The 144,179-nt window shown below is 46.6% G+C and overlaps 3 protein-coding genes across 5 annotated transcripts; 1 reads left to right on the top strand and 2 right to left on the bottom strand.

Moving 5' to 3' along the window:
• Positions 1–82,104: 82,104 nt before the first annotated feature.
• Positions 82,105–85,892, bottom strand: LOC116948284 (histone H3.3A). 2 transcript variants are annotated; one of them, XM_032964801.2, is made up of 3 exons: positions 85,679–85,892; positions 83,320–83,619; positions 82,105–82,391 (listed from the first exon to the last, which is right to left on the bottom strand). In XM_032964801.2, exons 2-3 carry the CDS (start codon positions 83,599–83,601, stop codon positions 82,263–82,265), a joined length of 411 nt encoding a protein of 136 aa, XP_032820692.1. In that variant the 5' UTR covers positions 83,602–83,619; positions 85,679–85,892; the 3' UTR covers positions 82,105–82,262. The 2 variants fall into 2 exon arrangements, with proteins under 2 accessions (XP_032820692.1, XP_032820693.1); XM_032964802.2 differs by lacking the exon at positions 85,679–85,892 and adding an exon at positions 84,907–85,056.
• A 3,618-nt stretch (positions 85,893–89,510) lies between these two features.
• LOC116948282 (selenoprotein W-like) lies at positions 89,511–102,123 on the bottom strand. The gene is made up of 6 exons (XM_076071363.1): positions 102,035–102,123; positions 93,756–93,801; positions 93,263–93,316; positions 91,618–91,695; positions 90,612–90,733; positions 89,511–90,107 (listed from the first exon to the last, which is right to left on the bottom strand). The coding sequence occupies exons 1-5, from the start codon at positions 102,121–102,123 to the stop codon at positions 90,653–90,655; spliced, it is 348 nt and encodes a 115-aa protein (XP_075927478.1). The 3' UTR covers positions 89,511–90,107; positions 90,612–90,652.
• Positions 102,124–114,629: 12,506 nt separating this feature from the next.
• On the top strand, positions 114,630–141,138 carry LOC116948281 (choline/ethanolamine transporter flvcr2a-like). Of its 2 annotated transcripts, none has more exons than XM_032964797.2 (11): positions 114,630–116,640; positions 123,533–123,860; positions 127,986–128,127; positions 129,464–129,604; positions 131,523–131,590; positions 132,142–132,245; positions 133,124–133,234; positions 133,582–133,687; positions 134,480–134,591; positions 135,581–135,639; positions 136,487–141,138. In XM_032964797.2, exons 1-11 carry the CDS (start codon positions 116,324–116,326, stop codon positions 136,568–136,570), a joined length of 1,572 nt encoding a protein of 523 aa, XP_032820688.2. In that variant the 5' UTR covers positions 114,630–116,323; the 3' UTR covers positions 136,571–141,138. The 2 variants fall into 2 exon arrangements, with proteins under 2 accessions (XP_032820688.2, XP_032820689.1); XM_032964798.2 differs by having other exon boundaries at positions 116,463–116,640; positions 123,765–123,860.
• Positions 141,139–144,179: the final 3,041 nt, after the last annotated feature.

Below are 144,179 nucleotides of genomic sequence, written 5' to 3'. Positions count from 1 at the left end.
ACCGCTCCCCACCTAGCACACACGCGTGCTGTCACCACTACACTACAGCTCCCCACCTAGCACACACGCGTGCTGTCACCACTACACCACCGCTCCACACCTAGCACACACGCGTGCTGCCACCACAACACCACCGCTCCCCACCTAGCACACACGCGTGCTGCCACCACTACACCACCGCTCCCCACCTAGCACACACGCGTGCTGCCACCACAACACCACCGCTCCCCACCTAGCACACACGCGTGTTGTCACCACTACACCACCGCTCCCCACCTAGCACACACGCGTGTTGTCACCACTACACCACCGCTCCCCACCTAGCACACACGCGTGCTGTCACCACTACACCACCGCTCCCCACCTAGCACACACGCGTGCTGTCACCACTACACCACCGCTCCCCACCTAGCACACACGCGTGCTGCCACCACTACACCACCGCTCCCCACCTAGCACACACGCGTGTTGTCACCAGTAGCACTACCGCTGCCCACCTAGCACACACGCGTGCTGTCACCACTACACTACAGCTCCCCACCTAGCACACACGCGTGCTGCCACCACTACACCACCGCTCCCCACCTAGCACACACGCGTGCTGCCACCGGTGTATGATGATGCATGCTGCTGTTGTTTCTTACCTGGCAGTGCAGCGTTGGGTCCCAGACGCCGCTTTCTGCGCGTTTTACAGACTTAGCCTTCAGCGACTGAACAGGTGAGAAGTCTTGCGAGTCTTGCGGTACGTATATAAATCATATAGATACATGAATGAATGAATACACCGTTCATACACAAACGCACGTGTGTATGTCTGGCGACTATTAGTGTCACCGCTGGCAGAAGTCCCGGAGAATTCGTTCAGTCGTTCCCATTTTTTCCTTCACAATTTTGCTTTCCTTTGCACACCGACAGTATATATGTGTGTATACTGCATAAACACGTTCTCAGTGCTTTTGTTTTTTAGTCACCCGGTTGACTCAAGCGTTACGGGCAAGCAGCTCCCCATTAGGTGGAGTGAAACGTCGTCCCGAACAAACACGCGGGAAGTACAACCCGAAAAACACAACGGAGGAGCTAAATTCCAGTGTTGCACGCAACACTTTAAATGCATGTCTTTAAAATGATCCGATACACACGAGCACACACGCACAGGCTACGCGGAGTGGCAGCAGAGTGCCAGAGATGATCAGGCGAACACGCACACACGGAGAGGGCATAGATAGCGGAAAGCTCCAGAGAGGAAGCGATGCACAGAGGAGAGGTGAAGCGATGCTGCTGCTCGTGCTGTCCCTGTGAGTGTCGCAGAGCACGGGGCGTGTGTGGGCGGTACTGGACGCTCCATCAGCTGGGCCGGCCTCGACTCCCCGCACACGGCATATCTCATCAGCCAATTGCGAGACTTGCAGTGACCCCCCCCCCCCCCACACACACAGCGGAGCAGAGCCGCACACACAGAGCAGAACCACGCACAGAGCAGAACCTCACACAGAGCAGAACCACACACACACAGAGTAGAGCCACACACACACACAGAGTAGAGCCTCACACACACAGAGTAGAGCCTCACACACACAGAGTAGAGCCATACACACACAGAACAGAGCAACACACACAGAGTAGAGCCTCACACACACAGAGTAGAGCCACACACACACAGAACAGAGCAACACACACAGAGTAGAGCCTCACACACACAGAGTAGAGCCACACACACACAGAACAGAGCCACACACACAGTAGAGCCACAAACACACAGAGTAGAGCCTCACACACACAGAGTAGAGCCTCACACAGAGTAGAGCCACACACACAGAGTAGAACCACTCACACACAGAACAGAGCCACACACACAGAGCAGAGCCACACACACACAGAGTAGAACCACTCACACACAGAGTAGAGCCACACACACACAGAGTAGAACCACACACAGAGCAGAACCACACACACACAGTAGAGCCTCACACACAGAGCAGAACCACACACAGAGCAGAACCACACACACACAGAGTAGAACCACACACAGAGCAAAGCCGCACACACGGAGCAGAACCACACACACACAGAGCAGAACCACACACACAGAACAGAACCACACACACAGAGTAGAGCCACACACACACAGAACAGAGCCACACACACACAGAGTAGAGCCTCACACACACAAAGTAGAGCCTCACACACAGAGTAGAGCCACACACACACAGAGTAGAGCCTCACACACACAGAGTAGAGCCACACACACACAGAGTAGAGCCACACACACAGAACAGAGCAACACACACAGAGTAGAGCCACACACACAGAGTAGAACCACACACACACACAGAACAGAGCCACACACACACAAAGAGCAGAACCACACACACACAGAACAGAGCCACACACAGAGCAGAGCCACACACAGAGACAAGAGCCACAGGGAGCAGAACCACACATAGCAGAGCCACAAAGATCAGGGCCACACACAGAGCCGAGCACCCTCGATTCCGTGTGTGGGCGCACCACCACGTGTAGCTAGCAGCACAACGTGTAGCTAGCAGCACAACGTGTAGCTAGCACCACGTGTAGCTAGCAGCACCACGTGTAGCTAGCAGCACAACGTGTAGCTAGCACCACGTGTAGCTAGCAGCACAACGTGTAGCTAGCAGCACAACGTGTAGCTAGCACCACGTGTAGCTAGCAGCACCACGTGTAGCTAGCAGCACCACGTGTAGCTAGCACCACGTGTAGCTAGCAGCACCACGTGTAGCTAGCAGCACCACATGTAGCTAGCAGCACAACGTGTAGCTAGCACCACGTGTAGCTAGCAGCACCACGTGTAGCTAGCAGCACAACGTGTAGCTAGCAGCACAACGTGTAGCTAGCACCACGTGTAGCTAGCAGCACAACGTGTAGTTAGCAGCACCACGTGTAGCTAGCATCGCATCGTGTAGCTAGCATCGCATCGTGTAGCTAGCATCACAACGTGTAGCTAGCACCACGTGTAGCTAGCAGCACAACGTGTAGCTAGCAGCACAACGTGTATCTAGCACACCGTGTAGCTAGCAGCACAACGTGTAGCTAGCAGCACCACGTGTAGCTAGCACCACGTGTAGCTAGCACAACGTGTAGCTAGCAGCACAAGGTGTAGCTAGCACCACGTGTAGCTAGCAGCACAACGTGTAGCTAGCACCACGTGTAGCTAGCACACCGTGTAGCTAGCAGCACAACGTGTAGCTAGCACCACGTGTAGCTAGCACCACGTGTAGCTAGCACCACGTGTAGCTAGCACCACGTGTAGCTAGCACCACGTGTAGCTAGCACCACGTGTAGCTAGCAGCACCACGTGTAGCTACTAGCACAACGTGTAGCTAGCAGCACAACGCGTAGCCAGCACCACGTGTAGCTAGCAGCACACCGTGTAGCTAGCAGCACAACGTGTAGCTAGCACCACGTGTAGCTAGCACCACGTGTAGCTAGCAGCACAACGTGTAGCTAGCAGCACAACGTGTATCTAGCACACCGTGTAGCTAGCAGCACAACGTGTAGCTAGCAGCACCACGTGTAGCTAGCACCACGTGTAGCTAGCACAACGTGTAGCTAGCAGCACAAGGTGTAGCTAGCACCACGTGTAGCTAGCAGCACAACGTGTAGCTAGCACCACGTGTAGCTAGCACACCGTGTAGCTAGCAGCACAACGTGTAGCTAGCACCACGTGTAGCTAGCACCACGTGTAGCTAGCACCACGTGTAGCTAGCACCACGTGTAGCTAGCACCACGTGTAGCTACTAGCACAACGTGTAGCTAGCAGCACAACGCGTAGCTAGCACCACGTGTAGCTAGCAGCGCACCGTGTAGCTAGCAGCGCAACGTGTAGCTAGCACCACGTGTAGCTAGCACCACGTGTAGCTAGCACCACGTGTAGCTAGCACCACGTGTAGCTAGCAGCACAACGTGTAGCTAGCACCACGTGTAGCTAGCACCACGTGTAGCTAGCACCACGTGTAGCTAGCACCACGTGTAGCTACTAGCACAACGTGTAGCTAGCAGCACAACGTGTAGCTAGCAGCACAACGTGTAGCTAGCACAACGTGTAGCTAGCACCACGTGTAGCTAGCAGCACGTGTAGCTAGCAGCACAACGTGTAGCTAGCAGCACAACGTGTAGCTAGCAGCACCACGTGTAGCTAGCAGCACGTGTAGCTAGCAGCACGTGTAGCTAGCAGCACCACGTGTTGCTAGCACCACGTGTAGCTAGCAGCACGTGTAGCTAGCACACACGTGTAGCTAGCAGCACGTGTAGCTAGCACGGAGGTGGTGCAGTGACTTCGATGCGAGAGTGTGCAGACGGTGCTGTGACACACGCCTCCAGTCACCTTTCATCTCGTGCATTTGTCAGTGGCCAAAATGTTTTAAATCGCAACTCTTTGATTGAGAGCCGATGGCTCTACGTCTACCGTGGAGCCACTCAGCATGGTTGATGAATGCTGCAAGAGATGATGATGATGATATTACGTTCATGGTCAATAAAACATAAAGAATTATACTTGTCTCCTTAACAGCAAAATTATACGAATGTTAAGGTCTTTCCGCTGTCCATAATACTAGCAATACTAATTCTTGCCGGCTGTGGCACTGAACGTGCATATTTCATAATGAAACGGAAATTATCGATGCATTCCGTGAGCTCGGGTCGATATAAAAAAAAATACTCCGAATTGATTCCCTGGAATCAGAACACCAAGGTAACGAGCACTGATTACATCGACAACAGCCACTCAACACATGCATTGTGCTATCAAGAAGGGCCATTGCCCGAAACGTCGCCCAATAGACGTTTCCCTTGAAGACCACACGGATGTGTTGTTTGCTTGTCGTCTGTAGCTGCCCACCCGAGGGTTGGCTTGGTTTCTTCACGTCTGGCACTTCACCAATATGTGCTTGCTCACGCAAGCCTGACCCTGCTGATGAGGCGAGGTTTCTTGAAACCGGTCCAGAGTTCATGCTTGTGTAAAAAAAAAGGTGTTGAATGTTTCCGTGGAAATCCACGCATGTGAAGAAAGGCGTATTGTGTGGTTACCTATAATCTCCACAACGACACAGTTACTCTTTTTTGTTACTGGTTACAAAAGTTATTGGTTGAATATTACATTTTCCACCATACCACGTAGAGCTGCCGTATCTCCAGATCATAAGACGCTTCGGAAAGTAAGACGCACCCCAAACATATGACTGGTCTCAATAACGTTATGCAAATCTAATCTCACACACGCACGTGCCTACCGGATTATCAGACGCACCTACAACGTTTGCTTTAAACTACAGGGAGAAAAAGTGAATCTTACAATACAGAGAATCCATTATTTGTTAGATTATAACAGAGTTATAAGACATCGCAGTGACACCAGTCACAAGAGTAGGCCGCTGTGAATGCTGTCGTGTGACGCTGGCTTTGTGGATAGTGTACGTGTAGGTGTACAATGTATATACGGTAAAAGGTAAAGGCGCAGCCCTGCAATGTCCTGCTCACGCCAATACTGGCAGAAGGGACTCCACGAGAGGGAGCTCTGGAGAGCCCCTTGAGAGGGTATTTTGGTCTACTCTTTCACACTGGTTAGACGTTTCGGAAGAGGTGAAAGTACCCACACTTTACCCTACCGCATGCGACCTGACAATTGACGACCTGCGGTGCATCCATTTACACTTGTGTAGTGACATCGAATGAGTCACTGTAGCGCGTGCTGCTGGGAGATTGGTCGACAATAGAATTCGGGGTAGCGGCCCGTGTCACCAGCTGGACCTGCGGGCAAGACACGGAGCCCTCTGGGGGGTCCAGAGGCGTGCGGGGCCGAGGGCGGAGCCTGGCCACGCTGGGCAGGATATGAGGCGCGCTCCGACTGCGGAGCGGCTGCGATCTGGAGTGGAACTCGTGGTGCTGTCGCCGTCGTCGGCGTCGTGATCTTGGCCCTCTTCAAGCTGTGGGTCTGGCAGCATGTTGACTGTCCTGACCCGGTATGTGGTTAACCCCTAAGGCTGTGAAGGCCAGAATAACAGAGAGAGAGAGCCTCCTACTAGTGTCTGTGAATTAGCACACTACACTTGTGTGCCTGCTTACATACAGGATGCTTTTTTTTAAATGTTAACACTTATATGGGACTCGTTTTAATGCAAAAAATATGATAACGAATGTATGTTAATAGCTTCAAAAGAGTCTCCACTTGTTCGCCGACATTGTCAACACGTGGCCTGGAATCTTCTCCAAGTGGTCTCTAAAGCCCGGAGGCACATTTCTCGTGGTATTGTTGCAAATTCTCAGAAGTGTTAAACATGTTGAATCACTCTGTATGTATTAGTATGTACTGTACTATGATCACCTCATTTCTGTAACGTTTCTAAAAAATGAATTTAACATTTAACTTTGGAGTGAAAATCGATGTCTGTGCAATATTTTCAATTTCATAATAAAGGTTTTTTGGGTAAGATCGCGTTAGTATAAATGTGTCGCAACCCTCCACCACCCAACACGGCCAATCAGTTAAAAATATGTCACGTTAATAAAATGTCAATTAGTTACTTCTTCAGCCCACCGGTGTGTTTGAAGAGTGAATCCACAACATTTAGAGTTTGAGTACGACGTTTCGCTGGTAATTGCATCCAGCATCTTCGGGCGATTTGCCCGAACAGTGAAGCCATCCACCTGCGTCCGGTCTTAAATAGTGCAGCAGGACGACGTCATCGTTGTTGAACCCCATCAGGTGTCGAGATCAGAGGCGGAGTTGGGGGGATATTGCAATTATGTTCTTGATCATAATGATCAGCCACTTGTGTTATTTTACCATTTTGACCGCGTCCAAGCAAAATATCCAGGAAGGGGAGTGTGTTGTTCACCTAAAATTGCCATGGTGAACTGGATGGCCGGGTTTTGTGTATTGAGATGATTCAAACATTAATTGTGTCTTTCCCATGTGACCAGATAACCCAAGTGTCATCGACATATCTAAACCAAAAAGATGGTTTAGATATGTCGATGACACTTGGCAAAGCAAAGGCCTTAAGAGAGCTTCGATTAAATAAAGAAATTCAAATTCTGGCAGCTGATAAAGGCCGCACTACTGTAGTGATGTCCCGAACAGATTATGGTAATAAAATTAAAGATTTACTGGAGGAAGATCCCTATATTAAAATTCACTGAGATGCAACTAATACTTGAAAACGCAAGACTTCTGCAATCATTGAAAATTAATGAATCCACAAGACTAAGCAATACCAAATTAAGCCACGGGCTTCAAACCCACCAAGATTGTATGGGCTACCAAAGATTCATGAAATCGGTATCCCATTACGACACATAGTAAGTACGATAGACTCTGCCACGTATAAATTAGCAAAATATGTACAGTATCTTCCACATCCTTAACATGTCACTCAATCTTTTTCTCCCTCGACCCCCTCGGTCTCTTCCCCTGTATTTCCCCTCTATACGCCACTTTTGGCAGCCCGTTGTTTTGCAATCTTTTCATGTTTCCATACTGTTTCAGTCTTGCCCCTGCAGTGTTTTGTTTAGAATTTCCCCACCTGCAAGCACTCCCCCTCAGTCTACAGTAAATCTTTCAAGCAATACGCCCCCCCCCCCCCCACACACACACAAGCATTTGTTCTTCAAAGCTTCATCTCTGCCACTGTTACTCTTAGACTCCCTTTTTTTATTCCTCTTATTCCGCAGTCAACGTTTCTGCCACGTTGGTCAACTTTCGCGCAGAATGCGAGTTGTACAACACAGCCATCCTCACACTCTGCTCACCAATCTGCTCAGGTCAATGTAAAAATAGCGCTACGTTTCACATCATTGCCAAACACCTGCCAAACGATGCAGAGATCGCCGAATCGAATTAAAATCACCGCATCAGCTTGGGGCTTGTGCCAGGTTGGGTACACTTTGAGGCCAAGCGAAGTGTCAAACGCTCGCTGGCAGGAGGTCTGACTGAGATGACGTCACTTGGGACAAACTACACACGCAATCGAGATTTGAAGTTTTCGTGACCGCAGGGATCCATACTCTTTGGTGACGTAGGTACACACGCAATGCTGTCCTTCCCCCGCACCTCCGATTAGCACGGTTGCCTACAAAGAAGACCGCTATTATCTTAATTCTATTGAGCTCTCTCAACACACCACATGATTTGTTTTACAATCATCAGGTGCGTGCAGCAGATCATGACTTAATATGAATTTGAAAAGACGAGAGACGATTTGTGGATGTTGAGCGAAGTTCTTTTGTGGGTCAAGATAACTGTGGTTTGGAAAATCCTGAACTGAAGTATTGTTTTTCTTCACATTTTCCAGTGATGTCTGCCATGCAAACACTAATTTTTCACTGCAATGACGAGGAATACACTTTAACTGCTTAGGAATCAATTTATATGTAATTTTGAATTATTCATTAACAAGGCAAGGTTATTTCAAATAATCACACACAGGTATAAAAAGGACGATGTTTTTAATTAGCACAATATCTATACATTGTATATTTATATTTTAATTTCACCTACTCATTTAAAATTCCTTCAAATAGACAATTTAAAAAGTTTACTGTTATTTTTAAAAATATACACTATATACGATCAACATAAACTCTATGTCCATTTCGATTTAAAGCTTTCGTGACTGCAATGATTCATCTTCTTTGGTTCTTTCGGTAAAGTCACGTAGAATGAGAATAAAATAATAAATTGATAAAAAAAATAACACAATAATATTCTCACGACGTTTCGGCCACAACACAAGCGGCCTTCATCAGGTGAAGGGACGAGACTGTCTGCTAGGACAGCGCTGGAGTGAAAGAGCCACGTTCAGATCACGACCTTTAAGCTGTGTGAGAGGAAACAAAGCGCCTTGACAAAGGAATTAGCATATAATTTAGCATTGAAATGGATGAGTGATTAGCTTGTGACTGGTCACAGAAATAGCTATGTTAAAAGTTAAAGCATACACATCCGCAGAGGCACCCCTTGATAAAGGAATTAGCATAGAATTTAGCATTGAAATAGCTAAGTTAAAGCATACACATCCGCAGAGGCACCCCTTGACAAAGGAATTAGCATAGAATTTAGCATTGAAATAGCTGAGTGATTAGCTTGTAACTGGTCACAGAAATAGCTACGTTAAAGTCAGAGCATACACATTCACCGATTTGTACTAAGTGCCTCGGTGAATGTGTATGCTCTGACTTTAACGTAGCTATTTCTGTGACCAGTTACAAGCTAATCACTCAGCTATTTCAATGCCAAATTCTATGCTAATTCCTTTGTCAAGGGGTGCCTCTGCGGATGTGTATGCTTTAACTTAGCTATTTCAATGCTAAATTCTATGCTAATTCCTTTATCAAGGGGTGCCTCTGCGGATGTGTATGCTTTAACTTTTAACATAGCTATTTCTGTGACCAGTCACAAGCTAATCACTCAGCCATTTCAATGCTAAATTATATGCTAATTCCTTTGTCAAGGCGCTTTGTTTCCTCTCACACAGCTTAAAGGTCGTGATCTGAACGTGGCTCTTTCACTCCAGCGCTGTCCTAGCAGACAGTCTCGTCCCTTCACCTGATGAAGGCCGCTTGTGTTGTGGCCGAAACGTCGTGAGAATATTATTGTGTTATTTTTTTTATCAATTTATTATTTTATTCTCATTCTACGTGACTTTACCGAAATAACCAAAGAAGATATGTCCATTATTTTAATAATAGATATTTTTATGGATCTCAAAAGCCACAGGAAGAACAAACCACTGCAATCAGAATCATTAACAATCGTCAGCCATGATCTATCCACTGTTGGATGAATGACTTCTCCATCTCCTCACAGCCCCAAGATGCAACAACAATCCACCGAGCAACTTGACATGAGCCGATCTTGTCGTTCCATCTCCGCCAGTGGACATCCACTTGGGTTTTGTATCATTTTGTTTGTGGATAATTGTGCATATGTGTGTGTGTGTGCATATACGTGCGGCGAGAGATAGTGGAGTAGTTAGCGCAATGTGCTGCAAACCTGGTGACACGAGTTCGATTCCCGCTCACGACCGATAACAGTGGCGAACAATTGAACCGGTCCTGGGCCTCACCCGAGGTCAATGCAGCCTTAAATGCGTACTTGGTGCGGTGTGTAAACATCAACACCAGGGGAGGCGACGGCAGCCAGGCGTGGTGCTGGCCACCCACCCCCACGTAAACCGTGATGGCCCTTCATAGCAGCTACTCACCAACAGCACTTTGTCCCCGAAACTCTGTTAAGGCTGTGAGCGTGATATGTGTCCCTGTGTGATTGTGTGTGCGTATGATATGCGGCCTTTTTTTGCACACAAAAAACTGCTCTGCAAGGGGTGTCTGGAGTGAGACGGCGTGCCCCTACACTCGTGGACTCGCGTGCACAGCAACGCGTGCGCCTTGCGTCTTTGTGTAATCTCACCAGGATTTACATTATGACGACCGCTGCCAATATAACCGCGCCTTTTCTAACGGCCATTAGCCCGTGGGGAATAGTCGTCATCATAAAGGTCACAGTCTCTGCACTTCGCATGGAAATGGGATAATGCCGCACGGGAAAATGTAAATAAATAACGCTGCACCGAGCGTCCACGCTTGATGCAAAACACAAACGTCTCGATAGCCTTGGGGGTTGTTTATTAATTGTTTATTAATTGACCAGTGTGCGTGTACGCGCGCCTATTACCGAGACACACTTCGGCTTTACACCTTGAAGAGCCGGGCACCTATTAATGTATTAGTCACGGTTGGCAGGTGCGATCCAAATGGAGAAAGGCGTTTTTATTCTGCGTACCGTGGCGTGGCACGGGTCGCGTGGCACGGGCCTACGTGGCACGGGTCGCGTGGCACGGGTCGGGTGGCACGAGTCGGATGCAGTGTGAGCAGGCACCCAGTGGCAGGCGAACGACATTAGCAGCAGCAGCAGCACTTGGCAATAAGCGCTCGGGGAGCCTTCTGGGTTGCATTCAGGCGGCTAGATATGTTAGCATTTCAGTTGATTCTCCGGAGGACTGGTGGAGGGAATGACCTTTTTGCGGTCATCACCTGGACTTTCTCCCTGAACTCTCACGGATGTCGGGAGATTAAGCGTTTACCGCCGGGCTGCCAAGTTCACCTCGCGCGACCACGGGGAGAACATGCACACGCCAGGCGTCAGGGTCGGGATTGGACAAGCGACTTCCTGTATACCCGGCGAGGCAGATAACATCTCGCCACTGCGTTGCCTTTATCAGAACGGGAAACCAGCGGGAAGGTTTGTCTGCGTCTAATGTATTAAAACGGACAGACCTTGTATCACTGTTATCAACCCAGGCCCCCTTTCAAGAGTGGCCACACATCCAAATGGATTCTTATTTGGTTAAGCAAAGGATATTGAATTAATGGCCACATCACCTAATTATTCAAACATGTGAGTAGTCAAATGCTATTTGCATAGACAGACGGCCACTGACGAAGCCAATGTTGGAGTTTGTACTTTGTGTGGTTTTATAGGTTTTATATTTTTTTGTTACCACCAATTGATTTGTTTTTTTGTATGACCAAAATAACATGAATAAATTCAGTCACGTAAAATTAGAATTTCAAAGGAATACATGTATGTGCTATTTACAATGGTGCGAATCATTTATTTTCTCCAGAATGTTTTGTTTATATACGTATTGTTCAACGTTTCGTTTTTCGTGTGGCTTACCTACCACAGGTCCCTGGAACACAGAAGGGCAAGCTCGCTTTAGTTTTTCACTCTGTATTCATTATTTGTTCAAATTCAGACAAAGTCCCCATCACGTTGAGAAAATGCATTTTTATTCAAAAAGGAAAATACTTTATAAGTAATTTGACACACAATTCAGCATAAGATAGAACAATTTTACAAAGTCTCATAGCTTATCTCTGCCACTGACAGTGCCTGTCATCAAATAACTCGCTGGTTAAACAGCACGGAAACCTCTCCTGCATCCCATATTGTACAATGAACAAGACAGTTGCAGCGCTGCAGTGGCTTGCTCTCACTCGACTTTGTGGAAAAGATGAGGGTACCCACACTTTACCCCAACCCACGTGATCTTCTCATTGACTCACTGTGGTGCACCTATTTCACACCATCGCTTCCACGATATCTGTCGCCACCGCCTCGCGACACATGGGCATCACATGGGCCAACGTGGTACCCGCTGGGACCAAAGCCGTCCTTCCACCCACATTCAACACTTGCAGGAACGGGTCTTGGCCTGCTCTTAGGATCATCTACGCACCCGCCAGCGTAAGCTCGCGGGCCACACTGTTGGACGGCGTCAGGAGAACCGCCGCAACTGGGTCAGCCAAATGCAACTGCTTGCGGTACCGCAAGGGAACCAACATCTGTATGCCCGGCAGGATTTCTACTGACTCTCTCACCAAGGCCTGAATCGCGATGTTGCATCCAACAGGATCCAAGAAAACTAACCGCTACCGTGATGGCATCTCTTTACACTTCTGATCCATCAATTTCTGAGGGCATTCTATTCAAAAAGTCGGTGTCCCACAAGCATGGGATAGCCCGTGTTTTCAAAATCACAACGGGCCCTGACATCGCAATCCCCCCAATCTTTACACATGCCTCAACCTAGCCCATAATGCCCATGCTTCCTCCATTGAATGCCTTACTTGGGCCATCCACCCAGAGTCGAAACCCGTCACTCACCCGCGACCGACACAACCGACGCGACCGATGAAGGATGCAGGGTGATAATGGAGCCTAGGGGATGCGACTGCCTAGAAGTGTGAGGTGACGTTTCGGGCCGGGTGTCTGGTGTCGCGACTTGCCTGCCATAGTTAAGGAGTGGCTGCCAGCGGGAAGATACGCACCGACGACGTCTTTGTCTGGGGGTCGCTCCGACACCCCCGCGTGATGTGCCCCGGCCGGCTACACCTGAAGCAGGCGATGGTGAGGCCGTTGCTGTGGAGCGGTCATCCTCCCACCTTGGTCCCCAACCTTGAGGCCATCGCCAAGTCTCCCCCCGGCTTCGAGCCCCACCCGTGTACCCCCGCTGACACCTCCTCCCCCAGCTCCGGATCCTCCTCTGTTGGCGTCCCTGCACTCCCCGCCAACCGGACTGCCGAGGCTTCACCCAACATCGGATCACTCGACCATGCCACCACACACATCGGGCCACCCACAGGGAGGTCTGTGCCTCCTCCTCCTCCACAATTGGCGGCACGACCCCATCTCCTGCACCAGCATTTTCTCCATGCCAGAGAATCCAGCATCGTCCCATTCAGCCGCGGGTACACTACCTGGCCCAGCGCCATCAACGCGCTGCGATAAGCGAGGGGTGTCTCGGCCTTCCCTTGCTTTCGCTGCAGGAACTTCCTCCGCATATTTTATGGGGGATCGAACATGGCCGTGATTTCACCATACGCCTTTTGTAGCGTAGCCCTTCGCTCCTGCAGCACAGCTCGGAACACCATGAGGGGTCGTCGTCAAGGGCGGTGGGCAGGGCTCTCGGCGCTTCCTCCCACTACCCGATGCCTTGATACGCTGCCTCGAACCTTCGGGTGAAGGCGCCCCAGTCACTTCACGCTGCTACTAATTATTTTACTAATCATTTTACTAATTATTTTACGATGCAACAGGCCTGAGTCTCCCGCGCGTCTCCCTTATATACCGACCGAGGCCACGCCGCCCCTTCCCGAACCTTCTCGCTGACTCTGGACGCTCGCTCCACCGGCAGACTCCACCGTCCTCTTCCGTCACCTGACCATGCTTCCTTCTCGATCATTCCCGTAGGCACCAGTCCCTTCACACTCACAACTGATGCCCGTGTCATTACGTCCCAAGGCCACTAGTCCACTCACACCGCATGCAGGCTCTAATGTCATTACATATGTATGTATGTGCTCGTATGTTGAAATTATTTTGCATCGTACGTAGCCAACCGTGGTATGTAGAGGTGCGGGGGACGGACAACAAACGATACACAAAAAGCAGCTCTAAAAAATTTAGATTTCTATCTAGATGATTTAAAAATGAATAGCTCCAGTGGTTTCCTAATATCGGAAGGAAGAGCATTCCAGATGGCCGCAGAAGCGCATATGAAAGCGCGCGATGCGGTGACCGTCTTTGTTCTATGCCCGGCCAAAAGCCGCAGTAAGGATGACCGGAGTTCACATGATGGCTTATGCTCCTTGACGAGATCAGGTAGGTACTGTGGTTCATTTGTGGCAAGCACTTTGTGTGTGCAATGAGTGCGACCTTAAAATTTATTCGTTCGGCAACCGGAAGCCAATGCAGCTCGGCAAGCACCGGGCGGACACGGTCGGATTTTTCAGTCACGAAAACTTTAAGTCACGCTACAGCTTTGTAATGCTCCGATTCAGCCATTTATGGCCAAGGAGTCAACACTAATGGCACACGCTACACATCAACGGCATATAATCTGACTCGTTGGGCGATTGAAGAACCAGCAGATATTATAAAAAGATCGGATGTGTAAACATCGATAGATCATGGGTTACACAGTGCGATCATACCGCACTGGGTGTGGGTGGTTAATTCGTCTCGGCGGATATGTGAGAGTCTGATATAGGATGTTGAAATGGACTGTTGCGTGCCCCGAGACGAAAATCATCTTCGAATCTTCAAGCTTAGATAGCACAACTCACAATTCCCAGCATCGATGAAAATAAAATACGCAGCTGTTGCAACACGAATGTCACAAGAGGCATGTGTATGGTATACTAACTGTATCATTGTCCATAATGAAGGTTTTTTGTTAGATCGCATAAATATGAATGTGTCGTACCCCTCCACTACCCGACACAGCCAGTCAAGGATTTGGCACGTAAACAAAACGCGCCAATTAGTTTACTACTTCAGCCCACCGGTGTGTTTTAGAGTACATCCACAACATTTACAATTGAAATATGACGTGTCGCTCGTAATTGCATCCAGCATCATCGGGCGATTTGTCAAAATCGTGAAGCCATCCACCTGCTTCTTTTATTATGAATAATATTGGTCGCGAAAGTCTACATGTTAAACTGCATCAATTTCCATTGTATGCAATCGCGTATTTGTTATGCATCGTACTGAGTGGCAGTCCCGGTGGTCCCAGCCAAGGGAGGAAACACGCCCGAGAGGATGTCCATCGGGGAGATGGAACGACCAAATCAGATGCTCAGTGGATTATCGTGATCATAGGATCGTGATCATAGGATCCCGAGATATGGCGACGCATTGGGGAGGCCTTAATGCAGCAGTGGATTGATTATGATTGATGATGATCATGAATAATAATAATATCTCTTTTTACCAAAGAAAGCTGAACGAGTCGAGATTGTGTCTTCTTTAAGGACAGCTTGGGATGTTTGGACAATTAAGTGAGTTTGTGTGTGCTTACTCTTTGCGCGTTGTGTTTAAAATTGGCATAAACATTGCGTAAACAGCATGAATAGTTAATGAAAAGCTAATTCAAAAATAAACATTAAAAGGGCGATAATAGTAAATAAACATGATGAGATGGATGAACTTGAAACTTATTCTATTGATTAGGCCATAACACTCCATCAAAAGCATGTGGTGGTGGTGGCGGTGGCTAATAAAAGAGGCGCAGATTAATATCCCGAGCCAGGGTAGTCTGAGGCCACCCCGCGAGTGCAGCAAGGAGCGAGGGATGTGGAGGTGGCTTCGTGGTGAGAGCACCGCACTACGAACCGAAGAGACCTGCGTTCGATTCCCGGTCACAGCTGACACCAATGGCGAGGGTCATTTCCGAACAGGACCCCCCCCCCCGCCCACATTCACAAACTTCCTCTGACCAGCATGGCGAGGAATGGTCAAACGACCTCAATTAATTACATGGCCTGTGGTGTCCTTCATCCAGGTGTGGGTTTAAAGGGGCTGTACATGATAACGCAGACAGTTGAACACGTAGTCGTAGTTAGAGCTTTCGTGGCCAATATCATCCATAACACTGTTTGTTTGTTTTATAGGGGGGGGGGAGGGGGTTAGATCGCGTAAATATAAATGTGTCGTTAAATCCGCCACCACCCGACACAGCCAATTAGTAAGGTTTGTTACCTTACTAATTGGCTGTGTCGGTGTGTTGGAGAGTGAATCCACAACATTTGCAATCTGAGCACTATTGTAAATGTTGTGGGCTTACTCTCCAACACACTGGTGTGCTGTACTAGTTACAAATTGGCACGTTCTGTTCACGTGACAACGTTATTAATTGGCTGTGTCGGGTGGTGGCGGGTTTACCGACACATTTATATTGACACGATCTAACCCCAAAAACAACAACTATATTATGGACGATAACGCATTGTTTACACCTTGTTGGGCAAAGGCATCAAGGAGACCACGTCACCCCAACACTCTGATATCTCGAATAACTCCCAGGCAAATTCCTGATCAATTTCAACATCACACTCTCTCTGATTCTCAAGATCCTCTCTGGGGAGATGACATGGCCTATAGCAGGACACTTTTTTCCGGTCTTAGCAGAGGTTTGCGGTTCATATCCAGCGGCTTGTCCTGATTATTACATATATGTTGAAATGCTTTCGCACCGTACATAGCCAACCATGCTAATCGGAGGTGCGGCGGAAGGTTAACAAACTAAACACAAAAAGCAGTTCAAAATAACATAATTGTTTTTATCTAGATGTAAAAGTGCATAGCTCCATTGGCTTCCTGATATCGGAAGGAAGAGCGTTCCAGACGGCCGCAGAAGCACATCTGAAAGCGCGCGATGATGCAGTGACCGTCTTTGTTCAATGGCTAGCCAAAAAGCCGCTGTGAGGATGACCGGAGTTCACGTGATAGTTTATTCCCCATGACGAGATCAGCGACGTATTGTGGTTCATTTGTGGCAGGTACTTTGTGTGTGTGTGTAATGAGCGTGACCTTTACAACGTAGTCGTTCGGCAACCGGAAGCTAATGCAGCTCGGCGAGCACTGGACGGAAATGGGGGTCGGATCTTGCAGGACCCGATGCGACCCGTGCCAAATCATTTTGTACACGCTGCAGCTTGGTCATGATTTTTTATTTACCAGACGTCCTGTAGAGTAGTGCGTTGCAATCATCGAGCCTTGTCGATACTGTGTTACACATTACAGCGTCCACATTTATCAAACAATATCTGCAAATTACTCAATTGGGATTTCACATAGTAATCATCACCCCCTGTTATGAAAACTATTTTTTTATGTTACCAGGTAAGGCGCACTGAGCTATTAAGCTCTTTTTCAAAAGCTACCTCGCCACAAATGATAGCTCAACGAAGTGGCTTATCGTGTGGATATTTATAGCAGCCAAATACTCTAAACGGGGAGAACATGCAAACTCCACATATACAAGTGTCAGAGTCGGAATCGAACTCACTACGTCCTGTATACCAGGCGAGGTAGTTAACATCTCGCCACCGTAGCACCTCAGGCAGGACCTCCTGCATGCTTCTCCTGTCATCTCACTTGATTGCGATCCACACACTATCCTGCCTCTCCCCTCTCACGTCACTCTACTCCATCTGTACGACTCTCTGTGCCGGGGTTCTCAGTCCACATTCGCTCAGTGGGAGGTCACTCGTTCTCCAGTCTACTTTGCTGCCCAAATGGTCTGGAACTCCCTTCCCCCAGACATCAACGTTGTTTCTCTGTTCGAGTCCAGGCTTAAGACCTTTCCTTTTTCCTCTGCCTAAGACTGTGAAATAAATGTTTACTGTTTCTGGAGACATTGCAGAGTATGTTAGCATGCAGTCGTGTGTAGACGCACTACGAATCCATATTGTTTTATCCATCACAGTGACACTGAAACTACATTTTACTGCTGAAGAAATGAAAAACAATCACTATATTATTGGGAGGAACACAACTGGAACACACAGCAGAGTGAGTAACTCTGTAGAACCAGGACAGTCAATGAAGAGAGACCGAGATAAATTCGATGCAATAAAGAGCAGAGCATGAGCAAGATACACAAATAGTATTTAGCGATGCTGCTGTGGCTGCATTGCCAACACGTTTGTCAGATTAACAATAAACTAAATACTGAAGACATTTATATTCTTAGTTTTTTCGGTAAAGTCACGTTGAAGAGAAACAACAGAATAACAAAATATATATAAAACAATAAAAAATTCTCACGACGTTTCGACCATAACTCAAACGGTCATCATCAGGTGTGATGTGTGATGATGACCGTTTGAGTTATGGTCGAAACGTCGTGAGAATTTTTTATTGTTTTATATATATTTTGTTATTCTGTTGTTTCTCTTCAACGTGACTTTACCGAAAAAACTAAGAATATGAATTACTGCAGTCACGAAAGCTTTAAATCAAAACTGAAGACATTTGTCAAATTAACAATAAACTAAATACTCAACACGTTTGTCAAATCAACAACAAACTAAATACTCAACACGTTTGTCAAATTAACAATTCACAGCAGTGAACCATTCTAACTCCATATCTTGTACACATTCTTTATGAACACCAGTCCATTCACACTTGCATCTCATTATATTTGGCTGCAGTGCAAATTTATTGTGAAATTTCGTCTCCTGCTTTACTTGATTAACGAGACATCGAGGGGTTGTCAGATTCTGCCAAACAATGGCAACGTGTACTGTGAGGTGCAAATTGAAGTCTTTAATTGAAGCCATCTTCCTTGGACATGACATATATTTTATCCTCGTACAGAATGTGCCAGCCTTCATTGCCGCAATATTTTTGAGGGTGTTTTATTTTTTCCCCATCGCATATTCCGTTCAATAGATCCGCATATATGAACAGCAATGGTATGGAACCGCAGCCGACACTTCAGAACTCTATCTGCACGACCCTTTAGAATTGAAGCACCGTTGAATAGTCCTATAAATAACAAAGCGCGTTTATTCCCTCACTCACTGTGGACAGTGACAAATGTAAGATGCCAGTCTCCATGGGCCTGTTTGTGCAGCCTGTGTTTAAGGGTGCCCATCTCCCATTGCTAAGTAACGGAGCAGATATAAGACCACCTTCGGGCCTACATTAATGCATGACAGCGGGAGATTGTAGGTTTGGTTCAACAGCTTTAAATGAACACTTATCCTTTTGGAAATGTCAATTTATTGCAGTTCAAATACCCACGAGATAACCCGTTTGCCTGCACGTCACGTTAACACGACTGCCTGGATGCTATTTTTGTAAATAATATGCCCCCTGTTTCGTTCTCCGCCGTCGATCCGTTGTGTTCGTTTGCGTATCCGTCCGTGCGCATTCGCGAGCTCGGACTGCTCGTCGTTTAAACAAAAAAATGCGTCCAAAAATTCCAGTGCGTGAGCGTCGTCAGATTATTTTTTTCGGAATCGTTTCACATTTGTGTTCATTTGCCGGTTTGTTTGACCGCTAATGCGATTTGGTGTAGCTTTTGTTTGCCGCGCGCTCGCTGCGCGCACAACGCAAATTAGCTCTGAAATAAACTCATTAGTAGTATTGCCGTCACACCCAGGCACCAACGGGGGCCGTGATTCAGCCAGGATTTGTCGGTGGACGTGCAGTGCAATGAGTCCACCAGCTGGGAACAAATGAAGCAGGTGAATGAAGCTGCGCAAGACAAAATAAAAATTCGTCACACAATGCCAATGCTTTCGGTAAAGTCACCACGTTGAAGGGAAACAATAAAACAATAAAATTCTCACAGTCATCATCAGGTGATGATGACTGTTTGTGTTACAGTCGAAACGTCGTGAGAATTTTATTGTTTTATATATATTTTATTATTTTATTGTTTCCCTTCAACGTGACTTTACCGAAAGAACCAAGAATATGAATTACTGCAGTCACGAAAGCTTTAAATCAAAATTAAATGCCAATGCTATTATCCTTCAGATGCTTGATTGCAACAATACGTTGTAAAAAAAAAGTGTTTTCCTGCCCATATTAAATTGGGCAGGCTTATCTCCTGTTTCCAGCCTGAAGCCAGTGGAGGAAATTCCACATTATCATGGCAGTGGTGAGCATATCCATATTTTAAATAACACTACTGGCATCCATACAAAATGGCACTTGTTGTATCGGCCCCCATCGGAGTAATCAGCTGAGTTAACTTACAGCCAGGATTTTTTACTCGGAACCTTTTCGATTGCGAGACATTCGCTCTATCTCGAAGTCACCTAGTAGAATTATAACGTATTATTTCATTAATACATTATATACATATAAAAAATACATTGAAGTGTTTCTAATTGCCTTTGAGATTTATTTGAAATAATTGTAATTTTTCAGGTTTGGATGAAGTGCTCCGATTGAAACTCATTGTGCTGGGTTTTTTTTATAGAAACATAATTTTCCACTTATTAAACGGAAAATATGAATTAATTAAGAGTGATATTAGGTTTTCCCCTTTTTCTGGCAAGAACAACAGGTGTTAAAACCCCAAACTGAAACATTTTACGAGGAATCATGTCTGCATTAACCACAATACTTGTGGTCAGAATGCAACAAAAAAACACTGATAATATATGGTGCATTGTGCTTGAAACTGATTGGTCCACACCAGAGACAGCTTTCTTTTGAGCCTCGTCCCAAACGGTCTTAGACCAGAAGATGCCAAAAGGAGTACACCTTTCGTACACCGTTTGTACACCTTTTGTACACCTTTTGGCGTCCTCTGGTCTAACGCCGTTTGAGACGAGGCTCAAAAGAAAGCTGTCTCTGGTGTGGACCAATCAGTTTCAAAGGCAATGCACCATATATTATCAGAGTGTTTTTGTTTGCATTCTGACCACCAGTATTGTGGTTAATGCAGACATGAATCCTTGTAAAAGGTTTCAGTTTTGTTGCCAGAAAAAAGTGGAAAACGTATTATTATTATTATTATCATATTTTGGTACTGGCAAAGGAGGTCCCATGATAATTAAGAGTATTTACAACTTGCAAGTGTTTTAAATTAAAAGTTCAAAACTACTTACTAAATTGAGTCCTACGTCAGAGGTATAGAAATACGCTCTCTTACACAACAAAATACATTTCAGAATGTTTGGCAAAATCTATTTTCAATTCAAAAAACTATTTTATATCGCTCTCGCTTATTTTCGTTTCATGGTGATGAAAATTTAATCACCTGGATGATATTTTTTGTTTTTGTTCGTGCAATGCAAAAAAAAATACTTTGAAGTAAAAATTCTAACTGCAGCTGTTTCTTGTCATTTTTTCTTTCACTTCTCTACGGTGACCTTTGGCTCACAGACCGGGCGTTTTACTACCGGTAGCTGTGACATTTTGTCAGGCGCAGCTCGCAATGGTCCAATGGTCGTATATTTTAGTGAAGAAAATTTATATTTTTCTAGCTCGTCCAATTTCATTTACTCAACTGAGGAGAGTGCAGTCAGATAGTCATTTATGCCCAACATAGTGCCGACCTCCAGGTAGGACTTGCACCTTTTGTTTCATATCAACCGACGATATCTGGCAAACCAAAAATAACACATTTAATTTCTGCAGCAATGAACCACGTATTTTTTTCGTTCCCTTTAAAAAAGAAAATTAATTCTCCCCAAATTGTATCCCGATTTATGGTGTCATTGTGACGTCACGAGACAAAGAATCCAATCGGATCTCTCGCACAGCCCGTCATGTTAGAGGGCACAAAATCGTTTTTTTTGGGGTTAGATCGCATAAACATATAAATGTGTCGTTAAAACCCGCCACCACCCGACACAGCCAACTAGGAAGGGTTGTCACGTAAACAGAACGTGACAATTCGTCACTAGTACAGCACTAGCCGGTGTATTGGAGAGCCAAGCCACAACATATACAATCTGAGTACGACGTTTCGCCAGTAATTACAACTAGCTTCATCAGGCGACAGCCAGATGATATTGGTCGCGAAAGCCTCCGTGTTAAAGTGATGTTAGAGGACAGTCCACGGAAGCAGATATCACAGAGCTATATCTGAGATCACCTTCAAGTTGCCTCCGGCTCACGCACATTAGAGGGCACCGCTTTCCCACGCGCTCTATCTACGAGAGTAATGTTCACCACGTGACAGTTAAACCAAGATTTGAATTCGAAAGGATGAAATTGTGTTAAATTAAGTGTAGAACCAAATATATGTTTCGGTTTTTTTATTGTACAGCTCATTGGTGACTAGGCTGACACCATCCATTTCCTACATTTCAGATGCCGCTTTAATCACAAGCAGCTGCCTGGTTCCGAAGCTTAGCATCTCCTGGGATCCTGGATGCGAATCCCGTCAGCTTTGACCTCTGATCTCTGAGTCAACCGGCCATCCCTACCAAACTGCAATGTCTATTATTTCAAGGTTCAATTGAAGGTCTGTTTTGTATTTCGTTACCCATTATCATCAGGTATTGATCTTTTTTTTCTGTCACGGTCAGTCTGAATTTTACCTCCGCTAATTGTGCACTTTTAAACACCAACGTAATTAAGGATCGACTGGAACTGTGTGGGAGCCAACTGAATGGAACTCGGATACATATATCATGGAACATGCTTGTCTGCTGCGTTGTCATAACATCTCTGGGGGGGAGGGGGGGTTGTTTTTCTACGGTTGTGGTACAAATGTGTGCCGAGCTACGACCTCGTTTTGCCTTCCATTAGAGAAATGTTTAAATAATACTTTAAACAAACACCCCCAAAAATACCTACGTTCAAAATACCAAGATGTAGGGGGAATAGGAGTACAACACGTGATACAAATGGGGTCTTGTTACTCAGATGCAAATGTGAAATTACATTTATTTCAAATTGAGTATGTGTTCAGTTGGGGTTTAAGTCAGGCAGCAACACCCTGGGATATGACATAATTCATTTTATACTGTGATTATTTCAAAATTAAGTAGCTCATGAATAATGTAATTGATGGTAATGTGAAAGTGTATTATTATTTCTAACAAGGGTGATATGTTTTTTTTTAAACTTTGCATATATACATTTCGTCCACGCAGACAAAGATGCAATTAAGACCTCATTGTGAATTACACTTCCCTGGCTATTCATCCCTTTCTTAGCGCGCCCACTTTGGGGTACTGAAGGTGGTGGGGAGAGGCGAGGAGGAGGGAGGGGCGTCTGATCTTATTCCTTTTAATTTCGTATCAATTGGCGACCAAGCCGTGGCATCATTGCGTTGCGAAACATCCAGCGGACGTGAGTCTGCAGCCGTGAGTTTGCGGACGCGAGTCTGCAGCCGTGAGTGTGCGGACGCTCGAGAGTGGTCCCACTCAAGGGGCTTCATTCGAGAGGGGATGACTCTGTATGAATCATTTCGAAGTGTTGTTTTTGTACACTTCTGCCACAAAGAGAGAGAGAGAGAGGAAACAACACACTCAGTGCACGGGGGGTGATGGTGGAGAGGATGTGCAGCATTGATCAGCAGTGGATACTGCAGGTGATTGGAAGGGGAAAGGATTGTGAAATTTAATGAAGCTTTACATTTGAATACAATTAATCCGGCCTGCCATTTCTGGCTAACGTAATTGCGGTGTGCTGGTAAAAGTGACATTATGCCCGCTCGTGTTGCGGCTCCTCATTATCCTGCCTGAGCGTTACATAAGCTGGCTTGCTTGCTCTCACACAACACCACACGGCGCTGGCTTCGGGCATGAGGGCAGAAGGGAGACGGGGACATCTTTTTTGTTTATTTTCTTTTTTTCTAATTGGCACGTGGCACAGCTGGACGGCTTGGTTGGTGTCTGGCTCAAATCCCAGCGAAGCGACACGGTAACAATGCCGCCACTGGTCAAGTCACAAAGACCCCCCCGTGTAGCCTTAGCAGAATGTAGGGGCGAGTGCTGTTAGCGAGCACCTATGAAGGCCGGAACGGCACACGAGGGTGTCCATCACCACGCCCGTTTGTCTCCCTAGTGGCGATGTTTTTACGCACCGCACCAGGTACTCATTTGAGGCTGAGTCGACCTAGGGGAGGCCCAGAACCGGTTCAGATAATCGTCACCGGTGTTAGCCGTGAGCGGGAATCGAACCCGGGTCGCCAGGCTCGTAGCGCGCACACGCGCACACACATGCGCACACACACGCGCACACACACGCACACACGCACACACACGCACACACACACGCACACACACGCGCACACACGCACACACATGCGCCACACACGCACACACACGCACACACACGCACACACGCACACACACGCGCACACACGCGCACACACAAGCGCACACACGCGCACACACATGCGCACACACACGCGCGCACACACGCACACACGCACACACATGCGCACACACATGCACACACACGCGCACGCACACACGCAGGCACCTGCTAACGTTGGAGGAAAGTCAGTCTGCCACCCGTTGTAAAATGGTGATTAAAATCCGTGGCAGTTTTGGCATAGCCAAACAACTTGAAAATTACTAACATGGTTTTTATTTTTACATTGCGTGGGTGTAAATATGAATAATGGTCTTGTTCTAAGCAGGTTGTCAGTTTGCTGAGCTCAAGTTTGAAACTTCGAATTAAGATGCTGGGTGGCCCAGTGGTTCGTAATGCTTGTCAGCACAGCTGAGATCCTTTTATATTAATGACATCTCATAAGGCATCTTTCATAACATCTCAAGACGCTTTACATCAGTGACAATGGGGTGAAGTTGGGTAATAAGTGGCTGTGGTAAAGTAGAAAACGCCTTGTGAAATGTAAATGTTTTTTGGCCGGGGACGTGAAAATCACAATTAAACTCTGACATCCTTTGGTAGAGAATTCCACAGTCCCAAGCGCCACGGAAGTGGAGGGCCAGAGATCACCGACGAGGATGCAGAGGAGATTCAAGTCCACCGACCTCACACTTCTTATTGGGACGTATGGGCGCAGCAACCACTGAACGTATGGAGGTGCGAGATCACGCAGCCAATTCTAGATTTGAAGCTTTCGTGACTGTAAGGATCCATGCTCTTTGGTTCTATTCGGTAAAGTCACGTGGGTAAAAAAATAAAACAACAAACATCACGACGTTTCGGCCACAACACAAGTGGCCTTCTTCAGGTGAAGGGACAGAACAAGTGCTGTCGTCTCGACAGTTCTGTTCCTTCACCTGAAGAAGGCCACTTGTGTTGTGGCCGAAACGTCGTGATTTTTGTTGTTTTATTCTTTACCTACGTGACTTTACCGAATAGAACCAAAGAGTATCACGTAGCCACTTGTGATTTAACCGCTTTTCCCAAATCTAGATTATCAGCTCACAAAAAACTATAATTTTGATTTTACCAGGTAAGGCCCACTGAGCTAAATACTGTAGCTCATTTTCAGAAGCGACCTAGTCACAAATGATAGCTCAACAAATTTGATTTTCGTGTGGCAATCTATAGAAATCTAAGCGCATGTTTCTTAATGTGGAGAGAAAAACCGGAGAAAAATGTTCTCCTCCGGGAGAACATGCAAACTTCAAAAATGCAGGCGATAGGGTCGGGATCTAACCTATGACCTCTTGTATACCAGGCAATGAAGTTAACATCTCCGAGCCACTCTGATAACGATGAGAGAGAGACACGAAAACGCCAAATATTCAAGAGGCATCGTCAGGGTCGGGATCGAACCTACGACCTACGGTATACAAGTCGAGGTAGTTAACATCTCCTAGCCACCGTGGTGCCCGTGGCGAATTCCATACAACACCATAAAACGTCCACAAACGCTCACATTTTGCCCAGGCTGGACCCCCACGATCGTGTGAGGAGAAGAAGAAGACAACAAACTCGCTAGGAATTAGTCCATGAAGGTCTCTTGTTCAAGCGTGACCTGTCTTAGAAGAGGTGATTAAATACTGAAAAGCTAAGTGTGCATCTCTGCAATTACTTGCTCATGAAACTGCCGGTGGGAAGGGTCTCTTCCAGAGACCGACCAAGAGACACCCTCTAGTCCAGTCGCTATTTTGGCCGACCCTTCCACGCCGCCTTTATTGGTATATTGTGGTGGGGGGGGGGGGGTAGAAACGACGATCCGTCACGGGGACCCCCACAAAAAATATTATAAGCTCGACCGTGACGATGATATCAGAGTTGCAATGATTCAACGATGACTGCGTAACAACAACAACGAGTGGCAGGTGCAGCAGATGGAACGCAGCCGACAGTCCATCCATCACAGAGATGGAGCGATGAAAGCAACTTGGGGAGGTCTTCATCCAGCAGTGGATTGACCATAGATTATCATCGAAACGATGCTGATGATCATCGTGATACAATTGTCAAGAAATGGGTGGTAATAATGGGAAAACGAGCATCTTAGCTTCTTATGTCACGAAGCACAACTCGACGCGGTTGGCATGACTGCTGCTGCTGCTTGATGGTGGTGGTGATGATGATGATGAAGTGAATTCGAGGAGTCTAAGTGTTCAATAATCACGCGAGTAATGTGTGTACATCCACAGTCCTCGGCTCCTCTCACGGCAACCAATTTCCCGGGGAGGCACCCCACTCACTCCCAGCACCCCCCGGCGGTGCTCAGCTTTATCTGCCTAGAAAGACTCACGATGAGCGTGGAGAGGCGACGTCGATCCAGGCTCAGATTTAAACTCGCGTCGCAAACGGCTGGGAGGTCCCGCTGCGTCCGTCGTTCGGAGCTGCGTCTTCGCTCAGAATAAACACAATATTGGCCCGCTCGGAGCAATGTTTTAATACGCACAATGGACAAAATGTGACTTTTAAGAGGGTGCGCGAATATAATTGGGTTGTCTTTTGTAACGATAAACCAAGCATAACAACGCCACAAAGCGCTCTTGCAAAAGCGTCGCACGGCACAGAGTAAGCCGCTTTCAGAAATCAGCGGAGGTCTTTCTATAAATATTCTCATTTATAAATATATATTCTCTATTTATAAATAATGCCGGTACGCAGAAATTGTACGACTCGTAGCAAACAAAATTAATAGAAAACACGCATTCGCGCTTTGCTTACGTTACACATTGCGATCGATTGCGATGTTTGACTCGACAAATTAGTGTTTAAAAGTTTACACAGAGTGGCGTGCACGTGACCAGGGTGCATTTCTTAGATTTTATTGTCGCCCGGAATGTTTTCCTTTGTCTGCCTTACGCAAAATAATCGACCACACACAGCATAATGTTGCATCAAATAAGTACGCAAGTTGCATTATGTATTTTAAATGGAAAACTGTACACACACGACGGTTCATCAACCATTCTTTTGGTGGAAAATGACATCCTCAATTTGGATCTTTGTTTTTCTTTTTTTAAACCACAACAGCAGTGCGAAGATAAAAACTCATTCGTAAACCATCGAAGGGCGGCGATGGTGGACGGGAGCTGACGTGGCACGCTGCTGCTGCTGCTGCTGCGTCTCGCACGCAATGCGACACCGCCAGACGGACAGAGAGGTCACCCACCCAACCCCCACCCATGGATCCACACAAACGTGTGGAACAAAAGTTGTGGCGGGCACCGCGAGTGGCACCGTTTAAACGCGACTCTCGATTGCTACTGAATGCCCGCATTCTCCACTGGTCATCACGAGCCCTGCACTTGTGCGGCAAGCCGCAGTCATCTGGTCCAACACCAGTGGAGACTGGGCTCTAAGAAAAGCCGTCGCGGGTGTGGACCAATCAATTTCAAGGACAGTGTCAATATCATTATCAGAGTTGTCTCTTTTTGTTTGCATTTATACTACTTGTGTTGTGGTTATTGCAAACATGATCCCTTGTATAAAGGTGTCAGTTTTGGTGCCAGATAAAAGGGTACAAAGCTATTACTATAAGCCGCAGTTTATTCCGTCTTCGAGGAGACACATTCATGCCTCCTCGTCGTCCTCATCAGCCGTGGTGCTTCTGCTGCTGGATGAAGGCCTCGCCCAAGCCGCCGCTGTCTGTCCCGACGCAATGATCCGTTGCTTCTGCAGCTAAGTGATTTCCAGTGAAGGCCGCGTCTCCACCAAAAATATTATTGAAATGTCTCGACCAACCTCCCCCCGCCTGCTCTGATGAGTCCGGTGTGCCTGACACCGGCGATGCCCCTAGTAATGCCGTCCACAATGTCAGGACGTTGCAATGTAATGATGATGAGGGAGCATGTGGAATAAACATTGAATTTTAACAAAAATGTCTAGACCAGGACTGTCAGCCAGTCGGGGTTCGTAGCAGCGTGGTCGCATGGGGCACTGCGACTGCAAGATGACAACCGCCAAGATGACGACCGCGTATACAGAAAATAAAAAATAAAAAACCAAAAACTCACGACGTTTCGACACAAGCGGTCGTCATCAGGCGGAGAAATGATGACGACCGATTCTGTTGCGAGCGAAACGTCGTGACTATGTTTTTATATATACCGAAAGAACCAATGAATATGAATTTCTGCAGTGACGAAAGATTCAAGTCAAAATTTGACAACCACCACTTTGTTAATGTAATGTGACCCACAAAACTGAAAAATCAGCACCTCCTCAGAAACACAATTACATTTGTCTTCAATCTGTCTATTGAACACCATTAGTGCTAATGAGGGCGATTCATAAAAATCAGCCTTCTCCAATAAATATTATTTGATCATTACACTATTGCGACATAGGGAATCATTATCGGGTGTCTCGGGATAATGCCACGCTGGATTGGTAACGTCTCGCTGGATTGGTAACGTCTCGCTGGATTGGTAACATCTCGCTGGATTGGTAACGTCTCGCTACATTGGTAACGTCTCGCTGGATTTGTAACATCTCGCTGGATTGGTAACGTCTCGCTACATTGGTAACGTCTCGCTGGATTGGTAACGTCTCGCTGGATTGGTAACGTCTCGCTGGATTGGTAACGTCTCGCTGGATTTGTAACGTCTCGCTGGATTGGTAACGTCTCGCTGGATTGGTAACGTCTCGCTGGATTTGTAACGTCTCGCTGGATTGGTAACGTCTCGCTGGATTGGTAACGTCTCGCTGGATTGGTAACGTCTCGCTACATTGGTAACGTCTCGCTGGATTGGTAACGTCTCGCTGGATTGGTAACGTCTCGCTGGATTGGTAACATCTCGCTGGATTGCTAACGTCTCGCTACATTGGTAACGTCTCGCTGGATTGGTAACGTCTCGCTGGATTGGTAACGTCTCGCTGGATTGCTATCGTCTCGCTGGATTGGTAACGTCTCGCTAAATTGGTAACGTCTCGCTGGATTGGTAACGTCTCGCTGGATTGGTAACGTCTCGCTGGATTGGTAACGTCTCGCTGGATTGGTAACGTCTCGCTGGATTGGTAACGTCTCGCTGGATTGGTAACGTCTCGCTGGATTGGTAACATCTCGCTGGATTGGTAACGTCTCGCTGGATTCGTAATCCACTCGTCGCCGGTTCGATTCGATCTTCCGGCGCGGCAGTGGAAGCAATGGAAGGGGGGCGGCGAGTTTCTTCAATCCCGCTGATTCTGTCCAAACCGCAGGCTATACGAGGTTAAAGAGTAGACCAAAAACTACCCTGGGGAGAGAGTCTGCAATGGGGGGGGGGGGGGGGGGGTGGGGGCCTTCCACCACCAGTGGCACGCGCGAGCTATTGCAGGGCTGCACCTCTGCACTGTTATCGCGCTTAGCGCGAAAGGCGATGGACTCGGGCCCAGAGGACCGCGTGGCCTTAAACAAACCCCGTCCATGCGCGAGCCAGGAGGCAGCGGCGCGCACGTGATTCATGCGCGCGCATAATCACAAAAAAAGATAAACATCCGTCGTAAATTAATTATTCATTGATAGATTGTTTCTTAAACGCGCATTGAGATGCCGCGGAGTCCACGTCCCCCACTCGAGGACGCAACAAGCGCCCGGCGCGCGGCCAATTCGAGAGCGGCGCGGCTGCGCGAGAAGTGGACGGCCTGGCCAGCAGAGACGTGGCTCTGGACAGGGCCCAGGGGGGGTCACAGCCACTGCCCCCTCACCCCCAGCGCCCCGGCGCGCGCGCCCTCTGCACCATTCGGGAGCCGGCGCTGCGCCCTCTGCACCATCTCAAGTGCACGCCCGCTGTTTTAAAAGCCCCCCGAGGACAGACGAGACGCAATGCCGATGAGCACGCCTCGAATAATACCTGCTGTGTCACGTGCAGGCGGGGTAGAGGCGCCGCGGACTCATTTGGCATGTTCCGAGTGGGAGACGGGGGGCAAGGCAAGATGCTTTAACCCACGTGGTGCTGGAAATCCAAGGATTCGATCTCCATGAGCGAGTTTCTTGAATCCTGAATCTCCCCCTCCCCGCCTCTGTCTGCCCAGAAGCATAAACACGTGGGTACAACAGAGCGAGTGATGGGATAACGTGTGGGTGCTCCCATCTCTTCCAAGACGTCTGCCCAGTGTGAAAGAGTAGGCCAAATTTCCCTGCAGAGGCCCTTCTTCCAGCAGCGGCGTGAGCCAGAAATTGCAGGGCTGTGCCTTTATCTTAACTGAAATCCCCATCGGCGGAGGGGAGTGTCATTTGTATGTATGTTGAACTTATTTAATACCGTACGTATGGTAACGTGTGTGTACTGTCAGCTCTCCCGTGGGTTGGTCGGGCCGGTCGTGCACGGCCGTTCGTCGCAAAGTTCAAACGTTTCCGCTCCACATTCCAGGGGCTGCCTGACGTGGAGCGAAACGTCGGACATTGTGCAACAAAAAAAACCACGAAAACATCGGAGAGACACACACATCCGCCAAAGCCGACGCAATGTTGAGTGTTATATTTGTTTATTATTGTTAAAATACTGTCCACGGTTTATTAAAACAAGTTTTTCAACAAAAAAACAAACATGGCAGTGGAGAGATGGTGCTGTAGCGGAGGGAATTGTGGGAAGAGAAATGTGTTAGCGACTCAGACCTGACTCATTCACATATTAAACTCAGCTGCCTCATGCCCTATCCCCTCCCTGCTCTGATAATGTATGCATTGTCTTTGAAACTGATTCACCTACACCAGAGAGAGCCTTCTGAACGGCTTTGTCTGTTTGCCTGCTACGCCGCACGTGTGGTTAATGCAGACTTGATGCCTTGAAATAGGGATCGACAGTATTTGGTGTTTGAACATCTTAACAGCCCTTGTTTTATTGCCAGAAAGGCTCAAGCCTATTCTTATTTGTTTTTTTCCAGCTGCATCACCTCCACGAGGCAGATGCTGATTGCTGTTTGCCCCAACTTCACGTCCGTGGCATCGCCCCCCTCTGCCCACCTACACCGGAAGCCTGCCTCATGCTTCCCTCCTGGCGGAGTGAGCCAGCAGCCTGCCACCTCCCTCAAATCCCATGCCAACAAAAAGTAAAAATGCAAACGCTCGTTGGATTTGGTGCTCATCATCTTCAGTGGGGGTCCGAAGCCAATTGTGGAATCTCCACATTCATATGGTGGGGACAAGGCTGCCCACATGGACAACCGCTGCTGATTTCTCACAAAGTGAAATTCATGATTACATCTGTAGTGTCACAGCGGGCGAGCTCACGTGTGCGTTCCTTGACACTTTCGCCTTTCAAACAATTCGTGAATGCGCTCGACTGAAGTGAGAAGAAACGAACGTCGGCATTCTATGTAGATTATGTGAGTGTACATTTTGTGAGCACTCGCATGTGTGACGCTCTCCAGGTCCAAATAGCGCAGTGCTCAACAACCACTGCGCCACTACTCCCCGATAAATACGTCAAACCAGAATGTTTATTTATCCGTTGAGGAATCCGATTGGCTATGAAGCTTTGTTTTCACAGATGCGTGCAACCTGGCAAAAACCCCGATTTCAATTCCTGGCCAGGACGAGCATCCAGTGATGAATGACTGAACTTGTCCTGGGGTCTCCCCTCGGTTGAATCACCAATTATATGAGTACCCGGTGCGGTGTGTAAATGTTATCGTTGAGCGGACGTAGGCGGTCGTTTGGTGTGGCTCTTGCCACGTCATCTCCCGCGAGTGCCGCAGAACCATTCACAGGCCCTCCCCAACGCCACTCTCACAAACTTTCTGTGTGACCACACAGGAGATCGTTTTCATCGTGTGCTGCATATTGATTCACGCAGTGTGCCACAACCCTGGACGACCTGGGTTCGATTCCCAGCCACGCGCACCAGTTGCCAGTATTAAGGGAACCTGGCCTGTGTGTTTCCTGTATGTAAGCTCAGCTGTGATTGATGCGGGGTGTGAAGATGAGTACTGGGGAAAGCAAAAGCAGCTGGGCATGAGGTTGACCACGGTACCCACAATGCGTGCTGTTACAGTCTTAATCGACGTTTAATAACAGCAATTGCTCCTACATAGCTTTCCGATGTCGTTTTTTTTCTGTTTGTATCACATCGTGTTCCGCATGTTCGGCATGATGTCCGACGTTTTGCAACTAAGAACCCGGCGACCTGAGCTTGAGTCCCGCTCACAGCTAATATCAGTGACAAATATCTGAACCGCTCCTGCATTTTCCCCTAGGTCGACCCAGTCTTCAACGAGTGCCTGGTGCGATGTGTAAACATAAACACTGGGGAGACAAAGGCGGCCAGGCGCATTGCTGGACAAAACATCCTCTTCGTGTGACGTATCGACCTCCATAGGTGCTCGCTAACAGCATTTGACCCCAACAGTCCGTTCGAGGCTATAGGGGGGATATTTGTCATTGTGTGAGTATGTATATGGGGGGTGTGTATATAACATTAAGAGGGATTATACGCTCACTGTAAACAGTTATAAAGTTATCAACTCTGAGCACTTTAAGCTGTGGCCAAAGTGCCATTTTTAAAGGCATTAAAGAGACTATCTGCGTTGGGCAATCGCTGGCTACTTAAACCAATTGGCTTATTGACCAGGTCGGAAAAGTAAACGTGGTAGTAATTAATGTGTACACAATTCTCGGATTGTTTCCGTTATCGCTCTCTCTGTCTAAATTTGTTTTATTTTATTTTGCTGCCAGACAATACATAGCAGTTCCCAGTGCACGGGTGTCCACATGTTTCAGTGCACTGTAGAATAATATTGATCGCCCCCCTCCTCAAATTAATTCATGCTTAGTGGTATTACGGGCACACGCAGTCGTGGTATTTGAAAAGCGTTCTTCCGATTGGCTCAGCCGTGAAGGGAATATTTCCCGATCTTTACGTCCAATTCAATTCATCAGCCTTGCTTCCTTTATTTGAAATCAGCTGGGAATGCGAGCAATGCAGTTGTGTGTCCTGCGCAAAGAGCGACTCGGATCAAAATGGTAATCTCAATTGGCACTCCAGATTCGTAATATTTAAACGAACAATGATAGCGATGAAAATATTTTTTTAGAGAATTATACACGAGCACATATTTAACGGCGGTGTAATACTGTATTACACACATATGACATGTACGGATATTATGTGAACATGTAAATGTTGTTGACTGCCCTCACTGTTTTAAACAGGCAAGAATGTTTAACTCAATATCTGTCTGGGTTGCTGGTAAACGGCTGGAATCGTTTAAAACTGTCGGCACATCACATCTGTGGTCACATTAATAACGAGAGCTATACTGGATGTGGTGCGCCGTGTATGTCGATATTGTCTGTGCCGCAAACCCAGACAGATGCCGATGAGATGAGCCCAGCTTGTAGTGTAATTCGTTGTTGTTTTTTTTAACACAGCCGTTTTGGTTACTCCAGGCACGCAACGGGTTTCCCCGTGACATACCCAAAAATCAAAAACAACGGCAACAACCCCACCAAAATCACCAACATCGGTCAAAACGTCCTGAGCAAGATCCTCCTTGAAACGGGTCTTGAGACTCGGCGCTCGAGAGGGCACTTCTGCGATGGCCGTCTCGAGTGGGAATGACCCACCTTGACACGAGGTCGTCCTCAATGACTCTCGCCAGGAGTGACCGCCCACGTGGCCGGGGTCAGCGGTGATGAAGAGGGGGGTCAGTGACCCGCACTTTACCCAGAATGAGACGCGCGCCTGCAAACCGCCCTCTTCACGGCGACAGCCGGGGACGTTGCGCCCAGCGCCCTCTGCCAATGACAACCGTCACCCCCGTACCAGAGCTCTCCACCTTAAAAGGAGGCGCGTGCTGGCGGTAGGCGCGTGATATACGACGCTTAGCGGGTAAGATAATAATACATAAATAAAGCGCGTGGATTACACCCCCCCCCCCACCCCCCGGATTTAAATGAAGTGGGGAAATCTGATTTTGCAGCGTGTCATAGAGCCACGAGAAGTATATACATGGTTTATTTCAAATGTTTTATCGACACTGGCAGATGCGGTGAAGGCCAGCACTCCATATGGTAATCACCCAAAATGATGGTTAAAGTATTACATTAGAAAAAAAACATGCGACTTGGTGTTCTGACACACTGACTGTACAGATATCATTTACAATGAATGCGTTACGTTTTTATACACAGATTATGAGCTTTCTCTTGGTTGTTGAGAGTGCATTACTGCTGGTGAATCTTCAGACTAAAATGCACCAGTTTCAGCTATTCACAATTGCCAGGACGCATACATTAGACTCGCTGCATCTACACTGCCATGGGATGCAAGGAAAGATATATTTATAGACGTAAAAACAACAATAACTGTACACGTTCAGAGAGGAGATAAAGGCGCGGCCCTGCAAGTGCTTGCTCACGCCACTGCTGGTAGAAGGGGCTACCACTGGAAGGAGTTCCAGGCGGTATTCCACGCTGGCGAGGCGTCTTGAAAGAGAAATCCGTTTTCAATGCAGATTCAAAAGTGCATATCTCCATTCGCTTTCTAATATCGGAAGAGCGTTCCAGACGGCCACAGAAGCGCATCTGAAAGCGCATGGTCGGCGAGAGTTGGTGAATGCAGTGAGCATAGCGGCTGGAGCAGAGTACTGCGTGATAACTTTGATTCAGCTGCACCGTCCTGTGATGATAACACATGACCCCAGCAGCTGATGAGAACCCGTTTTATGCATGGCGGTGGCCCATCCAAGCACCATCCAGGCTCAACCTTGCTGAGTGGCTGAGTGAATTATACGCAAACGCGTATCCTTTATTCCGAGTCGCAGGACAGCATGCAATTCATTAAGGTTCACGCCTTCTGGGATATTGTGACAAACCCAGCGGCGGGACCCACTTTGTCAGAGTTATCGGGCCGTAAAAATAAAAAAATCGATATCAATGCACCCCGAGCACAGGCCACGTGCACATTTGCGAGAGAACCTCGGATCCAAATGGTAATCGCAATTGCGACTGCAGATAAGTCATATCTCAGCGAACATTGATTAGCAACGAAAAAACAGCGGTAAAGGAATTAAACAAAAATATGTATATTCGGTGTAGGCGTTCTATTCTACTTCATTACACACACGTATCACACATGTTGTGTGCACATTTAAATGTTGTTTTCTGAGCACCGTTCACACTATTTTACTCAGGGAATAACGTATCACTGAATATATGTATACTGGATGCCGTACGCCAATTACGTTCCGCTCCTCGCAAATTCAAGCCGACAAATTACAGGGACATGCATCCCGAATTAAATGACCACAACTAAAATTGTAACGCCCTGTATACGTTAATTGGTTGTTGTTGTTGATTTTTACAAAAATAAATCACCTGGATGGATACTCCCTTGAGATGGAACATTTCAAGTGCATGGGGTGGATGCCACGTGACCCAAATACATCATAACACATACAAGACGTTCACAAGAAACATGCAGCGTACAGAGTGCAATGCATTTACGTATCCGTCAAAAGCAATGACGCAGAACGCATCAAGGACAGGAGCAAAATTTCACCGCAAACAGATCATCACAGCACACTTCATCACATCATCACATCATCACATCAACACATCATCACATCATCACATCAACACATCATCACATCATCACAGCACACATCATCACAGCACACTTCATCACATCATCACATCATCACAGCACACATCAACACATTCATCACATCATCACATCATCACATCATCACAGCACACTTCAACACATCATCACATCATCACAGCACACTTCATCACATCATCACATCATCACATCAACACTTCATCACATCATCACATCATCACTTCATCACATCATCACATCATCACATCATCACATCATACCATCATCACAGCACACTTCATCACATCATCACATCATACCATCATCACATCATCACATCAACACATCATCACATCATCACATCATCACAGCACACTTCATCACATCATCACATCAACACGTCATCACATCATCACATCATCACATTCATCACATCATCACATTATCATAGACACACACCGCCGAATCACGGAGAAAGTTCCCCAGCTGTAACATTTGCAAATGTGCAGATTGTGTGCAGGTGTGTTTTTCAATAAGGTCTGGAGTGAGTGCATATACATATACATGTGTGTATGTGTGTGTGTGCATGTGTGTGTGCATATACATGTGCGTCTGTGCATGTGTTATGTGTGTGTGTGCATATACATGTGTGTGTGTACATGTGTGTGTGCGTGTGTGTGTGTGTGCATGTGTGTGTGCGTGTATGTGTGTGTATGTGTGTGTATGTGTGTGTGTGCATGTGTGTGTGTATGTGTGTGTGTATGTGTGTGTGTGCATGTGTGTGTGTATGTGTGTGTGCGTGTATGTGTGTGTATGTGTGTATGTGTGTGCATGTGTGTGTGTATGTGTGTGTGTGTGCATGTGTGTGCATGTGTGTGTGTGTGTGCATGTGTGTGCATGTGTGTGTGTGTGCATGCGTGTATGTGTGTGTGTGTGTGCGTGTGTGCATGTGTGTGTGTGCATGTATGTGTGTATGTGTGCATGTGTGTGCGTGTGTGTATGTGTGTGTGCATGTATGTATGTGTGTGCATGTGTGTGTGTATGTGTGTATGTATGTGTGTGTGCATGTATGTGTGTGTGTGCATGTGTGTGTGTGCATGTGTGTGTGTATGTGTGTGTGTATATGTGTGTGTATGTGTGTGTGTGGCTGCGATGGCTGGGTCATGTAGCCCGCATGCCCAGCCACCGCATGCCGAAACAGCTTTTGTTCGGCCGGATCGAGGGGGCTAAGCGGGCGCGGCACGGGCTAGAGAAGAGATGGAGTGATGTGGTACAGGAGGACGTGGAGCTGAGTGGACTTGCCGATGACTAGTACCAGCGGTGTCAAGATCGGCCTCTGTGGAGGAGGCTCGTGAAGGATGCTACTGGGCAGTTGGAGGCAGTCGCCCTCCAACAACAACGGAGGGCGGAGGAGCGACGCTCACAACAACGAGCGGAGCGCCGGGTGGCTAAAGCACAGCAGGTTGGCACAGTAGGGGGCACAGGTGGTGCATCAGCCAGTTATCTCAGTCAGTCGACCCGTGGCACCTGGGTCTGCCCCGTGACCTCCTGCCAGCGGGCGTTCGACATTCCACGTGGCCTCAAGGTGCACATGGCCTGGCACAAGCGTCGTGGTGACGTCACCGCCACTTTGTGGCGAATGGCGGTTGTTGTGTGTATGTGTATGTATGTGTGTATGTATGTGCATGTGTGTGGGTATGAGTGTGTGTGTGTGTGCATGTGTGTGTATGAGTGTGTGTATGTGTGTGTGCATGTGTGTGTGTATGAGTGTGTGTATGTGTGTGTGCATGTGTGTGTGTGTGCGTGTACGTGTGTGTATGTGTGTGTGAGTATGTGTGTGTGTACGTGTGTGTGTATGTGTGAGTATGTGTGTGTACGTGTGTGTGTATGTGTGTGAGTATGTGTGTGTGCACGTGTGTATGTGTGTGAGTATGTGTGTGTGTGTACGTGTGTGTGTGTATGTGTGTGTGTATATCTCTGCGTGCCATGTCCTTCTAAAGATGCCAGCGACCGTGATCTTCTTCCCCTTTGTCGATGTAACTCGTTGGACGTCTGTGGAAAGGAGCTTCATAGCTCAAATGATTCCTCCAGTCTACATACAGATTCCGATTGCGATAGTTCTGTCCACGAGATTTACTCAAGAGCTTCGCATCGAGTGCTTCCAGTTGCATCCGTTTGTTCAAAACGCTGACGTAACTTAATTTTGCTGTCTTTCGCCTGCTTCTTATAACGCTCTGCAAATAGATTGGCAATTTCTTATTTTCTTGACCCAGGACATCCTCGCCAAGGTTCCAAGACATATTTTGAGGACTAATCGTGCTCGAGGTGATCGGGCAATCTCCAAGTTAAAGTTTAATTCGCTTCACATTGGTCATGACATCTGAAGAGAACTTCGAAGTGCAATGCGACCTTGAACCACCCTTTGTGTCATCACTCCATGCTGTCCGCACGCAAACGTGGAGACTAAAACGCTCCCCTCATTCAACCACACACACCGTCGGGATAAGTGCCGTAAAGTGATGACATTTGGGAAGGTTGCGGTGTGGTCAGAAGCGTGTCGCCTGCACGCGGATGTCGCGGCTGTGAGAAGTTAACTACCTCGCCTGGAGAGAGCAGACGGCCATAGACAAAGACAAAGATCCTCCACATGGCCTTCACAGACTGTTGGGACAAGTGCTGTTATCGAGCACCGATGACGATGGGCACGGCACACGAGGGGGTGAGATGGCCGGCACCACGTCCGGCCGCCTTTGTCTTCCTAGTGCAATGTTCAGACATCGCACCTGCAGGTACTCACGAATCAACCCAGGACAGATATTCGTAACTGGTGTTGGCCGCGAGCGTGAATCGAACTTTGGTCACCGGGTTCGTAGCGCAGCGCGCCGACCACTGTACTACCACTCCAGATGATACACACACTTAACAACAACAACAATCGCCATTCGCCACTAAGTGGCGGTGACGTCACCACGACGCTTGTGCCAGGCCATGTGCACCTTGAGGCCACGTGAAGTGTCGAACGCCCGCTGGCAGGAGGTCACGGGGCAGACCCAGCAGGTGCCACGGATCGACTGACTGAGATGACTGGCTGATGCACCACCTGTGCCCCCTACCGTGCCAACCTGCTGTGCTTTAGCCACCCGGCGCTCCGCTCGTTGTTGTGAGCGTCGCTCCTCCGCCCTCCGTTGTTGTTGGAGGGCGACTACCTCCAACTGCCCAGTAGCGTCCTTCACGAGCCTCCTCCACAGAGGCCGATCTTGACACCGCTGGTACCAGTCATCGGCAAGTCCACTCAGCTCCACGTCCTCCTGTACCACATCACTCCATCTCTTCTCTAGCCCGTGCCGTGCCTATTTAGCCCCTTCTATCCGGCCGAACAAAAGCTGTTTTGGCATGCGGTGGCTGGGCATGCGGGCTACATGACCCAGCCAACGCATGCTTGCCTGCTGGAGGAGCTTGAAAGATCTGGTTAAACCCAGGATGGATCGAAGGCAGGCTAGCCTAAATGTTTCTAACCGGCGAAGATGTTCCATTAGGGGGGTCCACGTTTCGCAAGCGTAGCAAAGGGAGGTCATGACTGTGGCCGAGAAAACCTGAAGCTTAGTGCGGAGCGACAGATCAGGTAGCTTTCACACAGCGTTACGCAACCGATGAAAGATATTGAGACCTCTGCTGCCAAACCGGAGTCGGTCATGAGCACACTGCCTAGGTATAGCAGTGTTTGATGGGACAAAATACCCAGGCAGGTGCTTAGTTTTGGTGGGGTTGATGCTAAGGCCCCACCTCTTAGTGGCACGCTCCAGGTTCAGCAGCAGCGCCTCCAACTCCTCCTCTGAATGAGCAGCTATTACCAGATCATTGGCATACATAACATGGTTGAGCAATAGGGAGCCATCCCTTGACCGCACCCGGGCATTGATCAGCCTCCCATTGTATCTGTACCGGATGGAAACTCCTCCGGTACAGCCTTGGAAGCCTTCACGAACTACGTGGTCGAGAAATATGTTGAATTATTTGGGAGCCAGAGGACATCGCTGTTGCACCCCAAGGTGAATAGGGAATGGCTCTGACTCCCGGCCACGTAGTTTTACCCGGGCCCGCTCACCATCATGAAGGTCCTTAATGATCGTGAGCAGAGGGTCAGGGACTCCGAAAGCACAAAAAACAACCCAGAGCCCAGGCCCACTGATGGTATCATCGGCCCTGACCAGGTCAATAAAGCAGAGATGTAGGTCTTGCTGGAATTCCCTACACCTCTGCTGTAGCAGACGGACAGAAAATATGGCATCTGTGCAGGACCGTCCTGGTGTGAAACCACATTGGGGCTCCACAAGCCTCTCCTCAGCGTGCCTGGCAAGGCGATGTTGAATAATCCTTGCCAGGACCTTTCCCCGGCACACTGAGGAGTGAGATGCCCCTGTAGTTGTTACAGTCTGTGCGGTCCCCCTTCTTAAAGAGGGGGGGCCACCAGGGCATCCTTCACACACTCACACATCCACAACAACCACAACAACCACCGTGAAAGTGCATCGTGTTGAGAAAAATAAAAATGCGAGGCGAACACATAGCGACAAGCACTGCGCCCCGATGCATAACTCTCGCACGTGTGTGCACTCTGTCCGTTAGCAATTGGGAAGTGTTCTCGCGGCTTTGCGGCGTGACGGCGAGAATGTCAATTGAACGCCGGAGATGGAGGGGTGCGTTTTGACGAGAGCAAGAGTGCGTTTGCGCACCGCGAAATAAGGAGTAGACACACCACGCTCCCTCGTATAAATGAGCGCCGCGCGTATGCTTGTTATGTTTGTTATGGGTTGTTGTAGTTGTTGTTGTTGTTGTTTTCCTCTCTAGCAATAATTCATTTCGCCATCACCCGTTTGTCGCACTCAATGGGGTGTCAACACATTGAATTTGGGTTCACCCCCACCCCACCCCACCAAGGCAATCACCACTTTGTCAAAACTGCGCGGCACGTAAATGTCTGAATATTAACCCGTGAGTTCTCTTCTCGTGCTGTGCTGCACACACTGTACACACTACACACACACACTGTACACACTGCACACACACTACACATACTGTACACACTACACACACTGTATACACTGTACCTCACTCCCAAGCAAAGCGGATATCCGACTTGACTCCTGACACGGTTGTCCGTCAAACCCACAGCTCATTCCAAGGATTGACGTGAAAGAAGTATTATTGCTTTCCAATTTCTTTGAGGGAGTGTCACCATCAATCATAGAATGATGAGCTCATATGTGACATTTGAATTTGTGTCACGAGGGTAAAGAGTTATTCTCCTGGAACTCCTTCGGAGGGCTGACGATTATTAGTATGTCAGCGACGATCAGATCAGGAATTTTGACTTGGAGCTTTCGTGACTGCAGGAAATCATATTCTTTGGGTCTTTCGCTGAAGTCACGTAGAACAAAAAACAAAAATTTACAAACAAAAATACCAAAAACTACGTGACTTTTTTCAAAAGACCCAGAGAATATCAGCTCAGGAATATTGAGAAAAGTAGCTGTCAAGTGGCCTCAATAGAGCTCAGTGTCCCCAGGGGAGACGGCGCTCTTTGACGCCCAGCGAGAGTTGCGGGTGCCACGTGGACGTCTGGGGACGTCCTTTAGACGCCGTCCGCCGTGAGAGAGAGCCGGGCTTTGTCGAACCGACTGAGAAGTCATCCCTGGCGGCAGTCCTGCTGTGCTTCTGCAGCTGTTGGTGACTGGACCCATCCCGTCATTCCACTGCACTTGACAACCTGATTGATTTCTTTGATGGTTTTTGTTTATTTCAGTAGGAGCCCGGCTACGAAGCACGATCCGCGACGTAGAGAAACCCCTAACGCTGTGCTCATCAATTTAGATTTTAGAGGAAGGTGTTGGGGGTGGGGGGTGCTCCGCTGCTGCCCCCAGCGAGCGGGGACTTGCGAGCGAGGTTTTTGTACTTTCAGGCGGTAAGGGGGAGGTGGGGGGAGAAGACGAACTTGAGAATGGGAGTAGAGGGTGTCTGGCGGAGAAGGGGGATGGAAAGAGGAACGGGAGCGACAACGTTGATCTCATCCCGGGAGCTCAGCGGCTCCAGCTCCAGGACTTAGCCAATAACAAAGCAAGCATCCAATTAACAGATTACAATTCTGGTTTTACAAAAACATCTATCCGTTTGGTGAAATGTAAAGCAAATCACAGAGCCTAATGACCAAATCACCAAGAATGCGACCGAACCCATCATTATATCTCAGAAGCTCTGCAAGGTTGAGCCTGGATAGTGCTTGGATGGGCGACCAGCATGCATAACAGGTGCTATCGGCTGCCACGGGGCTAGGTTGTCAGCAGGCCACAGTGAACCGATGCCCAATGTTGTACTGTACTGCAATGATTCAGTGCCTATGCTCTCCACCTTCACCAAAATGCTCGAAGCAGCGTGGTGAAGTAAGGTCAAATAACCCCCCACACAGCACACACGGCGTGGGGAGGTCCTCATCCAGCAGTGGATTGGCACAAGGACGGTAAGTTGAGTCCAGCACGGTGCAGGACTTGACATAGCAGCACGATGCCAACGCGCGTTCATAGGTGATGCCCGGTTGACGGGAGGAAAGCGCTCGTTACGATCACATGAATGCCTCGGCTCCCCCACGGAGCTGTGTAGAAGCAGTTCCTGCTATTAGGTCCCTGTCAAAGGCTGCAACGGCACAAGCAATGGGTGGGTGGCGTGGTCAACCTCGTGGCCTTTGTTTCGCCGAGTGGTGATGTTTACGCGCCTCATACATCGCAGCTAAGCTCAGATATGGGACACCCATGGCAGATGCAACTACCGCTGGTCACTGTGGCACGCGAGGTGGCCAGGGTTGTGGCACCGCGCGAGCTGCCCCAGCAGGGATGGGCAACCTCATGCGACTCTTCAAGGACATCTTCCTGACGTTGTTTATCAAGGACCATCCTATCGTATGCACCGCATGCATTGCGGCTCTTAAAATATCGATACATTTTGACAGAATTCGAAAAAAAATACCTCTTGTTGTTGTAGTTGTTCTGGTTGCCAACCCCTGCACTGCCGCATACACAATCACAAAGCCCCCCCCCCCCCCCCCGTACCGTACAGCCTCTTTAGACTGATGGGGCAAGTGCCATTAGCGAGCACCACAACCCACCCTACTGATGTTTACACACCAAACCCCAGGTGCTCATTAGGACTGAGTTAGCCGATGAGAGGCCCAGGATCGGTGCTGATATCAGCTGCCACTGATGTTAGCCATGGTCGGGGGTTGAACTCGGGCCGCCGGGTTCACTGCACGACACGCTAAGCCACTGCGCTCGCCCATCGCACGCAATTTAAATGCGCATGCGTACACACCGCACTTCTGTCCCAGCTGAAACGGGTTCCTGAAGAGCTACAAATACATCATTGTAAAAGTATGCCGCACCTAAGTGAAAGGTCCATAATGATAATGTCGGGGAGCACAACGTTGAGACTCTCCCATAAAGGTAGGCCATCAATTATGCTGCTTGAAGACGAATGACTTAAGAGTGCAAATCAAGTCTCAAAGCAAGTCGCTTGGCTGACCGTCGGGAATGGAACCACCACCGTTCATTTACACACAAAACGCCTCCGTAATTGACAGCAGCAGCGCTGGCAAGCGTGCACGGGTGTCGTCTTATCGCTTAAACAGTGGCAGAAAATGCAGTTTTGAGGATATATCAACGAGGGATTGTCTCTTTAAAAAAAACCGATGCTGCAGCTGTTGAACGGAAATGCGTGGAGACACGCGGCGCGCGTGTGTCTGCGTGTGTGCATCTGCGTCTCACGCCTCCGTTGTGCGCCAGATCGGGGCTGTCTAGTACGAGATGAGTGCCAAATGACGCCGCCTCGGCTGTACCATCGCTTCCGATGTTCAAAGGCAGCGTGACCGCGGTCAGTGTCACAATTATCGGGCCGTCCCCCGCTCTGTCGCGCTAATTCTAATTTTAATTTCACACGGACGGCGCCCGGCGGGGGGGGGGGGGTTGTGACGTGGGACAGCACCAAAAGGACCTCTCGCCAGCGACGGTGACGCTTGATTAATAATTAATGATTATTGATTAATGAGGCCGCGCGCACGGGCACGCGCTCACGGCGAAGGGGAGAGGCGTGCGTTGCGGTCGTCGAAAGGTAGCGAGCGCGTGGCGTGTCTGTCCGTCACGTGCGCTCTCGGAAGCACACTTACGGACGGTGTATACCCTTCTGGTAGGCAATCCTCTTGAAACGTATTGATTTTCATAAAAGCTTTTGACTTCACCGGTTGAAGGATGGTGATTTATTTATTTTCATTTGTCTATTCCCGGCATGGTCAGAGCAACAAATGATAAAATATACGTAACATTAATTCCGATCGAATGTGTATAATTCATCCAATGTCATGATTACCGCTTGTGTTGGTAAAGGTAAGTGTTTCGACACAACTGCTCATTCAGTTATTGAGATATCCCTACGCATATAAAGGTGCAGCCTTGAAATGTCTAGCTCACGCTCCTGCTGACGGAAGAGATTCCACGAGTTGGAGTTCTAGAGAGCCCCTCCAGAGATTCATGGTTGGTTTACCCTTCCACGCCGGCCAGACGTCTTGGAAGAGGAGGGAGTACCTACACTTTACCCCGCCACGGCCGATCTACTGAGGTGCATCCATTTGTGCTGAAAGGTGGACAGAGACGTGGGGGAGGGGTTTTAGAAACGTTCCATATTGTTTCAACTGACGCCCTGAGAGACGGATTGTGATGGCATTGTCAACCTCTTGGAATACAAGTTACATTTGCGAACCATCACGCCGTGGCAACATCCCTTAAAAAAATGTTTTTCATATCACACATAAGGATCGTGATGTCGAGTACTTCACCCGATGTTATATCTGCAATGTGTTTGAAAACATCAGCCAACAAAATCGCGTGCATGTTCCCTGCATGGAGGGTACTGGGCATCGTGGCGCAGTGGGGAGCGCACTACAACTCACAACCTGGCCACCTGAGTTTGATTGCTGGTCATGTCTAACGCCTGCCGAAAATGATATTTGAACCAGTCATGGGCCTCCTCTTCACCAACCAGCACTGACCAGCTTGGTGAAGTATGGGCAATAACCCCCGTAACCAACACGGCGTGGACAGGTCTTTCATTTCAACAGTTGATTTACAATGGGGCAATAAATTATTGGCTCGTAATTTTATGCTTCATTGTTCACTTTAAGGTGTGAGCTGCATGTAAAAAACATGTTAACCTTATCCAGACCACCAGCCCAGTAGAACTGAATGTGTATCAATGTTGTCATTTAGACCTCAAGCTCAAAGACTTGAGAAAATGTGAACATCCCAAAAGCCAGCAGTAGACATGACTTTTGACCGGTTTCGACCTTATCAGAACAGTCACTAATATTCGCTGCTGCCCTATCCTTCCGAGAGCCCCAACTATGGAGAGGGGCTTGTTCCTTTCCAGCAGTGTTCTCCACTCACGTTCAGAGGGGGGCCACTTTAGCCGATAAGACATCACCAGTGTAAGGGCCGCCACATTTGAAACCATTGTGGGTTTGACAGCAGCACGACGATGATGATGATGATGGGGTGATCTCACTTGTTGCGTCTTGTCGCGGGCCTTGCATTTGCGAACACTGCCCTACACGATGACAACCACACTGGCATTTGCCTAAAAGGCAAACAGATTTAATAGTTTTTTTGGAGCTGGTCGTCTGGTCATGAAACGCATACCCTTCGTGTGTTGCTGCCCAATCTCAGTTTCTATCCTGCATTCGTTTTATTATTGTTGCAAAAGGTGTTCTCTGCATTGGCACATTTGAATTATAATGTAAAAAAGAGAGAGTATTATTATCCTTGGTTCTTTCTGTAAAGTCACGTGACTTTTACCGAAAGAACCAGGAATATGAATCCCTGCAGTCACGAAAGCTATAAATCAAAAGAGAGAGTATTGTTTATGCAAATGCAATTGTATTGCCTCGCCCTACTGGGTTCATATTGGGTGTGTGATGTTCAGAATTTGCACTTTTATCGAGTCGTCATCTTGAGCTATGGTCTCATTTACGTGGCTTTTTTTGTTGCATTGCGTTCATATATTCTCAGGCACGACTCTGAGCCAGGGCACGTCAGAAGGGAGAGACAGCCCTGCCCATGCCATACACTGACGTGCGTGACGTGACGACTCGGCAGGCCCAGGGGTTGGTAACCTGGCAAAGAAGAAGAAGGTGAAGAGTCACGAGGGGGAGATGAAGAGTCACGAGGGGGGAGACGAAGAGTCACGAGGGGGAGATGAAGAGTCACGAGAGGGGAGATGAAGAGTCACGAGGGGGAGATGAAGAGTCACGAGGGGGAGATGAAGAGTCACGAGGGGGAGATGAAGAGTCACGAGGGGGAGATGAAGAGTCACGAGGGGGAGATGAAGAGCCACGAGGGGGGAGATGAACAGTCACGAGGGGGGAGGATGAAGAGTCACGAGGGGGGAGATGAAGAGTCACGAGGGGGAGATGAAGAGTCACGAGGGGGAGATGAAGAGTCACGAGGGGGAGATGAAGAGTCACGAGGGGGAGATGAAGAGCCACGAGGGGGGAGATGAAGAGTCACGAGGGGGGAGATGAAGAGTCACGAGGGGGAGATGAAGAGTCACGAGGGGGAGATGAAGAGTCACGAGGGGGAGATGAAGAGTCACGAGGGGGAGATGAAGAGTCACGAGGGGGAGATGAAGAGTCACGAGGGGGAGATGAAGAGTCACGAGGGGGGAGGATGAAGAGTCACGAGGGGGGAGATGAAGAGTCACGAGGGGGAGATGAAGAGTCACGAGGGGGAGATGAAGAGCCACGAGGGGGGAGATGAAGAGTCACGAGGGGGAGATGAAGAGTCACGAGGGGGAGATGAAGAGTCACGAGGGGGAGATGAAGAGTCACGAGGGGGAGATGAAGAGTCACGAGGGGGAGATGAAGAGTCACGAGAGGGGGGATGAAGAGTCACGAGGGGGAGATGAAGAGTCACGAGGGGGGAGATGAAGAGTCACGAGGGGGAGATGAAGAGTCACGAGGGGGAGATGAAGAGTCACGAGGGGGAGATGAAGAGTCACGAGGGGGAGATGAAGAGTCACGAGGGGGAGATGAAGAGTCACGAGGGGGAGACGAAGAGTCACGAGGGGGGAGATGAAGAGTCACGAGGGGGAGATGAAGAGTCACGAGGGGGGAGATGAAGAGTCACGAGGGGGAGATGAAGAGTCACGAGGGGGAGATGAAGAGTCACGAGGGGGAGATGAAGAGCCACGAGGGGGAGATGAAGAGTCACGAGGGGGAGATGAAGAGTCACGAGGGGGAGATGAAGAGTCACGAGGGGGAGATGAAGAGTCACGAGGGGGAGATGAAGAGTCACGAGAGGGGGGATGAAGAGTCACGAGGGGGAGATGAAGAGTCACGAGGGGGGAGATGAAGAGTCACGAGGGGGAGATGAAGAGTCACGAGGGGGAGATGAAGAGTCACGAGGGGGAGATGAAGAGTCACGAGGGGGAGATGAAGAGTCACGAGGGGGAGATGAAGAGTCACGAGGGGGAGACGAAGAGTCACGAGGGGGGAGATGAAGAGTCACGAGGGGGAGATGAAGAGTCACGAGGGGGAGATGAAGAGTCACGAGGGGGAGATGAAGAGTCACGAGGGGGAGATGAAGAGCCAGGGCTTGCCGGTGAATTCGCACAGGGCGAGGCACGGCAGTAAATCTCCCGGATGGAATCGTTCGCGCAAAATGTCACTTAAGGAAGAGACGGAAGACTCCTGCGTAGCCGTCGGGCTTAGCACGACAAAGATCCCCCCGTAGAGCCCTAACAGACTGTTGAGGCAAGTGCTGTTAGCGAGCAGCGCCTATGAAGGCTGGAAGGGCACACGAGGCGGTGGGTGGCCACCACCACCACGCCCGGCCGTTTTCGACTCCCCAGTGGCGATGTTTACATATCGCACCAGGCACTCATTTGAGGCTGAGTCGATTTCGGGGGGGCCCAGGAGAGGTTCGGATAATCGTCACTCGTGGTGGTCGCGTATGCGTGTAGAACTGCTTTCCCGCCGTACGTAGCCAACTTTGGTAGTAACGCAGCGTGCTAACCACTGCACCCCCCCCCCACACAAAGTCTGCGCCTGCACGCACGCATACGATATCGAGGGCGCTCGACTCGTGTATGTTGAACTACTTTCACATCGTGTGGATCCAACCACGCAAATCGGATACCAGGGGTGGCCAAACTTCTTGACCCTATGAACCACGTACACAACTCTTCGTCACGTGTCCCGCATCCACAGCATGCTGAGCGGTCCACTTGGGGTGAGTTGAATTTAGAAATCTGCGGGAGCGCCCCGGAGAGAACTCCCGTCTCGGATCGCTGACCCAAGCAAAGACCGATTGAATAGTAAACAAAATATTCCACATTTCAGCATAAAAAATAAGAATATGTTTTACCCTTTCTGGCAATAAAACAGTTGTGTTAAGATATTCAAACACCAAATATAAACCTTTTGCAAGGAATCAAGTCTGCATTAACCACACAGTGCTTGTGGTGAACATGCAAACAAAACATGTTCTGATAATACATGGGCATTACTCTTGAAACTGATTGTCCTACACCAGAGACAGCCTTCTTTAGGGCATCGTCTCACCAGTGTCAGACCAGAGAACAACGTCAAAAGGCGAACAGTGCAAGGACAATGCCACCATCATTACATGTGTATCTCGGGGTGAGCAGCTCCAGAATGGGAACTTTAATACCACATTTCACCTGCCCGGCAGTGCCACTGTTTGACCACCCGCAGGAGGGGCACGTTCCACTGGCGTAGCGACAGGTGGGGCACCGATCATTCGATTTGCGCAATTTGCAGAAGCCAAACGTTACTGCTCTAATCAAATTACATTTAAACGTGCTACGTAGATGAAAGCATTTAAATATAAATATGTATATAAATCTAAACCGGGTTTTAAATCATTGTTGTTGTTGTTCGAGACCGTTGTTGAAGACAGATCTCATGGTGGTTGTCAAGGGGGGCCCAGCTCGTCGTCTGGCCCACGGGGGGGGGGGGGGGGGGGTTGGCTGGGTCCAATGCGCCCCCTCCCTGCAGCCCCACGCTCGTTACGCTGCTGGCGAGCACCTCGTAAGGCAAGGCGCAATGTGACACCACTCCTCGTGCAGCTCACTTGTGTCATCCCGGTCGAGTTTGCCATGTGCAGTTGATTTCGGTCAGGTGTCAGGGTGGTTGCCGTTGAACGTCACCCGATACAACTGCGCATTTTTTTCCGGGGTTGTGCTGTGTCGCACTCCGATGTGTTTTTGGGTTGTGCTGTGTGTCTTCGCTCCACGTGCTACTTCAGGAACTGAGCTGGTTCCCAGCACACTGTGGCAGCCTGATCAAATAGCCGTATATTGTGAAGGTAAGAGGCCTTCTACAGGATGGCCTAGATGTCTTGTGACATCCCCCCCCCCCCGCCCATTTAACTCACGAAAACTTATTTTTTAAAGTAGGGTTTATTCAAAACATAAATGAATATGCAATGGAAAAAAAAACACTTCGGGGTCAATTAATTGGGGGTCCCGTGACATATGGATCACCCTGGACAGAGGTGGCCTCTGGCATTGAGGTGGTATGGACCGATTTTATTGTGGACTCCATCTGTTCCTTCTGTATGGGATGGAGTGTTGCTCCCTCGCATGTATACGGGGTTTCTCCAGGTGCTCCGCTTCCTTCCCACATGTAAAATACTCACTCGTTGACTAATAACATCTTAATATCTAGAGGATCTTAGAGCTAGGACAATTATTGGCAACGGCTCCGCCTGGCTGAGATTCCTCGCACTTCTGAGCCAGACGGAATACTGTGCACGTTACAAGTTTAAATGTATTTGATTTTTTATCATGTATTTTTTCGTAAATAAATTATATTTCTATTGTGACCACTGACTGGAGGAGATGTTTGCTGTGTTCCACCCACGAAGTCACCCAACACTTTGTCATTTCACAGCTGCCCTTCCCTGCATCGGAAAAGTCGCTCAGTCGATCGATAAAGCGCACGTTGATTTTATATCACATTCATATTTGTTTACTTGGGTGTTCATTTATTCGCAATCGATATCGGCTTTATTAAGAGTGTCACTGCGCGGGCTAACAACGCCCGTGATGGCTCCGCGTGTGTGGAACTCGCGTCCTGAGTGACATCACTGCGCCGTTCGGCCCTGAACTGCGCGAATTACCACAAAGATCAATCCAGCGTGCTGGTCCCCTGTGGCGAGCCCAGACACACTGTTGACGCAGTTGTTGTTCGTGAGCACCTCTCCTGTACGTACGTATGTGTGTCGAACCTGGTTTTCGCACGGTAAGTAGCTGACAGGAAGTGAAAGCGCTCCAGTGGGTGGGCAATGCCAGACAGCTGTCTTGACGTCGCTGAAAAAGGGATATGTGTTTGTACTGGAGGTATCCGATGAGTTATAAAGCTCCGTTTCACAGATGTCCAGTTGAGGTGATACAAGCGCAGCCCTGCGTCACTGCTTGCGGAAGGGTCTCCACGAGAGGGAGCTCTGCATCTGCCCTGCAGGGCGCTTGACACGGTCCTGCACACACTGGCCAGGCGCCTTGGAAGAGCTGGGAATAGCCACGCCTTACCCAACCACACGCAAACCCGCCGATCGACCGACTTGGGTGGACCAATTAACGTTGCTGGGTGAACAGAGGCAGAGGGATTTAAAACAAACAAACAAACAACACGTGCCTGTTGTTTCAACTCTCACACCAGGAGATGGAAGGGTTGACCCCTGTATTGCAAGTCCAGTGTGCTAGCCATGACACATCTGTGGCAACATCCCAAAGCCAGAGCCGTCCCTAAGGGTACGGGAGAATCGTGGCGACTACCGCGGGCCCCGCGCTTTGGGGGGGCTTCGCCGTCAAGGCGTCACATGTGAGACTTCCGGTTTAGTTTGAAGGCGTTAGGGGGTGTGGGGGCACTCAGTGGGAGCTGCCCCGTGCCCCCCCCCCCCTGCCCACCGTATTGATATGGACGCAAAATGCCTGGTCACACGTTTCTGGTTCAGTCGACCGAGGGGATGCCCTAACCCTGCACAGACAGTCATGTTCACCCCCTCTACACCGTTCATCATGCTAAGTCCGCCAATTAAATGCTAATTTTTATGCTAATTCCTTTGTCAAGGCACCTTAATTCCTCTCACAAGCTTAAAGGTCGCGGTCTGAGCTTGGCTGTGTTCACTCCAGTGCTGTGTTGTGGCCGAAACGTCGTGAATTTTTTTTGTTGTTTTATACTTTTACGTGACTTTACCGAATAGAACCAAAGAGTATGGTGTAGACCTACTGCCGGTGTCAGAGACTTCTCCCACATTAACATTAGCTGCCCCGCCCATCTCTAAACCTTTATTAGCAGCCTGCCTCGGCAGATTTCCCCCTCTTTTTTCACCTGAAGACGATTGCTTGTGTTGTGATCGAAACGTCGTGATATTGTTATTATTTTGATATTTTTTTTCTATCTACGTGGCTTTCCCGAAAGACCCATAGAATATAGTTTGTTAAGGCTTTACGGGGGATCTTTGGGTTGGCGTCTGCCCGGGGGCAGGAGTCACTCGACACATAAAAACGGATCGATTCGTCAATTAAAATCGGTTCTTATGCTAAAATACACACATCGAATGGTGCGTGTGAGAAGTAATGCCTTTTGACCGATGCAAATTGCACTGTGATGCTACACTCGTGTAAACCCTAGGCTAATGGAGCGACCGGAAGAAAACAATACCTCATCAGAAACAATACAAACAAATGATAAACACGAGTTTTAAAAATATATATAATGTATCGTGATTCGTGACAAATCGTCGAGTCGCCGGGTGGTTTTGTGCGCGGTGTGTGTGGGTAATGAATTGATATATGAAGCCACGGGCTTCAATGCGTGCAACCCTTTGAGATGTATCCCGGCCCCGGGCTGCGGCTGCCACCACCCCCACGCCGAGCGCTGGCAGTGGGCGACGTTTCGGAGTGGCCGTCGTGAACGGCGGAGACGCCGCGTCTCCGATCGCGGCGGCCGCGAGACGTCCGCGCTTCATCGCCCGACCGAAATTCTCAAACAAGCCCCTGGTGAGACGTGACTCGTGGCATTTCCGTGAAATCAAAAGTTGAAATTAAAAACACATACACACACATATATATAAAGAGTCACTTGCTAATCAATGCTCGGGGGGATATTTTTTATTCCGCGAAGCATAAATGCAAAATATTTTCGTTGCTGGCATTTGAGACAAACTGAGATACAGGGAGGGAGAGAAAAAAAACATTAATTTGGCAAAGGGTTTGTTGGGTGTAAAGAGATTGCGATGATTGCTCGCGGTCTTTGGCACGTAAGAGCAATGGGAGACACAAACACGGCGATAAATCCTGAACGCAGATCCCCTCGCCGCCTCCCCCACTTGCACCCGCGTTCCATCACGCAGCTCATGAAGACTAAAACAAGGATGCCAAGGAGGGTACATTAACTACGCGAACAAGCGCGCGCACTTTGCATTTAAATACCTTTTTGGCCACGTGATGCGCATTCACGGTATGCATATTGTTCTTGTTTTGCATGAAAATGTCTGTCCTCTCTTCCAATGGGCTCTTCATTTATCCTTTATATATGTTCCCAGTTTGCTTGGCAAAATGGGACTAATAAGATTTGATTACCAATTAATAGAAACTTAAAGACATGCCACAATCACGGGATTGAGGGCATGCAACACAAACTGTGGGCCGTGTAGTAAACGACTGTAGTATGCGCTCCTTCAACGGAGGAGGAACAGCTAAACGACACAAAATATTTCTCGTCGCGGCCAGCAGACCTCGACATTGGCATTTAGCTCGTGATCAAATTGCAGTGCACAAGGATGGAATGAGCTATTATCTGAATTAAATACTCGTGCTGCTGCTCATACATTTAACGGACAGGAGAACCCCTCTCATCCGCCACCCCGTTACCCACAAACTTCTCTTATCTAAGAGAGGTGTTGGGTCCGTGCAAACTCATATTAGCCGGATGAATAGAGTCAATTCGATAACGCTCATGGATAATAGGATCAACGATCTTCATCCACCGGGTTCACTGCGGAGAAGAGGAGTTCTCCGGTACGAGCACAAATAAAAAAAAAATCACACCATCATTAGCACTGCCTTACAACAGAACAAAGTCTAACACTTATTATATAAAACGTGCTGAGCAATGACCTTTCTTGGCAGTAGCAAGAGAAGGCACAAGGACAGAACGGGTAATAGCTGGAGATCACACCTCGCAGGGAATGGCGCTGTAAAGTGTTGCATGCGATGTCAGACTATTAAAGTCGACCTCTCTGCCCTCTCTGCTGTTAACAAGAACAATTGGCCAAAAGTTCAGCCTCATACCGTATTCTCTGGAATAACAGGGCACCAACTTTTTGCCCCTGTATATTGCAGCCAAATATTCTGGATTGCATGTTACAGTCTGGTGAGTGTGTGGCACCAGATGTGTATGGCCCTATTGGCACTGGCCACAAGATTGAGGTGCGTCTTATTTTCCAGCGCGTCTTATATTCTGGGGAATACGGTAGTTATTTATCTGTTCATAGCAGCGTTCATGAAGAAGGTGGTGGAGGTTTAGGATTCATCCACCACCGCCAATGCATTCCCTTAATGTTTGTGTTACGTATAGTGCACACACACAGGGCTTGGTACAGAAGGTATATATTAAAACAAAAACAAGTTCCCAAACTCACCTAATTTATGTTCTTTAGTTTGTAGTAATTTAACAAAAAATGGTTGCAAATTAAGGACATTGCCCAAAACTTCACCCAAATACCATAAATTATACAGATAATTACACACGTTTTCCTCCCTGCATTTTAAAGACCACGTTGGGAGTGGTGGCGTTCTGGTTCGCGCACTGCACTACGAACCTGGCGACCTGAGCTCGAATCCCGGCCACGATTACCATGAGCGATGAGTAATATTTGAAGCGGCCCTGGGCAACCCTGCCATCACCAACCCACAATGCCAAGCGTGGCGAAGTATGGTCAAGCAACCACCGTGACCAACACAGGGGAGGGCCATAATCCAGCAGTGGATTCACATTTGGTTGTTTATTATTCCATGAATCAATGCATTCATTTATTGATATCTACGAACATCAGTGATAAAAATGTACAGTATAAGAATTACGTAAAACACAGAGGTGGTGGGGTGGTGAATCAGAATCAGATTATTTATCTTAGAGAAATCCGATGAGCTATAAAGCTCTTTTTCACAGATGTCCAGTAGATAATGGCAGTGCGGGATTCTTCCCAGGAACGTCTCGTTTTCAGGACGACGACTCCACATCTACACATGGTCCACCAACCCACAAGACCTCCAATTGTTGCATAAGAAGGATGCACCACCACGACCAGACAGACAACGCGGAGCATTTGTAACACAAAATGACTGCAAAATATTGATACAGCTGAATAATGAATGTCCTGACAATATGTGAGCACGACCACAATAGCAGACGTCCGCGAAAACACGACGGTTACAAAAGCCAGCCAGTCAGGCCAAACGCTGACATTGACAAACACGCAAGACAGCGACACCCACAATTTCACACAATAGCAGCACGGTTTCACACCCACCCATTAAACTGGCCGAAAATGCACGTGTAAGTGCTGTACCTGTAAAACAAAACTCTGCCTGGATTGTTTGTGTCGCAAACTAGTCCAAAGGTAAGCGTGACACCTGCAAATGACTTTCTCGCACCCTTAGATAGAATTTGGTAATCAATCGTTCGTGATGTCACATTGTCAACTCATTTGCTTAACTTGGCACTTTACGTTTCAAGATTATCTGTTTTATTCGATGACGTAGTGGCATTTTTGGAGGTAAAAAAATCATAATGATAATGTTTAGTTTTTTATACATCGCCCTCCTGTATGCCAGGGCGTGTCCAGAGCGGCTTGCATCGCATCTCATCTGAACAGATTTGAAATGGCACCTCCAGTGGCAAATCTCTCCCTGTGCGGCACAAGGTGACTCAGTACCTGGCCGGAAAACGGGCACGAGTCTGCGAGAAGCTTGCGATGATTGCTGCGGTACGTCAAATCCAAATAGAGTAATTTGCGGGTCATTTTCGAATTGGGCAAATGTGGACTCTGCCGCTGACCCACAATGGCCTACTCTTGCGAATGACGTCAGTTGATTTTTAACGTCCACTGCGAAATAGATGGCACGTGGCAGGAGTCGTCCGGTTAATACACCCAGGGTGATAATCAGGGCGGCCGCAGGATCTGAATCGCGATCCTCTGCAACACGCAGCGAACGCGCTACCGTTAGGCCATGTAATTGTCCCAATTCACACTGCTTCCTTGTCATGTAAAACCCTGAGAAAACTCAATAAACACTTCGGCCCCCAAGCAGCTCAAGGGGCCATGGAGTCATGGACGATATAAGAGTAAACCAAAAATAAGCTGAAATGAAAATCCTAATAAATTTCTATATATTTTTTAAAATATAATGAGCATTTTTATTTATGAATTGATTTCGCTCATCGCTATACTGTGTCATATTTTGTCATCTAGGTCCATCTTCATCTCCTGTCTACGTCGCTCTCATTCAGCAACGTCTCTGCATCTCGCTTGCCTCGTGCCGCCAAATCTCGATCTTGTGTCGACATTTCTTCGATCATCCCAAGAGGAGTCAATGAGTTGACGGGGGGGGGGCTGGTCCCCAAACATAATTTCTGCTCTGCACCCCCAACGAGTCAGCACCACCACTGGTGACGATGTCGGTGATGGTTGTGCATTTGTTCTAACGATGCTATAACAAAGAGAGGCTGCAAAAATGATGCACGTAGACTTTGTTCTGTCCACAGCCACGCAATTAGTGGCACCATTACCGCCTCACCCAAACAGTTATCGTTTAAAGGGAATGATTATGGCGACTGACAACGACATTCGCATGAAAAACATTGTAACGTTCATTGCCGGTTGATTTATGCTTTATAATTTTCGTCATGCACAAAGCTGATGGCTGTCATTCGTTACTTTGGACTCTCGTGAAAAGAGAAGTCATGCGTCGTGTGTCCGTGCATTGCCTCTAAACGGGCAGCATGACCATTACAATGAAAAGAGATCATTTAAATGTTTTTTTTTCCACGCCTTCTTCTAATTCTCACACCCGTGCCCTGGTATTGCAGTCCCATTAACGTCGCTACGTTCTGCAACTCATTTTCTTCGGATACGTTCTTTTAATTTCCTTTGGCAGACACTGAAATGCTTCATTGCCAGCTGCGAATAATTTGTAGCCGAGACTATTGACCAATTTTCCCCTTTGTTTATTTTAATATTCTGCCGAACATTATTGCGGCCTGACGCACTTTTGCTCGGTGTAACCTTTTTACGCTACCGGTCAGAAATTGCCTCGAGCGAGGTTCCGTTACGCGACCCTCGCCACCTCGTGCATTCAACAGGGCACGTACTATGTTTTCACAATTAGGTGAAACATACCTCGCTTGCTCCTCCAGCGCCGCTGAATAGCACATCATAGCATCAACACCTTGGGGCTTCCTATAGATTCTCAGAAGGCACCTCCAACATGAGCTGATTCAGACACGTAAATTAACGTTACGTGCCCGCATTACAAATGCAAGCGCCGCCAGGGGCTCCGCTCATTAAAATGTTCAGGAGGCAGCCGCCGGCGGGAGGAGCCTCAACCGCGGACGGCACAGCGGGTAAGGGGCCTCCAGCGGGGCTGACAGCGCCCTAACCCGGCCACCTTTGTCTGTCGCCTGCGCTGTGGTGTTCGGGCACTGCGCCGCATGCAGCGTCTGCAGGCTCAGCTGTACCAGTGAGTCATTCACTCGGGGGTGGGTTAAAAGACGCGAATGCTCAATGATGTGTTTCTCAGATACCGATTTCAATTGGGAGCCGTGAGTCTTGGATCGTCGTGGCTGGCCCTCGAGATCATCGTCTCTCAGCTCTCCTCCTTGACTTTCATCCATCGGTTTGACCTCGGTCAGAGAAACGAAACTAAAACTTATTTTTTTTTACCATGTAAGGCCCCACTGACATTTTTCAGAAGCGACCTAGCCAACAAATAATAGCGGAACGAAGTGGGGCTTATCACGTGTACATTTATAGCAACCAAATACTCCGAACGCGTGATGTTCATTCCAAATGTTAAAGGAAATACCGAGGGACCCAGAGAAAAATCCACGCAACCACGTGGTGAACACGCAAACTCAAAATATACAGCAGCAGGCATCAGGGTCGGGATCGAACCGATGCCCTCCTGTATACCAGGCGAGGTAGCTAACATCTCCAAGCCACCGTGGCGCCCAAGAGAACTTGGCTTAGAGGCCTCAGCCAGGACACTGACCTCAGCCTGCAGGCTCCCAGCTCGAATTAACACCTCTGAGGTACAGAGAAAAAATGTCATGGGAAGAATAACAACGGACAATGGCACATGAACGGGAGCGCACACGAGTTATCCTAGTAATATAACTTTATTGTTCCATCAACACAGAACACACACTCACAGAAAGTTTCACTCTCCAAAAGAACTTGTGCTCTCTGCCCTATTACTCCCTCCCCCTTTCCTTGTCGAGACTATTCCCCTTCTGCACCTCCTCCTCGTCGTCTTCTCCACCACACACCTCTTCCAAGCGCCCCTCGCCTCTCTCGTCCTCCTGCGCTCCTGCCTTTTACCCCAATTGAACCTTTCGGTCAATCCCATGCCCCACTTTCCCAGCAAATGTGAATTTAATAATCATCAAAAGGTGTCCTTGCATGACCCTTTAAATATATATATATTTTTTTAAAACATTAAAAACTGGACTTTTAATGATTCATGCTCTGGGAAGACATTTATTATCCAGGATGGTCTCGGCCTCACGGGACTCAGACTTTAATCCACGTCTCACCTGTATCAGGTGCTCACTGTAGGCAAGGTCGTTTGGAAGGATTCCCTTTAATCTCCGGATCGCTGTGATTGTTTAGCAGTGCACTGACCACTGCCCCACTGTGCGTGGGTGAGACAAGTGGGGACAGGCAACGTGGAGAGGATGGGAGAGGTGAAATTGAATAGGGGGGGGGGGGACGAGTGGGAGAACATGGCCTCTATTTAAAAGCTATGAATCATTGTACATTATTAGTACATTGTTCACCTGACAATACGAATAATGGGAATGTCTAAAGCGCCTATTAAAGCACTTCCCTGCACAGCCTTATGCGGCACGACGATTTAGAAGACACTGCACACTGACCACAAGGCACATTCTCTCATTTAATGCTTCATTCAAGGCATATTTGACAGCATTTCCATGCACCAATATGCAACGACAATAATACACGGGGAAATGTAGTTAGACACATTTAGCATTTGAAGAATGAGCTTTCAAAATCAATCAAACGTAGGTGAGCGGGTTCCTGTTTAGTGTCATTCGACCGGTGTGTTTGTGTCACAGTTAGGCTAAAACAGAGCGCTTACATGTACCTACATTTTCCTGGCGCCTCTCGCTCTCATATATTTACGCGTTTTATTTTTTTAACTCGCGTGTGTTTCGTTTAGGACCATCAAACACCTCGTACGTGAGTCGTGCGATGTTCATCAAGGACTGTCCATCCCCTGCGCCATCGGCGTTTCTTTGTCTTTAGCTTGCTGCTGTTGTTGTTGCTGCTGTTGCTGTTGTTGCTGCTGCTGTTGTTGCTGTTGTTGCTGTTGTTGTTGCTGCTGCTGTTGTTGTTGCTGCTGCTGTTGCTGCTGCTGTTGTTGTTGCTGTTGTTGCTGTTGTTGTTGCTGTTGTTGCTGTTGTTGCTGTTGTTGTTGCTGCTGTTGTTGTTTTTGCTGTTGTTGCTGATGCTGCTGCTGTTGTTGTTGCTGTTATTGCTGCTGCTGTTGTTGCTGCTGTTGTTGCTGCTGTTGTTTTTGCTGCTGTTGTTTTTGCTGCTGTTGTTGTTGCTGTTGTTGTTGCTGCTGTTGTTGCTGCTGTGCTCACGCACCAGGGACATTCCTGGCAAAATGACTCATTGAGGCCACACGTGTAACAAATAAAATACACTCAAACTTTGAAAAACCTTCCTTTATTAAGTTCACTTTGGTTGCTACCAGTTACAATGCAACGCAAGCACCACTCAAACAGCCGTCACCACAACCGAGCAGTCGTAACTTTACTCCAAACAAATTTCCAATAAATGTCAACCGTGGTTAAGCTGCCGCACCAAACACCCCGTAGATTTTACCCTGAAAATATTAACCTAAAATTGTTTGCTTGGTATACACAACGAAACTCAATTCTCAATAAACAAAAAAAAACACATACTGCGCAGCGATTGTTGGAATTTCAAAAATAAAACTCTGGTAAGATGTGTATGGTGAACATCTAACATACGTGGGTTTTTTTTTTTTGGGGGGGGGGGTACTTAAGTAAAGTTCAGCCGAGACGCATCATGTCAACGATGGCAGAGGTGAACGTTCCCTTCTGGCAAGAACGAGCCGTGATACCTTGACACCGCACGCCTCCCAAAGAAAACACCACTCGGGTCGCAAGTGCCGTGAATGACAAAAATATATAGTTCGTTTACGCTACCGCGGACGAATACACTCAATAAGATGTTAGATTATTAATACATCGCGAGCGAGTAATCACTAATCGTGCTCCCTGCTCCACACCCACCTTGCCTTGCCTCGTCCCCCGATGGGACTGACAGCTCCCCTTCGTTGTTGCTGGTTTGTAAATCACCGCCGGAAAGCAAACTCATTGCCTCTGCAGCAGAGGCCCCGATCGAGAGAAACGTCCCAAGGGTTGGAACGGAACCCACAATTTCAAGCCTTTTAAATAGGGCCCCACATTAATAATAATAGAAAAAAAAACATGCAATGCATCTTCCGTGGTAAATATCAATGAAACACCAATTGTCTGGATCTGGAGGGATGGTGAATTCACTACCATCTCTCCCCCCACACACACACACACCTTAGATACACTGTTGCTGTGCAGGTAAACGCTTGCAGCCCTTCAGCAGGGATTTCTGGTCTGCGATTCAACGGCTCCCACTAGCCGCCACAGCGGCCGCGGAACGGGCCCAGAGGTCGCCGGTTCAGTGGAAACAACCGGGGCACCCCCCCCCCCGGCACTGTGAACGGGGTACATGGCACGACGATATGGTCCGAGGGGTCCCGTGTATCGTGGTGAGAATGTGGGCATCCCCACCTCGAGCGAGACGTCTCTCGTGGACGTCCTTCTCCCGACAGTGACGGCGCCAGCGAGACGATGGCCCTGCTGCACCTTGTGCTTTGTCTTGAGGCTCGTGTCGGCTGGCTGCCGCCCAGGGTGGTCACTAATGAGCCAGTTTGCAAATAGTCAGTGGCTGTCTTCCAGCAAACCCCGGTTAATTTCCAAGGGTAATTAACCAATTAACCATTGCTATAGTCCCTCTGAAATTACAACGCTTCTGGGCATCATCATTCCCACGTGTAAACTATGTTGTGCGAGTATCATTGCCGCAACCTGTGAGACCACATCACCCGGAATCCGCCCCAACCCTACAGATCTCGTACGCTAAGCAGGGCTGAGGGTGGATGGTGCTATGATGGGCGACCACCATGCCTGGCAGGTTGTTATAGGCTGTTGCGAAGCTGGACTATGTTGTGAATCAAGTTCCATTGTTGCACTGTACGTTCTATGGTGCCACGCGTGTGATCGCCATCTTCACTCTGCCCGCACTGGGCAGAGTGGTGAGGGTGAGGAGAATAATCCTCACCATTCACTCAGAGTGGTGAGGGTGAGGAGAATAATCCTCACCGTTCACTCAGTGTGGTGAGGATGAGGAGAATAATCCTCACCGCTCGCTCAGCGTGGTGAGGGTGAGGAGAATAATCCTCACCGTTCACTCAGCGTGGTGAGGGTGAGGAGAATAATCCTCACCGTTCACTCAGCGTGGTGAGGATGAGGAGAATAATCCTCACCGCTCGCTCAGCGTGGTGAGGGTGAGGAGAATAATCCTCACCGTTCACTCAGCGTGGTGAGGGTGAGGAGAATAATCCTCACCGCTCAGTGTGGTGAGGGTGAGGAGAATAATCCTCACTGCTCAGAGTGGTGAGGGTGAGGAGAATAATCCTCACCGCTCGCTCAGTGTGGTGAGGGTGAGGAAAATAATCCTCACCGTTCACTCAGCATGGTGAAAGTGAGGAGAATAATCCTCACCATTCACTCAGAGTGGTGAGGGTGAGGAGAATAATCCTCACTGTTCACTCAGCGTGGTGAGGGTGAGGAGAATAATCCTCACCGCTCGCTCATCGTGGTGAGGGTGAGGAGAATAATCCTCACCGCTCGCTCAGTGTGGTGAGGGTGAGGAGAATAATCCTCACCACTCACTCAACGTGGTGAGGGTGAGGACAATAATCCTCACCGCTCAGTGTGGTGAGGGTGAGGAGAATTATCCTCACCATTCATTCAGCGTGGTGAGGGTGAGGAGAATAATCCTCACCGCTCATCGTGGTGAGGGTGAGGAGAATAATCCTCACCGCTCGCTCAGCGTGGTGAGGGTGAGGAGAATAATCCTCACCGTTCACTCAGTGCGGTGAGGGTGAGGAGAATAATCTTCACCGTTCACTCAGTGTGGTGAGGGTGAGGAGAATAATCCTCACTGCTCAGAGTGGTGAAGGTGAGGAGAATAATCCTCACCGCTCGCTCAGTGTGGTGAGGGTGAGGAGAATAATCCTCACCGTTCACTCAGCATGGTGAGGGTGAGGAGAATAATCCTCACCATTCACTCAGAGTGGTGAGGGTGAGGATAATAATCCTCACCGCTCGCTCATCGTCGTGTGGGTGAGGAGAATAATCCTCACCACTCACTCAGTGTGGTGAGGGTGAGGAGAATAATCCTCACTGTTCACTGAGCGTGGTGAGGGTGAGGAGAATAATCCTCACCGCTCAGTGTGGTGAGGGTGAGGAGAATAATCCTCACCGCTCGCTCAGTGTGGTGAGGGTGAGGAGAATAATCCTCACCGTTCACTCAGCATGGTGAGGGTGAGGAGAATAATCCTCACCATTCACTCAGAGTGGTGAGGGTGAGGAGAATAATCCTCACCATTCACTCAGTGTGGTGAGTGTGAGGATAATAATCCTCACTGTTCACTCAGCGTGGTGAGGGTGAGGAGAATAATCCTCACCACTCACTCAGCGTGGTGAGTGTGAGGAGAATAATCCTCACCGCTCAGCGTGGTGAGGGTGAGGAGAATAATCCTCACCGCTCGCTCATCGTGGTGAGGGTGAGGAGAATAATCCTCACCACTCACTCAGCGTGGTGAGGGTGAGGAGAATAATCCTCACCGTTCACTCATCGTGGTGAGGGTGAGGAGAATAATCCTCACCGTTCACTCATCGTGGTGAGGTCCTCATGCGGCAATGGGGTGGTGATGGGAAGTTCCATTAACCCAGCCCCTGTGATACCGTCTTAGCAGTGGTACATAAGCACAAATAACAAAATAACTCAATACATGCATCGATAACACTGCTCTAAAAAGATTAAAGTACCGTATCTATTGTGTGCGATAGGCATCATGTTTGAGAAGTGACTCTTCTTCATAGCAAGAGGTGACATCATCAATCCGAGGTGTGAAGTCATTGAGTGTCTCATCATTGTGTGCAGGTGCGATAACCCAAATCCACAGAAGTTAAAATCGCCCACGACCGATAAACGAGGAACTTTGGCACCATCGTCGGCCAAAGCGGCGCCAGCCACGTGCGTGTTGATTGGGACTGCGCGTTCAAATACAACACACCAAGCTGTTTCTCGTGGCGACGAATCGTGACTTGTACAGGGACATCGATGAGCACTGAGGAGATCGGCCTCCCTGCATCATCATCATTATATTGTCAAACGTCACCACGGAGGAAGGCTGGTGTCGCTCGTGGAACCACGACACCCAGAAGCGTCGTCCTCGGCATGCCTCGATGCCCACGAGTGCAGCATTTGGCTTGAAACGCCTCCACATTGTGCCGAACATGTCACGTTGCGTTCGCAATTCAATATGTTTTAGTTATTGTTATTATTGCCATTACGCTTATTTCCCCAGGAAAGCCTCGCTGAGTCTCAACACTCGGCGGCGATGCTGCCCATGCGTGATCCCCAATTGGGTGATTATTATTATTATTACATTTAACAACTATTTTAGCGCAATGTAACTGGCCGATACCAGTTACATTGCGTGTGAATGTTCTTGCCTGTGAAGGGATACCGGAGAGCCTGGAGGAGACCCCAATGCAGACCAAACTATGAACTAAAACTGCGTTTTATTCTCCCAGGCAAGGCCCACTGAGCTATACAGATATTTTTTCAGAAGCGGCCTGGCCACAAGTGATAGCCCAATGAAGTGGCTTATCACGTGGACATTTATAACATCAGCCAAATACTCGAGGCGGAGAACAGAGAAACTGCACACAGAAAAGACGCCCGAGTCGGCTATCGAACCCAGCTACTTCTTGCTGCGTTGCCACCTGCATTTGTCTAGTTTTTGTTTAATAATCCCCTTTGCCATGCACATCTATAATGACATTGACCTTGTGTCACCACCGAGACCAAGACTGCAAATGAGAAACGCTGCCCCAAGTGTGCACCTTGCCTTGCAGAGGGAAATACAAAATAAATAAACATAAAAGACGTAAACGATGGCTTTTCAGTCGTACAATCACATCTCGTACAATCACATATCGTACAATAACATCACCCCCATCAGTCGTGCAATCACATCACCCCCATCAGTGGTGCAATCACATCACCCCCATCAGTCGTGTAATCACGTCACCCCCATCAGTCGTACAATCACGTCACCCCCATCAGTCGTACAATCATGTCACCCACATCAGTCGTACAATCACGTCACCCCCATCAGTCGTGCAATCACATCACCCCCATCAGTCGTGTAATCACATCACCCACATCAGTAGTACAATCACATCACCCCCATCAGTCGTGTAATCACATCACCCACATCAGTAGTACAATCACATCACCCACATCAGTCGTGTAATCATCACATCACCCACATCAGTGGTACAATCACGTCACTCACATCAGTGGTACAATCACATCACCCCCATCAGTCGTGCAATCACATCACCCCCATCAGTCGTGCAATCATGTCACCCACATCAGTCGTACAATCACATCACCCCCATCAGTCGTGCAATCACATCACCCCCATCAGTCGTGTAATCACGTCACCTCCATCAGTCGTACAATCACATCACCCCCATCAGTCGTGCAATCATGTCACCCACATCAGTCGTACAATCACGTCACCCCCATCAGTCGTGCAATCACATCACCCCCATCAGTCGTGTAATCACATCACCCACATCAGTAGTACAATCACATCACCCACATCAGTCGTGTAATCACATCACCCACATCAGTGGTACAATCACGTCACCCCCATCAGTCGTGCAATCACATCACCCCCATCAGTCGTGCAATCACATCACCCACATCAGTGGTACAATCACATCACCCACATCAGTGGTACAATCACGTCACTAACATCAGTGGTACAATCACGTCACCCCCATCAGTCGTGCAATCACATCACCCCCATCAGTCGTGTAATCACGCCACCCCCCATCAGTCGTACAATCACGTCACTCACATCAGTAGTACAATCACGTCACCCCCATCAGTCGTGCAATCACATCACCCCCATCAGTCGTGTAATCACGTCACCCCCATCAGTCGTACAATCACGTCACTCACATCAGTGGTACAATCACGTCACCCCCATCAGTCGTGTAATCACATCACCCCCATCAGTCGTGTAATCACGTCACCCCCATCAGTCGTGTAATCACATCACCCCCATCAGTCGTACAATCACATCATCACCCCCATCAGTCGTGTAATCACGTCACCCCCATCAGTCGTACAATCACATCACCCCACATCTTCCTCTGCTTAAGTTCCTTCCCCGTCATCTTCGAGAGACGCATTTTCAAACATCACGCGTTCAGAGCATTTAGCTGCAGTAACTTTCCACACGATAAGCGACTTTGTTGAGCTATCATTTGTGGCAGGGTCGCTTCTGAAAAAAGAGCTTCATAGCTTAGTGGGTCTTTTTTGAAAATAAAAAAAAAATTGTTTAGTTTCGGTTCTTGTGCAAGCTTCACGGCTTCATACCCTTGTCGCCCTCCATGTTTGCAAAGATTCCTCACCGTGCCAATCCAGCGAATCTTTCCTCGTTCTGTTTCCTCTCCCGTGTGATTGTGTGCCTACTGCTTTGCCACGTTAGGTGTTCTTCTCATTCGAGACACGTGCCCAAACCATCAGAGGCGTCTCAATAATAATCACAGAAATAGTATTATAATAATAGGGGTTTTCCCCTTTTTTCTGGCAACAAAACTGAAACCTTTTTACGAGGATTCATGTCTGCATTAACCACAATACCTGCAGTCAAAATGCAAACAGAAAACATACTATGATAATACATGCATTGTCCTTGAAACTGATTGGTCCACACCAAGGGACGGCTTTCTTTTGAGCCTCGACCCAATTGGTGATCGACCAGATGACGCAAAGGAGGTCTAAGGAGGTCTAATGACACAGAAATAGTCATAAGCTTTACACTAAACGGCATTAATGTAATCAAATGAAAGCAACTAAACTGAAAAATGTGCTTCCGTGCAAACAATTTCCGAACGAACCCCAACTGAACTAAGTCCTTTTGTATAGCCTCAAATGCACGGTTGGCTATGTATGGTGCGAAGGAAGTTGAACATACATATATACATACAATCAGAGTCTTGCCTGTCAGGTCTGCATGTAATTACATCACAGGTTGGCATCGCAGTCATTAGCACGCACTGAGTTTTCAATTGAAAAAAAAAACATTAAAACTACTTGCAGTGACAATTTGAGGAATGGCCCTCTTTCGGGGCGTGGAGAAGGTGAAGAAGCACAAACGCGTGTGGTGCACGCACTGCGTGTTCAACTTCTTCCGCACCGCGCTAATCGGAGGTGCAGTGGTGGGATGGAAGAACGACAAACTAAACACAAAACGCAGTCCTAAAGAAATGAATTCTCAACCGAGATTATTTTAAAGTGTTATTTGACGACAACCCCTCCTGTCTTGACTCTCCCACCCCCAACGGCAAGCCACCACCGCCTTCGCCACCACCACCGCCATCGCCACCACCACCACCGCCATCGCCACCGCCACCACCACCACCATCGCCACCACCACCGCCATCGCCACCGCCATCGCCACCACCATCGCCACCACCATCGCCACCACCACCGCCATCGCCACCACCGCCACCGACTCCCCCCCTCTCCCCCCGGTGCTGTCCTCTCTCACCCGACTCTCGTATGCGCAACGCAGCTTAGCGCCAAGGCATTATTAAAGTTCAGTGTTCTGAGGCAGCGTTGGGCAGCCCGGTGGTTCTCTCGCCAGCTCTAAATGGCTTTACGCCACGTTGTGAAATCGAGCATTTGAGAAATGAAAAATGGGGATGTTTAAAAATAAGAATAAAATTGTGCTTTTTAAGAAGAAGAAAAATTTGGATCTTTGGAGCGTTTTTTTCCCAGCGATCAAAAATTGTGTAACCGCTGTGGCATACAAGCCCGAAGCAATCCCTCCCCCCATCTTTTCAGATGGCAATTTATTTATTTCACGGTCAATATTGCCTCGTGTGCTTTTTCAAGCAACCGGCTGTGCGCCCACTAATTTTTTTTATCTTGAGCAAATGTTATAATTCCACATTCCTATAGCAAGGTGCACTATCCATAACGGCGGACCACGGTTGGCGTCGCCACCCTATGGTTAGCTAATCTCATTCACTCCACAACCACGATGGGTCAAACCAACCCTGACTGTGCAGGATCTGAGGCCATGGTCTTGGCAGCATACTCGTCTGCCAACTGACAGTGGGCAAAATGGCGAAAATAATTCTCAAAATTGGCTATGAAGGGGATCATGCGAGCTTTCAAGACGACTGTGAGTAGCGTACAAGACCTAAAAAAAAATTTAGAATTTGTTTGTGCAAACATGAATACCGTGCTATCAGTTCGTAGTAGTTTACGTTAAAATATCGGCAGTGTTTTTTTTCTCTCCAACGTTTATAAAAGAGCCGCGGCTCACTTGCCGAGAGATTGAATGTGTTCTTTCATTTTGGCCCCATGACCGCGCACCCACCCCACACGAGTCACCCACATGTGCGACAAGAGACTGTCGTTTCAGATGCAATCAAGGTCAGGGTCAAAGGTCAATGCTGTTCATGCCACCACACGTCGCCAAGGCTTCCTTCCACCGGTGAATCGCGAGGCCATGGGAAGTGGTCTGCAGCAATGTCGCAGACACAATTCTTTTTACAAAACACCAAATTGTTTGGATGCATGTGTGCGAGGTGGCTCTGCGTGCGAGCTTTCTTTGAGGGTTGGCAGTGGCCCGCGTGGTCAGATACATTTGGGAAATCTGCGTTAGACCGTGGCGTGGTGGTTGGTGGCTGGAGGAGCAATGAGACTTGAGCCACTGCTCTCCCAATGTTTGTGTTGCCATTGGTTACAAAAGGTTATTTTGGTGACCCTATGATTACTCAGCGTCCCACTAAACTCCCTGCTGTGGTGTCATTTTCACTACAAGAGACCCGTCTCTGCCTTTGGTAGTTGTACTACACAAGGGGTCCTACAACCTTAGACCAGAGTCCCTTGACCACCACTTACCGACAAATCTGACTCATGATGTTGCCCTAACCTTCCACAAACATGGGGGAGGGGGGGGGGAATTGTACAATATTCTGATGAGATCACAAAAGCATACTGACCTATTGATAATAAAACATATACTGTAAATGTAAAAACCACTTTACATTAACGGAAATGGATCTCCAAATGTATGAAAGCTTGGATAAAGCTCCGGTAGTCAAATGTCTGTGAACTTGAATCTTAATTGACGTATTGACGAACACGTGGTTTTTAGCGCAATTCTCAATGGAAAAACGCACAGCTCTAAATGTGACGAGACGTGCAAACAAAATGGATGGGAGCCCACGTGGCCTTACACCGCCTTGCATTCGGCTCGACAATGTGTAGGGGTTATTGCACGCTGAGCCGTATTCATAGGGTGGGACACAAAGATCGATTGAGCACTGAATTCAAAAGTCAAGAGAGGCGCACAGCCGTCAGATGCCTGGCTCATAAATGTCCCGCGTTTGCTTACACGACTCAGCCTGCATGCGTGCGTGCTTGTGTGTCTCAGTACGAGTTATGAGGGAACTGTGGCTTAGCGGTTAGCGCCCTGTGCTCTCTATATAGCCGGCGACATGAGTTCGATTCACGCTCACGGCCAACACCAATGATGATAAATCTGAACGTGGCCTCGGCCTCAACCCAAGTCAACATTGATGAGTACCTCGTGGGATGTGCACAACACATCAGTACTAGGGAGACAAAGGTGGCCGGGCGTGTGTGGGTGGTCACCCGCACACGCGTGTGCCGTGCCGGCCTTCACAGGCGCTCGCTAACAGCACTTACCCCCAACGTCTGTTAAGGCTATACGGAGGATCTTTGTCTAACTCCTTACGACTAAAGCGACATTTTTGTCGCGGTAATTTCTCATAGAATGCATGGCTGAGGTACAGAAAAAGAAAACAATAATCCACAGAAAGGACATGTAATAAAGTTGGGGCAATACCTAAACTTAAAACTTTATGAAAAAAATTGGAATGTTTTATTCTTCAAATTACTCTTTCAAAGTAAAACCGTAAACCAAACAGCTGATTTAAGTCGTTTCCTTGGGAATTGTTGCCGTACTTGTGGTTCAGGCCATGGCTTTTGGATCAAAGCTCGTTTCACAAAACAATCAATCAATCTTCGATTCTATCATGCATTTCAAATCAATAAATGCATCTTAGAGTGCTATGTACAACATAAACTTAGCGTGAATGTACAATTTAACATTTTGGCGGGACCCCGGGGTCCCGAATAAGCGGAAGTTAAAATCGTAATTAATGTATTTATTGTTGGCGACTCCGTCCCACCTCGCACACAAACGCCGCGACCCACCAGAAAGAAATCCTCTCGCTCTTCACCAAGCACCCGTCGTTGCAAAAATTGCCGTAGGCATAAACAAAACTTTTAAACTTTGATTAGCGCATCGTGCAGAGCTCGTCGAGAGGAATAGATCGCCGTGTCGTTCGCCTTCAACAGGCATAAAATGACGTCGCAACGCAGTTTACGCGAGAACGGGGGGCTTATGGTACCCCGGGGTCCTGCCATGAGGTTCAATTGATGGCATATATAAAATATGACACATTTAGTTTCAATTAACAAAGCAATGTCATCATCAGCCGTGGTTAATCCACTGCTGGTTGAAGGCCTGCCCAAGCCGCTCCCACCTTCAATGGCTCTGCGATGCAATATCGAACCAGCACCTCACTTTGTTTCTCGATCTCGTCGATGGATGTCTATGTAATTGATAACCAATAAAAACTTACATTATAATTAAGACCAATAACTAAAGTCAGGGAATGACACGGTTAAACAGATGCCAGTTTGCCCATATTACGAATCCAGGCCACTACGAGAAAGTAATTAGCCAACCCTCCTTGATTAAATCTTGACTGAAAGCTTTTGATTACTATCTTTTTTACAATCATTTTGATAAAAAATTCGATCTTTCACACTGAGCGAAACATTATTTTTGTGTTTGGCAAACACACATAAATCCACCATATGAAGTGACATATTTCTGCTTGCTGGTGAGTTCTAAAAATACTAAATCTCTCTTAGCCTGCTCTGTTGCACAATTACCAATAAACTCAGTGACCTGGAGCTGCTGTCTGTCAAGAACATAGGTATCCAATTTTGTACCGCAGCAATTTCTCAGTATTTTGATCAGCTGCTAATGTTTCAGTGCCGTACTTGCAGTCTTTCTGAGTGTGCACAACACAGGGATGAAAGCTAAATGTTTGAATCAAAACCTATTGACAAGGAAAACGCCGTTATGCGGCACAATCTTGTAGAGTTAATACCGTGGATATATAGTGCGGCGGACTAAGAGGTTAATGTGATAATATCACGTATTGTGATGTCGTTTTCAATCAGTTCAAGTCCTGAAGGTCTCCGGATGTGGAGCGAAACGTCGGACATCGCGCCAAACAACATGCGGCGAGACCCGAAAATACATTAGAGAGCCACACGGGATATTTGCACAAACTTACGCGGTAGTGACATCAGATACTCAACTGTCACGAAAAGGAAACGATCATGTACTGTATTGACCTTGACTTTAAGTAGCTGGGTGCAACGATGTGGTGCTGATGGGTCACTAGAATGAGAGATGAGAAAAAGGGCTGGTTGGCTGACGAGAGATGACTGGTGTGGTGTGCGATAAGAGGGTCCCAGTTTGGTTGAAGGGAAAAGTGTGTAGTGTAGTGTATAGTGTAGTATATAGTGTAATGTATAGTAGTGTATAGTGTAGTGTATAGTGTAGTGTATAGTGTAATGTATAGTAGTGTATAGTATAGTGTAGTGTATAGTATAGTGTATAGTGTAGTGTATAGTGTAGTGTATAGTGTAGTATATAGTAGTGTATAGTGTAGTGTATAGTGTAATGTATAGTAGTGTAGTGTATAGTGTAGTGTATAGTGTAATGTATAGTAGTGTATAGTATAGTGTATAGTGTAGTGTATAGTGTAGTGTATAGTCTAGTGTATAGTGTAGTGTATAGTGTAGTGTATAGTATAGTGTATAGTATAGTGTATAGTGTAATGTATAGTAGTGTAGTAGTGTAGTGTATAGTGTAGTGTATAGTGTAGTGTATAGTGTAGTGTATAGTGTAGTGTATAGTGTAGTGTATAGTACACGACGGTGGTGAGGCCGGTGCTGTTGTATGGGGCCGAGTGCTGGGGCACGAGAAAGATTGAGGACCACGCTGTGTCAGTCACAGAGACGAGGATGGTGGATGCTCGACAAGGAAGGACAGGGGGGTGAGAACTGAAGACGTGAGAGGAAGACTCAAGGTGGTAGACATCACGGAGCAGATGAGAGAGAGAGAAGGCTGTGGGTGTGGAGAGACAGCAGGAAAATGACGTGGGACAGAAGGTGCAAAGTGATGCAAGTGGAAGGAAAGAGATCAAGAAGAAGAAGAAGCGGTGGGGGGGAGGGAGATGTGGTGCGATGGGACACGGTGGTCTGGGGAGCGGAGAGAGGTGGCGCAGGACAGGGCAGCGTGGTGAAGGTTGGCGAGGCCAGCAGAACACCCCACGTGAGTGGGACAGACCCGTGGAAGAAGAAGAAGTGTATTGACCTTGATTGTGTATGCATTTAACACCAATCCACTGGTATCATGTAGTGAATCATGAAGTGCATTGATAATGACATATACAAACACAGAAGTACAATGAAGACAATGCACTACATTGTTCAGACAGGCAGCCACAACAGCGAATGTATTTACTCTTTAACTTTCGTCAACATCATGGCCTTCCGTTTATAAATCTTTATTTAGAACTAAGGGTTGTGAGGGGGCGCCTGCGGTGCCCCCCACAAACATTTACGGCCTTCGGCCAGGAAAGTCACGAAAAAATTTGCACACGAAAAACGCATTCACGCAAGCACCCGATGCTCCGTTTTGAAGTTTTAAAATGAAACATCTTTGAATTGTATTATGTTTTGAATTAGATCATTTTATTTCTTCATTAAAAGCTTCTATCATTTTACATCTGGAAAACTTCATTGAAAAGGACATTTCGTGTGAATTTTCTCTCGTCGTTAAGTAGATGGCCTTGCTGGGGGTTCGGTTCGATGCGGACTTTCACCTGTTTGGGACTGCGGGATCGAGATGAGGCGACATCGAGCTGCTGGCCGTGCGAGAAGACCGCCGTCTGCAGATCGATTCCAACGTAATCGAACGTCTGTCCCTGTGCCTCCGTCGTTCATGCAGTGAGCGCGTAAGTTTACAGCGCCCCCTGCATGAAAACGATGGAAAGTGCAGCGTTCATCACAGATAAAGTTGTGCGCTTGTATAAGAGTATAATCAAGCATTTAGTATGGCTTAAAGTTGGCTTCAGAGGAAACATTGTCAGTGCTAATACAAATAACTTTTCGGGAAGGCAAGGTTAACAGATAACATGGGCCCTTGGAGGGAATTAGTATCAAATAAATAATTTTGTGGATGGCTATTATTAGCATTCAACAAAGCTTCACTGAGTCTTAAAGCTCTTTCAGCAGGGTCCTGCACATTGCAATGTTTGGCCAATTGCATTCATGATCGTGCTGCGTATGAGAACGCAACGGGACTATCAGAGAAGACCCCACGCATACGAGGGAGAAAGCACTCAAAATCCCAGTCTTCTGGCCACCACGCATGCCGCAAGTACATACAAGGCAGCAAAACAATTATTTGGTTTTTGATCTTAGTGTGTGACCGCCATCACCAATACCGCTCTGTAGCTGTTGCACTATAAAGATATCCCTCCACAAATCCGATCTCTGCCGAAGCAGCTTTAGGGGGTCGCTGTATAACAAGGTAATACAGACAGAATTCCAACCGTTTCCCACCACCGCCAGACACCCCCTCTTCAGAGTTGGGCAGTGGATTCATGGCCCCTTCAATAATGTGAAATGCCACGGTAGTTTATGTTCCATCTACGTACATGCAAGTCGCTGGGTAATAAATCCATCTGTAGTTTCGCAATCGCGTACCACACATCAAAGCCAGATGTTTCATAAAGGCGTGCGTTCAAGTCCTGTGCTTGTTATTTCTGTGTGTATCTTGCCGTACAAGTGTGCACTATGCTGAGTCGCTAATCACCGTGGCACCGTAATTGCCGAAGAGCTAAATGTTAATAAATGCACCTGGGTGTGCATTAGAGTGCTCGATTAATGAGGCAATGCGCATGTGTTGGTGTGGATTACTCTGTGTTGCTATGGCCCTTGTTAATTTGCTTTCATTTATTTCTGAAGACATATCATTGTTGTTTTGCCTCTGAATGCTCATACACACGTATGTATGAACGTATGCCTAATTGCTGATGAGGTTTCATCAATCGGAGTCTGAAGAGACATCAAACTCCGGACACATTTGTTGCAAATTATATCAAGTAAAATACAAAGGAGATATAAAGTGCAAGAGAATGCATTCATTTCAAACGAATGCCGCACAGCCCCGTGTCAATCCACTGCTGGATGAACCTGATAATTATTCATCAACATTGGCCAATGCTTGTTAGCACGAGGGGGGGGGGGGGGAGAGGCCCTGGTCCGGTTGGCAATCTCTTGCCACTGATGTTAACCGTGGTCAGACATCTAATGCAAGCGGTCAGTTTAATAGCGTGGTCGGCAAATCCACTGCTCCCCACTGTTTTTTATATTGCATTGTAGTAGCAATAAAATGCGAGTGCATGAATTGAGTCAAGAGTAATATAATAATGTATTGCAACACTGAAAGAAGAAAAAAAAGTTGGCTATTCGATTATCATGAGATATACAGGGAGTTCAAATTACAGACACACCGATAAAACAATGCGAATTATAGAGAGAACGTTTTAATTCAAACCCTCTACACATCCCACCACAAACGTCAACATACTTATTGAATCATTGAACCAATTCTCCTGCTACCCTTTGTCCAAGGTAGTCAGTCTGGTGTTCTTTCAACGTTCAAGTCCGCGGCCATGTGGCTCAGCACGGCTTGCAATCGGGAGGTTGCGAGTTAAAATCCTGGTTGAGGGGGTTGACTCAGCCCATCATCCTTCCGGGGTCGATACAATTGGCACCCCGAAGTCAACAGTGGCTGTGCTATGGCATAAACTCACCTCCGCCATAGGAACGCGAAATATCCACCACTGGCTCAGGGCTGTTAACAAAAGACCCATCATCGATGCTTCGACTCATTTAAGCAAGACATTGACTTTCAATGGATATTTAAGCCGAGGTAATTGATATTGGTGGTGAATCTATACAAGTGTAATGAGCGACTTCCGCGACACGTCGTGTAGAGGGAACTCTTCTATATTTCACATACGGGCACAACACTGGCCAACGTTATCGTCTTCCTTTTCCAAGTACACATTTTAAATGTTAGCGTCCTTACAGACTACGCACACGGTCGATCATCCGGCGTGGTTCCACCCGTCCACTCCCGGCCTCGCCGCTGGCTGACGGCGTGCCGGTGAGGGCGGTGGAACTCTGCAGGAGATCCGCCACGTGGCCGACGACGGAGAGAGATGACGGCGAGCAGCGACGCTGTAGGGACCCAAGGCTCCCCACACCGACCCCAAGTCCTCCTCCGCCCCTGCTTATATTGCCGCAGGTGCGGCTAGGCTCCGCCTCCGGCCACGCCCTCTCGTGGAACCTTCCAGCGGGTTCCCGGAGTATCTCGGCCAGCCCCGCCCCTTACCTTTGGCCCAGATACCTCTCCCTTTGGGATTGGATGATGTTTTAGTTGTGCCTGTACCCGTGCTTCCCTTTTCCAACCAGCAGGTGTCATTATGTCATTACACTTGGATGGGCCCTGTATAGTTACACGGGAGACACTGCACCAAAGCGGTTGTAATCAGTCTGTGCATATCTGAGAAGATCGCTGGGCTTGTGATGTTATAACAGTACCGTACAGTAACGCAGTAACACAAGTAATGTGTAAGACAGTAACGTGCGTAATACGTAAAAAAAATAGTTCCGCTGTCAGCGTTATATAGAGGAGGCGACGTGTCGATGAGCGGAACGGGTTTGTTTAATCAGAATCACTTCAATAGCGTCTCCCACAAACCGAGTGTGTGTGTGTACACACGAGTGTACATTATTTATCATAGCGCCTGCCCCGTACGCCGTGCAGGCCTTAAACTTGGAAGCCGTCTCCTCGAGCTGTCGTCTCTGCGGTCCTGTGCGCTAATGATGTTCAATTTTGTTCAATAAAATTCAAAGGCAGCTCCGTGCCTTTGTACATTTTGAATAGGCGAGTCCGACAACGTTGGTGTGCGTGGAGGCCCTTGGTCGCTGTTACGGATTGGTTCTGCTGCAATCACATTGCTGCACGACTTGGATTGCTTGCCGTGCCACCCACGTAGTGGTGAGTGGCAAGCGCCTTCAGAATCTGTTATGGCCCTGCCCTGTGTGTGCACTTTGCCGACAAAGAGTACCTTTTTTTTTTGCTATGCGATGCGTTCTATCAGCCGTGTATTCGTCGTGCTGCTTGTTCCGTGTTGATGAATGACCTTCCCAATTGGAGCTTGACCTTGTACACAGCTTTTTTGGATTGTTTCTTTCGTGCTTTTATTTTCCTGTAATCACATCTCTATGGTGTAACCAGGTCTCTATGGTGTTGTTTTCCGGTGTGTTTTTATCCATGCCAAAAAAAAACACAATGAATAATAATAAAACATTGTGTTCTTTTTTTTCCCCTGAACATATACACACTGCACACTGCGGCAAAACTACGTGAACATTTCACGAACGGTGCTCAGCCTTGCGTCGATCGAGGCAAATGGTGATGTTAGTAAAGACGCGATGTTGACTGGGATTCTGCTGGTCGACATTAATAGGTGCTCCTTAACAACACTATTAGCCACAGTCACATATTGGTGACAAACTCCAAGAGTCTTGAGACTTGCGTGAAGCTAGCCTGGGTACGTAAAGAACTATTGATGTGATATGTCAATAAATTATTGGGTTATCATGACATTTAGTGTATCGACTACAACATCTTCAGACATGTTCGAGAGAACCGTGCTATAAACAACAACAACAATAAAATAATAATAATAAGTACGTCTGGGGTTTATATTTTTTTTGTAACAGAGCATTTAGAGAAGGCGATGTGCTGTTAATAACGGGTCAGTTAAAGAGAAAGGATATTTGTCTGCGTGCGTGCCTGGCACGCTCTCTCGAGTGCTTGCGGAGACCAACACGGTGGGCCATTTGCCTCTCGATTGGCGGCTTCTTGACGCCCGCCTCAGTCGCATTGGAAATCCATTCCAGGGGGTGTTTGTGAACCCGGGAGCCTTGCATAATGAGCTAGACGGGAGAGTGTGTTCCAGCACTATCCCCATTCAGCGGCTATTCATTAATATAGTGCAATAACCTTAATGCCTTCTCTGTGGCTGCGACTAGCTTTGGACTGAATTTGGGGGCTTGCATGTTACAACTTCGTGACCATGATTTGACACAATTATAATCTGCATGAATGAGATGTTAACTACCTCGCCTGGTATACAGGAGGTCGTGGATTCGACCCCGACCCTGACGCCTGCTGTGTGTTTGGAATTTGCGTGTCTCTCCCCACGGTCGTGTGGATTTTTATCCGGGTCCTCTGGTTTTACCCTCCACATTTAGAAACATGCGTTTAGAGTATTTGGCTGCTATACATTTCCACATGATAAGCCAATTCGTTTGGCTATCATTTGTGGCCAGGTCGCCTCTTAAAAAGAACTGTATAGCTCAGTGGTCCTTACCTGGTCAATATATGTTTAGTTTAGTCGCAAATCCGTGTGGGGTGGAGCGATGTGCTCTCGACGCGGCTAACGTCAGTGGCGTGTGGTAGCTGACCCGGTCCTGGGCACCAGCACGCGCTGACCAGCGGAGTGAAGTGTGGACAAAGACACTCCCATGAACAATACGGCAAGGGGAGAGCCTTCATCCAAAAATGGATTGAGAAAAGGATGAAACAATATATTGTTATCAATTCATAGAATGCGTGTGCAAGTGTAAAATCCTACAGAGATTATCGAACAATGACAGTTTTGATTTCATTGAAAACGTGATATATTCCCAATGGTCATGAAGGGCATTTCAATTGGTTCACCCTAGAATTTTTACAATTATTAATGTATTCATAATAATGTATGAACATAACTAACTAATTAAAGACAATGCTGATTTCACTGTAATCAGGTTCACCACTCAAATATTACGAAGGAAAATGTAATCAGATGACCATTGAATGTTGAGGATTATAAAGGCACCCACAAGAATGCAAGTTCAGCTTAAATCAAAACATTTCCACATGCTGGCATAGCCTATTCAAGTCAAGCAGCAGATTAACCTGCTTTCTTAATTAACTGCTCGGTTGCCATTCTAGCTGACTTTTCCCATCAGGAGACGGGTTTTCCTCCAGCATATATATGGTCTGTCACTCGGTGCATTCACTATTTATAAATAGCACACTTTTAATTAACGAGTTGTAAATATTGCCACAGCACAGGGCACCGTATTCAGGAATCGGGATTGATTTTTCTGCTTCGCCTCCGCTAATTTACTGCAGACTCACCAGGAGTCTCCTGCCATGCATTTGGGAGTTGTGGGGGTGGCGGTGGGCAATGCAGTGTGTATATCTGACTTCATCGCTCCAGCTCCTCAGTGGCTAGTCTCTTGATTGGAACGCGCTCAGATGCAATGTGGATTATTACATCAAAGGACCGTGAGAGATGGTGCTGGTTTCGGGAGGCCTTTATCCAGCAGTGAATTGATCCGTGGCCGTCGATGATGAACGTAACGCCGTTTCATTTGAGAGGGCATCCAACGGGGCATGCGGAGCGATAAAATCAGCTCCGTGTGTTGGCACTAATTGGAGTATTACATCACAGCTACATTGCAAGAAATGGCTGCGGATTGGGGAGGCCTTCATCCAGCGGCAGATCGACCGTGGCTGTAGCAAATTAAAACGATGATATCCGTGATGCATTGCCGCAATCCTGAAGACGGGCGAGAAAATGAGGCACACGAGCCGACAGCAAGCCTCCACTCCGCCGTGAGGCGCAGATTAAAAGTCCGAACTGGGCTCCGTGCCAGACACACATTCGGGGGCTCCTCACTCACGCACGGGAGGCCGGGCTGGGCCCCACGGGCTCTGCCCCACGGGCTCTGCGCCGTGGTGTCAGCGGTGAGCGCGCTCTGATTTCAGGGGAATTTCAGAGGCCGCCAGCGTCGATCGCCCGGCGCGGCAGTGTGGAGAGAATGGGCGAGTTTCTTAAATCCGCTCGTCCGCGGTTGTGTTGCCCCTTGGGTTGGCTCGGGTTTTGTTGGAGTGAATCGGTAGAACACGCGGGATTTTCTCAGAACACTCAAACGTAGCGAGTGCTGCATTGTACGGGATGGTCCAAATGTCTCGTGACCCCCCCCCCCCATTTAATTATCTGAAACTGAATAGATGTTTTAAGCTATTGTTTATTTTAAACCGAAATAAATATGCAATGTAATGACATGTTAGGTGTCAATTAATTGGGGATTACAAGACATGTGGAGCACCTTGTACATTGCAGGGTGGTTGACTTTAACCGCTGTGATTAACTGCATCACTGGAACTTAATTATTCTTCCCTTGCCCCAATGTCGCGATGTTACTCTACAGTACAATAAGTAAGACTTCATATTTTAAACAGTTCATTTACAGTGTGTTGGGCCACAGCCAAACCTTCATTATTCAAATCACATGGTAAGCAATCCAGTTTGACAGCTTCATATTTCACGTGGAATTTTTCATGAAAGCCATGTTCCCTGAAAAAATGCGATTTGAGTGTTTTAAAGTCTGAGAACAACGCGTAAAATCGTTTTGCCCTCTATAGGGCTGATAAGACATTGCTAAGCACCCTAAAGTGTGTAGTTAGAGCTTGGTTAATCCGATTACAGTATTCAAGTACTGTGATAGATTACTCCACCGATTAACGGTGTTACCACTCCATCGATCTCTGCTCCCACACGTGGCACTAAATAGGTGATGGGTGGCGCTTGATGAAGGCATCAGCACCATCATCCACATCATGTGTTGTGTGCGGCTTAGTAGGGGGTTTCCCACCTTCAGTAGGCAGGATGTCAAAGCAAATTAAAAAAAAAATTAAGTGCGCGGGGAATCCACCATGAAAAAAAAGGTTGTCATGGATTGTCACATTTAGCCGATCAATCGACTTAATGAAGCTGATTTGCGCTGAAAAGGAGGCTTATTTTAATTCATGTGTGCGCTGTTTTCCATGTCGCCACGCGACACGGTTGTTTTTGTGCTGATTTATATTTGCTTCATGGCTGTATTTCGTTGTTTTGCTTGTCATCTTGGTGCCCCGGGTCACTATTGCAAATGAGCCTCATCTCCATCTCTCGCGTTCGCACCTGGTTAAACAAAATCAACTAATCATCCCAGCCCTAGTTAGTAATAATAATATGAGCCAATCGAATACACTGTCAATAACTGAGCTATGTAGCCCTGTGAGGTGCAGTCCTGTTAAATGCACGTGAAGTCTGAAGGTGCTTTGACTCTACACCCCTCTAGCGTCGATTTACGAGAATTGTAGTCAACCAAAACAAACACGATGATCCATTTATATATACCCATTGGTTTAGATTTGACCCTCTTTTAATCGTAACACGTATCCCAATGCCCACTTGCAGGCCGATACTGCTATTACATTCTGCCGCATAGGGACAGCTGCCATCAGCGTAAATGCTTGGCAATAAAAACGGCAGCTAAGCATTCGAACGATGCAAAATATTTTATATAGTTTACCCAGTCTGGTCACTTTTTCAAGGAATCTGACACGTTTTCGAAAAAAGGCGGGCAAAAAATGCTAGATTCAAAGATCACAAATAATAACAGGTGGTTGAATACATTTTGAAATCAGCTATTAGAGGGGCACGGAAGGCAGGTGGTAGCATGGATGGGCTCACACGCCTATTCCAGAAATGTGGGCATGGCCAACTACAAATGGGAATTTTTTTTACGAATTGTATCGAAAAATCAACAATTACATAAAATCGGTAAAGGTGCAGCCCTGCAGTTGCTACTGCAGGGCTGCAGTTGCTACTGCAGGCGGAAGGAATTTCACTAGAGCTCTAGAGCCACTCTAGTGTATTTTCCTCACTCTTCCACTCTCGCCCGATTTTGGTGGGGTATCTGGAAATAGATCACCCTGTAATTAAACATTATTTAAATGCAGCGTTCACCGCAACTTTTACCACAATACTCCTTTCGTTTAAAGCGTTTCATTTACGTCCTATGTCAAATCGTACCTCGGTGTTCATATCGCTCTGCTATTCCAATCCCAAATTAAGTTTGGCTGCATGTTGTTACCCAATTCTTCCTTTCGGCGTTTGGTATCATTTAACTCTGCCATGTTTCTAAAGGCCATCTACCAAACTGCATTTATGTATTCAATGATTGTCTGCAATTCTATTAAGCAAATGAAGCCGAGATTGAACATCTCCATCCTTGCCCTGTGAGCAAAACCTGCAGGAAGTTGAAAGCTCTTAATGCATAACACATGAGTGCATACTTACGTTCAACCTTTAGCGAATGTATGGTGTATACTTAACGACGCACTGCCTAACTGCAATAGCTTGTGGCTATAGTAATATACTAGATTGCTGTAATTAGCTGCTGTTATAAAGGGGGTATTTAATTAACGCCGTACACCTGGGGATATCCAGAATCATATCCATGATTGTGGTAATTTGGCTGCAGGCAAGTGATTATAAGTGGTCTCTCGAGTATTTAACTCTCCCACTGAAGGAGCCATGCTGATCACGATTTATCTTGCAATGTGTCCGCCGAACACACCCACGTACTTATTAAGGGTCAAATAACACTTAAAACTCCTCACTCACTATTTGATTAATGCAACACGTTTACGCCACTTATGCAACGTGATTTCCATTGTCAGTTATGATTTTCACGGTAAAAATGTAGCTCCTGCCACTCAAAAAACTGATTTTGGTTAAACATCCCAATGTTGAAAATGTACCTACATTACTAAACCGAGATTAAAACACGTAGCAACATCGTCCCCCTATTTAAACATCTTGGCAGGACCCTCCTGAAAGCCGAGACTCGGCGAGGATATCCTGGGTAAGTATGATTGTTATTTCGGCACATTGTTGTGACCATTAAAACTAGACGTCAGATATTGTCAATTGAAATTGGTGAAAATGTTGCACTATTACACAACTGCAATGAGGGGGTTACCTGCTGAAAGCTGCACCTCTCAAGACTGCAGTACACATGGGCACCAGTAGAGGGAAACAGCAAATACAAATACGGGGGTTGTCGGGATCCCACCAAATACTATGAACCCACCTCCCTTTACAATAGCACGTCCACCATTTTGAGTTTTTTCTCGTTTCTATGCAAGCGCTTTGTGCTGTCACTTACAATTATTCGTGGAACCGAAGGCTGTATTTTGCTTTATCAGTTGTACTTAAACTGGTAAAATTGTTTTAGAGAAGGCGTCAAAATTCAATATCACATCAAAGCATTTGGTTTTCTGTTGTAGTCTTTTGCTGGAATTAATATACCTTGTCCTTCACTCAGTGGCTTATGAAAATTAATGTCCCAATATGTATTCCAAAGATGCCAATGCAACTAATTTTCGTCCAAATATGCCAATTATAATATAAAATAATGTATTCAATGCCACGAGGTCGCACATATTGTATAAGCAAGTTTATTGTAATAGGAGCAAAGGCCAGCAGTTTAAATAAAATACAGGAAAGCTCCAACTGCAAAACATGACGCTTGTTGCATGCAATCACTGTCATGAAAAATGTCAACTGTTGCAAGTGTGAATGTATGTAAACAAACACAAAAGATATATTGGATAACTTCCCAACATTTAATGGTCAAAGTCTTAAAGTAATAAAACCACAAAGGGGAAAAGAACTGAGACGCGTCCGTGTGACGCTCACACAGCTAGCACGAGAGCAAAGACGGAGATAATACAAAACAATTTCAAAAATTTTACCTGTTTTTTTCAGTGAAAGTTATAAAAATACAATACCGTGTACAAATACTGTGTTTAGACTGAAAAGAGTGTAAAACCTGGAAGTCCTGACAACACAGTTGGATAGAACGAAGAGGTCAACTACAAACTTAGCTTACCACAGCCACCACCACCACCACTCGTTAACGTACAGCACAGCAATTACAAATGTAGCCGTTCATTCTTCCTTATTAAGATTTTCAAGGCTGAACATAGACTCCCAAAGTATCGACTGACCTTCACAACCAGGTTCTATTGAATCATCACAGAGACAAGCACCTCTAAAAAATGAACAAAAACAGTAACAAAACAAGGACTGTTAATTACTCTAAGACAACCCTTTAACTTTCTAGTCTATCCCACACTACGTTTAGACGTGGCGACAATGTTTATGCACCTTTATCTGGTCCCGTTGGCTTCGGGGATCAGCCAGGGCTGCTCTAAAGTCCGGTTTCATAGACGCCAATGTTATTATCATTAGGCATTTCCAAATTCTCTACACACCACGTGTGCCCAACAGACATCGTGCAAGCCTCCACACCAATTGCACATTAATCATTGTACACACTTTGCGTTAAAGACATCAACAATAAAGCATTGCGTTTCTAGTTCAATTATATTTAGTCGATTGTTGGGAGGCCTCCAATATCCAACATCCAAGTGTACTTGTCCAAAACAAGAATCATTAAAAGTTCACAAGGCGCGATACTTTTTTGTTGTTTCCTTGCCTCTAATGGGCCTCTATAAAAAACCGGAGTATAGAGGGGCCCTCTGACATCGACAGGGCACGGCGATTAGGCACGCTCGCCACGGATGCGTCGCGCCAGTTGGATGTCCTTGGGCATGATGGTGACGCGCTTGGCGTGGATGGCGCACAGATTGGTGTCCTCAAACAGCCCCACCAGGTAGGCCTCGCTTGCCTCCTGCAACCCCCCCACACAGAAATGAACCACACCGATTAATTAGCAGGGTTATATTGAAATGAAGCTGGCTTAATAATGCCCACATGGATTCAATGGCATATGTACATTTAAAATGCGAGAAGCGCCACATATTGGGGTACTCTGGGATACCGAGGCTCTTCACGTCGCACTCGTGTTTAAATTGAACCCTTGGGTCTTGGAGCTTTTAAACGGAGTACTATATTAATTATGGCACTTGTTATAAATATAAATTCACAAGGGTTATGCTTTAAAATCCATGTCGCCTCTCAGGTGTATTGATAACCATTCTATAACTGTCACGAATGCTTCACGCCTACATTGCAAGTTATGGTACGAATCATCCAAAATGTAGCTAACATTATTTTAATGCAACACATACATGCATGTCAAACATGCTTTGTTAACCGTAGCCACCATTAACATGTTTTCTGTTAAGTGCCCCAAGCATAGAGTTTGGCCAAATGAAACGTTTAAATGATGTGCATAAACATCAAATTTAATGCAATGTAGTTGCCTGAAGCATGGAAAATAATGGAGAAAACTCACTTAACTGCACCAACACCTCTACTTAATAAAAATGCAAATAACATTAAAGTGTTTGCAACTATTAAGTTGAGTCAACAAAAACAAATATTATTCTGTCTCGGACATTTCTATTAACTTATTCATTTTTTAAGTTCAATAAAGTAAGCAACTTACACCCTGTAGAATAGTTGTCAAAATAAAAAAAAAATCTCATCAAGTAAAAAATGTTTACTTAACAATTGTAAATCTAAACATTTCAGATTGTTCCATGTGTTCGGCACGATGTGGGATCCAAAACCCGACACGAGTCAGACTGCGCAACCACCAAATCCTACGGTACTCTGAACGATGCCGCTCCCAAATGTCGCCAACGACATGTTACCTGCAGGGCGCCGATGGCAGCACTCTGGAAACGCAGGTCGGTCTTGAAGTCCTGGGCGATCTCGCGAACCAGGCGCTGGAACGGTAGCTTGCGGATCAGCAGCTCCGTCGACTTCTGGTAGCGACGGATCTCACGCAGAGCCACCGTGCCTGGTCGGTAGCGATGGGGCTTCTTCACGCCACCCGTGGACGGCGCGCTCTTGCGGGCGGCCTTAGTGGCGAGCTGCTTACGAGGGGCCTTGCCTCCCGTTGACTTACGTGCTGTCTGCTTGGTACGAGCCATTTCTTCGGTATCGACGGTCTGCAAAGGAGTGCGCACAACGATACACGATTCCTCCTCCCCCCCCTTTAGACTTTCACAGAGACTGTTGAGACAATTCCGATTAACATCTAGAAAGGGCGGTTTACGGTGTACGAGGGAGTAGCCAACACCAATGGTTAGCTTCCGTACACATAAACGCAGGTGGTTAGTGCTCGTGCAGTTTGGAGTTATGTTTCTGTTGAGGGGAATCAAATGTATAAATTGTACTGGATGGCTCCGAGTGCTCCAGGTGGTTGTGTAAAGAAGGTGTATTCTTAAACTGGTTGTAAGTTACATCCCAGCAGTCTGGCTTTGAATGCCTACCAGAATGAGAATCACCTATTCTTTTACTCGATTGACAAACAGAATGCATTTGTTATTTTCTAAACATAGTACGATGGACCACTGCTGCTACGAGCCAAACTGGTTTCTCAGGTGCCGTAGGCAGTGTCACACCACCAAGGACAACACATTTGTATTCACACTTTATTTGGCTGAATTCCAGCTCGTAGTGTTCAAATAAAACCCAATTTCAATGCCAAGCAATAAAAGGCCATTTTAAGGATTTTTCATCAAGTTCGTGAAATACCCATTCCATAGGCTCATGTCCTGATACAGTAAAACTAACACTCTTATTCAGTAGTGCAATTGTTGGCTTGGCACCACGTTGCTGTACTGCAATTCAAATGATATAATGTAAAAAAAACTTCAGACGTCTTAAGGCTGTCGTAGTGCGACTATTACTCCGAGTATTTTAGTTATTCACGGCTTGATAACACCAAGTTCCATGGGCCCGTACATCGACTGTTATTAACATGAACCGTTCCGAAAGGGAAACAAAGGCATAAAAACAAACATGTCCGTGTTCATACGCGAGATAAATTATTACTGCCTTGGGGAAATATCCATTTGTTAATAAGTAATAGATTGTCAAGCTTATGTATCATTCACAACACAACGGGGGTGCCTTTTCAAACGAGAGGTTGGAATTTGAAGCCTATAACGACGTTTAAGAAGCCCACTGTTAAACCAAAACGAGCAAAAATCTCGACCATATAAAATCTAACACAACTCGATAGACATTCAACAGTGATATAATTGTATCCTCTTCCTTCCCAGTCGTCTTTAAAATTGGGACACATAAGTGAGACAATCCGTGTTTTTTCCATCTAAGTTAAAAGACATACATGTTAATTATGCTACATTATTTCATTATTACATGCATGTATTGCATTGTTTTCAAACGCTTTATTTAGGATTTCCGTTTGTTATTCCGTAGCTTATTACCTAGGTCTCCGTCGGTGAAAAAACTAACTGGAGTATTTTAATCCCCGTATATTCCCAATACAATCGATCTTATTAATTAACAGCCGATGCTAAAACAAAGGCCTCTCCCGCCTTTACCGCAACACACAACCATAAACAAAAGCCCGCGTGACGTCACCGCGTCGCGGAAGCGCGATGACGTAACCGCCGGTAACACCACACGCCTCCGCCGCTGCGCGATTGCGTCACGCCCAACAGGCGAACGGCGACCCGGTTCTGCGTGACGACGTCACGCGGCGGACGTGCGGTGGGGGAGGGGCCTGCGCGATGACGTCACCGCGCACGGGGACATGGCGGACAATTTCGCGCGGGGCTTTTTTTCGCCCTAACGCCGCCGCTTTTCTTGAAAAAGCCCTCGCGCCTCGCCGCTCCGCCGCCGACGTTTTTACTCGGCGCGAACAAACGTCGAGTTAATCGCTCGTTTACCCCCCCCCGCCACCCCACCAAAAAACACCGCCAGCGCGAAAGGCCGATTCTCCCTCGCACGGCGAGCGAACTTGTGCAAGTAAGCGATAGAAACTTGACGTTTAAGAGAAAGCGGCCAAAGCGAGGGGAGCAAAAAAAAACGACGGCCTGACGAGAGATAACACAAAGGGGGCCTCGACAACCACAGACGGCCACCGCGACGAATAACCACACTTACAAGAACGACGCGACGGATAAAAACACACAACGCGCGCTCGCGCGTCGGATAGAAGAGGCGGAGGCGGTGAGTATGTTTGTTCGTACTTACCGGGCGATGTGTGAGACGGAAGGCGGCTGGGAGAGGAGGTTAGCCCGGTCGCTGCTGCCTGTGCTGCTGCTGCTTCTTCTTCCCGCGGTGAAATGGCGGCGGCGTCGCCCCGCCCCCGGCGTGACGTCACCAACGGTCCCCGCGTTTCCAGAAACGGATTTGGGAAAGTTTTGAAATCGGCGAACAGGCCCCGGGGGCTCAGATATTATTATTAGTGGTGGTGGTGACTCGGTGCTTTGGTTAAATTACTCATTGCTTTTGTAGGAGTTTTCACGAGACTTCGTGGTGGTGGTGGTGACTCATTGTTTTGTTTAAATTAGTCATTGCTTTTATGGGATTTTTCACGAGATATCGTGGTGGTGCTTGGTGACTCATTTTTTTGTTTAAATTAGTCATTGCTTTTATGGGATTTTTCACGAAATATCGTGGTGACTCATTGTTTTGTTTAAATTAGTTTATTTCTTTTATGGGAGTTATTGAGGGATTCCCGTGCTGTTTGGGTGTACTGTAATGCTTTTTTGGGGGGTTTATAACATTTTATTTTTTGTGTGCATTTTTTTGTTGTACATACGCAAAACAATTGGTCTCTTCTAGATAGATAATTAAAATATTGGGACGTGGAAATATACACATATAGCAAGTACTATATCGTTTAATTATAGGGGAATCTTGAATGTTTTTATTTCTGTTTGAAAATAAAGTTGCATTTATTTTAAGAGAAAGGTTGGCCTTATTCTATTGGTAGAATGAAACATACATAACAATTAGCAAATATATCGGTAAGCCGTGCTGTATAATCAATAACGTCCTTTGCATGTACAGGTATCCCTCGATTTACGGACGAAATTTCGCGTAAACGGAAATTGACAAATTGACGGGGCACGTTTCGATTAACGCGAAATCGAATTTCCGCGTTCACGAAATTTCACCCCGACACGTGTCATCCACGTGACAAAGAGCTTCATAGCTCATCGGATTCCTCCAGTCTCAATACAGATTCTGATTGGCGAGAGTGTAACGCTGTCCCCCTACAGCGCAACGTTCACGCCGGTCATTCCAACATGCAACAGTTCTTTTGAAAAGGTTAATTAGTTTTGCTTTAAATTTATTAAGTAGTCTCGATATGTTTTTTATATTGTCAAAAGTAATACATATTCTTAGTTTTTTCGGTAAAGTCACGTTGAAGAGAAACAACAAAATAACAAAATATATATAAAACAATAAAAAAAAACTAAGAATATGAATTACTGCAGTCACGAAAGCTTTAAATCAAAAGTAATACAGTTGTATATTTTTATTTAAAGCTTTCGTGACTGCAGGGATTCATATTCTTGGTTCTTTCGTTAAAGTCACCACGTAGAAGGGAAACAATAAAATAATAAAAATACAAAACAATAATATTCTCACGACGTTTCGACTGCAACACAAGCAATCATCATCAGGTGTGAAAACCACAACAAGAAAATTTGAAAAAAGCGTCCATCTGAACAAACTGTTAAATCGCTCTCCGTGGTACTAACGTTGAAACAAAAACCGCCACTTTTTTCAAATTTTCTTGCTGTGCTTTTCACACCTGATGATGATGGCTTGTGTTGCAGTCGAAACGTCGTGAGAATTTTATTGTTTTATATTTTTATTATTTCATTGTTTCCCTTCTACGTGACTTTACCGAAAGAACCAATAATATAGAGTTGTATATGTTTAGGTGAGTAGAGATTTAATGACAAAACACTATCTTAATTTTTTGTCGTAATGGGAAAAGCCACGACATTTCGTTTTGTGCGTGTTTTTTTAATGAACGCATCCCTTTCGTAAATCGAGGGATACCTGTACTGTGCCCACTTATATTTGTATTGTGTTCACAATTTTCTCCTTAACTTGACCAGTGGTTACCTAAAACGTGCTATTATTACACGCTTTCATTTAACTCTGTTGTCGTATCCTCAAATCTTAACTCAATTTTTACCCACTTCCCAATGTGGTATCGACTGCAAAACTTGGTATACTTATGTCATACTGATGACAATACTATCTTCTATCAAATATATATTTAAACATTATTTTGTATATGTTATGTTTCGGCTTGGGTCTGTCTAATTGCCCACGGTCCCGTATGGCAAGCTTCGGGGCCACTTCCTGGAGTCGTGGAGTTCTGCCATTACTAGTACGGTACATTTCATAAGAGAGCGTTTTTAAATGTTACTTGTTTTTTTAGGTTGACAAAGTAGAGTGGCTGACAGTGTAACGTCACCGACACATGTATTTATTGTGCACGAGCCGTGCCCATTGCACCCTTGGGGCCTCGTTGCTTTTTTGCCATGCCCTGGCAACTCGTGTGTGTGTGTGTCCTCCAGAGCGAGGTTCCACAGGCGTCGTCTGGGACTGGAACACTGGACTGGCGAGCAAGTGAATTCAATTGTGGTGTGTTTGTTGTGCAAAATTGTCCTTTGCTTTTTCATTGTTGCCCCGATGCACTGTGCCATGCAGGATTCCACATTCACGACCCACACTCGGCATGTTTAGCCGTGGTGGTTTTGGTGTTAATCGGTGTTCTTGCAGCAGCAGAGCATGCTTTTCTGTATTCTGTCCGGGATGTGCGCTAGAGGCACCGTGCGAGTGGATAAAGCGGAATAGAAGTTGGGGTGGGTAACACTTGCACATTCTCCACCACAAGTAGTTATGTAACGAGATTTTAAGAGATTACATTTTTTTTGATGCAGCGTCAATTGTTTAACATAATTGCAACCATGGGATAATTGTATTATCTTCAAAGGAATACTATACTTAGAAATGTTTGTATCGTTGAGGAAATGTATAGCCATCATTAGACCTCCTTTGCCAGTACCAAAATGTAATAATAGGGTTTTTCCCCTTTTTTCTGGCAACAAAACTGAAACCTTTTTACAAGGATTCATGTCTCTATTAACCACAATACCTGCAGTAAAAATGCAAACAAAAAACATACTATGATAATATATGCATTGTCCTTGAAACTGATTATCAGTCCTTCAAACTGATTATCATAGTATGTTTTTTAGTTTAACACGTAAGCTTTCGCGACCAATATTATTATGAATAGTATGTTTTTTGTTGGCATTTTGACTGCAGGTATTGTGGTTAATGCAGACATGAATCCTTGTAAAAAGGTTTCAGTTTTGTTGCCAGAAAAAAGGGGAAAAACCCTATTAAATGAAATGTATATTATTACAATGCATTTAAATTAATTTATTTCTGCATTTGCGTGGTTAATATGCATGTCACCGCTCCATATTTATTCCCTGCTCAATTCTACAACATGTAAAGTCTACAGTTAACCATGTTTTATTTGGTCTTGGATACTTTAAACAACTTGAGATTGAATTAGAAAACGAACACGAATCACAATGTTCAAAACAAAATATCAACTCATCTCAAAAAGCCACAATTTCATTTATCATAACTTAAGGAATTTTATTGAGCACTGCATATCTCAAATATTCCACAGGGCAATATTTGCAAAATGTACCTATCGAAAACATTTGAGGTGTGGAGTGTATTCAGAAGCTGCGTGTAAGGTGTCTATACATAGGTGTTAAGACAAAATCCCTGCCGAGTACAGTGTAGCTGTACTGTAATACAGTAGACGACACTGCTCATTTAAATGGCTCCGTTGTAATATGGGGAACCAATTGTCGGATTATTTTTAGCAGTGTGAAATGCAATGCACGACGACTCCTCCACTGCAGCAGCATACTTGAAATTGGTTTTGGCTAATCAACGTTGATATAAATGGTGCAATGTATGCTCAATAAATAAAACATGTTGTCAAATATCAGACTGGACCAGTCCCGAATGGTTTTTGAAACTGCTAAATGTTTATATGTATTCAAGACTCGGAATGCATTGTGTTTACTGCCAATATCAATTAGGACATGTATGCATGCCATTACTACAAAACTTCCTTAGTTTGGGACAATGATTAGCCAAAGTTAAACCCCTGCAACGCGTGTTTTCAGTTATTTGCTTTTTCGAAGGAACAGTTATCAGTGTTAAGCCCAACAATTGAAAACTATAAAAAAAACATACTTTAGAACAGTAAACACAACAAAGTCTTGCTTCTGATTCAGTGCATTCTATCAAGATGGCGGGTTTATTTTAGACCAATTTTCGAAGTAAAGTCTGCGTGAATTAAACGATACCATTGACAACATACCTACCCCCAAGTGAAATTTAAAATCAATTAAAAAAACACCAATGTCTCCTCCCCAGTTTCAACAAAGTTATAGATGCGTATGCAGAGGAGAGGATTGACAAGAGTTTAACTCCTTAGTGGTTTGTTCATCGTGGCAGGGCGCTGAGAGCCCTCGGGAGACGACTAGGCCGAAGCTTTTCCGCCATCTCCTTCATCCGACGCCGGCTCACGGTGAAACGACCACAAGTCCTGTTAAAGCTGTCACCAAAGGGGCCCACAAAACAAGAGGAAATGATCACGACAGCAATGTATGAAACAAACCCATTTTTTATGACGATTAAGGCACTGGAGAGCAAGAGCAGGCAGTGGTTAAAACAAAAATCTAGATTTTTTTAAAAAGATTTATGGTGCTGTTAATCAGAGCAAAGGATGTTTGCATTTTAGTCAGTCAACTTAAAAAAAGAGCAAATGAGGCATGGAAACCAAGTACATTTGTTAGTAATGATTAATAATTTGGATATATATATAAACTCCCAGAAAACAAATTTTACGTGCTAATGAAATATAATTTTCATATAAAAAATATTCACTGAAAAGTTAAATTTGCTCTTGTGCCAGTTTAACAAAAGCTGTATGTATACAGCAGTGGAATATTTAACACATGCTGACTGACTTCTTACTATAAATGTGCTAGCTTTGAATCATACATTATTTTCACATCAATACATTTCTTTAGAACCAGCGACACAGACAAGCCTTTACCTCTGTTAAGAAGCAAAGCATGCTTCTGCTTCACATTCTGGCTACTTCTTTTTGAGGGCTTTCTCCACTCCACTGAAGATCTTTTGTAGCTTCTCATCCGAGTCTACAAACCCATCGCCGTTCTGCAATGCAATATGTCGTTTAATTATACTGGTATACATGCATAATCAGAAGAATAGCTCAGTTGTATTCACTACTCAGAAAACGTGTCTGGACACACCAAGTTAAGCAGGTCTCAGAACATGTAAACACTTCCATAGGCAGTTTTGGCAAGCTGCAACGAATTTTTCTTTTCCTTCCAGCTATACACAACTGCCTCCATCAACAAAATGTCTAGTGTATTCTTGTAATTGTATATCTTAACCGCCAAAGCACATCTGAGACTGATGACGCTCAACATAACAGTGATCTACAGCACAGACACGTTAATATGTAAGATCACAGCAAGTCTATACACCTGTATGGGTGGATGTAGCTAACTGCTAATCGGAGGTGAGGCAAAAAGACATTGGATTTATGCAATCGTTTTTTTTACATGAATGCAATGTCATTCAGTTCCCAATTCTGAACAGTTCATTATAAGTATTTTTCAATATGTTAATTTGTGGGTTAAGTGTGAGTAGCATAACATTTTAATATACATGGCAGTGTCATTTGTGGGTTTTTTCAGCAGAGGGTACTATTGCTGTCACCCACAACAGAGCAGGGATAGGATTCCAACCCCTCAGTAATGGAACGTTGCCACCCTTACAGCCATACTACACACGTTAAAGTAGTCAATATGGACGGGAAGGTGAAAGCCTCTGACATAGCAAGAATATCCACCTGCATTTTAAATTTATAACTTTAAAACATTTCTTTAGAACTGCTTTTTTGCGTTTAGCGTGTCCTTCCGCCACACCTCCGATTAGTAGGGTTGGCTACATACGGTGTGAAATTAGTTCAACATACATACAAATCGGTGTGCAATGTTATGCTCCGAGCTGTGGCCAGTAAAGACACTCACGGCCTTGGAGTGGAGAAGTTTCCCTCCCACAATCTGCACCTCCAGGAAGCCAGTCTGCGTCGGGGTCCCCTCACCAGTCTGTTCCAACAGAGCAGTTTTCACGCAGTTATCCACCACCGATGTAATCTTTTGAAATCTAGATGCATACTGATGCCAATTTTAACATTATGCAATGCTACGATGTGATGTACTGTATTGATAGTATCCCTTGTAGTCTAATACTAGGTTACTACTTCAATCTATCAGAATAAAGCAATGTATTTCAGCATGCGAGTGACCAGACAAATCTGGAATAGATTTCCCTCATTATACGGAAGCTCAATACGCGGAATTTGGCAAAACGCAACTTAGAAATTAGGGGAATAATTCGATTTACTGTATGTGAAATTAACATTAACCGAATTTTTAATGTTTAAATTTATTTTTTTTGGAAGGAAAAATCGAACAATGCTGTCTCGTTTGTCCTAGCTTGCATTGCATGATGCCTCGGGTGGTCTTTTACACTGCTGGTTTCCGAGCATTTCAAGCCACCCAAGCTTGGCTAGTATTGGTTCGGTCCTTCAATAAGAGTTCAAATAAGGTCTATTTCAATCGAGGATCTCAAAGCATCGTATAAGACAGCAGCAAACACTCAGCATCAAAATACCTCATGAAACTAAAACGTAATAAAATAAATGCTAAATGAAATAATTACGTAAACAGAATTATATAAGTTTTAAGACGTGTTTTAAGAAATATCCACAGACTCCGAGATCCTAATAGCTCGTGAAAGAGAGTGTCAGAGTCTGTGGGCTACATGGGAAAAAGCTTGGTCACAAATAGATGGAAGCCTCGACCTGGTGATGCAGATATCTGCATCCTCATATCTTGGAGACCTTGAGACAAATGGACGTAGTGTGTCTCTAAGGTAGGCTGGGGAAAGGTGGTTCACTGCTTTGTAAGTTTGCAAAAAGGATTTTTAAAGGAATTCCATGGTAAACTGGATGCCGCTGCAGACGCCAACACAGGCGTAATGTGATCTAAATGTGTTGATCATGCCTGGTACAACGCTGTGCAGTACAGGACGAGGTGTGTACCACCACCTCACAGTGATCACCACAGTGTGATTTTATTACGTCTTGGGGCCGAATTGTTTTCCACAGGAACTCATCTCCAATCATATAAATGGAAGTCAATGTGGAAATAAGGATCCAAATACGCAATTTCGCTTTACGGACTTTTCAGCAACAAAGCTATTCCGTATTGAGAGAGGAGTGCCTATACGTGAAGAGTTGCATCATAAAAGTCTGTCAATTATAACAATTGTGCCATTGTCATACTGTTTCTATGGGAATAGTCTTTATACATATTTATTAGAGTATTGGTTGAATGTATCAAATCATTGCCATCTATGTAGGTAGGCAAGAGCTGACCGGGTCTTAAAAGTATATTTTGCAAGGTAAACCTGAAAGTGTAAGGCAATGAACTTGTATTGTGTGACGCTCAATATGTAAAATTCTCCAAAATCTAACAAAGTCAGTCGTGCTACAATACATGTTGAAATGTCATTAGTTTAACTCGACTACGGTATATAAAAATGTACAAATGGCACCATTATAAAATGTGTACGAAAACACAAACTACAAACGCTCTAACTCATACTCACTATCTCCAGCTCTCCAGGGAACTCGGTTTCAAGTTCATCCTTGAGGCGGTGAAACTGCAAAAAATAAAATACAGGTTCAGCATGCGATGACGAACAACAATAATTGATGTCAGTTGTGGCTTAAATGATCTGCCTCAACACACCGCATTGTGTTTCCCCCTTCACATGCAACAATGTGCTCGCGTAACTTGCAACTCTTGTATCAATTATGATGACAAGCGAATATGCAGCAAATAATGTTCAGTGGTGGGGGGGGGGGGGGTGATGGAGTGATGCATTCATTCAATCGATTAAGGCTCACGAAACCCCCATTTTTATCTAAGGATCTGATTCTGAATTTTGATTGAAAGCTTTCGTGACTGCAGTGATTCATATTCTTGGTTCTTTCGGTAAAGTCACGTTGAAGGGAAACAACAAAATAATAATATATATAATATAATTCTCACGAGGATTTGATAACCATTTCGGGTCTTAATTGATTGTTCACGCTTACGGTGGCTTTTAGACAGCATACATTAATTTTTCGTCTCCCCCTTACTCTTTATTGAACATAGACTAGTCCTTCTAAACAAACTGTCAAATCGCTATCCGTGGTGCTAACGTTAAAAATAAATAAATACAAACCGCCACTTCTTTCAAATGTTTCTTGCCGTTGGTTTTCACACCTGATGATGACTGTGTTAGTCGAAACGTCGTGAGAATTTATTTTATATATTTTTTATTATTATGTTGCTTCCCTTCAACGTGACTTTACCGAAAGAACCAATATTATAGATCTGATTTTTGTCCGTGAAAACATGGTTAGATTTAAGTTAATGGAGTTTATAACATTGTACAAATTAGACGGAAAAACATGAAACAATACAAACGATTCGCAACAATCCAATCACTGTTGAGGAGTGGTGTTGTCCAGTAACATTAAGTCTAAACTGTGCGATTGTGCGAATTATAATAAATCATGAGTCAAGTTGAAATAAAAATGGGCCTACTTCCTTATAAGCCTACGTGATAAAGATTATCCAGTTTGCATTAAAAACAGGTCCATAATTGTTTTTTTTCCTTCGAGAGCCAATTCCAAGCACACAGCCTGTTTATGCCTCCAGGGTTATGCATTACACATCAAGGGGTAATTGTTGGCAAGACATGTTGGGATTTTTTAAATGTTTTTTTTTATTTGTCAAAACAGACGAGCACAAGAACCAGTTTAGATAACGTCCACAATGAGCACAAACAAGCATAATAATGGTTGCCCAAAGTTATTACCTTGGAAACAACACAATCATAGAATGTTAAACATAATTTTAACCGTCATCTCAGTCTATAATTTTCCCTTTGGAATATTTAAACGTTCCATGGTATATTGCTCGTATAAAATTATCGAACTTAAGTTCAATTTAGGAACGATGGGGCTGCTGGTCTGCTCGACTTTACCAACATTATTATTGTTATAGCTCAAACTCTTAAACGTAGAGTAGAAGCCAATATACTAAACACACACTTGGTAGCAAAGCAAGGTGTGCTTACATACAGAGTGTGCTTGTATCAGTATTTCCTCTACTGTATGGACTTAAAATGCCCACTGTGGACCAATAATAAAAAGCGTGGAATGTGTGTACAGGGGCAGTGCAGGTACACTCGTGGGCAGTCAAACACGCAGGTGCGTCACTGATATGACTTTGCATTTCTCAAAGAAGGTCGTGACCCCCTGTGGTCAGGTACACACAAGGTAGTGATACCCCCTGTGGACAGGTACACACAAGGTAGTGATACCCCCTGTGGACAGGTACACACAAGGTAGTGATACCCCCTGTGGACAGGTACACACAAGGTAGTGATACCCCCTGTGGACAGGTACACACAAGGTAGTGATACCCCCTGTGGACAGGTACACACAAGGCTGAGCAGCGGGCCGGCAAGAGCAGTAAGCGTGGGGTAGTGGCTGCCAGCCACGCCACGTCACACTCCGATGTTGGGCGAATGTCATCATTATCTGGGCAAGGTGTCGTCTCGTTTTTAAATTCAACTGAACTATTTGGCATTGTCATCGATATGGGAAGGTGTGTCATTTACCCGACTTCGGTACCCTCAGGCGCCACTGTAACAACAACATTGGGTTAGTGACCTGTCAAAAATAACCAGTGTGTGACACATCAAATTGCAATGGTGCTTTTAAAAACGAATATAATTCACACAATGCTGTGTATCAACGTACATGTTATATTTTTTTTGGTACACGTACACTTATTGTTGAATGGTTACAATACGACACAGGGTACTGTGCAATTGTTATACTCTGTAATGTATAGCCACAAGCGCCTACATGAAGTCATTGCGTGGTTTTCAATGGATTGTCGATATCGTCATACAATTACAATACTGTAGTGTACATACTTTATCTTACTTTAAATTCTCAATTGACTCCTAAACCTGCTTAAAACAAATACATCACGACTGACACAAGCAGATATCAGAATGATACTCTAAAAGTCTAAATACATATACACAATCACAAAATATAAATTTATGGACTTCACACAGCACATTAAGTCTAACAGAAAATAAATTCAGTTATATATACACACACATTTAAAACAAACCTCAATAGGAAGCTTTGTCCAACAAAACCCAGCCACACGACCATAAAAAAACACGACTCCTTATACCAGGATGTTGTTGAGGGCATAAAGTATGCGGGTTTGCTACTTTGGTACTGTACCAAAATACCAACGAAATGTATCTCAAGGCCACGTGCAACACGACGAGATGACAGGCCACGAGTGCCGCTTACCAATAAACGATGTGTATTTTGAGCGGCATAGCTGCTGTAGAGGTGGTTGAGGCCGAAACGTCTGTTCTGCACCGTCACTGCACCGCGTCTTCGGTTTTGTCTACACCGGGCCTTTTATATGGAGACGCGGGCACAACCATTCCGTCACCCTTCAGAGGGGTAATGTGATAGACTGGATTTGTTAAATGATCTCAAGTACGGTTACAAACAAGGTGGATGAAAGAACATTTCAGTTAATTTAATTATAATAAATATTTTAAACGACAAAACTGTGCTGTTTAGTGTCGCCTTAATGTATATCGATAATGCATGTCACAATTGACCCCTACTTTACGAATGATACTGCCCATTCTCGTGTTAACAAAGTGAATGCGTCCTTCCAGCATGGGCGTTGTGCAAGATACTGGACCCGGCCAAACACACGCCGATCTCGCAGATTTTAAATAGACGCATTTTTTTGTTACTTATATTTCCTAATCAAAGACTTGTCTATAGATACAAAATATATTATAAAAGATAGATATCAAATGTCACCATTAAATAAATACATCATGGATATTACCTCGATAGTGTCTTGCCGAGGTACGTAATAGTTGTAAAAATTAAATCTGAAAATATTCCACCCTTTGAAAATTCCATTGAAGCACAATGCGAACACAGCAGTTATCGATTATCCAGCGTCTTCGGGGGGCGCCGGATTAATAAACCCCGCAGGGTAATCACTACAGTATGTTATACATTAAGGCGACATTCTTGCATATCACGTTTCTAGGTGTTGCGTATGTGTGTTTTGTGTTTACAAAATGTTATTACGTGAAATAGGCACGAATAAACATATACAAATGTCCAAATGAAACAAAAACTGCTGTCTCGTACTTTCCACGGCACTCAAAGTTTCTGCATGGGGCGATGATGCACGTCGTTCTGCTACGTTTTTAAAAAAATGTGACCTTTTTGCCAATATCAAAGTATTTAAAAAAAAATACTGGCAAAAAGGTCCCTTGTAGCTGCTCACCCCGAGCTATAACTGCCCTGATGGTGCACTGTCTTTGCTTTTATTTGGTTCTTTCGGTAAAGTCACGTAGGTAGAAAAAAATAAATTAAAGATTACGACGTTTCGATCGCAACACAAGCGGTCGTCCTCAGGCGGAAAAACAATAATTCAGCAGTACATCCACTGCTGGATGAGGGCCTAGCCACGCCGTTGTCGGTCACGGGGGTTGTTTGTTGACCATACTTCACGCTGGTCAGTGTGAGTTTGTGAAGCTGGCGTGGATGGGCAGGTTCCAATCAGATGAGACTCACCATTGATGTTACCCATGGCTGGGAATCGAATTTGGGTTCCCGGGTGCATAGTGCAGTGGTATGCCAACCCATTATTTAATCCATGTACATCACCAAGGCAATGGCATGTTGTACATGGCCACAGGGCTTTGGGAGTATGCACGATACTTGGGTTCAGTCCGGTTTACAAAGTATTTTGCCGTTACTGCCCTCTGCCCATTGTTTTTGTTTAACTCTCTTTCGTTTGTGGAGAGACAGAAAAATCAGTATTATCCGATTACTAATTGTGTTACTTCTATTCTCCATAAGGACGCGAGAGATGAGCGTGTGCTACGTGTTGTTACGCAAGCTTTGCGTCCAACTTAAAACCCAACAGCCAGCAGCAGCAGCATCACCAAATCAATTAATCCGTCACCTCTGGCTCTTGGGCCACCAGGAATTTGGTTAGACGAACTTACGAACAGTTACAGATCTTCGTGAAGCCGTGGCAAGTGGTAAGGGAAATAATACATAAATACAAATACGGAGGAATAAAAAAAAGGTTACACATCGAAGAAGACCTGATGATGCAGACAGTGATGAGAAGGAAACTGGCACCATCTGGACAAATGTGTAGGATGGTGAACAACAGGAATATTAAAAGTGTCTTGTTCGGAAAAATGTAAGGACCCGTAGAGGACGACCTTACAGAGAATGGCTTGAAGATGACGAGAGATTGTTTCTAGATTTGAAGTTTTCGTGACTGCAAGGATCCATACTCTTTGGTTCTATTCGGTAAAGTCACGTAGGTGAAAAATAGGAAGATGCCAGGAAGATGTACAAACTGCTTGAGCAAATTGTCACTACGTTAGCGAGGAACGTGGAAACAAATGACGAACTGTGCAGTGGACATCTGCGGACTGTCTGCCCCCATAGATCGTGATGACAGAAAAAAACAGGGAAGAGCTCTACCGGAAGATGCAGACCCGCACGTGGTGCCAGCTGGTGGTGGGGTGTGTGTGCAGCTGGTGGTGGTGTGTGTGTGTGCAGCTGGTGGTGGTTGTGTGTGCAGCTGCTGATGCTGCACAAAGCGAAGGGGAGAGAGGAACCCCCCATCCCACCACTCATTCTCGCCATTTTACCTGGGTCGCCTCTCAAATTACCAGCTTGAGTTGTTACTGCACTCATCGTTATTCGTTGGCGGTAAGAGGAGGTTGTCTCAGCGTTGGTAAGAGGAGGTTGTTTCAGCGTTGGTAAGAGGAGGTTGTCTCAACGTTGGTAAGAGGAGGTTGTCTCAGCGTTGGTAAGAGGAGGTTGTCTCAACGTTGGTAAGAGGAGGTTGTCTCAACGTTGGTAAGAGGAGGTTGTCTCAACGTTGGTAAGAGGAGGCTGTTTCAGCGTTGGTAAGAGGAGGTTGTCTCAACGTTGGTAAGAGGAGGTTGTCTCAGCGTTGGTAAGAGGAGGTTGTCTCAACGTTGGTAAGAGGAGGTTGTCTCAACGTTGGTAAGAGGAGGTTGTTTCAACGTTGGTAAGAGGAGGTTGTCTCAACGTTGATAAGAGGAGGTTGTCTCAGCGTTGGTAAGAGGAGGTTGTCTCAACGTTGGTAAGAGGAGGTTGTTTCAACGTTGGTAAGAGGAGGTTGTTTCAACGTCGGTTAGAGGAGGTTGTCTCAACGTTGGTAAGAGGAGGTTGTTTCAACGTTGGTAAGAGGTTGTTTCAACGTTGGTAAGAGGAGGTTGTCTCAACGTTGGTAAGAGGAGGTTGTTTCAGCGTTGGTAAGAGGAGGTTGTTTCAACGTTGGTAAGAGGAGGTTGTCTCAATGTTGGTAAGAGGAGGTTGTCTCAACGTTGGTAAGAGGAGGTTGTCTCAGCGTTGGTAAGAGGAGGTTGTTTCAACGTTGGTAAGAGGAGGTTGTCTCAATGTTGGTAAGAGGAGGTTGTTTCAACGTCGGTAAGAGGTTGTTTCAACGTTGGTAAGAGGAGGTTGTCTCAACGTTGGTAAGAGGAGGTTGCCTCAACGTTGGTAAGAGGAGGTTGTCTCAACGTTGGTAAGAGGAGGTTGTCTCAACGTTGGTAAGAGGAGGTTGTTTCAACATTGGAGACGTATGGAGGAGGGCTGTAGTCGTGGGATCAGGCGGTGGTTATTTAAATCGCGCACGTGCGTTCGTGTTAGGTGGGGGGTAGGGGCGTTGTGAGGCTCGTTGGCGATGCAGCTGTCACAATCATCAATCGTCATCCTTCTCGAATTATCTCTGGGTTAATTGTGTCATCGTGATCATCAACTCGTACCGCGTTGATTGTCCTCTGGATAGACCCGCCTCACTGACAACACGAGTGAGTACAGTACAACACTACCCCGTGTAGTGCTGTGCGCAGTACTCGGATAAGGGGCCGTCCATAAATGACGTCACGCGATTTTGGACGATTTTTGACCCCCCCCCCTCGTCACAACGTCACAAAAAGTCAGACCCCCCTCAAATATGACGTCACAAAGCTCGCCTCCCCCCCCCCACAAAACCATTTTCCATTTTGAAAATAAAACACGCTTCAAATCGCTTTAAACTATTGTCATTGTAGTGCGTATTTAATATGGCGGTGCACTCTGATGTTGTAGGAGAAAACATTTATTAAAAAGACTATTTAATGAAGTAGAACGTGTTGTCTCTATTAAAAGTTGCGCATTTTGATGTGACGTCACATTTCTCAAACACCCCCCCCCCCTCGTCACACAACGTCACAAATGTCTGACCCCCCCCCCCCAGGTGCGTGACGTCATTTATGGACGGTCCCTAAGACGACTGACTGCGCAGGTACCGGGACACGTTGCGAGGTGTGATGAGAGCGCGTTGTGGGGAATGGAGGGTTGACCCGGAACTTCCCGGGTTGATAAAATCAGTACCACTTTGTGGGAAGGAAGCCTTGTCCCCCGCCATAGGAACGTGGAGTTTACACCACTGGGTTAGGGCTGCGAGATGAGCACCACCGAACGAACGGACACGTGGCAAATCGCGGATTTGTTTTGACTTTAGCCGGACGCCGCTTCGTGAACACGCGGGTGACAGTGATGGTGACAGTGATGGTGACTGTGATGGTGACAGTGATGGTGACTGTGATGGTGACAGTGATGGTGACTGTGATGGTGACAGTGATGGTGACTGTGATGGTGACAGTGATGGTGACAGTGATGGTGACAGTGTTGGTGACTGTGATGGTGACTGTGATGGTGACAGTGATGGTGACTGTGATGGTGACAGTGATGGTGACTGTGATGGTGACAGTGATGGTGACAGTGATGGTGACTGTGATGGTGACAGTGTTGGTGACTGTGATGGTGACAGTGATGGTGACTGTGATGGTGACAGTGATGGTGACAGTGATGGTGACTGTGATGGTGACAGTGATGGTAACAGTGATAGTGACTGTGATGGTGACAGTGATGGTGACTGTGATGGTGACTGTGATGGTGACAGTGATGGTGACTGTGATGGTGACAGTGTTGGTGACTGTGATGGTGACAGTGATGGTGACTGTGATGGTGACTGTGATGGTGACAGTGATGGTGACTGTGATGGTGACAGTGATGGTGACAGTGATGGTGACTGTGATGGTGACAGTGTTGGTGACTGTGATGGTGACAGTGATGGTGACTGTGATGGTGACTCTGATGGTGACTCTGATGGTGACAGTGATGGTGACAGTGATGGTGACTGTGATGGTGACTGTGATGGTGACTCTGATGGTGACTCTGATGGTGACTCTGATGGTGACAGTGATGGTGACAGTGATGGTGACTATGATGGTGACAGTGATGGTGACTGTGATGCGAGGAAAGTGCATTCCAGATTCTCTCGTGGTTGGTCGAATGCAAGCGGAGCCTCGCGTGCGATGGCATGGAGGAGGCCGTGATGGCTGGGAGGAGGCCGTGATACACTCACTCATCTTACACTGACTCACTCACTCATCTTACACTGACTCACTCACACATCATACACTGACTCACTCATCATACACTGACTCACTCACACATCATACACGGACTCACTCATCATACGCTGACTCACTCACACATCATACACTCACACAACCACTGACCCATTCACTCATCATACAATGATTCACTCGTCATACACTCACTCATAATACGTTGACTCACTCACACATCATACACTCACTCACACTACCACTGACTCACACATCATACATTCACTACCATTGACTCACTCATCATACGCTGACTCACACATACACTCACTACCATTGACTCACTCACACATCATACACGGGGAGTGTCATGCTGACAGATATGGCTGCAAGTTTGTTCGTACATGTTATGTATATCGTTTATTGTTAAATTTGAATCAAAGTTCCTATGATTACTGAAGTTACATTGTATTTTATAGCTTTATTTTGGTGATTTCTAAAACATATGGTTAAGCCATGTTTCTTGCGGAAGTGGAAAGTTGGCCTGATAACTTTAATCTAAATTGTCTTATGGTTGTTATTGTTTGTCATGCATCACACTGGGATTTTTGTACACAGCGTTGTAATACGGTGGTTTTTTTCTGGAAGATTTGCTGGTTTATCCAGGATGTTTCTGTTGCGCGTCGTCCCTTTAAGATGTTTCTCTGTTCATATTTTGTTTGTTGCGGTTGCACCCGACTCAAGGGCTGCGTGGCTCACAGGGCTATACCTAATAAATGAAAACTTGAAACTGTGACGCGCCTGCCACGCGTTGTCGCTTCTTCACGCGCCGCCGCCGCCACCGTCGAGTCGTCTCGATCGTCGTGCCCCGGAGTCCCTGCCTCGTCCATCTCGTTCTCGCGTGCAGGCCGTAACCCGTCGCGATATTTGAGACCACCGTCCACTCTGGAGCGTGCCGTACCGCGACCCTATTGAGTTGTTGCGATGCCAGCGCCGTGTGTTCCGGAACGGTCCTCATTCTAGCACCAAATCATCAATCTCCTCCACGTCGCTTTTCTTCTTACAGAACCATCGCGTGGTCGTGTTCCAGAATTCCACTGCGACTGTTCCTTTGCTTCTTGAACACCACTTGCTGTACTTGTGCTCCACGTTTCATATTTTGTTGGCGCACACTCGAGAAGGTTTTCTTTGCGAGATTCCACGCTCGTAATGTGGTGTCCCACGTGTCCTTATGTTCCACAGCTGTGTGCCACGTGTTCGCATGCCGGAAGGTATTTCGTTAGCCCAAGCTTGGCCACATTATACCCATTAGTATCATTAACAATACTACATTCATAAATACCTCACTAAAATAATCGGGTAAAATTTTAGAAAGTATAGTTTTATTTCAAAGCCTTCACATGTCTCTCAACGACATCTATACATCATTAGACCTCCTTTGCCAGTACCAAAATGTAATAATGGGGTTTTTCCCCTTTTTTCTGGCAACAAAACTGAAACCTTTTTACAAGGATTCATGTCTGCATTAACCACAATACCTGCAGTCAAAATGCAAACAAAAAACATACTCATATTCTTAGTTCTTTCGGTAAAGTCACGTTGAAGGGAAACAATAAAATAATGAAATATATATTAAACAATAAAAATTATCACGACGTTTCGACCATAATACAAACGGTCGTGAGAATTTTTATTGTTTTATATATATTTTATTATTTTATTGTTTCCCTTCAACGTGACTTTACCGAAAGAACTAAGAATATGAATTACTGCAGTCACGAAAGCTTTAAATAAAAAAAAAACATACTATGATAATATATGCATTGTCCTTGAAACTGATTGGTCCACACCAAGAAAGCCAGAAAAAAGGGGAAAACCCCTATTATGACCTCTATACACTTGCATCTTATAAAACTCATTGACATGTATGGAGTCACACCTTCCACAAATTTCAAAATCACCTGTTGAAAAGAGGGTCATTAGAAATCAGTGGGAATTAATTAATTAATCCCCCTGTGTCACCTTTCAGATTTAACCCATTCACTTTTCCCCCCACTCATATGCGCGCTTCTGTTTCCAACTCTTGTGTTTTTGGCAACTGGGTGACAAGAACGGGTTACTTTCATGTCATTCATGTGTCCACTTAAATCTCCCACCCCACCCTTTATGTGCATTAGTAGACGCAGCCTATAAATGAGTGTTAGTTTAGTTGCCTCATGCCGTTTGTGGATAATGACAATATTGATCACGTTTGTGGTGTAGTGTGCTACTCTGCATTTCCATAGAGTACTTTCTGCTGTAGGTGGAGTGATTTTTATTTGGTGTTGTGTGCACCGAATAAACTTCAGAGGTAACCACCCAAAGAGTATTGGGAGTCAATATTTATATATGAATAGGGTGTCGAAGATTAATGTTGATGTCCTTTCATATGCATTTCTCTCCTCCCTCCCTCAGATTTCTGGGAGCCCGATTTTCTCTGCCTCTTTACCGAAAATGATGATCATGAAAACGTCTGTCTTTGTTTCCGCTTGAAGTTCAGATCCAAGTCGGATTGCCAGAGGAATCGATCATTCCATCATGATTTTTTCATTTTTGAAAATGAGATTTTTCACATTAAAGATTGTTTTTATGACATCTTGTTGTTTGAAAAGTGTATTTCCATCTCATCCATTCACACAGGCATGCTACCGTGGTCAGCACACTGTACTTGGTATCAGCTCTAAAACCCCCCTGCCTCTATCCACCTCGCAGTATAACTGGGTACCTCACATTTAGTCGATCGGAAGGTGGGGTAAAGTGTGAATACTCCAATCTCTGCCATGAATTCTGGCCAGTGTGGATAATTACCATCCCAGAATATCCCTTCTCGAGAGGCTTTCTAGAGCTCCCCTTGGTAATTGCAGGACTGCGCCTTGCCCCATGGCCTCTAACCCATCGGCGTCCGTTGACACAAGAAAGCCTTGGTGAGTGAGAACACGGGTTGTTTGTTGGCGACCTGTGGCTGCGACTCCTTAAAGACCGCTTCGCGACGATATTTATTTATTGACTAACGAGCACCTTCTCATTCACCACGCGCATTGCGGCTTTTGGAATATTGAGGGGTTTTTTTTGTTTGACCGAATTCGAAAAAAAATAGCTCCCGTCTCATTTTGGTTGCCGACCCCCGAGTTAGAATCGAGTTTCACGCTCTGGACACCAGGGTGTGTCGTGTTCCACCACGGCTGCTGGGCAGCTGAGTGTGCAGAGGAAGCTGCTCTTAGTGTGGACTCGGACACCAGGTTGCAGTCGTGAGCAACAAATGCGTGGTAAGTTTTGCTGCTGCCTCGGTCAAATGTTTTGGCATACTGTGTATACACGCTGGGTTTTTTTTTTAATATATAGGTTACATTCGCTATGGAGAGTGCAACGAGCTCAAAAGCTGCCAAGACGTTGCATATAGTAATTGACTATAGAGGCGTGTCTCTCGCTTTAACGAACGTTCTTTCGACGATAATTCGCCATAACGAGCAATTCCAATTTAGACCAATTTGTTCGCAAAACGAGAAAAACGTTCGCATAGCGAGACCCATCGATCGAATGCGTCACGTGACAGCAGTGGGGCGCCCGGCGGCCCAGCGGCTGTTTGTTTACCGGCTGTTTGCCGGCTGTTTACAGGCTGTTTGTTTACAGGCTGTTTACCGGCTGTTTGTTTACAGGCTGTTTGTTTAGAGGCTGTTTGTTTACAGGCTGTTTACCAGCTGTTTGTTTACCGGCTGTTTGTTTACCGGCTGTTTACAGGCTGTTTGTTTACAGGCTGTTTGTTTACAGGCTGTTTACAGGCTGTTTGTTTACAGGCTGTTTGTTTACCGGCTGTTTGTTTACCGGCTGTTTACAGGCTGTTTGTTTACAGGCTGTTTACCAGCTGTTTGTTTACAGGCTGTTTGTTTACCGGCTGTTTGTTTACCGGCTGTTTGTTTACAGGCTGTTTACAGGTTGTTTCTTTACCGGCTGTTTACCAGCTGTTTGTTTACAGGCTGTTTGTTTACCGGCTGTTTGTTTACCGGCTGTTTGTTTACCGGCTGTTTGTTTATCGGCTGTTTGTTTACAGGCTGTTTGTTTACCGGCTGTTTGTTTACAGGCTGTTTGTTTACCGGCTGTTTGTTTACCGGCTGTTTACAGGCTGTTTGTTTACAGGCTGTTTACCAGCTGTTTGTTTACAGGCTGTTTGTTTACCGGCTGTTTGTTTACCGGCTGTTTGTTTACAGGCTGTTTACAGGTTGTTTCTTTACCGGCTGTTTACCAGCTGTTTGTTTACCGGCTGTTTGTTTACCGGCTGTTTGTTTACAGGCTGTTTACAGGTTGTTTCTTTACCGGCTGTTTACCGGCTGTTTGTTTACAGGCTGTTTGTTTACCGGCTGTTTGTTTACCGGCTGTTTGTTTACCGGCTGTTTGTTTATCGGCTGTTTGTTTACAGGCTGTTTGTTTACCGGCTGTTTGTTTACCAGCTGTTTGTTTACCGGATGTTTGTTTACCGGTTGTTTGTTTACCGGCTGTTTGTTTACAGGCTGTTTACCAGCTGTTTGTTTACAGGCTGTTTGTTTACCGGCTGTTTGTTTACCGGCTGTTTGTTTACCGGCTGTTTGTTTACAGGCTGTTTGTTTACCAGCTGTTTGTTTACCGGCTGTTTGTTTACAGGCTGTTTGTTTACCGGCTGTTTGTTTACAGGCTGTTTGTTTACCGGCTGTTTGTTTACCAGCTGTTTGTTTACCGGCTGTTTGTTTATCGGCTGTTTGTTTACAGGCTGTTTGTTTACAGGCTGTTTACCGGCTGTTTGTTTACCGGATGTTTGTTTACAGGCTGTTTGTTTATCGGCTGTTTGTTTACCGGATGTTTGTTTACCGGCTGTTTGTTTACCGGCTGTTTGTTTACAGGGTGTTTGTTTACAGGCTGTTTGTTTACCGGCTGTTTGTTTACCGGCTGTTTGTTTACCAGCTGTTTGTTTACCGGCTGTTTGTTTACAGGCTGTTTGTTTACCGGCTGTTTGTTTACCGGATGTTTGTTTACCGCTGCGTGCCCGCGTATGTTTGTCGTGTGGGGGAGCGGGTGGGGGGCCTCGTGGTGGCGCTGTGATGGGTGGGGGTGAGGCGCTAATTAATTGCAGGCGCTGAAGATAGCCACCTGCAAGCACCGTGCTTCTTCATGCGTGACAAGTGTTCAATTTGAAGTTAAATTTATTTTAAAAAAACCTTTTAATTCGTATTTCTCAAGTTACAAAAAAGTTGTTCAAGAGTGAAACATTTGGGGCTGAAACGTAGCGCCACTTTTAACGTAGGACGAGTCGGTGGGAAAAAAAGTTCAACGAGTTTTCACTTACCAAGACATTTTTGCGGAACGTATCTCACTCGTTAAGCGAGACACGCCTGCACTGCGGAGCCGCATGTGAAAGGCAATGGAACTTGTTTTAAGGGTGCAATGCTATCACAAGATGTCATTACATGGGATGATGGTGATCAAGTTTAGCAGTGCTGGTAACCTTTTCCTTAACGAGGACTCAATGTGAATATACTCAGGGCCTCGTCAGTTTTCTATCACTACGATCGTGGTTACTCTGCAATGAATATCACTCGACCGGACTTGGGTCTCATCCATACCTGTGTTCAACCACCACACTACAGGTTCCACAACACTTCTCTCTCTCATTCGTAACCTCGCGCCGCTCGATTTTCGATATCCCTCTCATCGTCTCTTGCTCTTTGAACCCGACTCGATTAAATACATTAACTGTTATCTCTTACAACTTTAATTGTGCTGCTTGTTGCTGGGAGCTGGTCATTTTGAGCCTGTGTTCGGCGACTGAGATACAATGAAATAGGAATTACAAATTCACAGGTTACATTTTAACACGTGAGTCACTTCTATCGCAACATGCGATCCTGCGTTTCAATGTAAGGATACAGATTTGCAATAATAGGGCACTTAAGTGCCTCAATAGCTCAATCACTCCATTGCGCTACTGCCGTCTAGCCACGTGAATCGCTGGGTGGCAGCTTTCCCCGGTGCAGCGCAAGGTGTACAAAGCCCTGTCCCGCAAGAAGGTCATGAGTCTACCACTCGGGGAAGGTGATGCTTTGTGCTGGGGGTTTTCCCCCCCAAAAGGCGTAAGTGAAGGCCGATGTTTGAACGTAAACAGGGACGTTGGTGTTTTGACCAAGGTGATGGTAATTATCGAGGGATTGAAAGGAAGTGAAGAGTGAGTCACGTGGTGCACGGGGGGTCAAGGGTAGGTGTAGTTCGAGTCGGTTTGGGGGGGTCAGGTTGGAACAGGGGCACCACAGTGGCTATGAGATGTTAACTACCTCGCCTGGTATACAGGAGGTCGTGGGATTGATCCCGACCCTGATGAGATGTTAACTACCTCGCCTAGTATACAGGAGGTCGTGGGATTGATCCCGACCCTGATGAGATGTTAACTACCTCGCCTGGTATACAGGAGGTCGTGGGATTGATCCCGACCCTGGTGAGATGTTAACTACCTCGCCTGGTGTACAGGAGGTCGTGGGATTGATCCCGACCCTGATGAGATGTTAACTACCTCGCCAGGTATACACGAGGTCATGGGATTGATCCCGACCCTGATGAGATGTTAACTACCTCGCCTGGTGTACAGGAGGTCGTGGGATTGATCCCGACCCTGATGAGATGTTAACTACCTCGCCAGGTATACACGAGGTCGTGGGATTGATCCCGACCCTGATGAGATGTTAACTACCTCGCCTGGTATACAGGAGGTCGTGGGATTGATCCCGACCCTGATGAGATGTTAACTACCTCGCCTGGTATACAGGAGGTCGTGGGTTCGGTCCCGAACCTTGACGCCTGCTGCTGCATCTGCGGAGTTCGCGGTGGTCCCGTGGAGTTTTCCCCAGGTCCTCCTGTTTTTCCCTCCACCTTTAAAATCAACATCAAGCGTTTTGAGCATTGTGCCGCTACACATGTCCACGTGATAAGCCACTTCGTTGAGCTATCATTTGTGGCCAGGTTGCTTCTTAAAAAAAAGCTACATAGCTTAGTGGGCCTTCCCTGGTTCAATAAAAAATAGCAAAACTATACAAAGAGAGGAGGTGGTGGTGGTGACGTCGGGGGAGGTGAGAGGGTGGTGTGTGCTGGACGTGTGGGGGTGAGAGACTGCAACGACCACGAGGCTTAGTGAGATGATTCTAAGTAGAGTAAATATTAAAGGATGCACTTACGTATGTTAGACATGCGCATGTCAAGTTAGCATTGGCGTGTTGCACTTTTATCCTTTTGGGAGTAGCTGCTCTGACGGTAAAACGAATAAGGATAGCCACGTGGCGTGTGGGGTGGAGACGTGACAGCCCCAGGGAGGCCTGGGGGTGGTTAGCCCAGGGGTGGACTGCGCGTCGTCTTGTACGGGGTGCTCCAGATGTGACCCCCAATTAATGTACCATTTGTTTCGATTTAAAGCTTTCGTGACTGCAAGGATTCATCTTCTTTGGTTCTTTCGGTAAAGTCACGTAGAATGAGAATAAAAGAATAAAATAACACAATAAAAAATAGTGTTATGTTATTTTATTGATTTATTATGAATAAAAAAATGTGTTATTTTATTATTTTATTCTCATTCTACGTGACTTTACCGAAAGAACCAAAGAAGTACGATTTGTTTTATATAAACTTAACTTAAAAAATATGTGTTAGAGAATTCATTGGTGGTCACAAGATATCTGGACCACCCTGTACAAATACGTTCCAGAAGTACTCTTTGTTTTTTTCGGTAAAGTCACGTAGGTAAAAAAATTAAAATAAATCACGACGTTTCGGGCGCAACACAAGCGTCCTTCTTCAGGTGGGGACAACGTAGCGAAAGCACACCGCTTAGGTGTGTGCTTGCCCCTTCCCCCCATCCCCCCGAGACTACATAATCACTCGTCACAGCCACCTCTGAGACACACCTAAGCGGTGTGCTTTCGCTACGTTGTCCCCACCTGAAGAAGGACGCTTGTGTTGCGCCCAAAACGTCGTGATTTATTTTATTTTTTTACCTACGTGACTTTACCGAAAAAACCAAAGAGTATGAATCCTTGCAGTCACGAAAACTTCAAATCTCGAGTTCGAGAAGTGAAAGAGGGACTCTGACCCGAGACATTGTGCGTGTTGCCTAGGCGCCACGGGTCACACGACATTATCGATACGGATTGCCAAGTAGAGGGAGTTCGGTGCAGTAGGTAATGCCGAGAAGGAACAACCACCAGACAGGATGATTGACGGTTTTGCCCACTGCTTATGGAGCTATTTCTCTAGGGGCGTTATGGGCTGCAGGCCAGGGCGTTGGGTTTTGAGAGGCTCCCCCAAAAATATGCAGTCCTGTACTGAATCTTGACTTAAAGCTTTCGTGACTGCAGGAATTCATTTTCTTGGGTCTTTCGTTAAAGTCACGTTGATAGGTTTGAAAAAAAATAACTAAAAACTACGTTTCTTGTTAAAAACATATAACAAAAAACTACGTTTCTTGTTATTTTCTTTCAACCTATCTACGTGACTTTACCGAAAGCCCCAATAATATAGTACTGTACTGCTTTAAAATGGTTGAAATGCAATACAGTGCAGTACTTATAAGTTCTATAGAAAATTGGGCAATTTAGGCCATAATATGATAATGCATAATTCCAAACAACGTGCCAATGTTTAAAGTTTTGTTCCTTTTCACTTTCATTTTCATAATTAATATATTGCATTGAAAACTAGAATGTAAATATCCAAGGTAAGTAACATTGCAATGTTTGCACTGGGCATGAGTGGTTTTAAAACAGTCGCCTTCTTCATATGGCCGGTGTTTATGGAGGAGTAACGAATACACAATTTACTTTGGGGTGGTTGAGTCAGGTCAGTTCGTCGGCAGCGGAGTAATCCAGTAAAGGGAAGGAGCTAAACATGGAAACAATTACAATCTGGCCCTGACTGCGCTCTCTTGTGAGTGTGTTGTTTGCTCACAACCTTCTTATTTGGTCCCATACGAAAATTATGGCCACGTTTGTTTTTGGGGATCCTGTTGTAACTCGAGCCCAGTAAAAGCGGGCCCCCACTTTTTGTCCGCGTCGGTTATCTGACTGGTCCACTGAAATGGTGCAATGATGCCGCTTATCTAGCTGCCCGGGGTTGAGCAACTGGGAGTATTTTTAGACGACATTTGCACGTCATTCAGTTTCTGCCGGCTCTGTACATTTGCGTTGTGCGACCGATGAATAATGTTGCAAATGCACTAATCCATACTGCGCCGCTTTACAGGAGCTAATGTGTGGAGTTCCATAAGCTGTTCCATTTCTGCACCATTCCTTTGGTTATTTTGGGGAGGTAAGGGTGCAGCCCTGCAATTGCTTGCTCACGCCTTGGCTGTTGCAAGGGACTCCACTCGGGGCTCTGAATGGTATTTGGCCTACTCTTTCATGCTCATGTTGTAAGGCCAGTGCAAATGATAGTGCACACATCGGTGGTGTCATTTTTTTAATGCCTGTGTTTGACAATTGAAATGAAGCTTAGGCGATGCTAATTAGTTGACAATTTACCGAATTGGTTTGACGTTTCAATTTCCACTCTACAGTTTAAGAAGTTTGTTTTCAAGCAGGCAAGCACTAACTGAAGTGAATCTTTTTGAAGTAGACCCCGAATAACATGTTACGAAACGGCCCATAATACTTTATTGCAGTAATGTGGCTAGCTGTGAGTGCAATACAGTAATAAAAAAACACATTTTCAAGGAAATATTCATTAGTATAGTGCAGTGTTCACAAAAACAGCTTGATTTCAATTACAATGAAAAAATTATAACATGCTCTGAAAAGTAAGACACACCCCACACTAGTGCTCAGTTAATATATATAATCGCCCACACACCGGAGTATAAGACGCCTTTCGTTTCTGCCTGAGAATTACGGTAACTGGGTTAATGTTTGGGGCGATGGCCCAGTGGTCTCTCGCGCTCTCCGCTGTTTGCAGAAGTTTGTGATTCGAATCTGGCAGACCGCCCTGGTTATTATTGTGGGTGCATTAAACCATAAAATAGGCACCATCTGCTTTTACAGCAGTCGTTTAAAGATCCCGTTTATGTCATTCGTGCACCGGCATAATCATCTGCATTTAAAAAAATAACCTGCGAGTTACTCAAATAAGATTACACGTAGCAACATTGCCACCTGCTGGAAGACTATCTCCATCTGTTAAACATCCTGGTGATAGCCCTTTGCTATAAGAATGGCACGAATAGCAAATGTTCAGAATTATTCATGCTTTAAAAGTTCAAACATTATTTTGCATGTGAAGGAGAACTCTCCGATGTGGCAGTTTTTTTTTTTTTAATACGTCATCGCCTACGGGGTTTACATTTAGCTTTTTTGTTTGAATAAATGCAATTTTGTGCGATTTCAAATTTGTGAATAAAATCAATCCTCGTCAGCAGCCAGAGTATCCACTGCTGGATGAAGGCCTCCCCAAACCGCTGTCATTCTCACGGTTCTGCAATGTAACAATCCACCAGACACCAGCACACGAGCTAATTCCATTGCTCCACCTCCGCAGCTGACGTACTGACATGCATTGCTAAAATAAAATAATTGATCTCCTTCCAACACATATCCTAATCAGAAGGAGAATAAGTATGTATACTTTATAGTTTGTATAAATAATGAATACTAGCCTATAGCACTTCCAAGGACGGGTGTATTTCAGTAAATCTGAAACATTCAAGTGAAAAGACAGACTGCGACGTGATATATTCATTGCATCAATGCACGTGCAATTTGTAAGGGCGCGGTGACACAGACCTATTTCATTTAAAGGTTATAATCCCTTGTTCATCACGACGTCCTTTTTACTTTGATGTCTCAACAGCGTGACGGAGATCACGTGACGTGAGGGTTCTGCCTTTGTAGTGAGGGTTGTGAGTTGATACTGAGGGGGGAGGAGGGCCCCCCCCCCCACCATGTGGAGTGACGTCACCCGCTCATGATTATTAATGAGGGGGGGGTCCACGTAGTGGACGTCACCTGTTCATGATTATTAATGAAGGGGGGATGTTCGATATGGAGTGACGTCACCTGCTCATGATTATCAATGAGGGGGCGGGGGCTCATGTGGAGTGACGTCTCGCGCGGGACACACACACACTCTTGGTTTACATTACTAATAGGATACAATGAACACATTTTAAGTCAAAATAAGCCACAAGTTATGAATTGCATCTTGTAAGAGGGCTGTCATCAGGAATGTACTTTGTACTGATGCATGTGTCACAGTACATGGCACCAGCAATTGTGTTAAATACACAATTTTACATTACATGACTCAATCTACATGATCCAGTTTTGAAGAAGCCAACTTCGGCGTTATTCTAATCGCTGTGATGGTAGCGACTGGGCCAGCACTGCCCCGTCACGGTCTCCGCGGGGTGCTACGTTTAACACGCTGCTCGCTATAGGCGGCACAGGGCACGCAGAACTCAAGTTTGCCTCTGCACACATATGCTTTTGAGTCCATCTTCCTATTAGTTTAGCAGCTCAATATTATCAAGCAGAATTTGTTTACGAAAGCAGTCAGCCTGTTAAACAAATTCTGCTGATTACCGGATGTTCTTGACAATAGTACATTTAACCGATGGACATGTGACTGAGTCACACCCAAGGAACTTTGTAAGAGAGTTGCACAGAGTCGTGTCTTAGTGCTCACCGCACTGGTCGACAAGTTTTGGAAGATGGAACCAGAACTTGGCTTGGGCCTCCCCTAAGTGAACGTGGTGTAAAATGAGTATTTTAAGTGGCTTGGCCAACATCGTCACCACCTCCTTGTGTGATTTTTCCAGCCTTAATGTGTGCTTACTAACAGCGCTTGTCTCAAATGCCTAGAAGACTGAACTAGGGCATCTTTCTACGGCGTTTTGTCTTTCCTTAAAGGCCTCGTGACAGCCCCGTGAGTGGGTGAACGTACATGCATGTGATTTCATGCAGATGACAGTCTTCGCGCATGTGACGCCGTGGTAGGAAGGGTGTTGATGCAATTCCTCTTTTTCACGGATGCATGCCAACCGCAATTACATGCCAATCCCAGAGTGTAAAGGGTTCATTCAGTTTGTATTACATTGAGTACAGCATTAAAATTAAATGTACAGTATAAAAATGTTAATGCCAATGTACAATAATTCACTTACTCACAATATATAGTCTTACTTAATGTTTAGGTACCATTGGCGTCTCAGTAGGTTATTGCACGGATGGGTATAATTACAGGAATGTGACTTTTTGAAACGTCTAGATTGAAAGATAAGCACTGTATTATTTTAAGTGTCCAGGAATCGTGGTGCAAGCCTTTAGTTTCTTGCGGCCCAGAATTGAAACGACGACAACACAACTTCGCATGCCTACTGGGGTGTTGAGATCATTCATGCGCACCACAGCATTCTAATCTTCTAGCGAATGGCAAAGCACACGTCCAACTTTTGAGTCTGCGATCCAGGCGATAGCTTCGGGAGTAGCCGCCGCGACTAACACCGCTCAGTCCGCGCCGGAGATCGGGCGGAGGATGCAGAGTTGTTCGCGATACGGCTTCCATTGCCTGGTTCGGGTGGCCACAGTCACACCCTGGGTTGGCTTCGATTCTCCACATGCGATGGAGGTGTGGGCGCAGCGACTAGTTGCTGTTCTGAAGCGATCGATGGGCGCACCGTGACTTTTTTGGTACATCAACCCGCGCGGAGCAAGTCTTTTGAAGGGGCCAGCACAGCAATGTTCTCCCTGTGCGTGTATTTTCATTCACCACTTCCATCTTCCACCTGTCACCAAAACGAATACAGGTTAGGCAAACAATTTCACAATACCCTGGCTGGTCTGGCCGAGGAGCATGAACCCGTCACGCGACCTCCGTCATCCTCGCAGCGGCTTTTGGCGAACCATCAAAGACGGCCACTGCATCGCGCGCTTTCAGATGCCCTTCCGAAACGCTCTTCCTTTCGATTTTAGGAAGCCACTGGAGCTATGCACATTTAAATCATGCAGATTGAAAACTAATTTATTTAGAACTGCTTGTGATCCGTTTTTTTGTCCTTCTCTCGCACCTCCGATTAGCACGGTAGGCTACGTACGGTGCGAAAGAAGTTCAACACACGTTCGGCACAAATCTTCCCCAAAACAAGTTTGGAAGCAAAATAAAAGGCTTCCCCTGGGGGCAATGCAACAGCACTAAAGAACCTCGTACACTGTATGATAACGGTTACAGCAGTGTATATAAAACACAATGCGCAACTGGAAGCAACATATCCTCGCTATGAGGATGTGCCAAGAACGCCCCGACCCTCCCCACGCATCATCGCTGTAAGATGACGAACTGTGTAAGCCACGTGGAGAGTGACCTGGACGGAACACGTGCTAGCTGTGCGGGCAGGGTTTGAAGGCTTGCGTTGTTGATAAGAGCTCGCGGTTGGTGGCCGCTGTGTGTGTTTGTGCTTCGGGGGTTTGGGTGTACCGTGTGGTATTTGGTCATCTGGCAGTGTCAGCTGCCCCTGGCCCTAGCTTCTCTTGTCTAAAAGTCACGCGGTAATGTGTGCCTGAATGCACGCCTCTGTGCCTCTGTTTAAAAAAAAACAATAGTAATGATATAATTATTTTAAACCGCAGAGCAAGTCTGTTAAGAGTTAGTGTTCTCCATTCAGACGGCGTCTGCGGACCGATCCTGTCATACGTAGGCCAAGGGTTTCATTAACCGTTTATAAACAGTATAAAGTTATCGAAGAGTACACAGCATGAATCATTGTCGCTTATCTTGTGGTCGTGGTCGTCTGTATCGGCGGGCGGGACACGTGGTTCGGACTATGGACAACTGCCCGCTACGCGTTTTCTGCTGCTGGTAACAATAATGATGATGATGATGATTTAGAGATTATCACTCGAGCAAAGCTTGTGGGCTCAGATAAAGCGGCCGTGTGTGTGTGTGTGTTGACACGGGCAATTGCGAAAACCGCTCCCATTAACTCTCCCCACCATCGTCACGTGGGACGAGGAGAGGACGTCCCTCTCTCAGAGTGAGGGCTACACGGTATTTAAAAAGTGCCAACATTATTTATTATTGACGACCGACTCGGAGTTTTGCGACTATTGCAGCGGGCACGCAGCTGTCATGTGAATCAAGATGCTTTCAATATATATCGGTAGTTTACGCGGTATTTAATCCGACAGTGCCGTAATCGATAATAATAATACGACCTTTTAATTGTAATTTACATTCGTAAGCGTACCGCTGCCTGCGTGTAGTGCAATTCTTTAAAACAAGCCACAACGTGAAAGTAAAATAGTGAGCCAGGCCACAGCTGCTGTGTGACAGACATCACCCCCCCCACCATCAACATCTCACACAGACACACAGTCAGTCAACATCTCACACACAGTCAACATCTCACACACACAGACACACAGACAACATCTCACACAGACACACAGTCAACATCTCACACAGACACACAGCCAACATCTCACACAGACACACAGTCAACATCTCACACAGACACACAGCCAACATCTCACACAGACACAGTCAACATCTCACACAGACACACAGCTAACATCTCACACACACAGTCAACATCTCACACAGACACACAGTCAACATCTCACACAGTCAACATCTCACACACACAGTCAACATCTCACACAGTCAACATCTCACACAGACACACAGTCAACATCTCACACAGACACACAGCTAACATCTCACACACAGTCAGCCAACATTTCACACACACAGTCAGCCAACATTTCACACACACAGTCAACATTTCACACACACACAGTCAGCCAACATCACACACACAGACACACAGCTAACATCTCACAAACACAGACACACAGCCAACATCACACACAGACAGCCAACATCAAACACACACAGAGCCAACATCACACACACACACTGACAGTCAGCCAACATCACACACACTGACAGTCAGCCAACATCAAACACACACAGAGCCAACATCACACACACACACTGACAGTCAGCCAACATCGCACACACTGACAGCCTTGCGGCGGCGGCGGCAGAATAGTCGGGAGAATGAAACAAAAGGAGCCATCCGGCGATGGTGTTGAAGGAGCCGCCGCTACCACTGCTGCTGCTGGTGGTGGTGATTATGGTGGTGGTGGTGATTATGGTGGTGGTGGTGATTATGGTGGTGGTGGTGATTATGGTGGGGACGGTGCCGCCGGGAACTCGGATCGCTGTGATCCCTCGCCGAGCCGGGACGTGTCGGGGCTCGGCGAGACGCGGCTCTTCCGGCGTCGCTGGGTCATCGTCTTCGTGTTCAGCGCCTACTCGCTCACGAGCGCCTTCCAATGGATACAATACGGCATCATCAACAACATCTTCGCCGGGTGAGCAGCGGGCGGGCGGGCGGGCGAGAGTCGTGCCGTGACCATACTTCAACAGCACTTGTCCCTACAGTCCGTTAAGGCTATACGGGGGACCTTTGTCTTTGTGACCATACTTCACCGCCGCGCTGGTTCACGGCGCGCCTCTACCCACGTAGTGACGATGCGGGGATAATTCGATCGTCCGAGTCGGGCGTCTCGCACGTGTCCGCCTGCGATCGATGATGCCGCCGCCACCACCACCACGTGTTGTTGTTCGCTGGGTCATTCTGCCGGTCGTGATGAAGAGCATTTAATTTAATCGTTAACGTACTGCCTATGAATGGTGAATAGTAAGTCGATTAGTTCCTACAATTCCACGTGATGCGTGCTCACTGCTCACACGCACGCACACATGACGTGTGTGTGCTCACACATCATGTGTGTGCACACACACGTTGTGTGTGTGCTCACACATACACACACATGATGTGTGTGTGCTCACACACACAGACACACACACACGTTGTGTGCTCAAACACACACATGATGTGTGTGTGTATGTGTGTGTGTGCTCACACACACAGACACACACGTGTGCTCACACACACACATGATGTGTGTCTGCGTGAGCGCCAGTAGAGAGCGGTGGTGCAGCGGTTGGCGCGCGTTGCACAATGAACCCGGTGATCCGAATTCGTTCCCGCTCACGGCCACCACCAACACCCCAGCGACGATTATCTGAACTGGTCCTGGGCCTCCCCTAGGTCAACTCAGCCTCTAATGAGTACCTGCTGCGGTGTGTAAACATCGCCACTGGGGAGACAAAGGCGGCCGGGCGTCGTGCTGGCCACCCACCTCGTGTGCCGTACCGGCTTTCGTAGGCACTACTCGCTAGCATTCAGATGGTAAACATTAGCCTACATACACAGTATGTAGCCTACATACTGTGTATGTAGCCTACATACACAGTATGTAGCCTACATACACAGTATGTAACCTACATACACAGTATGTAGCCTACATACACAGTATGTAGCCTACATAAACAGTATGTAACCTACATACACAGTATTTAGCCTACATACACAATATTTAGCCTACATGCACAGTATGTAGCCTACATAAACAGTATGTAACCTACATACACAGTATTTAGCCTACATACACAATATTTAGCCTACATGCACAGTATGTAGGCTACATACACAGTAGCGTAGGTTACATACTGTGTACACAGTATGTAGGCTAATGAGATTATAAACATTATGTAGGATGTTTATAATCTGTATTATTGGTAGTTATATTACCGATACCCCAATTAAACCCTCATATTGCGCATAAGTAAGAAAAACCGCGATAGGGAATGCATCCCCATATGTACAACGGGATGACGACCCCTCTTAGCGGCGATCGATTGGCACTCACTCCTCCAGGAACGCGTCTTGATCTCTAAGCGAGGTCTAAGTGTGTATATAATGTCACGTGGCCACTTGTACAAACCAACTTGAGTGATCATTTTCTCTAAACGTATCATTTACATCTGTCGCAACACAATTTAAGTTGCGATGAAGTCACCCACTGGTGCTGGTAACATACAGCTCGTATTTCATTTCAGTTAAAAAATTTGAATCAACTTCTAACAGTTTTCCCGCTCAACTTATCCTGAGCCGTAGTCTTTTACAAAGATAAAGGTACGGGCCCTGCAACTGCTTGCACACACCACTGTTGGCAGAAGAGCCTCCATTAATTGGGAGCTCTGGACAGCCCGTCTTGAGGATATTTGGCCTACTCTTCCATGCTGACTTGCCGATCCATTTATATTATTGGGTGGCCAAGAGCCGGGTGGTCTACGACATGAACTTGCCACGGCAGGAGAACGAACCGACCACCTCTGCTGCCCCTTGTACCATGGCAGGAGCTCAGCCTTTCAAGAACCAGGGACATTCTATGGCAGTGTTCTGCATTCCTTTAGTGCGACAATACAGAAATAATTTTGATTTAAAGCTTTCGTGACTGCAGTAATTCATATTCTTAGCTCTTTCGGTAAAGTCACGTTGAAGGGAAACAATAAAATATATATAAAACAATAAAAATATATATATATAACAATTGTTTTATATATTTTATTGTTTCCCTTCAACGTGACTTTACCGAAAGAGCTAAGAATATGAAATACAGAAAGAGTGAAAACATCCCCATCATCGTCATCTTGCTGCTGTCAACCCCCCCCCCACTGGTTTCAAACGTGTGGCGGCCCTCACACTGGTAATGTCTTATCGGCGAAGTGGCCCCCCTCTGAAAATCAGTGAAGAACACTGTTCTACAGATTGTGTCTCTGCATGCGAATGCAGCCAGCCAGCTACTGCTACCCCGTGCCAAATACACGTTCCTCTCAGTGGGCTAAATACGAGTCATTGATTCACTCATTGACAGACGTCACTTGTGCTTGGAAAGAGTAGGTACAAAGGCGTTGTGCCTGTTGCATGCATGCCAAGTCAGCACAGAGTTCATGTAGAACGCTACTTTTTTCGAGTCGCCACCTTTAACCACAGACCAAATCCAGACACATTTGGTCAGCCTAGGGCAGGGATCGGCAACCAAAATAACAAAAAGAGCCATTTTTTCGAATTCGGTAAAAAAAACCCTCAATATTTCAAGAGCCGCAATGCCACGTGAATACTAGACGGTGGTCCTTAATAAACAACGTCGCGAAGCAGTCCTTGAAGAGGCGCGTGAGGCTCAGGAGCAGCACCTGTCCACGGTATTCTAATGAAGTTCAATGCAATACCCGTACCAGATCTTGGTACTCATGAGTTGCTTGTCACCCAATTCCTGAAGTGTCCGGGCCAAACCCTGCCAGGTGTCAACCCCATTCTAGTTGCTGTACTGCACTTTAGTTTGTTACCAGGAGTGATTCACACGCAGGTGACGACCATCAGCACCACACAGTACTGTTTTCAAGATTTGCAGTGATGGCCTCCCTCTGCTTAGCCTGTTGGCTGGCTCCAGTTTCATTTGGTATTCAGCCTCTGGGCTGGTTCCACTTTTAAGTGGCTTGTCCATAATTCTGCCACTTCTTTACGGTGATCTCCCCTTCCAACTTCAATCCTGCCTGTGTTTGCACTCCTGCATCTGTGGAACGGTAACGAAGTGGCTTTGTGCACGGTTCTGTGAACCCAACGACCCGAGTTCAATTCCGTGCCGAGGCTACCATCAGTGGCTAGTGACATCTGAAGCGGCCCTCCCTTCACCACCCCGCACTCACCAGCATGGTAAAAGTATATCCTAACAACCCTTATGACCGAGATGGGGTGGCCGTCATCCATGGGTGCATTGACAAACGGCTGTACATTTATTTATATCTCTCTTGCTATCTGGACATTTATGGCCTGTTCCCCAATCTGCTTTCCCTTCATCCGCCCTCATCATACCTTCTAGCAAGCTGCTGCCTCTCGCGATGCGCCCCATCCAATCCTGTCTCTGAATTCCACTCACCTTAATTACCCCGGCCGCTTGTTACCTGCCAATACTTATCGTTAGAGCCCCGTTGTCTCTCTGTCCAGCCTAAGTGATGCACAATGGCCATCGATGTTGGAATGCCTCATTCGTGCATGAACCTTGCCGCTGCTGCACCTCTTTATCCCAGCGGCGGTGAGGAATAACTCCTCATCGTCGTTGTGAGTCATCGCAGCTCCCTCTTCCATTCCAGCCGAGTGATTTTTCTACATTGCAAATGAAAACGTTCACAGTAGCATGTATGTTCAGGGTGGTCCAGATGTCATGTGACCCCCCCCCCCCAAATTAATCGACCCCTGACATGTTTTCTTTGCTTATTCATTTCTGTAAAAAAAATATATTAATTTGTACAGAATTAAATGGAGTCACGATACATCTGGACCACCCTTGACAGTTCCTCTGGCAATAATTTGAGAGCTAAGCAATTGAGAATATTTGTTTTGTTTACACCATGACCGATGATTACATGACAACACATTGTCTGTGTGCTCGTGTGGCAATGGCTCACATTTCTGGTAGCCTCCTCCAACCGTAGTGCAATAGACACCATGATGTGCACGTTCTACGTGCAAGATAACCTCCATGGGTCCATAATAGCTTCATAAGACAGGGGTGTCGGAACTTCTTGCCCATTCCATACTCTGCACACACACAAAACGTACCGTACATACAGCAGTACTGAAGTATACAGCAGAGTACTGAAGTATACAGCAGAGTACTGAAGTATACAGCAGAGTACTGAAGTATACAGCAGTGCTGAAGTATACAGCAGTGCTGAAGTATACAGCAGAGTACTGAAGTATACAGCAGAGTGCTGAAGTATACAGCAGAGTAGTGAAGTATACAGCAGTGCTGAAGTATACAGCAGTACTGAAGTATACAGCAGAGTACTGAAGTATACAGCAGTGCTGAAGTATACAGCAGAGTACTGAAGTATACAGCAGAGTACTGAAGTATACAGCAGAGTGCTGAAGTATACAGCAGAGTAGTGAAGTATACAGCAGAGTACTGAAGTATACAGCAGAGTGCTGAAGTATACAGCAGTGCTGAAGTATACAGCAGAGTAGTGAAGTATACAGCAGTGCTGAAGTATACAGCAGAGTACTGAAGTATACAGCAGTGCTGAAGTATACAGCAGAGTACTGAAGTATACAGCAGTGCTGAAGTATACAGCAGTACTGAAGTATACAGCAGAGTGCTGAAGTATACAGCAGTGCTGAAGTATACAGCAGTACTGAAGTATACAGCAGAGTACTGAAGTATACAGCAGTGCTGAAGTATACAGCAGAGTGCTGAAGTATACAGCTGTGTACTGAAGTATACAGCAGTGCTGAAGTATACAGCAGTGTACTGAAGTATACAGCAGAGTACTGAAGTATACAGCAGAGTACTGAAGTATACAGCAGAGTACTGAAGTATACAGCAGTACTGAAGTATACAGCAGAGTACTGAAGTATACAGCAGTACTGAAGTATACAGCAGTGCTGAAGTATACAGCAGAGTACTGAAGTATACAGCAGAGTAGTGAAGTATACAGCAGAGTAGTGAAGTATACAGCAGTGCTGAAGTATACAGCAGTGCTGAAGTATAAAGCAGTGCTGAAGTATACAGCAGTGCTGAAGTATACAGCTGTGTACTGAAGTATACAGCAGTGCTGAAGTATACAGCAGTGTACTGAAGTATACAGCAGAGTAGTGAAGTATACAGCAGAGTACTGAAGTATACAGCAGAGTAGTGAAGTATACAGCAGTACTGAAGTATAAAGCAGTGCTGCTGCCTTGATTCTATATTTAAATGCTGCCTTGGAATCTATAACAGCAACATGCTGCATCAACATCCTGTCACAGATTATGTTTCCTGCAACATTGGACAGCAGTGCATTTACAATGGGTCCTAAAATCGTATTATTGTACAGTAGTTTATAATAATTAATTATCCAGCACTGTCAGCGACATTTTATTTGGGCTAACCACAATTAGTTGCATATGTTTGACTCCTTGGAGTGGTGCGATTTGTAGGTGGAATGTATGTATCTGTGAAAGCTACTGGACGTATGTAAAAAAAATAGCTTTATAGCTCATCAGATTCCTCCAGTATAAATACATATTCTGATGTACGTTGAACTTTTTTCACCCCGTACGTAGGCATGTGTCTCGGCTCACCCATCTGATTTGCCTCAACATTCACGCTGCGACCCCCTGTTGATCTAACCAGCGCAACTAGCCAAGGGTAAAGACAATGAATCTGACAGCGCCTTGCTGACATCACAATACAGGATGGGACATTAACAGCGTGGCACGAGTTGGGAGCGGGCCGTGCACTATCGTTGCCGCAGCGCTTACTACCTCTCTCCACGTTTTGTGACCTTCCCATTGATGTCAGCCTGCCGTTTGGTCTCGAGCGTGTCACTATGTGAAGCAGTCTGAAAGTCTTCTCAGGTTTCCTGGAAGGCCAATTGCTATCCCACCCTGTGTGTCAACTAAGTAAATAAACCCTTGAAAGTTTTTTTTTTCCAAATAGAAGGCTGGAAGTTGATTTGTTAAATTTTATGTAACTGGAGAGCCTGGATGTTTCTACTAAGTGCTCTGCCACTCATTTTAGTCTGCAGCTCATACCGAGGGATTCATATTTCATGCAACAAAAAATGCATTGCCTCAAAGTCGGCATCAGGCTGACAAGGTACAACAGACCTGCATCCTGCTTACTGTGTGGCATCCCGTGAATGTTTGCCACCGAATGGGCGCACACTTTTGGGTAATTCAACTGGTAATGGGTTATTGAACGAGCAGCTCACATGCTAATTGCTGTGACCACTTTGATGTGCTTGATTGGTATTCGACTGTCATCTAAAGATCAAAGTCTCAACATGAGCAACGTTGGCCAAAGCATTAACCAGCTTACTCAGGTTAATTGGAATACTTGAAAAGGGAGGGCTGAGCTATTAGCAAGGCAGAGTTGCTCAGCCCCCTGTACCCCCTCCGACGCTACGGGGCTGATGATGGGCACCACGGGAGCGAGATGTTAACCACATCGTCTGGTACACAGATGTTGTGGGTTCGATCCCGACCCTGACACCTGTATATCTGGAGTTTGCGTGTCTCCCTCCCCGTGGTCGCGTGGATTTTTCTCCGGGTCCTCCGGATTTTTCCTCGACATTTAAAATCAACATCACGCGTTTAGAGTATTTGGCTGCTTTACATTTTCACGCAATAAACCACTCCGTTGAGCTGTCATTTGTGGCCAGGTCGCTTCTACATTTGTGGCCAGGTCGCTTCTACATAGCTCAGTGGGCCTTACCTGGTAAAATAAAAATAGTTTCGTTTCGAGTTTAGTTCATGATAATGATGATGTCGTTGATTGCGATGACGTCCCCGTCGTTGCAACGTCGGCCCGGCAGCTACTACGACGTGAGCACCACGGACGTGGACTGGCTGTCCATGGTCTACATGCTCTGCTACATCCCGCTCATCTTCCCGTCCGCGTGGCTCCTGGACACCCGCGGCCTGCGCCTCGTGGCGCTGCTCGGCTCGTTCCTGAACTGCGTGGGCGCGTGGGTGAAGACGGCCAGCGTGAGGCCGCATCTGTTCGGCGTCACCGTGTTCGGCCAGCTCACGTGCGCCATTGCCCAGGTCTTCATCCTGGGCCTCCCGTCTCGCATCGCCTCCGTCTGGTTCGGCTCCGGGGAGGTCTCCACCGCATGCTCCATTGGAGTCTTCGGCAACCAGGCGAGTTCTCACCTCGGACACGTTTTTTGTTATTGGCACATCGGGTCACCACCTATGCGTTTGTGCACTCACACGGTATAATTACCCGCCTTTGACCAAAATTACCCGAAAATGCCCCCGATTTCTTTAGATGTCGGAATCCAGAGTTTTTATATTCTCGCCTTGTCTCTATTCCATTGAAGTTCAATGTGTGCACATATATAGTCCTTTTTGCAATCAACGGCCGAATTAGGGTCTGCCCACACCTTGCGAGCAGTGCGAGTTGTTTGGCCATATTTAGCCATGCTGGTCAGTGTTGGCTGCATGGTTGATGGCTGGGAACAAAGATGTGGAAGGGCAGAAATATAGAATGGAAATATGCTCTAGCGCCCTCTATAGACCCACCACGTCGCCCCACATGCGTGAAAACTGTTGTGTGTGGATCACCCATCCAGTCACCTAGCAGGCTCAACCCTTCCAAGATCCAACGAGATTGAGGTTATTCCGGTTGGTTTAGTCCTAGGCTGTGTACATGAGGGTCTTGTTAATTGTGGGTGGCATCCTGAATTTGAATCCAAGCTCTCCAAAGTGGTTGCCCAGTGCTACGCCATGGGTTGCCCCTTATGGGTACCGTGAGACACCCAGACACCACTGCACTACTGCCAGCGTAATCCCTTGATGTATATATTGTATATATACATATGAAGATTTATCTTTTTTGTGTGAATTTGTACACTCTTAGAGCACTGTCTGCTTTGGAAATACAACGGACATGCAGCCTTATTCATCACACATCGTACAATACACGAAGGCAAAGTTTGTCTCACTGAGCCTCACGCACGTTAACCCTAGCCAAGCCCTTAGCTTGCCGTTTGCAGTGAGCCACATGATTAAGCAGATATGAATGTTTTCAGTCAACTTTGCGCCCATCCCTCTGCCCGCTTGTCTATCAGCGACTTGTTGTTTTAACCTAAAACACATTGACCCGGAGGTTGACCTCGGGTTATTCATTATGGACGTTGTCTGCATGCTTAGTGACCCCAGTTGCAAGTGTCCTGTAATTCCGTTGTGGTCAACACGACATTTACAACAGCGCGTGCTGGACCTCAAGGTCTTATTATTGCTGTGGCCGCGCTGCACAGTAGCTGATTTTGCAGGCTCCACGTGACTCTGTCGTCGGATCAAATATCCTTTCGCGGAGAAAACTATGAACTCCAGCCGGGCTATGACCGATTTATTTAAGTAATCGATTACTCCACCGGTTATCGGTTCGACTTACTCGACATAATCAGATCACACGAAAATAGCTGTGGGGGGGGGGGTATCACCTCCGTTGACCACGTGTGCCGTTGGACGGTGACATTGAGGGTTTTATTTGTTAAGAGTTCGTTACGAGTTGGCTTATTTTACGTTAAGCACTATGAGGCCCTGCATGCGTATGTTAAACTTCTTGTGCATCGTACGTAGCCGACCGTGTTAAGCGGAGATGCGGATGGTGCTGAATAAAATCAAGTTGCAGTTAGCGATGTGTGGAGCTTGGTGACTTCAGTATTATCAGCCGTATCGCACTGAGCACACAAAGACAAAGATCCCCCATATAGCCCTTACAGACTGTTGGGGCAAGCGCTGTTAGCGAGCACCTATGAAGGCCGGCACGGCACACGTACGCAGAGGCAGTATAAGAACACGCCCGACCGCCTTTGTCTCCCGAGTGGCACTGTTTCCACATCGCACCAGGTACTCATTTTAAGCTGAGTCGACCTACGGGAGGCTCAGGACCACTTCGGATAATCGTCACTGGTGTTGGCCGTGAGCGGGAATCGAACTCGGTAGCGCAGTGCGCTGACCACTGCACCACCGCTCCCCCCCCACGTACGCAGAGGCAGTAGAAATATAGTTTACTTGTTAGCGTGGAGATGAGCGTTATACCCTCATATGCACGTACATTCTGCAGGCCCTACATTTTCCTCCCGCACGAAACAAAAACAACACGCAGCACGCGTAACAGTCGGAGAAGAGAAGGTTTTTATTGTGCCAAGAGAAAAACATCTGGCAGAACGTTGCAAATCAAGACCCCCCCCCCTTTCACCCACCCGATAAATGTGTCTCGTGACCGAGTGAATGGTTTATATTTTGTTTTAATTAAGGGAGTTGAAAAGTATCCTGCTCTCTAGATAATGGCGCAAATCAGTGCGTAGGCGGTAGTGCTGATAATTCAGTATTAATAGACGTCTGTCTGGTGTGATTTTAACGAGAAATGTAATGAATAACTAATTATTCGAAACTGGCATGGGCCTTTGTTAATGGTTTGTCATGAGGATTATGCTTACAAGTGTGGCATACAAATTCCAGCCGTGTGATCTCACAACCAGACATTATTGTATTTATGTATTAACATTCCGTTCTCGTTTCCTCATGGAGATAACTGTAACAAATTAGATATACCTTATTAAAACGAGCTTGGTCTTTTTAATTTATAATGGCCAACAAAAATCCTTACGGCTAAAATCTGATGCGTAATCAGTGGCAATTCTCTATATGACTGCGTTGGTTTTGGCAGTTGCGCCGTATGGCTCTCCGATGAGGAAACCGTAGCACGTGGGGGGAAACGTCGGACATCGTGCCGAACAGCATGCGGCACGACTCGAAAACACATGGGAGAGTTACTCAGTACAAAACAAAGACGTCACAATTCTGTGCGGTATGACCCCGGTCGGTGCACATTAAGCCATTTCCCGTGTCCGAGACAATTGCAGTGGGTGGTGTCCGAGACAATTGCAGGGTGGTGTCCGAGACAATTGCAGTGGGTGGTGTCCGAGATAATTGCAGGGTGGGTGTCCGAGACAATTGCAGTGGGTGGTGTCCGAGATAATTGCAGTGGGTGGTGTCCGAGATAATTGCAGTGAGGGGTGTCCAAGACAATTGCAGTGGGTGGTGTCCGAGACAATTGCAGGGTGGGTGTCCGAGACAATTGCAGTGGGTGGTGTCCGAGATAATTGCAGGGTGGGTGTCCGAGACAATTGCAGTGGGTGGTGTCCGAGACATTTGCAGTGGGTGGTGTCCGAGATAATTGCAGTGGGTGGTGTCCGAGATAATTGCAGTGAGGGGTGTCCGAGACAATTGCAGTGGGTGATGTCCGAGATAATTGCAGGGTGGGTGTCCGAGACAATTGCAGTGGGTGGTGTCCGAGATAATTGCAGTGGGTGGTGTCCGAGATAATTGCAGTGAGGGGTGTCCGAGACAATTGCAGTGGGTGATGTCCGAGACAATTGCAGGGTGGGTGTCCGAGATAATTGCAGTGGGTGGTGTCCGAGATAATTGCAGTGGGTGGTGTCCGAGACATTTGCAGTGAGGGGTGTCCGAGATAATTGCAGTGAGGGGTGTCCGAGATAATTGCAGTGAGGGGTGTCCGAGACAATTGCAGTGGGTGGTGTCCCCCCGTTCACCCCTGAATCTCGGAACGCGCAAGAGGCTCGGCGTTAATTTTATTTAGAGAGGCGTGGTAGCGCCGCCGTTTTTAAAGACTTCGTACTCATTGCAGAGAACTGTCGCGACACGACCGCACTCCACGATTGCTGATGCCAAACTTTGCCACACGCCCTAACACATGGCCTTGTGGGAGCCTCGGTACCGATAAAGTTATTTTATTGTATCTTCCGGGAAAGGGTTAAAATGGGAATGGTGAGAAGCCAAATGTTTGCCGGTGTTGGCTTTTGCATGCAGTGTTGAGTATAATTATTATTGTCAATTCTTGCAGGAATCACATTCGGTTCCTATGCTTCCACCCGGAACGCTTCCACCCTTCATAGCTCATCGGATTTCTCCAGGATAAATATTCTTCCGATTCATCCATACGATCATTGGGTTTTATTGCGTAGTTTTCGTGGGACCTTCATCCAGAACTGTATTCACAGCCATCGCCAAACAACCACAGTACTGTACAGCATGCGGTACAACCCGAGAATACTTTGGAGAGCAACCCGTATGTCTATCCCTTTTGGGCCTGTGTGGTCATTAACTGTGAGGACGACGACGATGATGGTGATGAGAAACAAAACCAATGGTACCGGACACCATAGGTGTTGACTCGGTGGGAGTGAGCGTGCCCGTCGAGTTTCACCTCCCACCGGTGCTTCATCTCGGCAGCTTGGCGTTGCAGTGGGGTTCCTTCTGCCGCCCATGCTGGTGCCCGCCTCGGACGACAAGGAGGCGCTGAGCTACCACATCCGCGTCATGTTCTTCGGCACGGCGGCCATCGCCACCGCGCTCTTCGTCATTGTGCTGCTCGGTACGGGGGTGGCACCGGGCACGCAAACGCTCTTGGGAATTACACTTTGAAGCGGAGCGTTGTGGCCGTTGCCGTTTCACAAAGCTCTGCGGTGTCCCCATCTCCTGTTGAGTCGCCCACTTCTCCGAGGACAGGACACAACGCCGAGTATCTACTCAGCGTCTCCCGACTCGGTTATTTTAGCCGTCTCTTCCGTCGACGTGTCGCCACACCGTCCACTGCCGTGAGTGGTTTTCTCCGTCGTGCCGTGTCTCGAGATTTGTTCCTGGCCACAAAGGTGACATCCGAACTGTTCCCGCGTGGCGCCTTCACCAAACCCTCACTGACCATCGTGGTGAAGTATGGTCAAACGGCTTCCACGATTGACACGGCATTTAGAGACCTTCATCCAGCAGTGCATCGAAACAGTGCTCTTAAAATACGTAATCATTATTATTATGTTCATAATGGGGGGTGATCTGGTCACTACATAATGCCTAACCAGCTTTGTCTTCAACATCGATGCAGATTGCACCTCACAAGTTCCTCATTTTCGGCTGAGTCACATTCCGTGTTCTTATACCAATTGCCACTTTTGTTGTTGTTGTTGTTGGGTAGTGGCCCAGAACTTGACCGGTGCCACGGGAATCATGGTGCCATGAGGGAACCACGACTACGTCAACACCGCGTGTGCTCTGTGTGTGTGTGGGAAGCGTTCGTGTCGCGTTTAGCGCTCTGTGCGATGAACCCGGTGACCCGAGATCGATCCCGTTTCACGGCCAACACCAGGGACGATTATGTGAACCGGTCTTGGGCCTCTCTTCGTGTTAACTCAGCCTCAAATGAGTACCCGGTGCGATGTGTAAACATCGCCACTGGGGAGACAAAGACGGTCGGGCTTGGTGCTGGCCACCCACCCCCGAGCGTGCTGTGCCGGCCATCATAGGTGCTATTCGTTAGCAGCGCTTGCCTCAACAGTCTGTTCAGGCTATGCGGGGGATCTTCGTCTTGTTTTTATGTTTGCGTGTGCAAGCAGTGGTGAAGTGGTTAGTGCACCTGTGCAGAAGTCCCGGCGACCCGGTGTCATTGCTGGCCATGGACATCATCAGTGGCAAATGCTTCCTGAAACTGTCGTGGGCTACACCCAGGTTGGCTCAGCCTTAAACGGTCACCTGGCATGGTGTGTCATCAGCATTGCAGATATCAAGGGCAGACGGTTGTGATTCTGGTCACGCTTAACTGCTTGTGCACCCTGCCACCCTTAATGGACGGGTCACTCATTTACAGCAATGCCATCGATGGGTCTGCATTTGCTTCACACGAGATCTCTGCGTGTGCCGTCTGTGTGTGTGCTCAGTGTTCAGGGAGGAGCCACCCGTTGCACCAAGCCAAGCGCAGGCCATGCGCAGGCAGAAGAGACGGAGCGATTACTCGTACTGGCAGTCGATCCAACGGCTGCTTACCAACAAAGCCTTTGTGCTTCTCATCATCACGTATGGTCAGAGCTCCCTTACATGTCACGGTCAGGCCTTTGTTATCATCGTCATCATCATCATCAGTGTCATCATGATCATTATTACTATCCCCATCATTATCATTCTTACCATGATCATTATGAAGATCATTTACATGATCTTATCATCTTGATCATCATCAGTGTTATCGTTATCATGATCTTCATTATGATAATTATCCCCATCATTAATTACATCAATATACAGTGAGGGAAAAAAGTATTTGATCCCCTGCTGATTTTGTATGTTTGCCCACTGACAAAGAAATGATCAGTCTATAATTTTAATGGTAGGTTTATTTGAACAGTGAGAGGCAGAATAACAACAACAAAATCCAGAAAAACGCATGTCATAAATGTTGTAAATTGATTGGCATTTTAATGAGGGAAATAAGTATTTGACCCCTCTGCAAATTTGGTGGCAAAACCCTTGTTGGCTATCACAGGTCAGATGTTTCTTGTAGTTTGCTACCAGGTTTGCACACATCTCAGGAGGGATTTTGTCCCACTCCTCTTTGCAGATATTCTTCAAGTCATTAAGGTTTCAGGGCTGACGTTTGGCAACTCGAACCTTCAGCTCCTTCCACATATTTTCTATGGGATTAAGGTCTGGAGACTGGCTAGGCCACTCCAGGACCTTAATGTGCTTCTTCTTGAGCTACTCCTTTGTTGCCTTGGCCGTGTGTTTTGGGTCATTGTCATGCTGGAATACCCATCCACGACCCATTTTCAATGCCCTGGCTGAGGGAAGGAGGTTCTCACCCAAGATTTGACGGTACATGACCCTGTCCATCGTCCCTTTGATGCGGTGAAGTTGTCCTGTCCCCTTAGCAGAAAAACACCCCCAAAGCAGAATGTTTCCACCTCCATGTTTGACGGTGGGGATGGTGTTCTTGGGGTCATAGGCAGCATTCCTCCTCCAAACACGGCGAGTTGAGTTGATGCCAAAGAGCTCCATTTTGGTCTCATCTGACCACAACACTTTCACCCAGTTGTCCTCTGAATCATTCAGATGTTCATTGGCAAACTTCAGACGGGCATGTATATGTGCTTTCTTGAGCAGGGGGACCTTGTGGGCGCTGCAGTGTTTCAGTCCGTCACGGCGTAGTGTGTTACCAATTGTTTTCTTGGTGACTATGGTCCCAGCTGCCTTGAGATCATTGACAAGATCCTCCCGTGTAGTTCTGGGCTGATTCCTCACCGTTCTCATGATCATTGCAACTCCACGAGGTGAGATCTTGCATGTAGCCCCAGGCCGAGGTAGATTGACAGTTCTTTTGTGTTTATTCCATTTGCGAATAATCGCACCAACTGTTGTCACCTTCTCACCAAGCTGCTTGGTAATGGTTTTGTAGCCCATTCCAGCGTTGTGTCGGTCTACAATCTTGTCCCTGACATCCTTGGAGAGCTCTTTGGTCTTGGCCATGGTGGAGAGTTTCGAATATGATTGATTAATTGCTTCTGTGGACAGGTGTCTTTTATACAGGTAACAGGCTGAGATTAGGAGCACTCCCTTTAAGAGTGTGCTCCTAATCTCACCTGGGAGCCAGAAATCTTTCTGATTGAGAGGGGGTCAAATACTTATTTCCCTCATTAAAATGCAAATCAATTTATAACATTTTTGACATGCGTTTTTCTGGATTTTGTTGTTGTTATTCTGTCTCTCACTGTTCAAATAAACCTACCATTAAAATTGTAGACTGATCATTTCTTTGTCAGTGGGCAAACGTACAAAATCAGCAGGGCATCAAATACTTTTTTCCCTCACTGTAATCTATGATGACCTTATCGTTATTATGATTATCATTATTATGATCTTATCGTCATGATCATCATTGTCGTCATCATCGGTATAATCATACTTATCGTGCAGCGTGATTGCCTCTGTTGTTTCATGTTGCAGGCATTAACACTGGCTCCTTCTACTCCGTGTCCACACTGCTCAACCCGATGTTCATCCACCATTATCAGGTGCTGCTCCGCTTCACAAGAACTCCAAGCCAGCGGCCGTCAACATCGCTACTTGGATATCAGCAGTAGCTTGAAATTACATTGCATCTGATTGTACTAATTCACCTGGTGCAATGTCACCACCTGCACTGGGATTATAGGAAAGTAGGGCTAGTGCGGTGCTTCTTCCACCTCCCACCATGAGCTGCGTTGGCCTTATTGGATTCCGCTAGCAGCATTCATCTCTGGGATGTAACCAAGCTAACATGTGTGCCAAGGGGAGTGGCAGCATAGTGGCTAGCATGCTACGCTACGAACCCAGCGAGCCGGCTTATGTCAGTCGCGAATATCTGAACCGGTCCCGAACCTACCCTAGGTTGAGTCAACCTCAAATAAGTACCTGGTGTAGTGTGTCCACATCGGTGCGAGGAAGAAAAGGACGGCCGTGGCGTGGTCTTAACCACGCCACCCACTCCCTGGTATGCCGTGCCGGCCTTCACGGGAACGCGGCCCCGATGGCTATCCCGGGCCGTGGCCGTCTTTGTCTTTATCTTGTGCGGTGTGCGTTTCAGGGACAAGAGGTGAATGCCGGTCGCGTGGGGCTGACCATCGTTGTGGCCGGGGTGTTGGGCTCTCTGCTGTGCGGCGTTTGGCTTGATCGAACCAAGAAGTTCAAGTGAGTGTCCCCGTGCGCGTAACGCCGCCAGCCTGGGATAGGTAGCTTCGCGAGCGAATAGGATGCAAATTAAACATTACAATTGTGCGCGTCTGCTTGACGGTAAATGTATACTCATGGAGGCATCCGTAGTTGGATTGTGGGTTCGTAGGATCGCTTTGAAGGTCGTTATCAAGCAGTGGATTGACAAAGGTTGATGATGATGATGCTGCTGCTGATGGAGGCATCAGTTGTGTTCAGTGGTCACTTGCGGTCATCCACACCGATTAGCCAGTAAGCAACAACTCAAGAAAATGTCCACTGCGTGGAGTGTATCACAGTGTTGTATGCAACGTGCACTTGGTCAGGAACGGAAGACAAAATAAAGACTGGAACGATGTTGGTTATTGTGGCGGATACAAAAAAACATCGGTTTGATTGAGAGAAAAAGCAAAGAGGGAGTTCTAGAGCAGGCTCAGGAGGAGAGAAGTCATAACTCTAGAATAGCAAAATATGTCTTGAAGTAGGCTCTGGAAAGAAGGATGTTTCGAAAGGGACAAATAGGGATCTTATCTTATATAGATGTATAAAGCGCCTTACAATACTTACAAAATTGTACGTAAGATGATAGTGGGTTTAAGCGAGAACTGAATGCAGCGTCGTGAAGATGACTGCTCTATGTGCGGTGAAAGTAAATTAGCACAATGCCGTTTGATGACTTTAAGCGGGGCAGCGTGCGTGCGTTGAAATGAAGGCACAAGAACGGCAGCGTGGAATTTGAGCCGAAGCCTTGCCCTTAGGCAGAGGACTACAGTACGGTGCGAAAGAAGTTCAACATCCATAGATGTAGATGGAGAGGAGACGGGGTCCCTTTAAATTGTTTGTGATGCGTTGCCCAGGCAGACGACGTTTGCGGTTTACTGCCTGTCCTTCACCGGGATGATCATCTTCACATTCACGCTGAACCTCGGACACCTCTGGGTGGTTTTCGTGACCGCTGGATTGCTCGGGTGAGTTACCCATTCTTCCATCGTTCACTCATTTATTTCCTGTTTTATTGCTGATGTAAGGGCAACGTCCCATGTACACAGCGGCGTCTGTTGACAAAGTACTCTAATGCACTACTTGTGTAAATACCCATGAAAGGCTCAATTTTGGTCTCAAGTCTCACTTTATGGAGGGTTTTTCTCGGAATATTTTGCCATTTGCTGATTGTATGGTGTTATGTGTGGGAGGAACGCTTGGGTACGTGGATAGAATCACTGCGTATGACAGCACGAAGCTCGGAATGTTGTAGTCAGGATTGATATTTGGCACAGTCATTCAAACGGGCCGTGCGTGCGTCCTCCTTTCTTAGGTTTTTCATGACGGGCTACATCCCACTGGGCTTTGAGTTTGCGGCTGAGCTGACCTACCCGGAGTCAGAGGGGACATCGTCTGGGCTTCTCAATGCAGCTGCTCAGGTACCGACCTCGTCCGTAATGGATTCAAGACGGCTGCAGAACCCCACGCAAAGGAGCAGAGACAACACGGACCACTCCGTGGTGCTTGGAGGAGACATTCGAATTAACCTGACGCGTAGGCTTTCACAGCCAACATTAAGATTCGTAATTGATCTTTGGGGTTAGGCCACGCAATGAACTGGACAGATATTTGTCATGAAGTCTGCCACCACCTGATGTAGCCCAACAATATTCATTGTCACGTGGTGTACAAGTGAAAGCAAACCCCGTCTCAATTGTTATTGTTTCAGCTCAGTTATAATTCTAACTTTCTAAACGTTGCTTGTAACAATTGTTCTCCAACGTACCGAGGCAAAAACGATTTCGCCGTGGACACCAACCATGCGTGACGATATTTAATTTGTTACAAATAATATTCATAATATTTTCATTTCATATTGCGTCATTCATGCTAATAGCATCCCATAACGCGGTACATTAATTATATACACGGACCAAATCCCATATACAGCCACCACTACTACCAAGCAAATAAAAACCTGACTACTGCTGCTACTACCAAGCACAATACAAAATTAATAAACATTATTACAAATGGCACCAAAACAATAGGCACAAACAACAAACAAGTTATCACAACAAAGCAAGTGGTCCATTATGTCACATCCCAATTTGTTGGGTTATGTTGGGTGGTGGAGGGCTTTCACAACAACAACAAAATGATTAATTCATTACGTGACCTTACCCCAAAAATTTATGAAAATATTCTATAATTTTGCCTTTTGTTCACAGCTGTTTGGCTTGATCTTCACAGTGGTGCAGGGACAACTCACGAAGCACTTCTCACCGCTCATTGGCAACATTTTCATTTGCTGCAGCCTCCTACTGGGCACTATGCTCACAGGTACGTCATCTACACACACACAGGTACGTCATCTACACACACACACACAGGTACGTCATCTACACACACACACAGGTACGTCATCTACACACACACAGGTACGTCATCTACACACACACACACACAGGTACGTCATCTACACACACACGCAGGTACGTCATCTACACACACACAGGTACGTCATCTACACACACACACACAGGTACGTCATCTACACACACACAGGTACGTCATCTACACACACACACACAGGTACGTCATCTACACACACACACACGGGTACATCCTCTACACACACACACAGGTACGTTATCTACACACACACACAGGTACGTCATCTACACACATACACACAGGTACGTCCTCTACATACACACACAGGTACGTCATCTACACACACACATGTACGTCATCTATACACACACACAGGTACGTCATCTACACACACACACACAGGTACGTCATCTACACACACACACACAGGTATGTCATCTACACACACACAGGTACGTCATCTACACACACACACACACAGGTACGTCATCTACACACACACACAGGTACGTCATCTACACACACACACACAGATACATCCTCTACACACACACACACACACGAACATCACCTCCTTACCGGCGCGACAAAACAAACTCGTGTCTTTAATATTACACAGAAAAAAATACAGCATCATCAGGTTGTTAACAAGAGCTCAGATCTCGAGTGAAAGTGCTTCCTGATCCAGGTCCTTAAGTAGATGCCGTGACCTCGTCGGCACGGTCACGACACAGTCACAGCACGTGAACCAGTTCAACAATCACAGTTGTTTGATGGCTCGTTGATTGCTTGCGATTGGCAGGTTAGGATTTACTAATTGGCTGGCGGTGTAGATCTCTGCGGCATTGCTGCTTCACAGCGCTGTGTGTTCACACGCGAGGTGCTGAGTCGTGGTTCTCGTGCTCGTGTCATGACCCCCTTGGTTGTTCCCCCAGGCCTCATCAAGGCGGACCTGCGCAGGCTGAAGGCGAACCTTGAGAGAGGGACGGCCCAGGTGGGTTCTCACTCTCCAAGATTCACCCCCAATCATTCCCCCCTCCCCCTACCACCAAATGTGATGAGTTCCAACAATTCAGAGCCACAATTGGATGGATAAATAACGATTCTTTATTTTGATTTAACCGTATCGTTTGTATTGTCTGTCTTGCGCATGAAGTGGCTAACCAGGCGAGCAATCAAAGGGACGAATCTGTCTCAGTAACTCAATGTTAGTTGGATGAATTGGAAACTATTGCAGCTCATCTGTCTTTCAACCCGTGTCTGCAGCGAGCCATCACAACACGGCAATCGCTTCATTAAACTTAATTCAACGTGTCAAAGAACAAGCTTGCGCTGTGGAGAAGGGATTTTGTTGATTTTGGTGTATCGGGGGTCATCCATGAACTCATTTTAGTTGACAAGTTATACGTGAAATGACGACACATTATTCTGTGGTAGTAAGGCGGTATGCATGTGCCGTCTATATTTGTAATGTATTGACGAGATTGCACCTGCGGTTGAGCCGTAAGATGCTGGTGTAATTTTGAGACCGCTGGACTTTCCATCCAGAGGTGGCCGGCTCAATTGGATCTCCCGGCGCGGCAGTTGAAACAGCGGTGCAAGCTTCTTAAATCCCCCCACCGTGCCTCTGCCTGCCCCGCAGTATAAACGGGTACAACACAGTTCGTCGATGAGCGGTTTGCGAGCAGTGGGGTAAAGTGTGGGCACCCCTCTCCGTCTAGTAGGAGGCCATTGCACCAGCAGCAGTGTGAGCGACACATTGGAGAGGGGCTGCACCTTTACCGAGGCGTACTTGTTGCACGGAACCATGGAGCTGTGTGTGTGTGCGTGTCCCCTGACAGCTGTGCAGCCTTGACGATGGGCCCGAGCGGCCGTTGGATGGGCCGGTGCCCGGCTATGTGCCCGTGGACCAGGACTCCCCGTGACCGCGCGTCGCCCCATGCGCACGAGCGCGGCGCACATCCCAGCGGTATTCAGCGGCTGCTGTCAGCAAACCTGAACCCAACCTGAATAGATACTCAAACGAAACTTTTTCTATTGTACCAGGTAAGGCGCACTTGAGCGCGCTTTGCAGCTCTTCTTCAGAAGCGACCTGGCCACGTACGATAGCCCAAAGAGGTGGCTTGTCGCGTGGAAATTTATAGCAGCCAAATACTCTCAACCCAGCGTGAAACCAACAAAGACTCAGCCACGAGATGCAATGAGCGTGCTGCTGCTGCTGCTGCTGCGTACGCTCGTGGCAACGTCCGCAGAACAAACAGCCGTGACACGTGGTGTATCGCTCGCCATCACAGTGTGACTGTTGCACTTAAGCGTCGTATTGCCAGGCCTGTGCCATCGCGAAGTCGCCACGTCCACGTGCGTGAGCGCAAGACGTCTTGTCTGTTCCGTGTGCGTGAGTGTGCCCGTCCCAATGCATTGTCGATTGCAAATGCACAACCGTAGCTTTGCATGCACTTGGGATTGTGTTCTGAACAAATGCCCACTTTTTTTGTTTAGAACAAAAGACGGAGTGGAGCTCATTTTAACACAAGATTCCGTCTCTTTTCAGGACTCTAGTTCATTCCGCAAGTAAAGGTGAACATAATATGTCCCACATAAATAATATGTCCCACTGGTCATCTGTGAAACCTATCGGACACCTGTGAAAAAGAGCTTCATAGCTCATAGGATTCCTCCGGCCTTAGTAAAGATTCTGACAAGGGAAGGTAAAGCGGGAATGTAGTTGAAGTTGAAGAGTCGTGACTTAAGCGAGGATTTTACTTTTTGATGTTTTTTTATTGCATTTCAATAAGAGCCCCGTACAGAGCACAGAGCGCCACGCAGGGAGGGGGGCTACAGAAACTCCACGTGGCTCAGTCCCGAACTCTGCGGCTCCTGGGATGAGAGACGGGGGTAGGGGATTGGGCTCACCGCACCACCCAAGTGGGGACCGCGAGCGTGCTACCTCTACTCTGACGTGGAGGTGAACGGGGATTTCTCTTGGTCGAGCAGTGGTGGTGCTGCTGCTGGTCGGTTGGGGGCCCGATGCAGAACACTGATCGTTTTTTTATCAACTCCGAGTGGAGGTGGCAGAAGAGATGTGGACAGTGGATATGGAGATGTCGTGAGATTATAGAAGGGGAAGATGCGCACGGAACAGAGTTGTAGACAACAAAGAACGCACAAGATGATAGAGACGCAGACAACAGCAAGGCGAGAGATAAATTCACCCTTATTATGTTAAATAGGTTTTTTTTAATATACTTATTTGGGTCTTTCGGTAAAGTCACGTAGACAGGTTGAAAGAAAATAACGAAAAACTACGAAGTTTCGATCACAACACAAGCGATCGTCGTTTTTTTTTTCTCCTACTGATGACGACCGCTTGTGTTGCGATCGAAACGTCGTAGTTTTTTTGTTATTTTCTTTGAACCTATCTACGTGACTTTACCGAAAGACCCGAAAAAATATGAATTCCTGCAGTCACGAAAACTTTAAGTCAAGATTTAGGTTTTTATGGTGATTAGGATATGAATTCAAGCTGATAGTGGATGTTGCCTGAGGCCCTCAGGGTTTTGCTTTGATTCAACTTGTGATGAGCACCACCACTGAGGTCAAGTAAAACTAAAATTCAGTCAGGATCAGGTCAGCTGTGCTCACGGAGGGTCTGGTACCGACCGATGTCCTCTCACGTAAACACAGCTCTATTGGACAGTGACAGCACACATTCAGCCTTGACTTCCAGCGTAACACACATTCAGCCTTGACTTCCAGCGTAACACACATTCAGCCTTGACTTCCAGCGTAACACACATTCAGCCTTGACGTCCAGCGTAACACACATTCAGCCTTGACTTCCAGCGTAACACAAATTCAGCCTTGACTTCCAGCGTAACACACATTCAGCCTTGACTTCCAGCGTAACACACATTCAGCCTTGACTTCCAGCGTAACACACATTCAGCCTTGACGTCCAGCATAACACACATTCAGCCTTGACGTCCAGCGTAACACACATTCAGCCTTGACTTCCAGCGTAACACACATTCAGCCTTGACTTCCAGCGTAACACACATTCAGCCTTGACTTCCAGCGTAACACACATTCAGCCTTGACTTCCAGCGTAACACACATTCAGCCTTGACTTCCAGCGTAACACACATTCAGCCTTGACTTCCAGCGTAACACACATTCAGCCTTGACTTCTAGCGTAACACACATTCAGCCTTGACTTCCAGCGTAACACATATTCAGCCTTGACTTCTAGCGTAACACACATTCAGCCTTGACTTCCAGCATAACACACATTCAGCCTTGACTTCCAGCGTAACACACATTCATCCTTGACTTCCAGCGTAACACACATTCAGCCTTGACTTCCAGCGTAACACACATTCATCCTTGACTTCCAACATAACACACATTCGACCTTGACTTCCAGCGTAACACACATTCAGCCTTGACTTCCAACGTAACATTCATTCAGCCTTAACTTCCACCGTAACACACATTCAGCCTTGACTTCCAGCGTAACACATATTCAGCCTTGACTTCCAGCGTAACACACATTCAGCCTTGACTTCCTGCGTAACACACATTCAGCCTTGACTTAATACAATACAGGAGTTATTTACACAGGAAGAACGGCCTTGCAGATTCTCAAGGCACGTGTTATGAGGGTCCCACTTTAGCTGATTTTTAATACACATTGTAAGTTCTGCGTCATGTTGGAGGAGACTTGGAGTGCCTGGAGGGAACCCACTCGTGCCAGGGGATAACAATCCAACTTGACACAGGTCGACAAACCTCTGCTCTCGCTCCTGTGTCCCGTACACAAGTTGTTGCCCTGCTCGTGATGCCAGCTCAGTTCACCGCAGGACGATCAGTTGCGTCGTGACGAGTGGGAGGCAATTCATGGTGCTGTCAGATTCGCTTATGGGTTATTTTCTTTTTTGTCAACGGAGCTCTGAATGTTGACACTAATAAAAAATCACGTGGCATTTGGTACAAAGACAGAGCATCTGAGCAACACTTCGTAACTTTGCGAGTAATCTGTGTGTCCATGAACGTGCGTGGTCTCGACAGGGTATGAAATGTTTTTTTTTACGACCAATAACATTGCTCCCTCTTTATGAAACGAGCGTTAAAAGTGCCTTGCTCACATTCTCATCTCTGAGCTGGGTGTACGCCAATCGCTGTCAGCTCTGCACGTCAAGGTCCTTCAATTACATTTTCATTGAAAGCACCGATTTGTCACTGTCTGAAAGGCAACCGACTCCTGATTGCCACATTAATGTCATAGATTGGCAGACATTTAGATGTTGTATTTGCGGTGACTTTATGCGAGTGTTTAATCCACGCAATGGTATTTCAAACCGTTTACAGAAGCGCGTGTTTTTTTGTGTTGCGTGCCAATGCATACCGTTGGACTGGGTGAACAGTCAACAAGCTAAAATCACTACTGTGGTGTAGTGAGGCATGAGATCGGTTTGGGGAAATAGTGTTGTTCGCTTATTGTTGACGAAAATGTAATGACAAACATTATTTAAGACTCCAACCGTGTCTCCAGCAGAAGCGATGACTGGGTGCTCGTATTGACACTTTGTACAGATTGTGCAGTCACTGCAATGCACTGTTATTGACAACTTCTTTAGCCACACTGAGATATATATTTTTTTCCAATGTAAAAAAAACTTGTGCGCGTCATGCCCTCTTTATCTGATGCACAAGAGCGATGGATCGTGTTTGGAGATGTGTGCGTCAAATGAGATTCAATTTTCTTTCGTGGATCGCAATCGTCGCTACCTTCCACTTGTTGAGCACTTCGGTAAATGACAAAATGTAACAACATTTAACCCACATATAAGAATAGGTGTTACCCTTTATGGCAATAAAAACAGTTGTGTTAAGATGTTAAAACACCAAACTGAAACCTTTTGCAAGGAATCATGTCTGCATTAACCACAGACACTTGTGGTGAACATGTAAACAAAAAAAACATGTTCTGATAGTATATGATGATGCATTGTCTTTGAAACTGATTGGTCCACGCCAGAGACAGCTTTCTTGAGAGCCTTGTCTCAAACAGTGGCATTGAACCCAAATCGGCAACACTGCCATTGTAGTAAAGTTTTAATATACTGAGCTCTAACTGTGTGCAGCTACATTATTTATACGAATGTGGTCTTGTGTTGTGCTGATTTTATGTTCCTGTACAGCTGTGCAAACATATTTGTGTAATGATTACTAATGACGTGCCCTCAAATCAAAGATAAAATCCATCCACAACGCTTCTTGTGTGTCGAAGAACGCAGTGGATTATACATACATTGACTTTAAATTATATAATGCTGATGTTTCCTCACAAAATATATTTTAACTAAAATACCTCTTATTAACTGAAGAAAACCCAATGTGTTTAACCAACCCGCTTCATTCACTTTGAGTATGTAATAACAAACCGTGATTTTACTTTTGTTTGTATTCAATAAACCGAGCATGATTACCTGTCTGTGATGGCTGTTAGGTTGTGTGTCGAGTTAGTAAGTCTGTACGTGTAGACTTCAATGTATTCCCTGAATAGATGGAAGTCCTTGAGTACGTTGCAGTGGTGTAATGGGTTAGCGCACTGGACAACGATGCGATTTTCACAAACCACTCCGCCGTCTCTTGCCCACCCATCAGTGTCAAGTGAAAGGATACCCCCAATCACAGAGTCGCTACTGAATCACGTTGCGTGTGGTGGGGTAAAGTGTGGGCAGTCGCACCCCTTCCCAAGAGAGTCGGAGGCCAGCGTGGAGGAGTCTCCTCCCCACGGCACCCTCGAGTGGGAGCGCTTCCACCGGCAGTGCTGCGAGCCAGACGTTTCGGAGCTGCGCCTTTGATTTCGGCGCTCGGCGTTCCGTGTCAGAAACTTACAGTGGCAGTCGCAAAGCAGCGGCGTCACGAGCGAGGGACGGGGCCAGGGGGTGCCTCGCCGCCACCACCACCACCCCAGCCCCGGTGGCCACAGCTACGAGCCGGGGCCCCCCTTGACAACCACAACGAGAGATTTGTCTTCAGTTGCAGTGTTGGGCCACCCACCGACCCACTCGGCCGACTGCCGCGCCCCCCAGAGGTGATCTTGATGTCGCCGCGACGCCGTCGGCGGCAAGCGTTCTGTTCCTGAGGCTGCATCGCCCCCTTGTGGACACCGATTGCGACAAAGTGAATGCCTCTAAGTTGATGGGAAATGGTCCATGATGGGATTTTTTTTGGGTTTGATCGCGTAAAAATATATAAATGTGTCGTTAAAACCCGCCACCACCCGCCACAGCCAACTAGTAAGGGTTGTCACGTAAACAGAACGTGACAATTCGTCACTAGCACAGCACTAACCGGTGTGTTGGAGGGCCAAGCCACAACATTTATTATCTGAGTACGACGTTTCGCCAGTAATTACAACTAGCTTCATCAGGCGACAGCTAGATTTGTGGAGAAATCCTCCTGTCTCGTTCCACAATGACGACTCCGCTCGCACGAAGGTGGATTAGAAACGCCGACGATAAGTGACAAACGCGTTTTCACGTCTTGCATTTTAAACCTCGTTTGATGCTTTATTCGTGCGATTACACATGCGTGTATGGGAATCGTGAGGCGTGCCCAGATTATTGTAAAACATTCTCGGTGATGGGTCCAACATAACCGAGATTAACATTTAGATTTGCTTGAGGGCTTTTGAGGAGATTCCCCGTGCACGTGGCAACGCTGGCCCAACGATGCCTCGCGGTTGGACGCATTGTTTGCTGGGTTAAGGACTTATTCAATATTTGACAATTGTTTTCGGGCTTCATGCCCAGAAGAGGCAGGTGTGCTTATAATTGGACATCTGTGAAAAAAGTGCTTTATAGCTCATCGGATTCATCCAGTATAAATAGAGAGACTCTTCTACTCACGAACATTCGACGTACGAATATCCAGTTGCCTGTTCGGACCGAGAGTCGTAAGTTCCACCGCCGCGCATATAGATGGCGGTGGTGGCATCTACATCTACAGAACGTGAAGAACCAGTGGCATCTACAGAACATGAAGAACCAGTGGCATCTACATCTGCAGAACGTGAAGAACCAGTGGCATCTACAGAACATGAAGAACCAGTGGCATCTACATCTGCAGAACGTGAAGAACCAGTGGCATCTACAGAACGTGAAGAACCAGTGGCATCTACATCTGCAGAACGTGAAGAACCAGTGGCATCTACATCTGCAGAACGTGAAAAACCAGTCGCATCTACATCTACAGAACGTAAAGAACCAGTAGCATCTACATCTGTAGAATATGAAGTACCAGTGGCATCTACAGAACGTGAAGAACCAGTGGCATCTACATATGCAGAACGTGAAGAACCAGTGGCATCTATGTAGAACATGAAGAACCAGTGGCATCTACATCTACAGAACGTGAAGAACCACTGGCATCTACATCTGCAGAACGTGAAGAACCACTGGCATCTACACCTGCAGAACGTGAAGAACCAGTGGCATCTACATCTACAGGTGAAGAACCACTGGCATCTACATCTACAGAAGGTGAAGAACCAGTGGCACCTACATCTGCAGAACGTGAAGAACCAGTGGCATCTACATCTACAGAAGGTGAAGAACCAGTGGCATCTACATCTACAGAACGTGAAGAACCAGTGGCATTTACATCTACAGAACGTGAAGAACCAGTGGCATCTACATCTGTAGAACGTTAAGAACCAGTGGCATCTACATCTGTAGAACATGAAGAACCAGTGGCATCTACATCTACAGAACATGAAGAACCAGTGGCATCTACATCTACAGAACGTGAAGAACCAGTGGCATCTACATCTACAGAAGGTGAAGAACCAGTGGCATCTACATCTGTAGAACGTGAAGAACTAGTGACATCTACATCTGTAGAACATGAAGAACCAGTGGCATCTACATCTACAAGAGATTATGCAACTTTTAAAGCCATCCCCCGTGTTTAGTGTACATGCCGGACAACATGTTTGGAATTGACAGGATTAAAGTTGGACTGACGATAAAATCGACTTACGAACAGACCACTGGAACCTAACTCGTTCGTAAGTCGAGGAGTCCCTGTATTGTTTTTGGTAATTATGCAATCAGAATGGACAAAGCGTGTGGGTCCCTCGCAGTGGCAGTCCCTTGGGTTGCTAAGCTCCAGCCAGCAGCTCTGTAATCCGAGATGCCGTGACCTTTTGAGGGTGTCACTGCCTTGAGCCAATGTACCTTCGAGTGGCAACGATATTGCAACTTTGAGTTAACCTGACCATCTTTCTTTTATTTCATTAACAATAATTGTACATTTCAGCTCTTTGTCAAGCTGCAGCTGCGTTGAAGGTCTCCTGACGCCATATCAGTAAGAAGGGTTGTTTTACCACAGTGCACCGCACGCTGCTTCATGCACATTGGTGAATGTTCGTGAGTTGGGAGTGAGAGAGGCCGAGAATGGTTTCGAGCTCAGAGGTGACCGGGTGGTCCAGAGGTCAGAGCGCTGAGCTGTGTATATGTGTTGAAC

Source organism: Petromyzon marinus, chromosome 33, assembly GCF_048934315.1.
Source record: "Petromyzon marinus isolate PM22_M1 ecotype Great Lakes invasive population chromosome 33, UKy_Petmar_22M1.pri1.0, whole genome shotgun sequence".
Taxonomy (NCBI): Eukaryota; Metazoa; Chordata; class Hyperoartia; order Petromyzontiformes; family Petromyzontidae; genus Petromyzon; species Petromyzon marinus.
This window is presented reverse-complemented; position numbering and strand designations above follow the sequence as displayed.

Bases quoted from the DNA above. Each gene is read 5' to 3' on its own strand.
- LOC116948281 (XM_032964797.2), top strand. From the start codon at position 116,324: ATGAAACAAAAGGAGCCATCCGGCGATGGTGTTGAAGGAGCCGCCGCT. The intron at 132,246-133,123 runs GTGAGTGTCCCC...TGCGTTGCCCAG, and splicing joins GATCGAACCAAGAAGTTCAA to GCAGACGACGTTTGCGGTTT. The intron at 133,235-133,581 runs GTGAGTTACCCA...CTCCTTTCTTAG, and splicing joins GTGACCGCTGGATTGCTCGG to GTTTTTCATGACGGGCTACA.
- LOC116948282 (XM_076071363.1), bottom strand. From the start codon at position 102,123: ATGGACGAGGCAGGGACTCCGGGGCACGACGATCGAGACGACTCGACG. The intron at 93,802-102,034 runs GCGCGTCACAGT...TGTTCAATAAAG, and splicing joins GAAGCGACAACGCGTGGCAG to AGTAAGGGGGAGACGAAAAA. The intron at 93,317-93,755 runs GTAAGCGTGAAC...TATTTTTTGCAG, and splicing joins TATGCTGTCTAAAAGCCACC to TTTCACCGCCTCAAGGATGA.
- LOC116948284 (XM_032964801.2), bottom strand. From the start codon at position 83,601: ATGGCTCGTACCAAGCAGACAGCACGTAAGTCAACGGGAGGCAAGGCC. The intron at 82,392-83,319 runs GTAACATGTCGT...GGGGGGTTGCAG, and splicing joins CTGCCATCGGCGCCCTGCAG to GAGGCAAGCGAGGCCTACCT.